The sequence below is a fragment of the Ochotona curzoniae genome, unplaced genomic scaffold (genome assembly GCF_017591425.1).
Source record: "Ochotona curzoniae isolate NIBS_2020 unplaced genomic scaffold, NIBS_Ocur_1.0 contig_3332, whole genome shotgun sequence".
Classification (NCBI taxonomy): domain Eukaryota; kingdom Metazoa; phylum Chordata; class Mammalia; order Lagomorpha; family Ochotonidae; genus Ochotona; species Ochotona curzoniae.
The window spans coordinates 8,190,257-8,334,435 of NW_024465816.1; the positions used below are offsets into that span (position 1 = coordinate 8,190,257).

Below are 144,179 nucleotides of genomic sequence, written 5' to 3' on the forward strand. Positions count from 1 at the left end.
ATGGAAAGGGTTGGTATGCCCGCTAAGGCTTATCAGGCACCTGGCACTTTCAAATGGCAACTCTGGTTAATAGTGGGGGGCGACTCCTGATTCTGCCTTCAAGGAGCACCCCAGCAGATGGGAGATCTCGAGGCCACAAATAATGCGACTACCACATTGCCCCAAAGCACCACATCTTTAACATGTCTCAGGCTGCGTTTCTGTGGCTTCCCCACTCTCAGGTAGCTTTCTTTGCTGGCTGACTTGCTTTGCTCCATCCTTGCTCCAGCCAACTGAATCACTTATCCTACTTCTTAAAAGACTCTATGGAGAATTCATTGTCCTTTGTAACCGCCGAGTTCCCCTCATGGCTAACAGATCATGACCAAGTTTCCTCCAGACAAGCAAACCTCATTGGAGTGGAGGAGACGCTGGCCTTGGAAACGTCTCACTCTGCATTTCAAGGCGCTGTGGAACACGCTCAGGGAGCCTGCATCTCTTGTCTAGACCTACCTTCCGCAAATGCTACTGCCTGGCGTCTGAGTCTGGGCAGAGGCAGCACTGCTGCAGGCTGCAAGCTGGACTGGGCGGGGCTGGGGGCGGGGCCGGGCTGGGCGGGGCCAGGCGGGAGCCAGGGCGGGGTTGGCGCGCAACAGAAGGCAGCGTTGGGCGGGGCTAGCGGGGGCGTGGCCGCAGGCGGGGCGTGGCCGCAGGCGGGGCGGGACTGGCCCCTGGCCCTTGCTCTGGCAGCAGCGTTGGGCGGGGCTAGCGGGAGGGGCGTGGCCGCTGGCGGGGCGGGGCCGCACCTCCGCTAACGGTCCTGAGGGACGAACGGGCGCGTGCCCGCGGCGCCGCCTGCAGGAGCCCGGGCCGGCCGGGCGCGCGCCGCCGCCTCCCTCGTTCCGCTCCTCCTCCTCCTCCTCCTCAGCCGCGGCTTCCTCTTGCATTTCCCCCGGTGCTCGGACGCTTCTCCCCGCCACGGCGGCTGGGAGCCGGGCCGCAGGGGCCCCACCGGCCTGCGCCATGAGGCTCCGGCCCGGCGGGTCCACGCGGGGACTGTGGCTGCCGGGCCTGCGGCGGTGACCTGGGGGCGGCCGCGGTGATGCCGGCGATGGGGGACAGGTAACGGCGGGGCGGAGGCCGCGTCCCCGGGGAGCGGCCGGCCCGCGCGGGGAGCCCCCATGGCCTGAGGGTCCCTGTTGCTTTGGTGCAGGTGCGTGCGGGTGACCGTCCTCCCCGGCTGCGTGGGCTGCAGGACCGTGACGGTGCCGGCGTCCGGGACGGCGCGCGACCTCAAGGAGCGCATCTTCGCCGAGACGGGCTTCCCGGTGTCGGAGCAGCGGCTGTGGCGGGGCGACCGGGAGGTAGGCCGGGGGCGGCTGGGGGGCCGGGCGGGGCCGGGTCGGAGTGTCCACGCCGGAGGGGCTGGGTCCGGAGTGTGCATGCCGGAGTGTCCTCGCCGGAGTGTGCATGCCGGAGTGTCCTGGCCCGAGTGTCCAGGCTGGAGGGGCTGGGTCCGGAGTGTGCATGCCGGAGTGTCCTCGCCCGAGTGTCCATGCCGGAGGGGCCGGTCCAGAGCGACCATGCCGGAGTGTCCACGCCTCTGGCTTGCACCGCCCCAACACATGGCAGAGGCTTCACTTCCTGAAATGCTGGCCATCCCTTCAAGTGAGGTGATTCAATTATTACTCATGTATGGTTTTGTTTTTTTCTTCTTTCTGTTACAATTGGAACTGAAGTACTGTTGGGTATCTTCAACTATTTATGTCCGGGAAGTTTTTCTCCACTGCTGAGTCACACAAGTTTGGGGCCTGGAAGGGTCTGCACACACAATTTCATACACAGCCTCTTATGTTGAGGAATGAAGTCATGTTAAGATGTTTGCAGTGCTACTGAGTGGATGGCTCCAAAGTTTGGAGAACGGGGCTATTTCCTTGTCGTGGGTAACCTTTTTGTGTCCAAATTCTCCAGTTGCCTTAGAGGAAGAGTTTCATTGAAGGTGTTTGCTGATATACGTTCCCTTACTTGGGGAAGTAGCTGCACGGTTTTAGGTTGACCAGATGTGGGAAAGGTGTCAGAGTGGTGCAGGGTGTCATTTCCATAAGGCGGTATAAATACGGGCTGAAGACCTGATGCCTCTGATTTTGAGTCCTTCCATGTGGTCTTGACCTCCATATCCCTGGGTCAACTCTCTCTCTTTTGCCCAGGCAGACACAGGTCCCTGGTTAGTCTGTTTTTAGGTTTCTACCGGCTAAATCTATTCTCCTGGTCAGCTCCCTGGGGAATATATTGTCCACAGAGGTAGGGGCTTGAGGACTTTGGACAGAGTTGACAAGGAGGGAAGTCCATTATTTCTTCTCTTCCATGCCTGTCCTGTGTCCTCACGCCCTCCTGGCTTTCTGTCCACCTCTTTGGCTGTTCTCTGGTTCTTCTTTGTCACTTTGTCCCTTTAGGTGTGATCGTACCCAGCAGGTCAGCTGTGACTCTGGCTTGCCATTCGCAGTGTGTCTGCAGGTGTCTGTCTGTAGGAAGCCTACATGCAGGGCAGTGGGTGTGGCAGTGATGGCAGGGTTTCCGGTTGGGTGGGCAGGTGGGAGGGGACCTGGGAGGCCACTGTCCTGATGTGGTTTATAGTGTGAGTCGTAGGCCATGGCTGGGAAGGGCAGGCTGAAAGGAAAGGTGGCAGGATATTGTGTAAAAAGCAGGTACCAAGTGAGTGTGGGCAGGGGGAAAGTGGAGGTCGAAGAAGCCGGACGCCCCAATGAGATGTGATGAAGCCTGGAGTAACCCAGGGGGCTGCAAATTTGGTTGGCAGAGACCAGCAGGTGCACAAGAGAGTTAACATGTGGGCAAGTGTAGTGATTGGCTGGCTTTCTGTGTGTGGCTCGCTGACGGTGACACAAAAGAGGCGTCCGGGAGAATGCATGAAGGCGGAGGGGATGACCTAGATCCTGCCTCTGCCCTGCCCAGTCGCAGCAAGCCGGCTACAGTGGATCACGGGTTGGGGCCTGCTTACGCTGTTGCTGACAGGCATGGCTGAAGTCTGCTTCTGACCACTGCTGAGATGCTGCTGGGTGGCGATCAGCTCAACAGGGAGCTGGAAGGCTGGGACTAAGGCTGGAGGGAGCGGGTTAGGGATGGAGATGGGGTTTTGGGGAACGGACCGACGTGTGGTACTTTCCCCTTCTGTATGGTGGTGAACTGTATTGGAATGGGATGACACCAGCTTGTCTCCTTTGATGCTCGAGAGAGCTGCAAGGGTCACATAGCATGAGTCCACTCTGTGGACGTGAGTGGCCAAGATTTGGAGAGGTGGAGTATTAGGTCAGAATTTGATGAAGGTCTTTGATATTCAAAATCTGTGGGCTTTTTACTATTTTATGCCATATTGAATCTGAAGCACGTTGATTGCGGATAAACACAAGATAAATACACGTTCTTTAGAGTAAAGAAGGAGAGCTCTCTCCATCATTAAAATAAACTGGAAAATTCAAGGACACAGCTTGGGCATCAGACGAGTAGTGGGCAAGGTTCCCTCCTGGTTGGGAGAGGGTGAGCTTGTGGTCACCACTAGGGCTCCCTGCGTGTAGGCGCATCTGTGGGGGAGGTGGCTTTCTCTTTTTCTTTTGCAGGTGCGCAGAGCCTTGATCTGAATGATTGGTGAGAGTCTGTCAGGGAGCCGGAAGCTGCTAACAGCTCCTGCTCATCTGTTGCTTTTGGTTGCTGGGGACTGAGCCACTGAGTAGGTCACCCACCATCCTCTTTCTCTTTACTTTTGCAAGTCCTGGAAATGGTTTACATGAGTACCCTACTTGAAGCTATGGTTTGTGCTACTTCTGTTGTGGGGTGCAAGTGAGATCACACCAGACAAGTCTAAGGTTTATTAAGGAGTCTCTATTAACCAAGCTTGGTGATAACAGGGCCCACTATAAATAGCAAATCACAAATCCATATAGCAGTCCAGTCCATCGAAACCCCAAGAGGAACAAATGGTTTAATCCGTTGAGCTGAAGACCTATGTCCCAGCTTCCCCAACAATATAAGTTATCCCAGGAGACATGCAATGAATACCCTGGACGCTCCCAAAGCTGCAGACATTCACCTTTCCCTGGCTTCTCTGCCCACATTCCACTACTGCTTGGCCTCCCCTCTCCTGGGACTCTGGATAGTGCATACATTAGAAGCCAGACAGCAAGCAGGTACTGGGGAGGCCAAGAGTCAGAGTGCTAGAGTGAAGGAGGCGCATAAGCAAGAGGCACTTAACCAAGTTAAGGCCCCTCCTTACCTCGGGCCTTTATGGGGGCCTGCGAAGGGAGTGGTTACACAACAGTGCAATGTCGCCCCATCTCAGGTTCCAAGTGGTGATAGGTGAGAGTCATAGGTGGCCAGGAGGGAACACCCGGGTGGTGGGGGAGTGATTTCTAAGCTCCTGACCCTGAACTAGCTGCCCACCTCACTATTTCCTGATCCCTTTTCTTCACTACTAATTTGCACCTCCAACTAAGAAGCTTGAAGAGTCTCCTAACTTGTCTTTTGATTGGTCACCAGTGCCCTTTTCCCCCTTGCTGGCTCCCAGCTGTTGACTCTGAAGCATCTGCCAGCATGTTTGACAGCTGAGCAAAGGAAGATGTGATGGGAGACCCAGGCTGCAGCTAACCTTGCTCTTTTTGCTAATGAGGATGACTGTCTCAGATTTACTAGGGAGACTGAGGTTGTGTAGGCTGAGATTCAGCACTTCAAATTCAAATTTCTAAATACGAGAGATGGACCGCCACAGGCACTTTTAAGACTTCGTGGGGCCCGTTGCACGTGGGGATGAATAAGGCCAGTGTTTTGTTGAATGGGCTGGTATTGGAGTAATTTGGGTTCCAGGCATGATGCACTTAAATAGCAGAACGGTGGACTTGAGACTGTTACTGAAGGACTATACTATTGTAATACTATGTGGGAAAACAGTAGGGGCGGGGTGGGAGGAGAAACCCCTGAGCCTATAGAGCTGTATCATGGAAAACAAAAGTTAAAGAAAGAGAGAAAAAGAGAAGCCCAAGCCAAAGCCCCAAGGGTTGATCTCCAGGCGAGGCAGCAGATCCTGTACAGGGCATCGGCACTGCCTGGTGGCCCTTGCGGATGGTCCCCTCCCTGGGGAAGGGCTGAGGAGCTCGGTGCACTCACACAGTGATTGTCAGGATGGTGTCATCCAGCCAGAGGACTGGCATGCCACCAGGCTTGGGTTGACCTTGGGTCAGCTTTCCCCCGAAGTGTATGCCTGTCTATGTTTCTTTACCCTTTTGCTTTTATTATTATGTTTGCTTTTTTGGTGGTTTTAACAGTTTTATATGTATTTCAGTATACGTTTGTGTACATACGTACATGAGTATGTATAGCTTAAATATGTAAGGATATATTATTTACATTTAGTTGTTCATAACCTCTTTAAAGAATATGGTATGTGGATCAAGCTAATTTTGCTATATACTTTCTATATTTATATCTGTATGTTGTAACATGCATCTGTCTTATATTTGACCCCGTACTGCATTATTAACATCCTTCCAAATTTATGTGTAGTTTATTTCTTTTTCTTTGCTGTGTCACCAAAGTTGGATTATTTCTAAATTTTTGTTAGCAGTAGTACTATTATAAATGTGCTTTTGTTTGTGTTTGCTGAAGCAGGGCGTGAACTGGATTTTACAGGATGGTCATAGCGAGGTACATGAAAGTGGTGTGCAAACAGGGAACTGTAGCAGCATGCATGGCCTTGTGCTGTCAGAAAATAGAATGAGGGTGACGCAGGAGAGGAGGCCAGATGTGAGAACCGAGAGATGCAGGGAGTGAACAGCTGCGAATGGAGACGGGCAAGTTGAACTTGAGAGACACTCTCGGATGGGCGTGTTGGGACCTCGGAATCACCTGGGACGTGTAGGAGACGAGAGAGACAGAGAGAGAGAGTTTTGCCAAGCTTGCCAGCTGAAGTGACACTGTCAATGGATGGGAACACTCTTAATTGGGATAAATAGTAAGATGAGAACTGTATTTTTGAAGGAAAGCTGCTAAATTCACTTTCTGCCAAGTTGAACTTCAGAAACTGTGGGGGTATCGGTGTGAGATGTGTGATAGAACACTGGAAATGCTGCATTTTAAGATGACACGTGTCCTCTCGCCTTGTGAATTGGAAGGGGTCCTCTGGGTGACCTTTGGGTAATGCTGACTGTCCTTAGACTGTGAGAGATGGCTGTAAAATCCAGGAGATGCTGAGCAGCTGTAGAGCAGGTCACTGTCCTCTAAGATGACGTCCTCCAGCCAGAGACCCAGGACACTGCCACCAGGTCACATATACCTGCATGTTGTCTTCCCGGGGTGTGCCTGTCTCTTTGTTTAGCCCTTTGCATTCACTGTTGAGAAGACGTGGGCCTGGACCTCAGCAGGAAGGCTGATCTGACTGTGGGTGCACGCTTTGTGCCACTCTGTGGATCACAGTAGTGCCTATTGTATCCTGCCTGATGCCAAGGAAAGTGGATTTCAGGGTATTTTTCTGGATCTCAGTTCCAGAAAGTTGTGTAACATGCCCACATCTGGGCTCGAAGCCTCGTTTGTCCCTTCCATATCTCAGCAGTTTTGGTATCAACTTGTGTAACCATGTTTTCCAAGATGTGTTTCTAGAAACGTTATCCTCCTTCTAGGAACACTTGGATACTGCTTGAAAATAAGTGAGAACATAGCTTATTGCTAAAACTTGGGAAATACACCTCGTCTGATCTTTTCTGAGAAAGTTCTCATTGGTGTGAATATGTTCACTGCCCCAGAAAGCCAACAAATTCAATTAATTATAAACAAATTATTTTCCTTTTTTAATCCTCCTGGACTTCAGTGCTTTGGCAACGTTGATCAAAAGAGTAGTTCTTGGACTCGGTGCGGTGGCTTAGTGGCTGAAGTCCTCACAGGTTCTTTGTGTGTGTGTGTGTGTTTGTATTAAGGAGTCATTATTAACCAAGCTTGGTTATAGCAGAGCCTACTAGAAATTAGCAAATGACAAGTACATATGGCAATTCAGTCTGAATAAAAAAAAGAATGGCTATTAGCCTGGTCGTTATCCTGAAATCCATCCATTAAACTGAAGTCCTATGTCCCAGCTGTATAAGTTATAAGCGACATACAGTGAATAACCTGGGCACACTTAGAAAGCTGCAAACATTCACCTTTTCCAGGCTTCTCTGTCCACAATTCTACTACTGCTAGGCCTCCCCTCTCCTGGAACAAAGCATCTTACCATTAACATCCTCACTGCCTCGCCCAAGCAGTGATCATAAGGTGAGGAATACAGATATATATGCCATGTCAGGGGCTGCCTGTTGGAGTGTGTTGGCAGGAAGCCAGACAGTAAGCAGGCACTTGGGAAGCCAAGAGTGAGAATGCCAGAAGGATAGAAGCAGGGTACCAAGAATGGTGCCGGTTCTAATCCCAGCAGCCCTGCTTCCCCTCCAGCTCCCTGCTTGTGCCCTGGGATGGCAGTGGAGTATGGCCCAAAGTCTTGGGACCCTGCACCTGCGGGGGAGACCTGGAAGAGGCTCCTGGCTCCTTGCTCCTGGCTCCTGGCTCTGGATTGGCTCAGCTCCAACCAGTGCGGCCTCTTGAGGAGTGACTCATCCGATGGAAGATCTTCCTCTCTGTTTCTTCTTCTCTCTGTACATCTGACTTTCCAGTAAAAATAAAATAAATCTTTGAAAAAAAATAGTTCTCTTTATGGTAAGGATTCTGATTAATGCCTTAACTACCTAAATGATAATGCAGCGGAATGATCTGTAGTCCTATCTGTGTGTCATTATTTAAGGGAAGGCATCCTGGAATCTTTGAAATCTAAGTCTTTTATACAGATTTGAGTTTTCAGGTGAAGTCTCCGTTCTCTGGATTACTCACCTCTGCGGAGCGGATTATTTCCTCATAAAAACATCCGAGCCTTTCACTCTAATTGAAAATAAAAATTAAGGTCAAGTTTTAAATGTAGTATTAGAGGAGATGTTGCGTCTCATGCTTTCTTTTCTTTTTTTTCAGTTGTCTGACTGCGTTAAGATTGGAGATCTGACTTCCGAAAACTGTCATCTTTTTGTTAATCTTCAGTCAAAAGGCTTGAAAGGCGGAGGTAAAAAGACCGACCAATTTTACCAGGAGTATGTGCCGTGCTTAGCTGGGTATGGTCATGTCAGATAACGATGGGGAGCAGGAAGGTTCCCAGGGGCATCAGCCACACCCAGTCACTGGGAGCTGGGGCCCTGCCTCTCGTTGGCATCACTCTGGCGCACAGCTACATAGCTGCCAAGGGCGTGGATCTTTGTTGCTCTTCCGCAAAAGGAAAAAATAAATAAATAAAACAGAAGGGGTGGGAGAAGACTTCGGGGTGCTGAAGGAGCTAATGGCATCGGTGCTGGGTGTGTGCTCCTCAACAGGTGTATCCAGATGTGTGCGTGTTTGCAGCCTCCGTATGAGACTCGTACCTCATAGGAGTGGTTTTAGACACGATGCTGTGTTAACAGTGAAGGGAAGCATGTGATGCTTGGGTTTAATGAAGAATGAGCCCAGAGGAGAATGGGCCAGGGCTAGTTGGGACACAAGAGAGGAGGGGGAAGGAGGCGCTGAGGAGCAGCGTTGTTTGAACATGGACTTGATGACGGACAGTTGTGTCCAAATCATACGAATACATGCATGTTGGCTCGAATATCCTTCAGCTTAAAATCAGAAATGCTCTAGAGTCAGAGTCTTTATGCTGTGATGCCACAAGCAGCAACTTCCACTCACGTGACAGGCCTCGGTCACAACGCAGTCGCACAAAATGTGCCGTGTGAAGTTGAGACTGTGTGTCTGGGGTGTGTGTGAAACCTAATGAATTCGTGTCTGGACAGGGACCCCCTCCCCAGAATCCCTCATTTATATATATGCAAATATTTCCAAATCCCAAAATACTCAGAATCTGAAACACTTGTGATCCCGCACACTGAAAAGGAGCGCTCAGTTGGAGTGATGGGTTTGGATCTTCCAAGGACGGCTTGCCTGGAACATTTATGTAGACTTTTATCTGTGTGATTGAGCCATGACTGCCCTTTGCCCCTCTCTCCCTCTGTCTTTCTGGGACTTCTTGAAGGGGTCCTGGGCAGTCAGTGTCAGAAGGGCTGGTGTAGTGGGGGCTCCAGCTTAATTCAGACAGACAGTGGCTGCTGAATTTCCCAAGCATCAGAGCGCCGGCCGACGTTGAGGGTGTTCGGCATGTGGTGTCTCCGGTCTGACTCAGCAGCCACGCACCCACAAGGTAACTGACAAAACAGCACCAGTTTTTCATTGTTTTGGGAAAATCGCAGCACTCGCTCCTGCCCTTCCCCCATGCTCTTAATTTTTGAATGAATAACCTTTTGTGATAGTTTTTGTAGTTTTGAATGTTCTCAGAAACACAATTTTTAGTTCAGTTAAAAATCTCAACGCTTGGTACAGTGGAGTCTGCTATACATGCTACTGAACTGCTGATGTAGCTCTCTGTACCAGGGCGCTGCAGTGAGGGGTCTGATACCATAGCTTGTAACAGTCACACTTTGTCTTAGAACCAACATACTCATTGGTGATAAGTCAGTATGATTTTTTTCATAAATCATTTAAAAATATGTCCTGTATTTTAGGTCGCTTTGGTCAAACAACCCCACCACTGGTTGATTTTCTCAGGGACATTTTAAGAAGATACCCAGAAGGAGGCCAGATTCTTAAGGTAACACACACGGGTACAGCTCCTGTGTGCTTTTCCTTATCGGTGCTTGGCATAGTTACTGAGAGATCCTGGAGGTGTTTGCATTACTAAAGTGTTGTCAGGCCCGGAGTGGTTGTGTTTGCTTTCCTCCATGACTGCAGTCAGTACAAGTGCAACTCCCAGGACCAGGAGACACACCAGGTAGTCACTGACTGATGGGTTAGTGCCGTGTCGCTGCGGCAAGCTCTCCCCCAGAGCCTGTGCAGGGTCACGCCGAGCCAGCAGGCAGGGCACATGGAGTCTGCAGTGAGTGGCCACCGACAGGGGCTCCCTTGAGCCCTGGATTTAGAGGTTTATTTTTCTGGGAGGGCTTATCTAATAAGATAATTATTTTAGTTATTTATTTCTGTTTATAGAATATTTGAATGTACTCACTTACAAACCAAAACGAATTCGAACAATCATTAAAGAAAACAGTAATGGACATTGTGTTTTGTGTTTGAGCTTGATAAGAAATCTTAGTTTACTATAAGAGCTCAGCTGTATATTTTCCTTCTCATGAACTGCGTTTATTCCCGTCAGTCTCCTTACCCTCATTGTATGTTCTGGCTTGGGCGGAATCTCTGTTGCATTTATGAGTACCTGGCGGGGTTAGCTAGGCACCAACTACTGAGTAAGTTAGGGTCTTGGCGCGGTGGCAGTCCATCCAGAAGAGGCACCAGGGTTTATGTAGAAGGTTAATTTCAACATTGTTATGTTGATGTATTGGGCAAATGAGAAGCAAGGGTGTGGTTACAGGCTGTTGTGAGTATAGAGAGGAGTGAATGCAGTGGATTGGAAATGAAGACCTGGCTGGTCTTACCAGGAGAGACATTGTCTGTCCCGGAGAATAAGGCAGGAGGCAGGATGCGGCATGGTCTGCTAGGTGGCTAGTGTGTGCTCCTCCGCTGCTTCCGTCATGTGTGTGATTATCTGGTCAGAATAATGTTTGTTCCTCGGACAGTTAATAGGAATTTCCTCTATTGCCTAGACCTTGGTCACCATCTTTCATTTACTGAGACAGATCTAGAATGACCCGAGAACCAGTGATGAGTTCATTGTTGCTGATTCTTAGTGTGTTCATGATCCTCGGAGGATTACGGCGAGAGGGGGAAGAGCTTCCTGTCTTTGCTCTGTTTTGTTTGTTTCAGGTGTGGTGGATGGTTGGAGCCTGAGGTTTCCTGTTACTTTTTTGCCAGCTGTACTAGCTAAAATACATGTAAATCCCAAATAGATGTCTGAAGAGAAAGTAGGTTCTACCCCTAACTGCTATTGATTTTGAAAGTTAATATTGTGCTTTTCTACTTATTTAACTCTCTGCTTTATATTCCCATAATGGTCAAATGTAAATAAAGTGGGTGATTTGGGGTGCTCTGTGAGACTGAATAAGGTAGAAAATGGGCAGTTACATAGATTGGAGCCCTTAATAGCTTGTAAGAAGGCGTGTTTGGGATTACACAGCTGGTGAGCGATGCCCTAATCCTTTAGAATGCACTGGATGAATCGAAGGCCTGACCTCAAATCTCACTTTTTGGTTCTGTCATCTTTTTTCTGTTCTTATAGTTATTTTGGTTCTTATCGTCGTCACATCCCTGTTCCGCTCTGATCTGATGAAGACTTTGCTTGTGACCATGCTGTAGTATCATATAAGCTCTTCTCATTTCTTGTCCATTCCCACCCTCAATTTACTGATCTTAAGTTTCTAGGTCAGTAAAAATCTAATTCTCCTCAAAGTCTGAGCCTCCTGAGTTTAATAACACACGGCCATTCTAATATTGCTAAAGACCCAATAATTTTTAAACATAATGCTTTTAGTTGGTTTTGTCAATTCAGAAAATTATCACTTACTGATTTTTCCTTCCCCTACGTATTTGTTTTGAATGGCAGCGAGAGATGACAGAGATCTCTCGTCCATTGTCTCACTCCTGTGATGCCTGCTATAGCTGCCGTGGGGTGAGAACAAAGCAGGGAACTGAGAACTTGTTCTGGGTCTCTCACATGTATGGCGGGGACCTAAGGACTGCACTGTTGCCTGCTGCGTCCTGGGGTGCCCATCAGCAGGACTCAGTCTGTACCCTGCAAGGGGATGGAGGTTGCCCAATGACATTTGAATCATGGCACCCAAAGCCTGCTCCTGAAATTTCCTTGCTTTTATATGAGGTCCAGAGTAAGTTAGAGATTGGATCACTGGAGTTTACTTGACATCTTAATGATTATGGGTTGGTTGTTGCTGCCTTCGAGTTGAACAGAATCCGGGGTGGTTGTGGTGTGAGTGCACAGGTCACTAGGCTTGTTGACACTGGCCGTTTTGGTGAGGCTTAGACAAGCGAGCGTAGAACCTGCAGGCTTCCCTTTCCTGTCAGGGTCACAGCCTGTTAAAGGGCACATGGACATTGATACTGCTTGGTCTAGTTTTTTTTTTTTTTTCTAAAAGAAGGTTAGTTTGGTAAGCAAATAATAATGAAGGTCTTTTTTTGCAAATCTTTCACCCAACCCCTATAAATGTGTACAGCTAGACAATGAGTGCGTACAGCTTTGAAAGTGGGTTCATTTCTTTGAATGAAGGTAGAAGTACTATTCAAACGAGTGGCAGAGTTGTAAATAGTTCCAGGGTTAATATTCAGACAAAATGCAGAGTATAAAAAGGTGAATTTTGGGCGAATATAACTGGAGAAGGACTTTTGAACCATATATTCAACAAATTCATGGAAAATGCATATTCTGAAAAAACTAGACATGAATTACAAAATATTTTGCTTAAAAACAAACCGTTTCTCATGTACTTTTTGAAGTCCCCTGGTATATATGTGACAGTTGCTTTCAGTGATGACATTGCTGTTGTTAACAATAATGATGCAAATAGTGGACCTCCTCTAAGTATGACTTTCAAAAGATTTTAGGTAAATAGAAACATGGGCAGAAGATAACTGTATTATTAAATATAATTGTCTTTCGGCATATTTTGTTATCAGGAATTAATTCAGAATGCAGAAGACGCTGGGGCCACAGAAGTTAAGTTTTTATATGATGAAACTCAGTATGGAACGGAGACGCTGTGGTCCAAGGACATGGCGCCATATCAGGGTAAGAAGCAGTCGCGCTGCCATCCCACGTGCTGTGCTTTTCCGTGGCTCACAGCACTCGCACTGCACGTCCCATCGTTTGGACTTCACTTCCTAGCGTCTTGCAGCCTACTTCTTCAGACGTTTTTCTGTGTGTGGTGGGAAGCTAGCTCTGCTTGTGCTGTTTTCAGAGAAAAAAGAATAAAAACCCTCAAGTTAAAGATCAAATAAAACACTGTATAATTTCGTAACCCCTCTTACTCTACGCAGTCAGCGTTTGTATTACCAGTGAGATGAAGGCCTGTCTTCCGCATCATACGTTGTAAGAGGCTGTGATTTTGTGTATGTTTTTCTACTTTATGGCTGTCAGTGCTGTCTGTGCTGTCTGGAAGAAAGCTTGAGGAAGAGGAGGGATGAAGGAGAGTGAACGGGAAGGCAGTGAGACAGTGGTGATGAGTGAGCTCTGTGAAGCCCTGGGTTGGAAAAGTATCCGTCACTTCAGTGCAGCTCTGATGTTAGCCGGGTGGTTGTGAAAGACTGTATGTGATGGAAACTACTTGGGGCCCAAAGTAAGAAGTACCTGACTTCAAAATTCTAGCTCATGTCTAGGAGTATTTTGTTTGTAGCATTGATTTTACCTCATTTTTAAAAAAAATATTGAAGCAAGGTTATTTGGCTGAGTTTGTGCGTATTTATGGATAAATTCTTTAAAAAGTGACATCAGGTTGAGCTAATTTAAGATAACCGTGGGCATGTGAGAGTCAGTGGTGGTGGTCTTTGATACCCTTATTTGAGAAACGTTTTCTGAGGGCCGTCATGCTCTTGCTTGTCTTCCTTCTGCATTCATGTGAATTGTTCTTTTCTCAGATCACAGTTATTTCTGCTTTTCGGATACTTGGTGTTACAGCTCGTATGATCATTACTTGAGGGAGCAATCCCTCAGAAATATAAATTCCAGGCTTGTTTATAATAAGCTGCCCTCTGGAAGTGTGCCGCAGCTCAGAACTTTCCCCTTCATTCGGAAGGAGAGTATGCACAGAGATCTGTCCGAGCAGGTGCATGCGAGGCCGGATGTGCCTCCAGCCTCTCCGAGCAGGTGGATGCGAGGCCGGATGTGCCTCCAGCCTCTCGTTTTTATCTTGGGGATTTGCTAGCTGAAGGCAGAGTAGCCTTGCCTCCCAGCCAGCCTACTGGGTTGTTTTCTTGTTTCACTTTCAGGAGTCAACATTCTTTTCATAAGGATAGTATTTTAGATTTTATTTATGTGAAAGACAGAGTTGAGAGAGACAAAGGGAGAATATTTTCCATCCCCTGGTTCATCCCCCAAATGGCTACAGCCACCAGGGCAGTGCCCTGCTGAAGCCACGACCTAAGGATTTCATGTGCGTCTCCCAAGTGGTAGCAGTGAGCAAAGTCCTTCCGCCTGTTCCTCCGCCTTCCCGAGCACATTAACAGAAATCTGCATTGGAAGTGGAGTAGCTTGGCCTTGAACCTGCACCTTAAAATGGGATACTGATTTTCTAAGTGGTGGCTTAACCACTACGTTGTAATACCTGCCCCACAAATGCAACTTTTTGAAGAAACTACTTTGGAGATAGGGTGGTGGTATTTTCAAGAACTACTGTAAACATTTATTACATTAATGCTTTAAATTGTACTGTAGTACATTTTATTGAAGAATCTAGAAGGTAACCCAAACCACAGAACTCCAAGCAGTAATATTAATAGTACTAAAGGATTGATTTTCACCTTATGAAATAATGTGTGAGTACTTCAGAAGCTTCATGGAAAATGGAATTAAATGAAGAGTGAATTTTGATGCAGAAAGTTTTAAGTCCAAACCTGTTTTTTTTTTTTTTTTAACATTCCTTATGCTTTTCTGGAAAATTCTTTTTTGTTTCAAAATCAAATTTATTAATTCTATTCTTTGTGCTTTTTGTACTCTTGTGTTAACAAGGTTTCTGTATGTAATGAGTTTCCTTAATACATTTTCACATAATTCCACATGCAAAAATAATACTTTAAATATGCCATAGGGCCTGGTGTGGTAGACTAGTGGCTGAAATCCTCACCTTGAAAATGCCAGGATCCCATATGGACACTGGTTCTAATCCCGGCAGCCCCACTTCCCATCCAGCTCCCTGCTTGTGGCCTGGGAAAGCAGTCAAGGACGGCCCAAAGCCATCCTTGAGACCCTTGGGAACCTGCACCCATATGAGAGACCAGGAAAAAGCTTTGGGCTTCTGGCTTGGGATTGGCTCAGCTCCAGCCCTTGCAACCACTTGGGGAGTGAATCATCGGATGGAAGATCTCCCTCTCTGTCTCTCCTCCTCTCTGTATATCTGACTTTGCAATAAATAAATAAATCTTTAAAAAAGCATGCCATGGTTTTCGTGATGGTAGGATGCTGTGATTGCCCCCCTTGTGTAGTCTGTGTTTGGGTGTTTTCAGTACCACAGTTCCATTGCTTCCTCCCTTTCTGGATTTCTGGCCAACAGTATGTGCTTGCCTCAATGGTTGTCCTTACCTTTAACTCCTGCTTACATTTTTCTGTGAGCATAATTGGAATGACAGTGCAGAATGCTGTTCCTGCATTCCCTTCTCTCCCTTGTCCCATCAAGTAAGTGATTGTGTGCAGAGACATCTCTTGGAAGAGACTGAATCCTGGGCCTTGCTCTCACCACCCAGGGCCAGCGCTCTACGTGTACAATAATGCGGTCTTCACTCCCGAGGACTGGCATGGTATTCAAGAAATAGCGAGGAGCAGGAAAAAGGATGACCCTCTGAAGGTTGGAAGATTTGGAATTGGGTTTAACTCTGTCTACCACATAACAGGTATGATATTTGGCCTTTCATTCTTACTAGTGGAAAATATTTTGACTTATAACCTGTAATATATTTGGTTAGTGTAAGATGTCATTGTTGTTTTATAAGCATCTTGCCAAAATTCTATTGGTGCCAAAAAGTCTGTAAGTGAAATATCAGTGAAGTCTTGAATTTTCTATAATTTCTAATGCAAACCAGCCCAAGTTTTAGCTCATTGACTGGTACTGAAAGTTAAAGTTTAATACCCATGTACCAGTAAAGTCAGTATAATATAGCACTATTGTATGTGAGATTTGAAATATCCAAAATTAATATTCTGAAAATTTTTTATGTTGGGAATTTTCAGGCAAATTGATTATCACAGATTTTCATCTATGAGGTTATTTCTAAATGTTTGTGCAAAGTGAAATTATGCTAAGTTTGACGCAAAATATTTTGAAATCCTTTCCTACTATACATAGTTCTAAATTTAAGAAGGTCTTTTCTCTCTTCTCTAATGGAATTCCATGAGAAAATGAAGGTTGTTGCAAGTGGTTCTGGTATCTACCTTTTTATGCCATATTCTTTTTATTTTCTAGAATTTGTAAGTATTTTAAAAATTACTTTAAGATTGCATTTTAATTTTAATGCATATAAAGTCTCTGGCTTGCAATTATGTGTGGAATATTTGAAAGGTTTAAGTAGATGAAAGAACTTTTGGCTGTTCTACCGGAATCAGAGCTCTCAGGTCATACAATATATACAGTTTGTCATAAAGATTCTTTTCTGGAGTTGGTGGCATTATGGCTTGATTTCAAGGGAAGACCGAGCAGGCAGGGCCAGCACTAGGGCTGGGTTGACCATTGTATTTATCATCGTTAGTGTATTTACCATTTGGTGGACGTATTCTCAGACCACTGGCCTAAGTTGAGACTTTCCTGGGCAAGGGGGAAATAGGGTTGTTTTAACTCAAAGACAAGTTTTCTTAAGCCTGTTTCATTTGCTTTAATATTCATTATTAAAGAATGTTGAGCATGTTATATAGTACATAATAAAAGTGTTGGATTATTTTTTTGAATTATGAGCTGAAAATAATAGTGATTATACATTAATATTAACACATGTTCGCCTATTTGCTTGTTATTTTGTGAGTCTGTGATAAGTAGCGGTTAGTTCATGTTGGGCAAAGTGTACATGTGACTTGCACAAGTGAGGAGACACGGCTGTGCAGGTGTGAGCCATGTAGGTAGGGTGCAGTGTCAGTACTGCAGTGTGGTTTTGTCTCTAGTTGAGAAGGAGCGCTTTAGTGGACGGTGTTAACCGGAGGCCTGTTCTCTAACCGGAGGATTTGCTGTCAGTGTCAGGAGTCTGCCTGGCCTGATTGCAGTCTTGGGGGGGTGTGGCACTGTGGAACAGGAACAGCCATGCTTCAGTTGTACCTTTGCTGGATTTTCCTAGGAAATTGGTGGGTGAAACAATTGCTGTGTAAAATATCCTAGAGCTTAAGAGGGTGTGGTCGCACCAGCCTGCACTTGATATGCAGAGATGCTAATGGGGACTTCCCCGAAACTGTGCCTTACATGGAGGTTGGGTGCTAGAGTCAGTGTGTGAGACAAAACATACGTCCTAGTCAGCCCCTTGAAAAGTCCTCGGGAGTGCCGGGGGTCGGCTGTCAGTACAGTGGGTTCAGTACAGCTAGCTTTTCTGCTAGTGTTGAAAAATCAGACTTGGGCTGAGAGATAGGTGAAGTCGTTGATGTAAATGTAGGGTTGTGTTGTAAGTACTGCAGTTAGGCTCAACGCTGTGACACGCTCCCAGCATAAGAAGGACTTCCGCTTTGCGAGGCATTGGGGTCAGGACCAACATGGCAGCTCCCGTCACACTCAGGGCACGAGCTTGCTGGGTGATGGGGTGGCGGGGCGCAGAATTGCCGTGTGTCATTCGCCTTCTACTCTTCCTCAGAGTTTGTAGTTGAATTTTTAATTGTGAGCCACTCTGTTGTCTTTCATTGGGTTCACGTGCAGTGAGGCTGTGGGCTGTCTAAATCCTCTTTTCGTTTTCTGCTCGTGGGTATTTGAAGATGCATGCAAGGTTTTCACAAGAATCATGAAAAGCCCATGCCTGGCATGCATTATCAGGTTAAATCAAAATAAAAAAGAATTCATTTTGATGTTCAAAGAACTAAACTCCAAAGCTAAATTAGTTTTCTTCAAGCCTTTTCAAGGCTTATACTTTATCCTATATAATCTTTTGATGTGGTGACACTATTCATTATAATAGTCCATTGCATTTCGGAGTTGGTCATGAGCATGTTTCTTTTCAGATGTTCCTTGTATCTTCAGTGGTGACCAGATTGGGATGTTAGATCCTCATCAGACACTGTTTGGCCCCCAGGAATCAGGCCAGTGTTGGAACCTCAAAGATGACAGCAAAGAAATTAGCGAACTTTCAGATCAGTTCGCACCATTTATCGGCATTTTTGGAAGCACCAAGGACACATTTATAAATGGCAGTTTTCCAGGAACGTTTTTCCGTTTCCCTCTCCGCTTAGAGCCCTCACAGCTCAGCGGGAACCTCTACAACAAGCAGAAGGTTCTGGAGTTGTTTGACTCGTTTAAGGCGGATGCAGACACAGTGCTGCTCTTTCTAAAAAGCGTGCAAGATGTCTCCTTGTATGTCCGAGAGGCCGACGGGACAGAGAAGCTGGTGTTTCGAGTGACTGCAAGTGAGAATAAGGCCCTGAAGCATGAACGACCACACTCTATCAAGATTCTGGAAAGTGCCATAAGTAACTATTGTAAAAAGATTCCAAGCAATAGCGTCACTTGTGTAACGTATCATATCAACATAGTGTTAGAGGATGAGAGCGCCGAGGATGCACGGAACACTTCCTGGTTGGTGTGTAACAGTGTGGGTGGCCGAGGGATCAGTAGCAAACTTGACTCTTTAGCAGATGAACTGAAATTTGTCCCAATCATTGGTATAGCCGTGTCACTAGCCAGCACAGATGACGAGGACAAAGGAGCCGCGTCGGGGTTCTCAGGAAAAGCATTTTGTTTTCTTCCCTTGCCCCCTGGCGAGGAAAGCAGGACTGGACTCCCCGTTCACATCAGTGGCTTCTTTGGCCTGACTGACAACCGGAGGAGCATCAAGTGGAGAGAGCTGGACCAGTGGAGGGATCCCGCCGCCCTGTGGAATGAGCTGCTTGTTGTAAATGTTGTCCCCAAAGCTTATGCCACACTCATCTTAGATTCCATCAAGCGACTGGAGACGGAAAAGAGTTCTGATTTCCCCTTGTCTGTTGGTACCATCTACAAGCTGTGGCCGGAGGCAAGCAAGATCAAGGTCCACTGGCAGCCCGTGCTGGGCCCTCTGTTCAGTGAGCTCTTCCAGAACGCTGTCATCTACACCATCAGCCACGAGTGGGTCAAGTTGGAGCAGGTGTACTTCTCAGAACTTGATGACAGTTTGGAATACACGAAAGCTGTGCTCAACTACCTCCAGAGCTCAGGGAAGCACATTGCCAAGGTGCCAGCCAACCTGCTTGCTGCCGTGGAGCTCGCAGCCGGCCCCGGAGTGACGCCCGCGAGGAAGGTGACACCCGCCTGGGTGCGGCAGGTGCTGCGGAAGGCTGCGCACGTGGGCAGTGCCGAAGACAAGCTCCGCCTTCTCGAGTTTGTGCTTTCTGACCAGGCCTACAGTGAACTGCTGGGGCTGGAGCTGCTACCATTACAAAATGGAAATTTCGTCCCCTTTTCCTCTTCCGTATCTGATCAAGATGTTATTTATATTACCTCAGAAGAATTCCCAAGGTAGATGACATTTCTGAAATGTTTGTTAACCCTGGGGCTCGCTGCCCCTGCTCACGTTTAGATCTGTTTGTTGTGAATTTGTCAGTTATCCAAAAGATTTTTGCAGAAATATCTTGTAAAATGCTCAAGGATGTGTTTCATAGTTTTATTTATGAGGTAGAGAGAGGGAACGAGTGAGTACCCCTCTACTTTTACAGTCCTTAAAGTGCCTGTAAAAGCAGGGGCTGAGTCTGGGGCCAAAGGCAGGTGCTGGAAACTCAGACTGCCCTTCCGCTTAGGGAGTGGGCATCGTTGACGGAGCCGTGTCTGCTGAAGCGAGGCCAGGTGCTGAAGCGAGAGCCAGGGAGCCTCCTTGTACTGCCGTGTGGGCTGCAGGCATCCTGGCTGCATGTGAACCCCTGGGCTCGGTGCTCACCCCTGAAGAGGAAAAGCACTGAAAACTTTATAAGTTAAAAAGTTATCTCTACGGAATGTTTTTTTTTTTTCCTTTGGAAATTTCAATAGCAGGCCTTGGAAATAGTGATCATAAAATGCTAATGATTAATTAGGTGAGAATATTTACTAATAAATTATTTTGATGAAATTTAATTTCAGTGTGTGGCACTTTTATAACTGAGAGTGCGTGCTGGCATTCAAGGAGCTAAAATGCATTGTATTCCTTGATGCTAAGAGTGTTTCTGAATCTGTGTGGTTCCTGATGTGCTCGTGTTTAAAGCAAAATCCAGAGAATATTTAGTCAGGAAGTATTTTCATTTGATGCGTATATGATCACTCAGGTAAAATCAAATAGCAGGTTATTTTATTGACCCTCTGGCTTGAAAATTGTTGATCTTTCTTAAACGTTGGAACATTTGGAAGATTATGGTGATTCTATGTGACTTTCACTCTTTAGGCCCCTTTTCCCAGGTCTGGAAGGAAGACTTCTTCTGCAGAACTTGAAGCCTCATCTGCTAGCTGCTCTGAAGGAAGCTGCCCAGACCCGAGGTAGTATGGTTGTTTGGAATATTTTTAAAAAGATCTCTTTGTAAGAAGATAAAGGTTTTAAAAGTTTTTTTGTTGTTGGTGTTATTTTATTCCTGTAAATCAATAGTTTTGTGTGATTCAGCCTGATGCAGTTATATCTTTTAAGATGTCAGAAGCTTTTGTAGCATCTGGAAGAGTCTGGGGATGGCTGTATTTAAAGGGGTGTCCTGTCTTGGCTCTTGGCCTGAGGTGTGACATCTTCCACTCTTGGTGCTTGGTTCCAGTGCCTTCCCACAACATCTGTCTTGGGCCTCCCATTTTCCTCTCTTGCAGCCTGGGTAGGAATGCAGACGGTAATTGTGAGGTAGCACAGAGGAGAGAACGGTTAAGTGCAGGGTCACCAGCTGGGTGCCTTGAGGTGAAGTCTTCTGCTTTGGTCCTTGCTGCCTTTAAGTTAGCTGTGATTGAGTGGGAAGTCGGAACAGCTCACGTTAATTCCGTAGCAGTGTTAGGGAAGCTGCGGGTGTCCGTTTTTGAGAATTCTTATCAGGAAAAGACAGTAGCTTGGGGAGATAGTCACATGCTCGGACTGGAATACTGGCTTCCAGCGTTTGCAGGCACTGTCCCTGTAAAACTGTTGCTTGCCTTTTTTCTCAGTTAGAAACTGGCCTGAAAAATGGTCGGTTTGTCTCACTGCTTCCATCGCAAACTGTGCTCCCTGTGATAACACCTGTTGTAGTGTGTGCTCCTTTTAAAGGAAGGGAAAAGTTGTGAATAATTCTACGTCTTTACTGTCTCAGTACAAGTGGAAGGAATTGGAATGGGGCAGTCACATTAGCTTGGAATTAAAGTGAGACTAAGAGAAAGTGAGTGTAAGCATGCGTTACCGAATGGAGTCTGTTTCTGTGAGTTAGTCACAGTGAGACTGAGTTTACTAAAACCTAGCTCACATACTTAATTTTGAATTATTCTTTTCAAAATGCCTTTTTGGGAATGTAAACATAGATTTCCATTCCCTGTGCCAATGTTTTTGAACCCTTTGCCTTTTAAAAACATCGATTGTTATATTCTTAAGAACTTTGCATGGCAAGACACAGTCCATACAGAAAAGTGCTTGTATCATAAATGTGGGCTTAGCTAAATCACGGACAGAACCCTGCAGCTAGATGACCAGCACTGGCGCCGGAGCCCCTCTGACCTCTTCTAGGCCCACCCTCACAAGGAACTGTCATTTTGTCTTTTAACAGTAGAGGTAAACTCATTGTACCTTCTGAAAAGCCGTCACAGAATATGTAATCTTTGTGTGTGGCTTCTATTTTATTTACTTGTGTTGTTTTATCAGTGAAATTTGACAAGATACATGTGGCTGTGGACGATTCTTTTCAATTATTTCATCATGTGCTGTATTACTGTCTTTTGAAGAGAATTTTTTTTTTGATGGCGATAGTTTCTGCGGTGGATATGGAATTGGAAATTAGTGTAAAGTGACTCAGAGTCAAATCAAATGAAAAAGTAGGAGACCAGCAGGTAGCCTGCTTCACTCCGAGTGCCTAGAGCGCCTGAAGCATGGTGGGTAGCCAGGCCGCCCTTCCCCTCAGCCTGGATGAGAGTAGGTATGAATCCAGTGCTGTATTTCTAGAGGGGAGTTAAATTTGTAATTAATTTACAATTGGACCTTGTAACAAAGTTGAGTCTTTATGTCTTCAATTTCTTCTGTACTGTGGCATCCAGTTTGCTATTTTAAGGTCATACAATAAACACCATGCTTTGTTGCTGGTTCTTGGTTAATTTCTTTTGTACTATTAGCGGCTGTTGCTTGTCTAATGCTTATTTGTCACCCGTAATAGCTGCCCCACTCTTGCCAGAAGTTGTCTTCAGGTTCATTTTCTTTATCTGATTTGAATATTGGATCACTCTCTTGGAAGGGTTTAGCAACCACCATCTGTAGACATTGCAGTGTTGCTAACTGGTCTTAACATTTACAGATACTTTTTCCTGGACATCTTCCAAGCTATTTTTATTTCAGACAAAAATTAGGTTTTTTTTTTATTTCATTGGTTTTTCAGCTCTAACCTTGTTGATCCTCACCCCCCTTTTTTTAAAATAATTTGTCTCTGCTGAATCTCTGACTCACATCATGAATTATTTTCCTCATCTCTTCAAGTTCCAACGAATTATTGTGTGCCCTTCGGTGGTGCCAGACTGCCTTCTTCCTTGTAGTTCTGGGTCTTTGTGTCAGGTGTGTAACAGTGGCTTCTTCCAGTACGATGGGGTAGCTGTTCTTCTGGAAAAACCTTTTTGCTGTGGGCAAGCTGTGGGATGTCAGGTGATGGTGCTTTGCTGTTGGGTCGAGGTGAGCTCGGAGGCCTAGGTGACTTCTCTGGGTCGGTCAGCATCGGTGGTACCCTAAAGTGTGGCAGGTGTGTTGTTAGAAGCCGGACCTGAGGTTAGTGGTGTGACTGTGCTGGTGGGCGTGGACACCTGGAGGTGTGTCCTCAGGTCCTACAAAATCAAATATCAATAGCACCGTGCTGCATGAATCTGCCTGAAACATCTGTTTTTGATATGAACAATGTTAGTGTTTGAGGCATTTCATAATGTAGGAATTTTGGAGGTCCCCAAGCTGAGATCGGAGCTAGCGAAGAGGTCAGCAGAGGCACGGTGCAGGTGGCTATTAGCGACACTGCCGTTGGTACTGGTGAGGCTGACGGCTGGTGGAAGGCGGTGGACTCCGGCCAAACTCCACGATGAAGAGGGTTTCACGCATCGTGCAGAGGCACCCTCGGGAGCAGCAGGCCTCTGTGAGTCTGCCCTGCCAGTGTCAGGCGGGAAGATTCCCAGCAGTGACTAAGCTGGTGACTCCTTCCACTTGCTGAGGTCTGGGGAGACGGTGGGCCAGGAACGCCACATCCTTGTGTGGTGGGAAGCACCACAGTTGTGGACCAGCATTTGCTGTTTCTTACTGTCAGCGGTAGCTGTGCTACTGAGTTGCTGGCACAGAGCACCTGGACTCCTGTTTCCTAATGGGCAGAAGACGGAAAAGTACTTAGAAAATGAGTACTTTGAAGTACCCTGAATAAAATTGAATTGTGATTTTTTTTCTAAAGATTTATTTATTTTATTGCAAAGTGAGATACACAGAGAGGAGGAGAGACAGAGAGGAAGGTCTTCCTTTGATGATTCACTCCCCAAGTGAGTGCAATGGCCGCTACTGTGCCAGTCTGGAGCCAGGAGCCAGGAACTTCCTCCAGGTCTCCCACGCGGGTGCAGGGCCCCAAGGCTTTGGGCCGTCCTCAACTGCTCTCCCAGGCCACAAGCAGGGAGCTGGATAGGAAGTGGGGCTGCCAGGATTAGAAGTGGCGCCCATATGGGATCCTGGCAGGTTCTAGGCGAGGACTTTAGCCGCTAGGCCTCACCACTGGGCCCCTGAAATGTGGATTTTTCCCTTCTGATTCTATAGCAAAATCTGTTTTCCTATTTGATAATCTTACTTTTATTGTATCGATTTAAATTTCTAAATCAAATATTAAATTATTGCTTCTATTCACTATGTACTTTTTTTTTTTTTTTAAATTTGAGAGGCAGAGAGAGCAAGTGAGCAAGTGCCTGTCAGTTGGTCCACTTTCAGATGCTTGCGGTGGTCAGGGCTGGGTCAGGGCTAAAATCAGGACGCAGCTCCCCTGGGTGCTGGGACCCAGTCTGTTGTGCCAGCATCGCTGTTTTCCAGGTTGCTCGTTAGTGGGAAGGTAGAGTCAGGAGCCGGAACTGGGGATGATAGAATCCAGAGCCTGGCATGCGGGGTGGAGTCTTCCCAGCACTCCTGTCCCGAGTACCCGCTGCTCCGGGGCGTGCTGGCAGCTCCTTTTTCTCTAGCGGTGAATTGTGTCGAAGTGTTTCCCCTTTGAAGCCAAACCTTGCCGTTGGTTTCATTTCCTGTAATCTAGCATAGTCAGGCTTATAGAAGGGTGATCTTACTGTCTGATTTCCTTGCCATTCATTGTCATGTTGCGTTCCACAGAAACTGGCTGAACTGCGTGGCGTTAAATCGATTGGACATTTTTATTTCTCTTCCCTGTGTTCCCTGAAGCTGCCATCCTGCTCATCACTCCCTTTTGGGACCCTCGGCTTGGATGGCGCCCCCTGGTGTCCTGCTTGTTTGTCTTCTTGAAGTGCTCATATGAATCCCTGTTTCTCAGTTCATCCCCTGCACAAGGTTGGCTTGGGGGCTGCTCCTTTGGCTCTTGTGTTTGTTCCTTAGTGGGTTCAAGTAACTCCGTGTGTGTGTGCATGACTCCTCCATTGTTAGTTGCTGTCCCGGGTTCACAAGGGGGGTATACTGCACAGTGAGTAGAAACCTGGTCTCTGTAGTCATACAAATGTGGGCTCAAAGTTTTCTCTGTACTTACTGTGTAACTGTGAACAAATGACCCACCTGTGCCAGCCCCTGTTTCCTTGTCAGCAGCACAGTAATACAGTGACATGCTGCTACAGGGGGCTGCCTGAGCTCCCCGGGACTCAGTTACCTGTAGCAGGATTGCTTTATTGCAGGGTAATGAGATGAAGGCTGGCTGGAAGATGACGGCAGTCACAAGTTACCGCTTGCGTCTCGGCACATGAGCTTTATTGCAGAGGCAGGCCATGGGGAAGTCTTACTGTAATATATCTGCAGTATTTGTCTGAGGATCAAAGGATGTAAACATTGTACACACTCACAGCACCTGGAGTATACTAAATAAATACTGACAGATAGCAATTTTCATGATCAGTTGGCATTCAGCATTCTGTGGTTTTCAAATCCACATTGTGAAAACTTCTTGCTCCAAAGCTGTTCCTCCTTTTGAGTGTCCTTATTGCTGATGACGCTGCTGTCCACAGAGTTGTTCAAAAGTGAATCCTGAGTTTATTGCTTTTGTTTCCTAGTGTCCAGGTTCTGCTGATCAGCCCCTTGAAACTGTTTGTATCAGTCCCTTTGTCTCTGCTGTAATCCAGGCCTTTACTTTGATGGGACTTGTTTCTTTTATTCTGAAGATTTATTTATTTATTTATTTGAAAGGCAGAATTTCAGAATGAGGCGCAGAGAGAGAAACAAAGAGAGGTGTTGTTTCATCCTCCCCATGGCTGTGGTGGCTGGGTCTGGGAGCTGGATCCTGGAGCCTCTTCCGGGTCTCCCATGTGTGAGTTCAGGAGACCAAGCGCTTGAACCATCTTCCACTGCTTTCCCAGGCGCGTTAGCAGGGAGCTGGATTAGAAGAGTGGTAGGCAGGGCTTGAACTGATGTGCCTGTGGGACACTGGGACCACAGACAGAGGCTGAACGTGCTGCTGAACCCTGCTTTGACTTATTTCTGCACTGAGTAGACACATCTGCTTCCGGTGCTTGCTCTTCTCCTGACTGTGTCATTTATCTGCTGCAGTTTCCCAGGGCATACGGATCCTATCAGGACTGGGAGGCTTCCTGCGGTTGCAGTCTGCCTGCCATGGCTGTGAACTTGATGGCTGTGCGATGTTGGGTTGTGCCTGCTCTTCTAGTCCCAGCAGCACATGTAGGGTGGTCACTGTGAGTCCTTCTTTAATTTCATGAGGGCTGCAAGGCCTGTCCCATTTGTCTTTACCAGGTAGCGCGGTGCCATGTGAAGGCAGATCCAGTTAGTGATTTTGACTCGGAGCAGTGTATAAGTCTTTATGTTTCATGTTCCTTTAGCTTCCTCTGCATCCTCCACTTTGCCCAGATAACTTCTGTTTTGCCATCTGCTAAGCTGGGACAGGTGATAACGTGAGCTCACGTTTTGGACGTATTTCAACAAATATAAAAAGGCAATTATCTCATTGTACCTGTGATTCAGTATTTTTCGAATTGGTGTTTCCTGTGGTGTTGGTTCTTTACTGCATGAGATAACGGAGTGTGGCCCTGAACCTCTAAAGAAACGGAAGGATTTAAATGACCTTGGGCTTGCACATACTGCTATTCCTCATAGAACAGTTCTTAGAAGCTAGTAATTATTGGTGCCCACCATCAGCAAGGAGTGGAAATGTGAGAATAAGATGAAATTTCCTTTTCTTTGTCATAAAGTATTGCACATTTACTTTGTATAGATTCTGCACAAGTTAATAAAGTTAAGTTTCTCTTCTTTCTAAAATTGTATCCTAGTAGGCTGTGCTGAAAGCCCCTGGGTAGATCAGCTGGCTTCAGCGGTGTCATCTGATTCATGTGTGTAACATTCCATTTCCTGTCTTCTTTGTTTTCATTCTGAACTAAGACTCCTCTTTTATAGTTTGAACATAACTTGCAATGGGAAACATCTTTGTCTTAAATGCATATTGTGCTATGAAGTTTTGCATATAGTTTTTCTGTTACATGTGTAAAGGCAAACAGCATTATTTTAAGATACAGAATAATTTTTCAGCCATCATGTGGAAAGTATGACAATTCCGGACTTTTCTAAGAACCTTTAATTATATTCTAGCACAACAGCTTCTCTGGGGATATTCAGGTAGGACACCCGACTGAATGTGCTGTTCATTGAAGCCTGATGTGCTTGTCTGTGTCTTTGGATCCTGGTTTTTACTTATTTTTCATTTATGTAAGTAACTAGAAATAATGTGACCCATTTTGTTTTCTGATGGTGGTAACGACTAAAGGAGAGAGGAAACTACCAGTATATGCATATGTTGTTCCAAAGACCACAGTAAAACCATATTCAGATGGCCTGGATACACTCATTTCACAGAATATGTCTTTTCTAGGGAAGTCATTGTGTTCAGATTCTATTGAAAGCTGATGAGGGTACTGGGCACACGTGATGCTGACTGCCCCTCGGTTACATGTTGTACACGGATTCTCAGATTGCAATGGTGGGTTGGAGCAGGACACGCCAGGCCCCTGAGGGAGGAAGCAGGGAACTCATGGCCCTGGGTTTGCAGTGGCTGCTGGCAGCAGGGCAGCTCTGCTCTGGCACAGCCAGGAAAGCCAAGAGGTGCCCACCCTCCTTAGGAACCAGGACCCAGGGTTCTTCCCGTGCCGGAGGCTCGCTTCACTGCCTGCCTTTTTTTTTTTTTAATTTATTTTTATTATTTTTTTTATTGGAAAGGCGGATATACAGAGAGGAGAGACAGAGAGGAAGATCTTCCATCCGATGATTCACTCCCCAAGTGAGCGCAATGGCCGATACTATGCCGATCCGAAGCCTGGAGCCTCTTCTGGGTCTCCCACGCGGGTGCAGGGTCCCAAAGCTTTGGGCCGTCCTTGACTGCTTTCCCGGGCCACAGGCAGGGAGCTGGAAGGGAAGCGGGGCTGCTGGGATTAGAACCGGTGCCCATATGGGATCCCGGGCGTGCAAGGCGAGGACCTTAACCACTGCACCACCGCGCCGGGCCCCACTGCCTGCCTTTTTCAACAGTGATAAAGCAGTTTTGACTTGTGGCATTATTTCCCCCAAACTACTTCTCCCAGACTCATATTTCACTTGGAAAGCTAGAAGATGTAAGATTTACTTTATAGAAATAATGTTTATGATGAGTATTATTCTCTGAAATGGACCATTAATAGGCTTAAATTAATTTAGAAAACAAGTCATCCTTTTTTTGTTTCAAGATTTATTTTATTTCTATTGGAAAGTCAGATATACAGAGAAGAGGAGAGAGAGAGGAAGATCTCCTGTCTGTTGATTGACTCCCCAAGTGACCAGAATGGCCAGAGCTGAGCCGATCTGAAGCCAGGAGCCAGGAGTCTCTTCCAGGTCTCCCTTGCAGGTGAATTTGGGTCATCCTCATCTGCTTTCCCAGGCCACAAGCAGGGACCTGGATGGGAAGCGAAGTGGGGCAGCCCATATTAAAACCGGCACCCATATGGAATCCTGGCAAGTGCAAGGTGAGGACTTTAGCCACTAGGCTACCATGCTGGGCCTAGAAGTCATTCCTTTTTTGCTTTTTTGAAGATTTATTTATTTTTATTGGAAAGTCAGATATACAAAGAGGAGGAGAGACAGATAAGAATTTCTTATATCCGTTGATTCACTCCCCAAGCAGCCACAATGGCCAGAGCAGCGCCAAATCAAAGCCAGGAGCCTGGAGCTTCTTCAGGGTCTCCCACATGACTGCAGGGTCCCAAGGCTTTGGGCCGTCCTCAGCTGCTGTCCTAGGCCACAGGCAGGGAGCTGGATGGGAAGTGGGGCCTCTGGGATACAAACCGGCACCCAGATGGGATTCAGATGTGTGGAAGGTGAGGACTTTTAGCCACTAGGCTGTCAGGTCAGGCCCCTTTCAAGTCATTTTTAACATTGATTATTTATATAAATATTTAGTTTGGTGCTGGCTTACATTAAACACAGTTTGCCATTCACAGCTACTATTACCATACTTTTCTTAAAGTATGTCTTAGGTTTTGTGATGTGTTGTCCTGTCAGGGGAAAGCCAGCTGCACCTTACTGAATGTCTGTCTGGGTTATGTTAGTGATCACGTTCTATTGGTGCATCTTCTATAAGATGAGAGCTAGGGGCCTGGTGTAGTAGCCTAGTGGGTAAATTCCTCGCCTTGAACGTGCCCAGAATCCCATATAGGCACCAGTTCTAATCCCGGTGGCCCACTTCCCAACTAGCTCCCTGCTTGTGGCCTGGGAAAGCAGTCGAGGATGGTCCAAAGCCTTGGGACCCTGCATCTTTGTGGAAGACCCAGATGCAAGGCTCCTGGCTTCGGACCAGCCCAGCTCTGGCTGTTGTGGCCACTTGAGAAATGAATCAACGGATATAAGATATTCTTCTCTGTCTCTCCTCCTCTCTGTATATCTGACTTTCCAATGATAAATTGTAAAATATTCTTTAAAAATGATGAGGGCTAGGAAATCTCTGGTGGAGTGACTTTGCCAGTTTTGGAAGAAGGTGTTTTGGCACTGGAGCTACCTTAGTGACGTCTTCACAGCAGAGGGGGCCATTTCCTCTGGGCCACATGCACGCCGAGCTGCGGTCTTCCTGGAGTACTGGCCGGTGTTCGCAGCTGGCACACAGACTGCTTTTTTCTTCCTGTTTTTCCCCTTCCTGTTTTCTTTTCCCTGCCTGTTTCTTCAGAGGGACACTAGATCTGATTTACAGTACACCATTCATTGGACCGTGACTGTATCACATCGTGTGTTGAGACCGAAACCTTGCCTCCCAGTTGGGCACTGTGACGATTCATCCGCTTTCAGAGCTGTTGTTTCTGCCCTGGGTTGTCGACCACTCTACAAAGCTGGCTCTGGACCTGAGGTCTGGGCCCATCACTGTAGCCGGCTGCTGCCGCCCGGAGGGATCGTAGTTCGGTGTGGTAAATTTCAGTTTACCAGAGAGCCGAGATTTCTCGGTTGACTAAATTTTTAAGTAGACTGTAATATTTCCTTCCATGTTGAAACTTCTTTTCAAGGATAGCACTAAGGATAAACATTAAGTAGTTATAAACAGTGAAAAATACAATGTAATCTTTGATTTGTGATTCTTGTATTGGAACAATTCTGACCATGTAAGTTATTGAACTGCTCTGTATAATAAGGAAAAACTTGCTCTTAAAAGACTGTCTTCCAAGTTAAATGTTCATACTTGGTAATCTGAGTAGAAGCTTTGTGTCTCCAGGTGCTAACATTAAGCACTTTTTCCAGTGCCGATTTTTATGGCCTTGAAAAAGCACAAGTCATTTATTAAAATGCTCTAAAAATCATGTTGCTGGCCCAATTCGAGGGCTCTCTACCCTTGGCATGGAGACTTTTTGTGTTAATTATTTACACTGTAGGGTTAAAAGATAAATATCTTAGATATAAAATAGATGAAAGTCAGGGCTTCAGATTAAATTGAGCTAACGGACTCGGACTTGTGTCTGGTGACATTTTCTCTCTCCTTTATTGTCTCTTTTTTTTTTTAGTTGAGCATGACTGATGTGTTGCATGCTAATTATGGGTTGTGTGTGTGTGTATGTGTGTGTGTTTTATTGGCCTTTTATTTATTCAGAAACATAAGGTGATTTTCCTGAAGGTAGGTATATGTGTTACAGGGTACTGCATTTCCTGGAAGCATTACCGGGTAGGTGTCTCTGCACAGTGCATGGCCCATACTTAATGTTTGGATCTCTGAATGTTCTGGATCTTAATTTCTAACTTTTTAGTATTGTCCTTGCCTTACCTAACAGTTATTCACTCTACTCTAGTTCATACCATTTAATGTTTTAAAAAGAGTGTTTTTGCAGAAGTATTAGTGGAGTGCATAAACCAGAACCGATACCTTAGACTACTCACAAGAAGTTAAAATTTCTCAAATGTTACTACTTGCATTGACATCAGTTGCCCTGTGTAGAAGCTGAAATTGTTCCAGCTTTGGTTTTGACACCTTCTCAAGCTTTTGTCATTTGTTCCTGCTGATATTATGAATATGTACAGACTCTGGAACAAAAACATGCGCTTCGAAAGACAATATTGTTTTCAGTCTCAGCACCTTTTTGGTGTCCTTATGTATGGAATGTCCGGCAGTGGAGTCGCTCTGGTGGGCAGTGACCCAGCCTTTACAGCACTGCTCCACATGCTTCCTTGTTGGTCCCTGCAGCTGTTCTGCAGAATCCACTAATTTATGATAAATCATTAATAGCCGGGTGAGTGCTTCTTTGGAGAGGCTGTGATGAGCTTCCCATTTAGGCATGTGTACAGAGTACTAGAAGGGCAGCCCCATTGCTTTTCCAGATAAGTCAATTCCAGAAGGATTAAATGACCCCTACCTTATGCTCATCATTAGTGGTTGAAGCAATGGGGACCTCCTCCTGCCTCAGCTGCAGAAGGTGTTGGAGGCTGAGGCCAAGACACCCCCCACTGTGCCCTGATGTCACACCCTGCTTTCTGTCCCTGGGAGCAGGAAGTGGCACACGTAAAAATTCAGGTTGGCCTTGTTTATCCCGTTTTTCCTTTACATGAAGAGGTGCTTAAGCTTTATGTGCAATATTTTGGTGCTTTTATCTGTGACAAATAAGCACCACATGTTGTTTTTGAAATGGATTCATCTGCTGACTGTTAGAGGTTATTTTTGAGAACACATTTACATGCATTTTATATGTTTATTTCATAAGAGGGAACTTGAAGAAATTCATAGAGAATAAATGAGATGTTTCTTTTGGCGCAGAGCAAACAAAGAACTTGCTTTAATCCATGTGTAGTTTTATTACAAAGTGTCTTTTCTGTGAACTCTCTGTAGACACTTCATGTGAGCACTCCAAAGAGAATTATTTCTTCCATAGGTTATTATAAATACAGATTTATGCATAAAGTATGATTATTCGAAGATTGTATTATCCAGTTGTGCTGAATTTTGGCACATAGTTAGAACTCTAAAAGCAGCTTTTAACACTGCTTATATTATCTGAGAATTGTATGTCTTTATTTATTTATTATTTTTTTTAATTGTATGTCTTTATAACACTTATATATATGTATATGATTTCCAGGAAGACCATGCACTCAGCTACAGCTTTTAAACCCAGAACGATTTGCACGTCTTATCAAGGAAGTAATGAATGCACTCTGGCCTGGCAGGGAGTTGATTGTTCAGTGGTATCCATCTGATGAGGACAGGAAGCATCCCCCTGTTTCATGGCTGAAGATGGTTTGGAAGAACCTCTATATCCATTTTTCTGAGGATTTGAGTGGATTTGATGAGATGCCGCTGATCCCGAGAACTGCGCTCGAGGAGGATCAGACATGCGTGGAGCTCATCAGACTCCGGATTCCCTCAGTAGTCATGTTAGATGATGCATCTGAAGCACAACTTCCGGAGTTCCTAGCAGACATTGTCCACAAACTTGGAGGGATTGTCCTTCAAAAGTTGGATGCCTCAATTCAGCATCCGCTTATTAAAAAATACATCCACTCACCATTGCCAAGTGCCGTGTTGCAGATCATGGAGAAGATGCCATTGCAGAAATTGTGTAATCAGATAACGTCACTACTTCCAACACACAAAGATGCTCTGAGGAAGTTCTTAGCTAGCCTCTCTGATAGCAGTGAAAAAGAGAAAAGAATAATCCAAGAATTGACAATATTTAAGCGAATTAACCATTCATCCGGTCAGGGCATTTCTTCTTACACAAAACTGAAGGGCTGCAAGGTCTTGCACCATACGGCCAAGCTCCCGCCGGATCTGCGGCTCTCCATCGCCGTGATAGACAGCAGTGACGAGGCCACCATTCGCTTGGCAAACATGCTGAAAATAGAGAAGTTAAAGACCACTAGCTGCTTGAAGCTTGTTTTGAAAGATATTGAAAATGCATTTTATTCAAATGAAGAGGTAACACACCTCATGTTATGGATTCTCGACAATCTGTCTTCCCTTAAAAACGAGAATCCCAATGTTCTCGATTGGCTAATGCCCTTAAGGTTCATTCCGATTTCCCAGGACCGTGTGGTTTCTGCTAGTGAACTCTTCGATCCTGATATCGCGGTACTCAAGGATCTCTTTTACAATGAAGAGGAAATCTGCTTTCCACCCTCAGACTTTACATCACCGGATATCCTTCACTCTTTAAGACAGATTGGTTTAAAAAATGAAGCCAGCCTGAAAGAGGAAGATGTTGTGCAGGTGGCAAAACATATTGAAGCCTTACAAGCAGGTTCTTGTCCGGACCAAGAGTTTCTTCTGAGGAAAGCCAAAACACTCTTACAGGTGTTAAATAAGAACCCTGCGCTGTTGCAGTCACCTGAAGGAAAGGTAACACTGAAGAAAATCAAGTGGGTCCCAGCCTGCAAGGAAAGGCCTCCAAATTATCCTGGCTCTTTGGTCTGGAAGGGAGATGCCTGTCACTTTTGTGCACCACCGGATATGTGTGACGTCACTCACGCTATTCTCGTTGGCTCATCACTTCCTCTTGTTGAAAGCATCCATGTAAACTTGGAAAAGGCATTAGGCATCTTCACAAGGCCTAGCATCAGTGCTGTTTTAAAACACTTTAAAACTGTAGTTGACTGGTATTCTTCAAACACCTTTAGTGATGAAGACTACTACCAATTCCAGCATATTCTGCTTGAAGTTTATGGATTCATGCATGATCATTTAAATGAAGGGAAAGAGTCTTTCAGAGCCTTAAAGTTTCCGTGGGTTTGGACAGGCAAAAAATTCTGTCCCCTTGCTCAAGCTGTGATAAAACCAACCCACGACCTTGACCTCCAGCCTTATTTGCATAATGTGCCAAAAACTATGGCAAAATTCCATCAGCTGTTCAAAGTCTGTGGTTCAATAGAGGAGTTGACATCGGATCATATTTCCATGGTCATTCAAAAGGTGTATCTCAGAAGTGACCAAGATCTCAGTGAACAAGAAAGCAAACAAAATCTTCATCTAATGTTGAATATCATCAGATGGCTGTATAGCAATCAGATTCCAGCGACCCCCAATACGCCCGTTCCTATCCATCACAGCAAGGACCCTTCTAAGCTTATCATGAAGCCGATTCATGAATGCTGTTACTGTGACATCAAAGTGGATGACTTGAACGACTTACTGGAGGATGCGGTGGAACCGATCATCTTGGTGCATGAGGACATACCCATGAAAACTGCAGAGTGGCTGAAAGTTCCGTGCCTCAGCACACGGCTGATCAATCCTGAGAACATGGGGTTTGAGCAGTCAGGGCAAAGAGAACCTCTGACGGTCAGAATTAAAAATATCCTGGAAGAGTACCCTTCCGTGTCAGATATTTTTAAAGAACTGCTTCAGAATGCTGATGATGCAAATGCGACAGAGTGCAGCTTCCTGATTGACATGAGAAGGAACATGGACATCAGAGAGAGCCTCCTTGACCCGGGGATGGCAGCGTGCCACGGGCCTGCTTTGTGGTCCTTCAATAATTCGGAATTCTCAGATTCGGATTTCGTGAACATAACTCGGTTAGGAGAATCATTAAAAAGGGCGGAAGTTGACAAAGTTGGGAAATTTGGTCTCGGATTTAATTCTGTGTACCATCTCACTGACATTCCCATCATTATGAGTCGAGAATTCATGATAATGTTTGACCCGAACATAAACCATATTAGCAAACACATTAAAGACAAGTCTAATCCTGGGATCAAAATTAATTGGAGTAAACAACAGAAAAGACTTAGGAAATTTCCTAATCAGTTCAAACCCTTCATTGATGTGTTTGGCTGTCAGTTACCTCTGACTGTGGAAGCGCCTTACAGCTACCACGGGACTCTTTTCCGACTGTCCTTTAGAACTCAGCAGGAAGCAAAAGTGAGTGAAATCAGTAGCACCTGCTACAATACGGCGGACATCTACTCTCTTGTGGATGAGTTTAGCCTCTGTGGCCACAGGCTCATCATTTTCACTCAGAGTGTGAACTCCATGTATTTGAAGTACTTGAAAATTGAAGAGGTGAATCCCAGCTTAGCACAAGACACAATCGTAATTAAAAAGAAGGTCTGCTCTTCCAAAGCATTGACTGCACCTGTCTTGAGCATTTTGAAAGAAGCTGCCAAGCTCATGAAGACTTGCAGCAGCAGTAGCAAGAAGCCCGTCGCCGAGCCCCCGAAGGCATCTTGTATTCTTCAGATCACGGTTGAAGAATTTCATCACGTCTTCAGGCGGATTGCTGATTTACAGTCGCCGCTGTTCAGGGGTCCGGAGGATGACCCAGCTTCTCTCTTCGAATTGGCTAAGTCGGGCCAATCCAAAAAGCCATCAGATGAGTTGCCACAAAAAACCGTCGAGTGTACCACGTGGCTCCTGAGCTCCTGCATGGATACTGGAGAGGCTCTGAAATTTTCCCTGAGTGAAAGTGGAAGAAGACTAGGACTGGTTCCTTGTGGGGCTGTAGGAGTTCTCCTCTCTGAGACCCAGGACCAGAAGTGGACCGTGAAACCCCATGTTGGAGAGGTGTTTTGCTATTTACCTCTGCGAATCAAGACAGGCCTGCCTGTTCACATCAATGGATGCTTTGCTGTTACTTCAAATAGGAAAGAAATCTGGAAGACGGATACAAAGGGCCGCTGGAATAGCACGTTCATGAGGCACGTGATTGTGAAAGCTTACTTACAGGCCCTCAGTGTCTTACGGGACATGGCCACGAGCGGGGAGCTAGGCGATTACACTTACTATGCAGTGTGGCCCGACCCCGACTCCGTGCATGATGATTTCTCTGTCATCTGTCAAGGCTTCTATGAAGACATAGCACATGGAAAAGGGAAGGAGTTGACAAGAGTCTTTTCTGACGGGTCTGCTTGGGTTTCCATGAAAAATGTGAGATTTCTGGATGACTCTATATTGAAGAGAAGAGACGTCGGCCCAGCAGCCTTCAAGATATTTTTGAAATACCTCAAGAAGACTGGGTCCAAAAACCTTTGTGCCGTTGAACTTCCTTCTTCGGTCAAATTAGGGTTTGAAGAAGCTGGCTGCAGACAGATATTGCTCGAAAACACATTTTCAGAGAAGCAGTTCTTTTCAGAAGTGTTTTTTCCGAACATTCAAGACATTGAAGCAGAACTTAGAGATCCTTTAATGAATTATGTTCTAAACGAAAAAATTGATGAGTTCTCGGGAATTCTTCGTGTCACCCCGTGTATCCCTTGCTCCTTGGAGGGGCATCCTTTGGTTGTGCCATCAAGATTGATCCACCCTGAAGGACGGGTCGCAAAGTTGTTCGATACCAAAGATGGACGGTTCCCATATGGTTCAACTCAGGACTATCTCAATCCTATCATTCTGATTAAACTTGTGCAGCTGGGCATGGCGAAGGATGATATTTTGTGGGATGACATGTTGGAGCGAGCAGAATCCGTGGCTGAAATCAATACACGTGACCACGCTGCTGCCTGTTTAAGAAGCACCATCCTGCTAAGTCTCATCGATGAGAAGTTGAAAATAAGGGACCCTCGAGCGAAGGATTTTGCTGCAAAATATCAAACAATTCCCTTCCTGCCATTTCTGACAAAACCAGCAGGTTTTTCTCTGGACTGGAAAGGTAATAGTTTTCAGCCGGAAACCATGTTCCCTGCAACTGCCCTTTACACGGCCGAGTATCAAGATATAGTTTGTCTGTTGCAACCAATTCTCAATGAAAATTCTCATTCCTTCCGAGGCTGCGGTTCAGTGTCATTGGCTGTGAAAGAGTTTTTGGGATTGCTCAAGAAGCCGACAGTGGATCTGGTTGTAAACCAGTTGAAGGAAGTGGCAAAATCAGTCGATGACGGAGTTACCTTGTACCAAGAGAACATCACCAACGCTTGCTACAAGTACCTGCACGAGGCGATGACGCAAAACGAGGTCACTAAGATAACCATCATCGAGAAGTTAAAATCCTTTCGCTTCATTCTCGTGGAGAACGCTTACGTTGACTCAGAAAAAGTTTCTTTCCATTTGAATTTTGAAGCAGCGCCGTACCTGTATCAGCTGCCCAATAAATACAAAAATAATTTCCGTGAGCTTTTTGAAAGTGTGGGTGTGAGGCAGGCATTTACGGTGGAAGATTTTGCTCTTGTTTTGGAATCCATTGATCGAGAAAGGGGAACAAAGCAAATAACCGAGCAGAATTTCCAGCTCTGCCGAAGAATCATCAGCGAAGGAATATGGAGTCTCATCAGAGAAAAGAAACAAGAGTTTTGTGAGAAAAATTACGGCAAAATACTGCTGCCAGATTCGAACCTTACGCTCCTCCCTGCTAAATCGCTCTGCTACAATGACTGTCCCTGGATAAAAGTAAAGGACACCACTGTAAAATATTGTCACGCTGACATACCCCGGGAGGTAGCCGTCAAATTAGGAGCAATACCAAAGCGACATAAGGCCTTAGAAAGGTACGCCTCCAACATCTGCTTTACCACGCTTGGCACGGAATTTGGACAGAAAGAAAAGTTAACCAGCAGAATTAAGAGCATCCTAAACGCCTATCCTTCAGAAAAGGAGATGCTGAAAGAGCTTCTTCAAAATGCTGATGACGCCAAAGCTACCGAAATCTGTTTTGTGTTTGATCCTAGACAGCATCCAGTTGATCGAATATTTGATGATAAGTGGGCCCCGCTGCAAGGGCCAGCACTGTGTGTGTACAACAACCAGCCCTTTACGGAGGATGATGTGAGAGGGATTCAGAATCTCGGCAAAGGCACCAAAGAGGGAAATCCTTGCAAGACTGGACAGTATGGAATAGGATTCAACTCTGTGTATCATATTACAGACTGCCCATCTTTTCTTTCTGGCAATGACATCCTGTGTATTTTTGATCCTCATGCGCGATACGCACCGGGGGCCACGTCGGTTAGTCCTGGGCGCATGTTTAGAGATCTAGATGCAGACTTCAGGACACAGTTCTCTGATGTCCTGGATCTTTACTTGGGGACCCACTTTAAGCTCGATAACTGCACCATGTTCAGATTTCCTCTTCGTAACACGGAAATGGCCAAAGTTTCAGAAATCTCCTCCGTCCCGTCATCAGACAGGATGGTCCAGAATCTTTTGGACAAATTACGCTCAGATGGGGCAGAACTTCTCATGTTTCTCAATCACATGGAGAAAATTTCGATTTGTGAAATAGACAAAGGTACAGGAGCTCTCAATGTGCTGTATTCAGTCAAGGGTAAAATCACTGATGGAGACAGATTGAAAAGGAAACAGTTCCATGCCTCCGTAATTGACAGCGTTACTAAAAGGAGGCAGCTCAAAGACATCCCAGTCCAACAGATAACCTACACCATGGACACCGAGGACTCGGAAGGAAATCTCACTACGTGGCTGATTTGTAATAGGGCTGGCTTTTCAAACATGGACAAAGTATCTAAAAGTGTTATATCAGCTCACAAGAACCAAGATATTACCCTTTTCCCTCGAGGTGGAGTCGCTGCTTGCATCACTCATAACTATAAAAAGCCTCACAGGGCCTTCTGTTTTTTGCCTCTGTCTTTGGAGACGGGACTGCCGTTTCACGTGAATGGCCACTTTGCACTAGACTCGGCCAGAAGGAACCTGTGGCGTGATGATAATGGAGTCGGGGTCCGAAGTGACTGGAATAACAGCTTAATGACAGCATTAATAGCTCCTGCCTATGTGGAATTATTAATACAGCTAAAAAAGCGCTACTTCCCTGGATCCGACCCAACCTTGTCTGTTCTGCAGAACACGCCTATTCATGTGGTAAAGGACACTTTGAAGAAATTCTTATCATTCTTCCCAGTGAACAGGCTTGATTTACAGCCAGATTTATATTGCCTGGTGAAGGCGCTTTATAGCTGTATTCATGAAGACATGAAGCGTCTTTTACCTGTTGTTCGGGCTCCAAATATTGATGGCTCCGATTTGCATTCTGCAGTTATAATTACTTGGATTAATATGTCAACTTCAAATAAAACCAGACCGTTTTTTGACAATCTGCTACAAGATGAATTGCAGCATCTTAAAAATGCGGATTACAATATCACGACACGGAAAACGGTGGCAGAGAATGTCTACAGACTGAAACACCTGCTTTTAGAAATTGGCTTCAACTTGGTGTATAATTGTGATGAAACTGCCAATCTTTACCACTGTCTCATAGATGCCGATATTCCTGTTAGCTATGTGACCCCTGCTGACGTCAGATCTTTTCTCATGACGTTTTCCTCGCCTGACACCAGTTGTCATATCGGGAAGCTGCCTTGTCGTCTTCAGCAGACTAACCTAAAACTTTTTCATAGCTTAAAGCTTCTAGTTGATTATTGTTTTAAGGATGCCGAAGAAAATGAGATTGAAGTGGAAGGCCTGCCCCTTCTGATTACGCTGGACAGTGTTTTGCAAACGTTTGATGCAAAGCGATCCAAGTTCCTGACAACATACCATGAATTGATTCCGTCCCGCAAGGACTTGTTTATGAATACCTTGTATTTGAAATACAGTAATATTTTACTGAGCAGTAAAGTGGCAAAAGTGTTTGACATTTCCAGCTTTGCTGATTTGTTATCCTCTGTGTTGCCTCGTGAGTACAAGACCAAAAATTGTACAAAGTGGAAAGACAACTTTGCAAGTGAATCTTGGCTTAAGAATGCATGGCATTTTATCAGTGAATCTGTAAGTGTGAAAGAAGATCAGGAGGACACGAAACCAACGTTTGACATTGTGGTTGAGACCCTGAAAGACTGGGCCTTGCTGCCTGGAACAAAGTTTACTGTTTCGGCCAATCAGCTTGTGGTCCCTGAAGGTGATGTTTTGCTTCCGCTAAGCCTTATGCACATCGCAGTGTTTCCAAATGCCCAGAGTGATAAAATTTTTCATGCTCTGATGAAAGCTGGCTGCATCCAGCTTGCCTTGAACAAAATCTGCTCCAAAGACAGTGCGTTCGTTCCCCTGCTGTCCTCTCACACGGCAAACATAGAGAGCCCCACGAGCATTTTGAAGGCCCTGCATTACATGGTGCAAACATCAACATTTAGAACCGAAAAACTAGTGGAAAGTGACTTTGAAGCGCTTTTGATGTATTTCAACTGCAGTTTGAGTCACTTGATGTCCCAAGAGGATATAAAAATTTTGAAGTCTCTTCCGTGCTACAAATCCATCAGCGGGCGCTACATTAGCATCGCAAAATTCGGGACCTGTTACGTGCTTACCAAAAGCATCCCTGCAGCCGAGGTGGAGAAGTGGACGCAGTCATCACCGTCTGCATTTCTGGAGGAGAAGGTGCACTTAAAGGAGCTGTATGAGGTGCTTGGCTGTGTGCCTGTGGACGATCTGGAAGTGTACTTGAAACACCTCTTACCCAAAATTGAAAATCTCTCCTATGATGCGAAATTAGAGCACTTGATCTATCTGAAGAACCGATTATCAAATGTTGAGGAAGTATCAGAGATGAAAGAGCAGCTTTTTGAAAAACTGGAAGGTTTGTTAATAATCCATGATGCTAACGGCCGACTGAAACAAGCAAAACATTTCTATGACAGAACTGTGAGAGTTTTTGAGGTTATGCTTCCTGAAAAGTCATTTATTCCCAAAGATTTCTTTAAAAAATTGGAACAGCTTATAAAACCCAAGAATCATGTTGCATTTATGACATCCTGGGTGGAATTCTTAAGAAATATTGGACTAAAATACATACTTTCACAGCAGCAGTTGTTACAGTTTGCTAAAGAGATCAGTGTGAGAGCTAATACAGAAAACTGGACTAAGGAGACACTGCAAAATACAGTTGACATCCTTCTCCATCATATATTCCAAGAACGAATGGATCTGTTATCTGGTAACTTTCTGAAAGAACTATCTTTAATACCTTTCTTATGTCCTGAGCGGGCTCCTGCTGAATACATTCGATTTCATCCTCAGTACCAAGAGGTGAATGGAACACTTCCTCTCATAAAATTCAACGGAGCACAGGTAAATCCCAAATTCAAGCAGTGTGATGTGCTGCAGCTCTTGTGGACATCCTGCCCTATTCTTCCAGAGAAAGCTACACCCTTGAGGATCAAAGAACAAGAAGGCAGTGACCTGGGTCCACAGGAGCAGCTTGAGCAAGTTCTAAGTATGCTTAATGTGAACCTGGATCCCCCTCTCGATAAGGTTATTAATAATTGCAGAAACATATGCAATGTGACAACTTTGGATGAAGAAATGGTGAAAACCAGAGCAAAGGTCTTAAGGAGCATATATGAATTTCTCAGTGCAGAGAAGAGGGAATTCCGCTTTCAGCTGCGGGGGGTTGCTTTTGTGATGGTGGAAGATGGCTGGAAACTTCTCAAGCCCGAGGAGGTAGTGATCAACCTGGAATATGAATCTGATTTTAAGCCCTATTTGTACAAGCTTCCGTTAGAACTTGGCACATTCCATCAGTTGTTCAAACACTTAGGTACTGAAGACATTATTTCAACTAAGCAGTACGTGGAAGTGCTGAGCCGCATATTCAAGAGCTCAGAAGGAAAACAATTAGATCCTAACGAAATGCGTACAGTCAAGAGGGTGGTTTCTGGGCTCTTCAAGAGTCTACAGAATGATTCCGTCAAGGTGAGGGGTGACCTTGAGAACGTACGAGACCTTGCTCTGTACCTCCCAAGCCAGGACGGTAGACTGGTCAAGTCAAGCATCCTGGTGTTTGATGACGCACCACACTATAAAAGTAGGATCCAGGGAAACATTGGTGTGCAGATGCTCGTTGATCTGAGTCAGTGCTACCTGGGGAAAGACCATGGCTTCCACACGAAGCTGATCATGCTGTTTCCTCAAAAGCTTCGCCCTCGTCTGTTGAGCAGCATCCTTGAAGAGCAGTTAGATGAGGAGACGCCCAAGGTGTGTCAGTTTGGGGCCCTGTGCTCCCTCCAGGGACGACTGCAGCTCCTCTTGTCTTCGGAGCAGTTCATCACGGGACTCATCAGGATTATGAAGCACGAAAATGATAACGCTTTCTTGGCCAATGAAGAAAAAGCCATAAAACTTTGCAAAGCCCTAAGAGAAGGTTTGAAAGTGTCCTGTTTTGAGAAGCTTCAAACAACATTGAGGGTTAAAGGGTTTAATCCCATTCCCCACAGCCGAAGTGAAACGTTTGCTTTCCTGAAGAGGTTTGGTAATGCGGTCATCCTGCTCTACATTCAACATTCAGACAGCAAAGACATTAACTTCCTGCTGGCGCTGGCGATGACACTGAAGTCAGCAACTGACAATTTGATTTCTGACACTTCGTATTTAATTGCCATGCTAGGATGCAATGATATTTATAGGATCAGTGAGAAGCTTGACAGTCTGGGTGTGAAATATGACTCTTCAGAACCATCCAAACTGGAACTTCCAATGCCTGGCACCCCGATACCTGCCGAAATTCATTATACTCTGCTGATGGATCCAATGAATGTTTTCTACCCTGGAGAGTATGTTGGGTACCTTGTTGATGCTGAAGGTGGTGATATCTATGGATCGTACCAGCCAACGTATACGTATGCAATTATTGTGCAGGAAGTTGAAAGGGAAGATGCTGACAATTCTAGTTTTCTAGGCAAGATTTACCAGATTGATATCGGTTATAGTGAGTACAAGATAGTTAGCTCCCTTGATTTGTACAAGTTTTCGAGGCCCGATGAGAGCTCTCACAGTAGGGAGAGTGCTCCTTCGACACCCACCAGCCCTACGGAGTTCCTTGCGCCTGGTCTGCGAAGCATCCCACCCCTTTTCCCTGGCAAAGAGAGCCACAAAACTTCCTCTTCAAAACATCAGTCTCCCAAGAAGCTTAAGGTTAATTCTTTACCAGAAATCTTAAAAGAAGTGACATCGGTAGTGGAGCAAGCCTGGAAGCTTCCAGAGTCAGAACGGAAAAAGATTATCAGGCGATTGTATTTGAAGTGGCATCCTGACAAAAATCCAGAGAACCATGACATCGCTAATGAAGTTTTTAAGCATTTGCAGAATGAAATCAACAGATTGGAAAAGCAGGCTTTTCTCGATCAAAACGCAGACAGAGCCTCGAGACGGACATTTTCCACCTCGGCCTCCCGATTCCAATCAGACAAGTACTCATTTCAGAGGTTTTACACTTCGTGGAATCAGGAAGCCACGAGCCACAAGTCTGAAAGGCAACAACAAAATAAAGAAAAATGCCCTCCTCCAGGTGGACAGACTTACTCCCAAAGGTTCTTTGTGCCTCCCACTTTCAAGTCGGTTGGCAATCCCGTTGAAGCTCGGAGATGGTTAAGACAAGCCCGAGCGAATTTCTCAGCTGCCCGGAATGACCTCCATAAAAATGCCAACGAATGGGTGTGCTTTAAGTGTTATCTCTCTACCAAGTTAGCACTGATTGCAGCTGACTATGCGGTGAGGGGCAAGTCTGACAAAGATGTGAAACCAACGGCACTTGCACAAAAAATAGAGGAATACAGTCAGCAGCTTGAAGGGCTGACAAATGATGTGCACACCTTGGAGGCGTACGGTGTAGACAGCTTGAAAACAAGATACCCTGACCTGCTTCCTTTCCCCCAGATCCCAAATGACAGGTTCACGTCTGAGGTTGCCATGAGGGTGATGGAATGTACTGCTTGTATCATCATAAAACTTGAAAATTTTATACAACAAAAAGTATAAAGAGTAAGTATTGAAAGGAAACAAAAATGCCGAGCCAGATCTTGAGTGTGTGATAGCACAAACCCAAGTTGCTATACGTCATTGAGCTGCATCGTCACTCACCTAGGACTTGTGAAGCACATTGCAAATTGTTCTGCCAGGATTTTGTGGTTATTGTACTGTGAATTCCAACAGAATACCTTAATGAATCTAAGAGGAAATTATTTGGAAGATGGTGAACTGAAAAATCACTCGATTGTTGGAGTGATTGGGGTGGCACATGGTTGTAGTGCACTTTATACAGCCAAAGCTTAGCAATCAGGTCAATTCATAGCTCTGGGTGGGGTGAGGTTCATTTCATGTTTTTCACATGGTATTTTTGAAGATGCTAACGAAACACTGGACATATCATTGGTTTAATTATAGAGGTGAAATGAAATCTTCAGGGTTTATCACGTGTTTGTGGATCTTCTTGGATGCTTTATGATTGGCTGGGTGTGATTATGAAGTCGTGGCCGTTTTACATCTTAAATGCTCAGCACATTTAAAATGGTACAGTATTGTAATGTAATCCTGAGTATTACTTGATCAGAGTGTGAAGACGGCACTTGCTTTACAATTTTATTTTAAGTATTTTGTTATTTTCTGTGTGTTTTACACGTAGGTTTACAGGCTCCTGTTTCATGAAGATACTGTATGGAAAACTCAGAATGGTGGCAGTTAGTACCAGATGTTAATATTGTTCCTGAAATTGCTTACCAAAACAGCATTTAGCAACTGTTGGAATGCTTGCTTTGCATCTTCCACACACGTCACAGTTCATACAGTGTGATTGGACAGGATGCAATCTTTTGCTGTCTAAAGGTGCTGCAGTTAAAAAAAAAATGAGTTTTGTCCAATATGATATTTAGTAAGAGTTTTGAGGGTATGTTTTTGTTAAAAACATTTTTAAAAGTTGTTGACGTAATTGTGATGGTTCCCAGCAGTTTATGAAAGAGGAATTTTCAGCTTGTATTTCTCCCTCGAATGAATTCAGAACTGACACATGGTTTTCATCACGCTCAAATGTCTTATCATACTGATTTACTTCCACATTTTTTTGCAGAATGTTAAACAAAAAATTAATGATAATTAGTTTATATAGGTGTATTGGCTGTAAGTGATGCTAAATGTAATATTTTATGCAAGTAAGGGCTTACAGAATATGAAAACTTTTTTTTACTTATATGGGTGAGAAGGAATGTCTGCACCTCTACAACTGTATTGCTTCTGGATGTGAAATCATGTAATTATTACTGCTACTATATTAAGTGCCATAATTTTAATAAAGCAAAATGTACATATGGAATCTTTGTAGCTAGTTTATTTCTGAGAAAGAGTACATTGGAAATCAAACGTAGTATCGTTGTGTATTCAGTAGTGCGTGTGTGCATGTGTGTATGCATTTACTTGGAACGTTAGAATTTTCTGCTGCATTTCCAGGCTGGAATTCTAGTAGGTTTCTTTTTCATAACTGATCTGGTGTAAAATGCAGATTAAACACTAGGTTCATGAGTTGCTTGTGACTTAATTCAAACTGCTCTCCCTTCTCGGGTGAAAAGATCAGTGGACATGGTGAGTGTGTCAGAGGTCTCCTTTTGGCAGGATGTGCAGAGGAGGGCGTGTCTGTTCATTGTGCAGAGGTAGATGGGAGTTGGCACAGGCGTTGCTTGAAGACCTGCTTCTACGTATGTTGCATGTAGCTGCCTCCAGGGAGCTTACGTTACAGTTACGGAAGGGGACAGCAGGTTAGGCATCCTGTTGGAATACCAGCATCCCAAATTGGAGCTCCTGGGATGAAGTGCTGGCGACTGCACATCCTATCCAGCTTCCTGCTTGTGCTCCTGGGAGGCAGCACATAATGGCCCAAGGACTTGGTTGGATTCCTGGGAACAACGTGGAAATATCAGATGATGTTGCAAGCTCCTGACCTGGGCCTGGCCCAGTCCTGGCTGACCTGAGGATGTTGGAAAATAAGGCAGAGGACGGAAAATCTGTTTCTCCTCCTCTCTTTGTCACTCGGACTTCGAAACATAAATGAATTTTTTAAAATAGTAAAATAAAACGAGGGAAGAGTAGCCTGCTGACATTGGTGTTGCTCAGTTGTCTTGGCCGTGGACATGTTTCGTTGCAGCTGGCTTTCAAGGTGGGTGGGATCAGCCATTTCCTCCGTGTGCGCCTGAACAACAATGTGCAGGAACTGTGCTTTTCCTGCTTATGCAGTGGAGGAGCTCATCAAATTCCTGTCATTCGTTTCAGGGGACAGCTGTGTGTCTGAAGTGAGTTCACATTGGTTTTTGGCAAATACGAAGAGTTCACTTTGTTTTTTTTTTTTTTGGCTTTGTTGTTACTTCATGATTGTCCTTTTAAAATTTAATTAATTGATTTTTCTTATTCCATGATGCAATTTCATAGGCTCCAGGATTTCCCTTCCCCCTCCTCCTTGTACCCGAGGCATAAGCCTTCAGGGTTAGGCTGCCCAAATTCTGGGTTTTGACTTTTTTTTTAATAAAGGCACTTGCTACTTGGAAGCCGAAATCCAGCACTTAGGATATATTTTATCATTTCTTAATATTGAAATTTACACACACACACTCAACAAGAATTAGTGGGTCAAAGTTTAAAGTCATGGTAAATAAAATGGGGAGGCGGGTCACCCGCTGGCCTAGGGATTCGTGGATTTGTTTCCCCGAGTGCCAGTTGACAATTTTCTCTTTTAAGTGTTATGTAGATCTCATGTGTAACTTGTGCAAAGCTGGTAGGTGTTGGGAGAAGTAACCATTTTTGAAGTAAGGCGTAGAAGACTGAATGTCTATGGGTTAGGAACTACGCTTGATTTAAATAGGGCAGAGGTGAGTGGTCAGGGCATCTTAGGGAACTGAGCTGCAATGTGTGTGTGTGTGTGTGTGTGTGTGTGTGTGATAAATGTTAGGAGAACTAATCGTTTTTGAAGTAAGGGTTTAAATAGGACAGAGGTGAGTGGCCAGCTGCAGGTCGGTGTGTGTGCATGTGTGTGTTTCTACTAAGGGGGTGAGAGGGAATCAGTTTCTTCTGGGATTCTTGGGCGTGGGAGGGAGAGTGGGCAGCAGAATGACCTTTTGTGAAGGCAGGCCAAGCTCTTCCTCTGAGCAGGGTGGGGATCGTCCCAGCGGCGCTGCCAAGGTGCTGGCCACCAGCCTGCTGGAGGAGGGACAGGTGCTGATGGAAAGGCTGATGTTGGGGCTGGGGGCAGGGGAGATAAAGCTGTCTTGCAGAGGGAGCCCAACCATAGAAATCCAAGATTACAGAAGATTTGTTACCTGAACTATCAATCAGAAAGCTACCAGAGCAACAAAACACAATTGAAGAGGCTATTATATATATATATATATATGTATGTATGTCTATATTTATTTTCATCTTCTGTATTATTTGTTTTTGGCCAGAAATTGCCTTATGACAACAGGAACTGGTAAAACGAAATCCATCAAAGGAGGCTACAGGTCAGACGGGCTCCAGCTGGAGCCAAAGCCACGGGCTGAAGGTGAAGGTTCTTGAAATTTTGGTTTAGTAAGTTTGTTTGGAGAGAGGTGGCCCCAAGTAGTGCTGTTCTTTCATTATTTGAAGAAGGTTGGCAGGCGTTGCCTTAAGGTTAGGAATCAAACCACAGCCCAGAGTGACCAATGCTAGGAAATTAGTCTCCTTATGTAGTGAAGCCAGTATTAGATACATTTAAAAATAAGAATGGGGGCCCAGCGCAGTGGTGCAGTGGTTTAAGTCTTCACCTTGAACATGCCAGGATCCCATATGAGCGCCACTTCTAATCCTGGCAGCCCCATTTCCCATCCAGCTCCCTGCTTATGGCCTGGGAAAGCAGTCGAGGACAGCCCAAAGCCTTGGGACCCTGCACCCACGTGGGAGACCTGGAGGAAGCTCCTGGCTCCTGGCTTTGAATTGGCTCAGCTCCATTCATTGCAGCAATCTGGGGAGTGAATCATCGGGTAGATCTTCCTCTCTATCTCTCCTCCTCTATATGTATCCGACTTTGCAATAAAAAAGAATATATCTTTAAAAATAAGAATTGTTTGTATGTGCTTAAGACTCATGTTTCTCTCCTTCATAGTTGGTAAGTGCCTCTGGAAAGCACCTCACTTACCTTTGATTACAAACCCAGGCCCCGGAGACTCGGAGTCCAGGCTGCACTGGCCATCCAATCAGACGTGCTTCTGGTGAGCGGGGCTGTAGACCCACAGGCTGCCAAGGGCACAACACATCTGTAGGACAATGCATGTAAAATATGAAGACTGGGAAGGGCAATGAAGAAGGGATGCGATTCTCTGTTTTTGTTGGAGAGCAATGAGAAACAGAGCACTCCCTTCGGCTGATTCGTTCCCCCAATGTCCTCAAATGCCAGAACTGGACCAGCGTGAAGGCAGAAGTTGGGGCTTCACGTTCAAGTTTAAGGCCGCAATTGGGTTTAATTTCAGTAGTTAATTTGCAGCCGGTGACTTGTCCTGAGCCTTTGTCCCTAGTACCTGGGCCCAAATCATACCTACCCAAAAAAACACTTACAATGAGGACTAAAGGAAGTAAGACATTCTTTAACACTCGAATCTTTGAAAAATGTAGGTTGATTTTTATTGCTCACTGATACAGAGAAAGCATGATGAATTTTGTGGGACTTAACTCATTGACTACATACTGAAAATAAGATCAGGGCCTGGCACAGTAGCCTAGCAGCTAAAGTCCTCACCTTGCATGTGCGCTGGGATTCCATTTGGGTGCTGGTTCTAATCCCGGCAGCTCCACTTCCCATCCAGCTCCCTGCTTGTGGCCTGGGAAAGCAGTGGAAGACGGCCCAAAGCCTTGGGACCCTGCACCTTCATGGGAGACCTGGAAGAGGCTCCGGGTTCCTGGCTTCAGATCGGCTCAACTCCAGCCATTGCGGTTGGTTGGGGAGGATTGAATCAACGACAGAAGATCCTCCTCTGTCTCTCCCCCTTTCTGTATAACTGACTTTCCGATTTAAAAAAAGATCAAAAAATTAAAAAAAAAAAAAGTAAGATCAACTTGAGTCCTTTCAAATCCTGAAGATTTTCTTGGAAAGTTTTAAGTGTCAAACTAAGTGGAGAGCCAAAGTATGAGAGATAAAATCAGTGAAACAAACACTTTTGGGTCATTTAATACCGACTGGCACTACATTTATGGGAAGTTAGAAATCCAAGCTTGAACATCATAACTGATTTCACACAATTCCACATTTCACTGTGCGTTGGCATGTACAGGATGTGAAGAGGGAGGTGAAGAGAAGTGTCGTGTTTTGGTGGGAATTGGCCATTCTGAGGGACCAAGCACATGGCTTTGAGGTTCCTCCAACCCCTGTGACTCCCACCCACATACTGTGAGACCATGCAGTCCCCTCCGATCACGCTGAGTTCCTCGAAAGGGACATCTTCCCCCTTAGTGTCATCTTTGGTCTCAGTCCTTTGAGGTACCATGTGGTTCCCCAGGCATGAGGGTTCCAATCCACAGCTCCCAGCTGGCTGCGCCAAGGCAGGGGCTCAGAGACAGATGTGGCTGTGCTCCTGGCACATGGTGCCCGTGCCTGCCACAGCCAGATACAGCTTTCCATCTGGACACACGCAGATTTCATAGAGTCCCTGTGAACTGCCAGGGGGATCCCGAGTGCCCTGCACCAGCCGGGGCATGCACACCGTTTCAGCATCCAGCACAAGCTGTTGGAGTGAAAAAGATGAGACGTTAAGGAGGAATGAATTCAAAGACTGTGTGACTAGAATCAGTTTAAAGCCAACCCCTCAGATTCCTTCTGGAGCATAAGATGCTTGGTCTTCTGGCTGATGTGAACTGTATTTAATAAAGAAGGTTCTAGCAACGATGTTAAGCAGCATGCATTCTATTTCCTGATTATGACTCTCGTTTATATTGGTGATGTTTTATTTCTAGAAGACTCAGACTGTCATATTTTGTCCTTACTGTAGTTGACTTTTAAAAAATAAACATTTTCATCTTCCATTCACATGGGTGAGTAAAGAGCACAGTCTGGGTGCTGACAAAGGACCACGTTTCATTGCCTGATGGCACATTGTTAGACTGACAGAGCTGTACCACTAGAAAGTGGCAAGATCTGTGCTCTGTAAGCTCTGAAAGTCTATTGTGGTTTTCGTTAGTTTTTTGTTTTGTTTTTGTTTTGTTGGGGGGGGGGTGTTGAGAATAAGTGACTTTGTAGCATCCATGCCATTAAAACAAAAAAGCTGCTCTCTGTATCTGACACACAGCATCACATTTGCTTAACCCTTCTTTGAATGCCAAATTGTCTTTGGCTTCTCACAGTGTACACGTGTGCCTTTCCTAAGTTACTGATACAACCTAGCCCGAATTTAAAATGCCAAAACCGGAATGGACTTGACGTTCAGAAATATGGTCAGGACATCCAATCGGCCCAGCAACTTACCGTTCCGTCACTGCTTTGAAGGACGATGTCCATCTGGGAAAGGGCCTCGACTCTCCCAGCTCGGGCTTCAATGTGAACTCCTCGGGGGGCGTCCATGCTTAGACTCCGCGTCGGGGATTCCAGCCTGAGTGCAAAAGATCCGAGAACTGAAAAGTTCCTCAACCCGCGCTCAGCGTTCAATGCACAGAGAATCTTCACATCATTTCTGGATGCTAACGTACTGCACAGTAGACATTCATAGGCCCAGAAACCACTTCGTAGTGAAGAAACAAACTTCCCAGTATGAGAGGAGACCAGAGCCTCCAAAATCAGATACAAACGTGGCAATGCCCTAACCCTGTGCCTTGTTGAATTCCTCATCCCACACTGGAAGAAAAGACCATTTGTGAATGACTTTCTGCAACTTAGTTAAGAAACACACTTGCACGCTTGTCTGGGAAAATCCAGAAAGAGATTTAAGGACAAACACTTGCATTTGCTACACGATCGTTAGGCAATACCAAGTTGGCTTTAGGTTTTGTTTGCAGTTTTATAATTTTATTTATTTATTTTTTAGGAAGATGGTAAGATTTCTTTTTATTTTTTTTAATCCTGAATTGATAATACCACGAGATGGAAGCTGGCCTTAGCACATTTTGGGTTTGTAACAATGATCAGAATCTCCCTGATGAAGCTTAGGAAGAGAACCGAGAAGATTCCAGGCAGGAAAGTGTTCCCAGGGCCTGGCGGCGCCACCTAGCGGCTAAAGTCCTCGCCTTGAACGCACAGGGATCCCATATAGGTGCCGGTTCTAATCCCGGCAGCCCCACTTCCCATCCAGCTCTCTGCTTGTGGCCCGGGAAAGCAGTTGAGGACGTCCCAAAGCTTTGGGACCCTGCACCCGAGTGGGAGACCTGGAAGAAGTTCCTGGATCCTGGCATCGGACTGGCATAGCATCGGCCGTTGCGCTCACTTGGGGAGTGAATCATCGGACGGAAGATCTTCCTCTCTGTCTCTCCTCCTCTCTGTATATCTGACTTTCCAATAAATAAATAAATCTTTAAAAAAAAAAAAAAGAAATTGTTCCCAGCTGTCGCTGCTGCCTGGGAAAGGGGAGTCCCCAGCGGCTGGCACAGCGTGATCGCTTGCAGGAGTCTCTGCTTCCCAACCCAACAGTTTGATACGCTGATCCTGCTGAAATGTTTAAAGATCAGCAAGAGGCAAAAATGCTCCAGTTCTTAAAACACGTTGGATTTCTTTAGTTCGTGATACAAATAAAATGATCTTCTAAATGTATGAAGACAGGACTTCCCAGAAGGAATACGGTCATCTTTGAACTCGGTGAGGGAGTGGACACTTACGAGGGGCGGCGTTGAGTGTCACACAGTTAATGCCCCTCCAGTGTGAAGGCGGTGATGGAAGCTTCCGTGACCTGCCCCGCTGCCCGCTCAGCACGCTGCTGCCTTAGTCACTGCACAACTCAGACTACACAACGGCACTGGCCTGTGTCCTCCCAGTGTCATTTTTTATTTGCTAAGAAAAAATCAAATCTTAAAACGTCTTTTCATCTAAAAGAAAACTAGAACTGACATATTCAGACGCCCTTCCGGGCTGGCTAGTTTATCATTTGACACTTTGAATATTAACTCTGCCTCCTGCGTTACACATTTCTGATTTGTGTGAGCAAATGCCTCACAGCAAAGGAGATCTCAATAATGGATTCAGTTTTGCCAAATCTGGTTAATATATGTCCCAGAGGGACTGCACTAATCTATAATCCTGTGAGTGGTGTAGGAGTTTGTTTTTCTTTACAAATAGTTGACATTGCTAGACTTTATGTCCCATCCCCACCCTCCATGGCTATGAGTATTGTACTCAATCAAGGATGTCCCACAAAGGTTGTGGAAGATGGAATTAAAGAATAACTTTATTTGGTTGCAAACAATTCTTGGCAATCCATGTGTCCATTTCTCATAATTCCCATCTTCATGAACTTTTGGAGGAACTCTCAACATTCATACAAAATGCGTATCATGAAAAAAGATTGGATTTCAATTTTTTTTTTTTTGGTACTTAAAACAGTTTTTAGGAAGATTTATTTATTGGAAAGGCAGAGGATGGAGAGAAGAGAGCTCTCCCATTGCTGGTTCGCTCTCAAGATGGCAGTAACAGCCAGGTCTGGGTCAGGCCATGGCCAAGTCTCTCCTGGGGATTTGAAGGGTACCAGTACTTGGGCCATTTTCCTGCCGCCTTCCGGGGTAGATTAGCGGGGAAATGCATCGGAAGTGAAGCAGCCAGGGCTGTTAAACTGATGCTCTGATAAGGGATGCCAAAACGATGGGTGGTGCATTAATCCAACGCACCACAATGCTGGCACTCAAAGCTGTCTTTCAATTCCACTTTTCTGCAGAATTTCTGAAGTCCCTTTGTACTGCGCCATTCTATTTTTCATTTTCCTGATTATTGATCTGCTTAGGAACCTGTATTTCTGTTATGAAACAATTTCTCTCAGAACGGACTTACCTTCCTTTAGGCTGTGATTTTTCAAACCAATTTTGTAAGGACTGAAAAAAGTCTACGTTTTCTGACTATACTCCTTTTTTTCCCACGACATTTCTATTAATTTCATTTATAGTGCGTTTTATTGCACAAATGTATTGTTGATGGAAGTTTCTTTATTTTATGTATGTTACTAAGCATGACGTTTTCTACATTTGAAATAATGTTATATTTTGTTTTTCATTTCACCTAACAGACTAATTTTGCTATATTTTAAATTTTGCTCATCTGCATTTTAACATATTTATTTTACATTTAACATTATTACCAGTGAACATACTCTATAGCTTTTCCTTGAGATTTTTTTCTTAAATTTATATATATATATATTTTTTTAAATCGAAGGGCAGACTTACATAGAGAGAAGCAGATAGGAGCGAGAGGAGAGACAAATAGAGATCTTTCATCAGTTGCCTTACTCTGTAAATAGCCACAATGAGAAGTCTGGGCCAGGCAGGAGCCAGGAGCCAGGAGCCAGGAGCCAGGAGCTCCATTGGGATTGCCGACGTAGGTGCAGGGGCCCAAGTACCTGGGCCATCTTCTGCTTCTTGGCCCAGGCTATTAACAAGGAGCTGAATAGAAAGTGGAGCAGTCAGGGCCTGGGCTGCAACCCACAAGGGATGCTGGGGTAGCAAGTGGTGGCTTTGCCCACTGTGTCACAATGTTGGCCCTGGAATTTAGAATTTTGATTACAGTCTGTTCTGTATGATGCGTTATTGGAATTCACTAGAGAAGATGCCAACTTTTGTGACCATTTTTTATGTGTTGGGAAAATAAGTATGCTTTCTTCACATGGTCTGTGGAATCCAGCATATGCACTGAGTGGGCAGGTAATGTTTTTCTATGTGCTTATTGAGTTTTGTGCTTCTTGAACCATCAGGTCCAAAGAAACACATTTAAATTATTCAGGCATCACTATGGATTTGCCCATGTCTCCTTGCTGTACTAAGCTTCAATTCCTACCCTTCATTACTTACGGAGCCACAAAAGATAACCAATGTTAATTTGACTTGGTAAATACTTTGCGGGCCCAGTGCGGTGGCACAAGTGGTTAAGGTCCTCGCCTTGCACGCCCGGGATCTCATATAGGCGCCGGTTCTAATCCCGGCAGCTCCACTTCCCATCCAGCTCCCTGCTTGTGCCCCGGGAAAGCAGTCGAGGATGGCCCAAAGCTTTGGGACCCTGCACCCATGTGGGAGACCCGGAAGAAGTTCCTGGATTGGCATAGCATTGGCCGTTGCGGTCACTTGGGGAGTGAATCATCGGACGGAAGCTCTTCCTGTCTGTCTCTCCTCTCTGTATATCCGCCTTCCCAATAAAAATGAAACAAATCTTTAAAAAAAAAAATCTGGCTTTGTTATAAAACGTATTATGAAAATAAACAGTTATAGCACCACGTGACATTCAATTGCTTAGTGACAAAGTTGAAGTACATATGACACACAGACCACAAAAGGTTGACATCAGGAGCTGGGAGGGTTTGTATACCCAGGGTATTGTATAAAGGTACAGATATCCCAAAGGTTGAGGGTATTAACTAAGTGAAATGCACCAGTCACAAAAGGATAAACTCAGAATAGGCCCGTATCCATGAGAGGCCTACTGAGGCTGCAGCCGTGGAAGCAGAGTCAGAATGGTGGCTACCAGGGCTGGGCAAAGGGCAGAAAAAAAGGGTTTAATGGGGACAGAACCATTCTTGACTAGAGTTCTGGAGTGGATGGAATGATTGCTAAGCAACATGGCTCTACATAACACTGCAGAACCAGGTGCTTGCTAAAGGCGGTTCGGGTGGTGATGTCTGTTGTGTGAAACATGCTATACCAACAACAAAAAGAGGTATACCAGCAAGTTCTAGTGTTTTGCAAATATGAATTCATCAAGAATTTGCTTTTGAAATGTTCTGTTTTCTACTAACAATGACTTTATATACTTCTAAAAATTTAAAGTAAATGGACATTTTCCAGGAATGCCTTTTGCAAATTCTCAAGACTATAGGTGCCATTCTCTTCCCCTAAAAGGTGTAACTGTGTTAATTTGTGTGCAGATGGTGTAGAAATGGGTGTTATCCCAAGAGGAGGGACACACAGCAGTCAAGTGCACTAAGCTGTGCAAACTGTATCGGGTAGAGGGATGCTGTGCCATTCAAGCCTAAGAGGGCAGAGAAGGATGGGGACCACTGCCCATCACAGCCCAGACCTGCAGAGCTGGGCAGGGGGGCACCTGATAGGGTCTTCTGGGGTTCAGAAGGGTGGGGGTCATTGCTCATAACAGTCCAGCTGTGTAGAGCCAGTCTGGGGCTCAGTGTAGGTTTTAGGCAGTTGGCAGGAAGGTCGCTCTGCCAGCAGTGTGAAGGGCAGCTTGGAGAGGGACACACTGGAGGCAGAGGTAGGCTGTTCTAACTGTCGGAACTGATGCCGAGAAGGGGAGAGGAGGAACGGGCATGGGATTCAGAGGCAGCAAGAGTGCCAGTTCAGGAGGACTTTTGGATCTGCTTTGGATTTTAGGAAATGATGACTGGTCCTCAGCAGAATGTCAGGGAAGCAGGTAACTGAAGAAGAAACAATCAGGTATTAGCTGTAAACGCATCATTCCAGCACATTGTCTTGTGTAGGCGGCTTTGTTAATAATCTGAACAGAAATTATTACCTAAGATCTTGCGAGGGGTCTGTTCTGATCAGAGGTGTCTCCACCGAATGCTCAAAAAGGGCCCCTCCAGGTCCTAAACAGAAGGGGAACAGGAGTCAGTCCCATCGATGACATCCAACAGATCCAACAGTCTACACCGTCAGCATCCATTATGCTCAAGTTTCCCGCATCAAACGGAATAGCCTGTGCATATCCACCCGTGTGCTTTAAACGAGCCCCAGATTACTCAGTATCCAGTACAGTGTAAATTCTTGGTAAATGATGGTCATTTAGGGGAAAATGACAGGGAAAAAAATTGTGTGGCCAGTGCAGATGGAATTTTTTTAGAATATTTTTGATCCTCCACGGTTAGTTGAGTTGATTTATAAAGAGCCTGTGGACATGGAAGTCCACTGAGTGTTAAACACAAGTAGATGCTGTACTTTGTGGCTGAATTTGTACAGCTGTGTGTGTGAATTACAGGGCAAAAAAAAACCAAAAAAATCAGTATGATTTGTTCCCTACTTCCCTGAGGCTACGACAATACTCAATGAACGAAATAGGATTTCCATTTCCAAAGCAGTTACAAAGCAGAGGTTGTATTTTAAAATCAGAGAGCAATATTAGACCTCAACTAAAAATAAAAAATCCCATTGAAAGTTGCATATATCCGTCTATGTTTTAGGTAATAGTAAGTTGACCAGTTCCAGTTCTATGTGTAAAATTTGTGTGTTGGGCGACTTATGTTTAAGGCACAAAACAAAATAAAAAATTTAAACATTTTAAAATTTCTAGGAATCAATATGTTCCCAGCTGGATTAATTTAGGAACTTCATTATATGGAAGGACCAGTGTCAGTTGGGGTGCAGAGCTGCTCTATAAAAGCAGGTGACTGCGGTTTGTCCCATCCTAACTTGCTTAATAGCCTAGGTCCTAGATGGAGACAGTATCATTCCATTGAACTGAGGAGGAAACTGGAGTAGGAAGGCTAGTTAACTTTCCTAGGGTGACTTGAATACACAGCTCTCATTTGTATGAGATTTCTCATACGCAGATGACAAACATGATAGAAAGTAGTGTGGCAGTAGCAAAGTGCAGCTCCATTGTTTTGGAGTCCTGGGCAGGGAGAGCTCTCTTTCTAGCAGGAAGACTATACAGTCAAGTGTGGTGCATCTGGCCTTCGACCAGTCTGTAGACGAGCATTTCAAGGAGTGCTGTGGCCCATGGACATGAACAAGTAAATCCAGCTTCCTGGAAATATCATGCACTCTACATGGAAAGATTATCGTTGGTATTACACTGAGAATATTTCTTCTCTTGAATCTTGTCAGCATATGCACGGAGTTGAGTAGCTTCGCGTTGTCTGTACACCTCTTAGGATATAGCCAGGTGCTCCATTATTGATGTGGGTCCCCACCCTTGCTGTGGGTCCCACCCTTGGCTTAGGCCTGAAATCTTGTTTAAGCACTTCCTTGTCTTAGAGCTGTGGTTGTCTCCCAGATATCTTCAATTTCAGTGTGTAAAATGTTAACTGGGCTACTTTTTACCATGCAAATAGAATCTCCTCCCCAGCATGCAATGTTATCGGTCAGAAGCAAATGCAAAATTATCCAGGCAGTTAAGGCCATTGTCCAGAAACAAATATCATCAGTAAGGCTCTCCTTGGGTGCCTGCCATCAGGACATGCCGTGACCAGTTGATCGTTGGGTTGGGCTCTCTGTGTCAGATCCTAATTTGGAATAATTTGCTTCCCTCTAGGACTGCCATTATCAATTGCCTGTCTTACTGTTAACAGACTGCTAGTTAATCTGAATGCTGTTGATATGGTGTAACTAGGTAGCTAGATAGGTCTGCCTGAACTGCAAGCCTCTGATGGTCCTAAATGCAACACCGTCCACTGTGTCAAAATCCCCCCTTTCCCATGATACACCTGCTTCATCTGGGACGTGTGGGTGGAAGCCATGCAAACATGGACATTCAGCTCCAGATGGAATTCATGGAGGTACCGTATGCCAGTAGAGGTAGCACCCCTCCCTCGTAAAAGCCAGCTCCTGAGGGAGTTCTCGCTTGCTTTCTCACTGCAGACCCCGGCTAGAGGCACTGCCCGGGGGTGCTGCCCCTCCCTCGCCCTTCCCTATCCTTCCTCCATTCTGGCAATGGTCAGGCCTACTCATACAGGGTTTTTCCTCCACGTGGGACAATCTACACCCCTGCGTGATCTGTGTGTTCACTTTCACACCTTTCAAATGAAGTTCTCACTCTGTGCAGCTTAACTATGTCTGCACTCAATCATCTTACCCTGTGTGAGACACGAGCCTGTAGTAAGATTAACACACCCTTGCCCACATCACTTTGAATCTTTGCTTCAATCTATCACCCCTTGTAATGGTTGTATTAATTTTAACAAGTGCAGTGCATCGAGGAATACCCCACCGAGAGTAATGCCTTTCCAGTGCACTCACAATGAATCCTAAGCCCTTACAATGATCTGTGAGTGAGCTGGTCCCTCCATCATTCCCCTTATCGGGTTTTTTCAAAGCTCGCATCTAAAAAGATTAACAAATAGAAATCATGAAATAAGGTAGCATGCATAAGTTCACATGGAACATTAATCAAAGTGAATGTGACTGTCTTAAACTCTTTATTAAAAACAAGTCTACTGGATTGGGGAGCTAAATGGCTCTTAGAAGGGAAATGCAGGAAATGTAATACAGGCTGAAAGAACAACTCAAATCTCCTTACGAATGTTCAGAGAAGTTACTGTAGAAGGGAGTGCTGCTAAGAATTGAAGAGGGCATTGGATAGTAGATAGAGGAACATGGACTACAACGCCAAGAGGAAAAGCCGGAATAAACTATCAACTGGCTACGAAGTTAATCAGCCTGGAACTGGACTGCAGCAGGAGACTTCTGACGTGAGCTAGCAGGTGTCCGTAGAGTTTAAGCCAATCTCAGTTGATTACTTTGTTCCTTTCAGTTGAGATATCATAACTGAGGCATGAGGTTTCTCCTCTGGCTGCACAGCCGCATCAACACATGTGCTATGATTCTGGCTGTGTGTTTAAAGAATCAGAGATCTCGGCACACTTCCCAGAGAGCTGTCTCCATGTTTTTCCATGGGACCTGAACTTATTCTCCTTGCTTCTTTTCTCGTTTTTAAAGGTTTATTTAAGGCAAAGAGTTACACAGACAGGGAAAAACTGAGATCTTCCATTGGTGGATTCACCGCACCCCCCACCCCCCAGATGGCTCCAACATCCAGGGCTGGCCCAGGTCAAAGCCAGAAGCCTGAAGCTTCTCCTGCGTCTCCCATATAAATACAAGGACCCAAACACATGGGGCTGTCCTCTGCTGCTTTCCAAAGCACATTAGCAGGGAGCTGGATTGGAAATGGAGCAGCTATGGCATGAGCTGAGAGCTAACTGGGCTGTGCCATGATACCAAACTCTTATGGTCACCCCTGAGCGTTGGGCTGTCCACTGTTCTCGTCTGGTTCTGACTTTGGCTTTGCGAATAATACCCGTATTTGTACTCCCGTGTTTCTACACCATCACTGTTGGCTGCGTGTGAGCCTGCCTTGCTGCAGGATAAAGCACAAAGGGATGGAACTTGGTCGGCTCATTGTGAGGTATTTACTTTTTTGGGAATGGGCCCAGCTCAGCAAAGCATTTTCAAAGAACTAAAATACACTGGAGGCAGTCAAGCTAGCAGTTTTTCAGTTGCCTAAAGTCAGTGCTGGCAATGGTGCAAGAGTATTCTTTTGGAAGCCAACATGCTGGTGTTATTCCAATAATCTGTTCTGTTAACTGGGGTTGGGAAGGGAGATATGTTAGTTTTGGTTACTTGGTGACCCATACTATTTTTAGGGGAGGAAAGGTGCCTGCTTAAAATCTTAGGTTAATCTTAAACTGAGCTGGTGAAGCTGCTGAATTTCCTCCATGAATTTGACTTGCAAACTATTTTTCAGTTTCCTAATTGACTAAGGTTCAGGATCTTAACAGATTTTTTAAATTATTATTGTTATTATTATTATTTTTATTATTGGTTATTTAAGCAATCAAGACCATGGAAAGAAAAGCTTTATTATCTGGGTCAGATAGATAAGAGGAACTTGAAAGAAACTTGAATGAAGGTTCTGGAAAGAGCCTCTTTATCCCTCCCCTGGTGTCTCGTGCTTAAGGAGGCTGTGCCGGTGGCAGGAGAGGTGAAAAACGCAGCAAAACATTTGACTTGAGGATGGTCCTGTCTCTTTTATAGCGCCAACTTTTGCTGCCTTTTAAAGATTTATTTTCATTGGAAAGGTAGATTTACAGAGAGGAGAAACAGAAAAAGATCTTTCATCTGCTGCTTCACTCTCAAAATGGTCACAACCACTAGGTAGAGATGAGGTGATGCAGAGTCAGGAGCCAGGAGCTTCTTCCAGGTCTCCGATGTGAGTGCAGTGGCCCAAGGTCTTTGGCTATCCTCTGCTGCTTTCCTGGGTCGTAAGCAGAAGCTGGATGGGAAGTGGAGCAGCCTGGAGATACACCGCTGCCCTTATGGGATGCCAGAGTTTGCAGGCAAAGGATGAGCCAGTGGAGCTGTCATGCCAGCCCCAGTCCAGTATTTCCACATCACTTCTGACTTGTTTGAGTCCCGCATCATTTGCGAGGCTTGCAACTTAATTTCATGGCCAATCTGTGTTTGCTTTGTTAGGTTCTGTACATCTATCAGATGCATTATTTTAAAGTGTTTCCTGACATATTTGAACCCACTGATAGCTGTATAGACCCTAACAAGGCAAAGGACTCCCTAACGTCCTTTATGAGTATTTCAGTAAGAAACCAGGGTCACGGCTCCCTTAGATTATGCAGCACTGTTTCTTATAATTTTTTTTGTAGGGTTTTTTTTTTTTTTTTTTTTGCTAAGAGTTATATGTTGCATAAAACCTTGTAAGGGTATTGAATTTCCCTCCTAGCTCAGGAAACATTGCTTTCTTCTCACTATTGGTAATATTATGGGAGAGAATGGCATTGCTATTGATTTTCACTTTAATGTAGGAGTGGATTGAACCAGTGTCTGATTGTGTCTTCTGTTTTAGAGAAAATCAGCCAATGCTTTCAGAATGTGTTTTCATTTTTTTTCTTAAAATTTTTCAGTCCCCCAAATGAGCCTGATAGGAACCCTAGACAAACTTCAGTTCAACAAGAATTTTTGTTTTTGTACAAATACAGGTGATATAAATATCTGATACAATGGGAATGAAAAAAAAAACTTGGAAAACAAGATATTTGAATTGTTTAGGCGACAGAGGAATAAATGATAAGCCCTTGAGTTGCACCAATTGGAGATTAAAAATAAGGATATGGTGGAAGAAAAGATCAAAGACTGTCCAAAAAAAATGCCATAAGAAAGTCAAAAGGCCAAAGAACCACGTCTTCTCTATGTGTAAGACTGTATGTAAACTAATACATATTTTTCTGCAGAAGTACATTCCATGGACATCAGTTTGCTGGACAGTTACACATACCGGTTACTCGCAGCCTCCCCGTGCCAACCACAGCTTCTTTCTCATCAACAGTAAACAGGGGCTTGTCCTCTTTGGAGTTGATCTCAAACTGCTGACTCTGAACTTCTACCATCTTGGGACCTGAAGAATCAACGAGAGCAGTTTCTCATAAAGTGTTTTATCATGACTAGTGCTGAAACCTCCATTTGTATACATGCCCTGTCACCTGGGAACACCCAATAGCTAGATGTTTAGTATTTTCTTACCAATAGTTTTATTGATTTTTAAGCCTAAGCCTAAAAGGGGTTGTATCAAACAATATGCTCATCTAAAGCAAATATATGTATGAAGACAAATATATGTATGGAAATTTGCCAAAATAGTGTGTTTCTTTTGCTCATCATTTAACTTGGTTTCATTGCATTATTTACCTCCAGGGGATTCTGCATTCTGAAATGTGAGATTCGTAAAAGACTGCTCATCAGAAGGCTTGCTTCCAGGGTAACAGATCAGCAGAAGGTGTAGCACATCCTGAATTTCTGCCCAGCCATTACGCTTACAAGAGCTCTTTCCCTCTTACTACACGGAAGGGACACCGAGATAGATGACGGATAGCTAGACAGAGAGATGAGGAGAGTCTTCCATTGGTTGGCTCACTCCCCAAGCGCCTGTAAAGCCAAGTCAAAGCCAAGAGCTTTGAACTCTATTCTGGTTTCCCACGTCCTCTGCTGCCTTTCCAGCTGCGGTAGCAGGGAGCTGAGTCGGAAGCCGGGTAGCCCAGGTTGAAAGTGGAACTTCATTATGGGACGCAAGCAGCAGCTTAGTTCACTATTCCATAAGTCACACAGAAATCATTTTAGCTTCCAAATTTTAAGCAACTGTGTCAGTGAAACAAAAAGTAAAGCTGAGAGGATACGTGAACAGAACACATTGATCACACAAGATTTAGTAAACCTCTGTTAGTACAAGAAACATCAAGAGGGCGAGAAAAATAGTCAGGAGGGAGAAGCTGTAAAAGCAGAGGACGAGAGCAGGTCTCACTGACATACACTGAACTTGAGTCTACAGAAATAGAAACTGTACAATCACATGAAATGACACGTGGCCTAGTCACAAACAACGATTAAATAACTACTAGATCAAATACAAACAGAACATTGGAATCCTATTTCAGAATCTTCGGTGTGCATGGATGACAGCAACAAGAATGAAATTCATTGTGAATTAAATTACGAACCGAATTCTTAATTCAAAAAAGCTAGAAAGTGAACTCTAGAGAGAAAAGAAAACTCAAGAAGGGAAATAATAAAGCTAAAAGTAAAAATTACTGGGTAAGAGAGTGATATGAAAGAGTGGATCTAATAAATAGGATTTTATGATTTTGAGAAAATCAGCAAAATAGATAAGCCGCGTGCTAAGCTGATGATCCACGAGAATGCCCAGGCACACAGAATAAGAAATGACAGAGATTAGAAAGAGACCAGTGAGTACATTCCTACGGAAACAAATGTGAAATCGCACGTGCGCTAGATCGCGCCACTGGGAAACAGAGCAGCTCTGAACACACTCGTGTGTTCATTGGAGAAGAGGAGAGACGTGTTTGAAAGTTACCCCAGCACCAGCACAGATGACATCACATGAGATTTCCAACACATCGTCACAGACTGGCCGGTCTCAATGCTATCTAACTATTTCAAGAGTGTTGGGGGTGCTTTGAACGACAAGGTTAACATTGATACCTAAGCAAACAAAACTGGAAATTCTAAATGGGAACAGCCAAAGGAATTAGAATCCAGCATCAAGGTAACAAAGTAATATATCATGATTGGGATTTAATCTAGGAATGCAAGATTGGTTTTATAGGATGACAAGCTTCCTGTTGTGCCAAAATCATTGTCAAGTTAATAATTTTAATTAAAACTAAGCCTATTTATCTTTATTGATGCTGAAAAATCCTTGGCAAAATTCAATAGAAATTTATGACAGAAAGTTCTAGGAAACACACATGAAAACATATTTTCTTAACATGGCAAAAATATATGTACTTTAACCCTAAGAAAAAATATTTTATTTTGTTCAGTAAGATTAACAACATTTCCACTGAGACTGGGAATATCTACTACAACTACTGCTATAAATGTGGTATTAGGTGTATTATTGCAGCTAATAGCATAGCATCAATTAGAGGCTTTTGTTTGGGGGAAGAAGTGTCTGTTGGTAAGTGCAAATAGGATACCTGCAAAACCCAGAGGCTGACAAAAATGATCAATGAAAAATTCTGCAAGTGTCAGCATGTAAAATTAACACACAATAACCAATATCTCCATAACTAGACCCAAATACATATCCAAAGACATCTCAAAAGGCCATGGACTACAAATTTGAAAAAATTACTAGCTACCTTAAAGGATGGAGAAAAATAGAATTAAAAAAAAAAAACTTGTGCTTTGGTACAAATTTTTTGAAACCCATGCACTTGAAAGATCTTTCATAAATTCAAAGAAAATACATATTACAAAAAAGTATTCACATATGTCAAAAAGTGTTCACATCAAAATAAATCTTCTCATTTCATTTCCCACAATTTTTAAAAGATTACCTAATATATGATGATGACAGCACCTCAAGTTACTGGATGTAAAGTTGGAATTTTCAATAAATGGATTTGTGACAGGTGGGTAACCTTTGGAAAAGAAAAAACTAAATTTGCATCTCACTCCACAGAAGAATCAACTTCTCACTGGTCAAGGAGCTAGGTTTTTTACAAAATGAAACCATGCAGACATCTGAAGTGTAAACATGGATTTTGTCCCTTTTAATCTTGGCGCAGGGAAAATCTTTCAAACCATTATTCAGAATCCAGAGGCAATGAGGTTGCGAATTTGACTATAAAAAAATTCAAATGTTAGTTGATTAAAACGCAAGATAAAGTTAGGTAATAATTGAAAAAAGTGTATGTAAATACTAACAGCACACACACAAGGCAAGGTGCTGAGCTCCTTTATAAGTATGAAAGATCCAGGACGACTGAGGAACGAAACATGAGAAATGCAATGGAAAAATGCGTGTGGATGGAGTCGTGTGCAGATCATTCATCAACAGCTGTCAAAATGGCCCTCCAACCTGCGAAAAATTACTAGCTACCTTAAAGGCTTGTGCAAAACAGAATTAGAAAACTTGTGCTTTGGTGCAAATTTTTTGAAACCCATGCACACGAGAGATCTTTAAACTTAGCAAAATCAGAGAGATGAAATTTGACACAGGGATGCCGTTTTTGATGCTTGGATATTTGGGCGCCCTCGAAAGCTCCACTTGTTAGATGCTTGGTCTCCAAAGAACTCGGGTCATGGCACTAAGAGGGTGGAAACTTGATCCCGCTGTGGAGTTTAGGGTGGGACCTTTGAGAAGACGTGATTTTGGATTGGGTTGCTGATGTGGCTATCAGACAGAAACATATTCCCTCTTGCCATCGGATGCTCAGTGCTACCGGGGGCTCCGGCAGCAAAAATGCCACCACCAGATGCCAGACCAACATATCTATCTGATCTTGGGATGTGTGTTTCCAAGCTGGGCACCGAAATAATCCTCTTTCCTTTATAAACAGTGTGTGTCCTTTGTTTCATTAGAAGAGCTGACTAATATATCATTCCTCATCAGTCAGACTGGAAATAATTTAGAAACACAAGCCAACACATTCTGCGGCTGGTGAAGCTGTCAGGAAAGACAATAATGGTGGGAATCGAATAGATACAACCTTCTAACAGGCAAAAATTGACAAAAATCCGTAGCAACGTAAGAACAAACCCGATGTTAGACATCGACCCTGGACACCTATCTTAAACAAAGCAAAATGTACATGTAACGGCTATTCTTTGCAAATATTAATAATTGAAAAATATCGAGAAATAGCTAAATGCCCATGTAAACAGGCAGATGGTTGAGAAACAAGCTCCAAAAAATGGAGTACCGTTCTCAGTGGTAAAGAAGCATGCCATCTATGAAGTGATATGCAGTAATTTGCAAGACATGTTACTAAGTTAAAAAAAATTGCAAATGAATAGCTGTCGAAACTCCCCATTAAGTAAATAGGAAGGGAACTTGGGAAATAGCAGATATCTGCTCATTAACAAAGGGAATAGCAGAAGAATGAAGCCAAAACTCAAGAAGCCAGTTACTGACAGGGGATGAAGGAGCAAGAGCTTAGGAAGGGGAAGACTGAGGGGCAGGGTGACAGCAAGTCACCATTCCCCGACAGTGCCTCTTTGTTCAGATCTGACATTGCAAACACACCAAGATGAAAACGCATAAACAGCTACAGTTTTGCACATGTTAAATTATCCCTGCATCCTTGGGATGAATCCCACTTGACACGCTCAAGTATCTTTTTTTTTTTTAAGATTTATTTTTATTATTTTTTTTATTGGAAAGGCGGATATACAGAGAGGAGAGAGAGAGAGGAAGATCTTCCGTCTGATGATTCACTCCCCAAGTGAGCGCAATGACCGATGCTATGCCGATCCGAAGCCAGGAGCCTCTTCCGGGTCTCCCACTTGGGTGCAGGGTCCCAAAGTCTTGGGCTGTCCTCGACTTCAAGCATCTTTTTAATGTGTGATTGAATTTGGTTTGCTAGTATTTAAGGGATTTGAGGATAGCGACTTGTAATTCTTTTTCCTTGTTATGTCCTTATCTGGTTTTGATATCAAACTAATGCAGTTTTCTTTTTTTTTTTTTACTGAATTTGGAAAAATTGCTCCCCTTCTGTTTTTGGAACAATTTAAAAAGCATTGGACCCAGCATGGTGGCCTAGCAGCTAAAGTACTCTGCTAGAACACATTGGGATCCCATATGGGCGTAGGTTCTAATCCTGGCAGCTCCACTTTCCATCCAGCTCCCTGCTTGTGGCCTGGGAAAGCAGTGGAGGACGAACAAAGCCTTGGGACCTTGCACCCACGTGGGAGACCTGGAGGAAGTTCCTGGCTCCTGGTTCCGGATTGGCACAGCTCTGGCCATTGCGCTCACTTGGGGAGTGAATCATCGGATGGAAGATCTTCCTCTCTGTCTCTCCTTATCTCTCTATATATCTGACTTTGCAATAAAAATAAATAAATCTTTTAAAAAAAGAAGCATTTATGTTAGTGCTTGATGTTTCATATAATTCAACAAACACGTCATCTGCTCCCAAGTCTTTTGTTGATGGAAAGCTTTTAATTACTGATTAAAATCTCAATCTTGCTACTCATTGTTGGTGCGTTTAGAAATTCTTAATTCCTGTTAATTAAAACAATTAATTAAAAAATAATTATTCATACTTTTAAACTCAGGAATTTGTCTTTTCCTTCTGGATTACCAGATTTATTGCCATATGTCAGTTCATAATTATCTCTAATAATTCTTTTATTTCTCTACTATTGAGGTTCACCATTGATTTAATTTTTTAAACCTTCTCTCTAGTTCTTTGTTTAGCTAACGGTTTGCTGGTTTTGCTTATTTCAAACTTTTAAAAAAAATAAAGACGTATTTTTGTTTGAAAGGCGGATTTTACAGAGAGAAATGGGCTCAATGGTGATATCAGTTACCTAGGGGTCTTGAATCTGATGAGCTTATAATGAGGAATGACGTGTTGGCATTGACCACAGGGAGGGTGTGCCTCTAGCAGACATGTTTGTACTTTGATGCACGTGCTCAGAGTTAACAGACTGTGGTCATGGGAAGCCGAAGCGCATTTTTGGAGGACTGATTGATTTAACTAAATCATGATAACTAAAATTTGTGCCTCTCAGAGTCAGACAGAACAAGGGTTGTCTGTACTCTACTGATAGGAAAAATGTCTTTCGCAGGATGATAATGTAATTTTGTAAGTACAGAAAAGTATTGTGAAAGTTCTTTGACACGGGTTATTATGACTTCAGTGTGGCTTTATGGATTGCCAGAAATTCAGCTGAGTCAGAAAGGCACGCTTTCATTTCTCGCCCTGCCACTAATCAGTCATGTGCAATATGACAGATTGCACACATTTCCTTTGTGCTTGTGACTAATGCCGTGGTGTAGAGAGTTAAAGCCACTGTTTGTGATGCTGGTGTCCCACATATGGGTCAGGCCCTCGCTGCTCCACTTTGGATCCAACTTCCTAATGATAAATGTGTGATGAGCTAGCAGATGGTAGCCCAAAGTGCTTGGATCCTCAACACCACTGTGGTATTCCAGGAAGAAGATCCTGGCTCCTGATTTTTGCCTGGCCCAGAATTAGCTGTTTCAGATATTTGGGAAGTAAACCCAAATCAAAGGGTGCAAGATCTGTGTGTGTGTGTGTGTGTGTGTGTGTGTGTGTGTGTGTGTTTCTCCCTCTCTCTATTGCTCTGCTGTCAAACATATAAATCTTAAAAAAATATATAGTACTGTAATAAAAACAGTCATGGAAGGGAATGGGCAGCATGGAGGGGAGAATCCCTGTGCCTATGGAACCATATCATGAAAATAAACATTTAGAAATAATAATATATATATATGTGTATATATATATAAATAGTGTATATTTTTACCTTGTAATTAATTACTGGGTTTTTTCATGCAATTCATCTTGCAAGTTTCCTCATAATTTTTGGAATTGAAATAACTAGTTAAAATATACCAGGAGCTCCAAATCCTCTTCCATACCACGCTGCGGTGCTATTTTCCATGGTCGGTATAGCACAACATTGAGAACATTCATATCATAATGGTTGATAAATAGTTATGAGTTCTTGAGAAAAGAGCATTCCCATTTGCCTCGTGCATAGACCATGTTCGTGCAAACGTCTGTGACTTTGACTCACCCACCGTCAGCCTGCCCGTGACCTCCCCTTCCGAGTTGCGAGCATTTACTGTTACGTTCTGCGTTGACTGTAGCAGCAGAGATGAATCCTACAGAGGGATTTATAGGATCAGCAAAAGAAATGCTGTTAGGAATGAACACATTTTGCATACACGTAGGGTTTACATGAGATAATTTCTCTAAAGTCACAAGCCCTAGGATTCAACAACGTTTGTGGCTAACATTATTGAAAAATTCTGAGCTAGGGCAGGAAAGCAATTGCATCAATTTTTTCATAAGATATAACAATCCAATGGGTTTACACTGATTTTGTGTATTGGTTATAATGGAATGAGTCTATTTTCAAGATAAAGAACTAAAACACGCTTTAATCAGTATTCTTTTCCCAGAAAATAAAATTCTGCTTTCAGCTGAAATATGTACATACAGTTGAAATATGTACATATTTCAAAAAGATACATTAGAGAAGAATGAGCTGTTCTATAAGAAATATGACTCTTACTGTCAAAACCCAAAGGCTTCTCACCATTTCTCTGTGACTCCATGGAGTCCGACTTTAAGTTACCCTGGCATCAGTTCAAGGCCATGGACTTCACAATTAAAGCTTTCAATTTTTTGAATTTTTGTTGCATTTCATTTGTAATCGCAGTGATAGAAAACACGTTGAGCATCTTAAATCCAAAGTCCAAAATCTTTAATGTTCCCCAAACTGCAACTATTTGGTCACTGACCTCACACACCTGACCTTAGGTGACAGACTGCAGTTGAAGCACAGGTGCACAAAACATCATATCAAATCACCTTTGACTATGGGTATAAAGTGAATATGAAACGTAGCTACATTTCATGTTTAAATGTGGATCACTTCCCTAAGATATCTCATTATGTAGATGCAAATATTTCAATATTTGAAAAGCCTGAATCTGAGGCCCTTTTGGCTGCAAGATGAGAAACAGCTTGTGAAGCCTTCTTTTGTATCAGTGATAATGACCACATTCTTGGGTTAATGGGGGCAGGGTGGAGGAGTTAATAGCATGAATTGAGCAAAAAACCTCCTTTATGACTGACTACTTTTACTATTTAAAAAATATTTATTTTTATTTGGAAGGCAGATTTTACAAGAGAGAGCGACAGAGAGAGATGGAGTGAATCCATCCACTGATTCACTTCCCAAATGGTTGCAGTGGGCGGAACTAAGCCGGCTCAAAGCCAGCACTGGGGGCTTCCTCTGGGTTTCCCACATGAGTGAGTGCATGGTCACAAGGCTTTGGGCCATTCTCCCCTGCTTCCCCAGGCTGTAAGCAGGGAACTGGATTGGAAATGGAGCATCTGGGACATGAACCGGCGCCCATATGGAATGCTGGTGCGACAGACAGAGGGCTAACCTTGGACACTGCTGGTGCCAGTTTCCCTTTACAATTTTTGAATAATCAGATTTTAGAGGCCAGAATATTGTCTGTTTTCTCAGACAAGCAATATTGATACAGGAATTGTCAAATTTTGCAATGGTGTAAATTACTTTTTTTTGGTAATTTTTATAAAAAATCGCTACCTAGGCTGATCTTTACTAAGGAAATTGGTAAATCTCAGTGCATACAAAAAACTGTGAGCCATAGCTTTGTTCTAGGACTGCTGTTGCTGGAAAGACAGATTAGAAGCAATAATGTTCAGTTTGGTTAACACAGTGTTCTCCTTGTTAGATAATTGCATGTATTGATTGGCGTACCCATCAATCCCGCATGGTGAGACTTTAATATATGATTATCTAAAATATTTTGCATGTTGTTTTCTCTCCTTTTTTTTTTTTAAAAAGTAAGACATATTGGAGATGGAAAAATCTGATAAAATATAACTGAAAGTTATTATCAACTTCAGAATGTTAAATTTGCTCTGATGTAGTTAACTCATTTCTGATCAGTCTGATTTTTCTAAATCATTTCCCAGTGACCAAACAACTCAGTGCTGGAAGGAAAAAAGCTAAATTCTAAGAGTCGGATCATTTGTTCAAGTTCGATTTCCTTATCGACCAGCCCTTGCATTACCCGCACCCCCGACCCCCTGTGCTCCTGCCAGACAGGGTTACTAAGATGCTATCCTGGCCAATGTGTCTGACCTGAATAAACTCACTGCCATCGGGCTCACCCACCTGTCAGTCTAGAATATCCTGGGTCACCTGCCTGTCCCTGCTTGTCCCTGCAGCCAGTAAGGTATTCCTAGCAACAACATAAAGTACCTATGGCCACCTGTACACGTGGCACACACTGAGAGCTCTATGGCCACCTGCACATAGAGAGCTTTCCTTTGTGGCCAGTGCTTGTGTGAGTTCCAGGAAGAGTCAGTGACTATTCTGATGCTTAGTTTAGCAAAACCAGATTTTATCCACTAGCAATATTTCTGTTTTCTTTCTAATTCCCTCACTGGAGGTACAGTCTCTGAAGGTGAGAGATGCTGAAATGTCTTGGCATAGTCAGAGATGTGCAAGGAAAATGAAGAGTGTGCAATTGTTTCTTTGAACTCCTTTTGCCCATGAACTCCTTGAGATATCTTTGGATTTGCTCCTAGCTTGCCTTTTCATGAACTCAGTGGAGGTAAATGAAGGTCTTGATTTAAAAGATCCACTATCAGTTTATGGTGTTTAGTTATAGTTATTGGGAATCCAATAGTTGGACTGTAATCTGTAATTAGTTTAATTAATGCTGAAGCTATGCTTGTGAAAATTTTTTTTTAAAGCTTCTTAGATCATTTTGAATGTTCTGGTGTAAATCTACTTGAGTTACACATATGGAGAACAGTTTAAACTGGTGTTGATCAATATCTTCATTTCTAAAAGTTGGAGTTTATTATGTCTTAGATTACTGAGGCCGTCAAATTCAGATTTGAAGCACAGGTGAAAAAGTATTTCAAATGCAATATTATGGAAAAGCTTTCCAACCTAATATTTGGGCTTTTTATAAAAAGCCGAAGATGGGGCTGGTGTGATGGCTCAACTGGCTAAATCTCGGCTGTACATGTTCCAGGATCCTGTTAGGGCACTGGTTCGTGTCCCAGCTCCTCCACTTCCCATTCAGCTTCCTGATTATGGCCTGGAAAAGTAGTGGAGGATGGTCCCTGCACTTGCGTGGGAGACCCAGAAGAAGCTCCTGGATCTTGGCTTCAGTTTAGCTCAGCTCTGGTTGTTGGTGGCCATTTGGGAAGTGAACCAGCACATGGAAGATTTTTCTCTATCTCTCCTTCTCTCTGTAATCCTGCTTTTCCAATACAAATAAAATAAATCTTAAAAAAAGAACATATATAATAAATGTGGGTCTATGAGTACAGTCACAGAATGGTCTCTGAAATACAATTTTTGTTCTTAATCACTATTTTCATAAAGCACCAGTTATTTAATAATTTTACTGAAACATCTAAATTTTCTATTTTCTTACCACTCTGGAGCGTATTTCTTTGGCATATAATGGGAATAAAAATTCTGATTCCCCTTCCAGGCGGAGTCCATCTTCTGTAACACGCAAGTGACCCATTCCTGTCTATTTCAAGAGAGAACACAACAGAGCTTTTTTGTTATTCGTTCCCCTCCCTCCTCAAGGAAAGCAGAACTGTGTGGAGAATGAATGAAGCAAAGATATTAAGGCGCACTTTAAACATGGATGGGGCAGGGATGCATGACTGAACAGAAGCACCTCTTAGCTTGGGGAGAATTTTCAGGGATTCTATTATCAAGCCACGTTAGTAAGACCCAATTAAAGGTTTCGTTATTCTGCATGGTTTCCTATCCCGGCCCAGCGATGCATTCCTCCCAAGAGTGGAAACTACTGCTGTGGGCATGGCCATCCCGCCTACGCACAGGAGCAACTTGGAGTCTTTTTTTCTAGCTTGGTGGTTCGGAGGGATGGCTGAGTCTGCAGACCAAGCACACAGCCCAAAAAGCTTAATGATTAGCATCTGAAAGCTTACAGAATCCAAACTGTGCATTGGCAAACCAATGTTTATGAATTTTTTTTTGTCCTAGAGTTAATCAAAGTAAATTTCAAGATTGTAAATTCTCATCCATAATTTGCTGCTGGATTTCTGGGTTCCAGTAAATAAATGCCAACAGTTTTCTGAACTTTATATCAGAAAATATAATGCTAACCTTAGCCTCTGAAGTAGCTGATTTTCATAATCAGATTGCCAAAGCTAATTGGCACTGCAGTCTAGTGGTTGTTTTATTTGAAAAAAAAATATGAGAGAACATACAAGATAACTTAGGTACCTTTCATTATATTCTATGAATTCAATGAAATGAATTTATAATATCCTGAAAAAATGAACTCACAAGTCTTGAAAAAAGAGACACTTTTGTTCAGCTTTAAAAAAAAAAAGTCAGACACATTGAGGTGTAATTTACAAATGCCTAAAGTGAACTAGGCTAAATAAAATACTGAATGCAAACATATAGATCAAGATCTAATAATGATTCCTAATTTTTATAGTTTGAGTTTATAACCTTTACCAGCAAACAGATTTTAATTTTGACCCATTGTCTTTATAATTCTTAATTTAATAAGTAAGGTAAAGAATTTAGTGTTTTAGGTTTACTTAAATTCAGTTTAATGAAGTAAAACATTTGCAATGTAAAAAATTATAATTCATGTGTTTTTATTTCCACTGATTTTTCGTGAAATTTCTTATGTTTCACTGGTCTTTTCAGTAGTTATGTGTCTTGAGTTTGGGATTGTTCTAGTTTCACAGAATGTTCTGAGGCCTTCTACGGAGGGTATATCTAACTTTGAAACACCAAAGAGTAGCGAGTCTTTCCATGTCTTATTCAGAATTTATTTTAGTAACACTGCAGAAGCAGATCTCTCCAAACGGAAAAGTTCTTATGAGGTTGTACTTGCTTTTAAACATGATTTTTCTTAAGAACACATTTTCTAATTAGGTAGAAACAAAATCTAGCTGTGTTATGAACACTCATTTGTATGCCTTCTTTATCAGTTCTCATATTGCAAACTTTTAGTAGCTGTTCTTGTAATTCTGAATTTTAGATAACATTAAAATTGTATGCAAAGATTTTTTTTTGATCATTGCTATATATAAGTACTTCTACTTCTTATTTACTTTTCTGGGTTTTGGCAAACTTTCAGGCAATGCTAAATTATATCAGCGATATCAAACATGTCCTTATCTTCAGTGGGGATGTGGTGGACTTCTGGTTCATGGCAAACAAGCCATGCTTATTTGTCATGTTAACAGACACTGGTCAGCGCCCAACTAATTCTTGTTACCTTTTCTGATATCTCAGGCAACGTGATTAAGTGGAAAAGGGGATGATTTCAAATAAAACAGAGTGGACAGAAATCCTGTCATTTTCTGGCTATGTAATCTCAGGAAAACGATTGAATTTCTGACAGTTATTGAGAGCCCACTATGTGGTTATCAGCCAGGATGCCCATTTAGCAGCACATGGAACAGAGCTGTGAAAATCAGGAAACATAACATAATCCCTTAGAGAGATGCACGCCACTTCCTGTGGAACTTCCTGCTTTCCAAAATAAACATGGTGTTCACAATAAACTATTTGCAAAGGCGGGATAATCAGCCCAGAGCATCCCTACACTTCAATGAGAAGGGTCAACCTTGATTCAGTCTCTAAAGGGTAATCCGAGAAGTCCTTCAGTGCACCTGTTAAAGTCCATATGATGTACAAAAACTTGCATCCTGTATATTGTGCTGTTTCTGTCGCGTAGGACTAAATGCTATCGTGAGGTCACAGAAATGCTGTTGTTAGGGTGCTGGCAGCGGAGGGGCCACCATCTGCAGTCCCGCATCTCACAGGGGTGCCTGTTCAGGATCTGACTGCACCTCTTGGGTCACAGCTCTCTGCTAGCGTGCTTGGACGCAGCAGGTGATGGTCCACGCTCTTGTGGGAGACTGCAAAGCAGCTCCTGACTCCTGCCTTCGGCCTGGCCCAGCCCTGGCCACTGTGGCCATTTATGGAGCGAACCGTAGAGGGACAATCCCTCTCTGTGTAACACCGCCTTCCAAATGAACAAATATGATTTTAAAAAAGAAAAACAGCTGTTATTTATTTTAATCAAGAAACAAAATCTTATTGTTCACTATTTCAAATCTATTTATGAATCTTTATATATATTACATAGCAACAATTCATATTGCACTACATATTTACATGGCATTTATATTAACTTTTTATTAACAGTTTATAATAGACATCGCAACTGTACTTTTATTTGACAGTTTATCCTTTTGTTTTTAAATATTTACTTATTTATTTGAAAGACAGAGTTATAGAGAGGGCCTTTCTCTCTGTATTCCTCTTCACGTGGGTGCAATAGCTAGGGCTGGAATAGACCAAAGCTGGAGGGGCTCGGGACTCGAGCGCTGAACCACAGGTGGCAGGCAGCCAAGCACGTGGAGCTTCTTCCTGGGTCATCTGCCTCCACATTCCAGGCACAGTAACAGGAGCTGGACTGGAAGTGGAACAGCTGGGACTTTTAAAGATTTTTTTCTTTTATCAATATAACACATTTTAAGCTTTCCAGGGGTACAGTTTCAAGACGACAAGCTCCTGTATCCATTGGGTATACTGGTGTCCCAGGCACTGGCTTGACCAGCCTGACACCACTTTGGCTCGGATATTTTACTTCTTTTCCTATGCAAAGACAAAAAAACCAAACAAACAAACAAACAAAAAACCACTTACTATGTCAACAAAAGAATATGTCTCCTGGCTAGAACTATGGCAATGCAGGAATAATTTGGTCTTAAGTAACACATGGAATAGCATTGCAGGTTCAAGTGCAAGTGCTGTTCTTAGGAGAAGCTGTGGCCTCTTGAGCATAAGGAAGAGACTGCTCTGTGATATTGTTGGGCTTCTTTTTTACTCTATTTATGGCTCTTTGATAAAGTTAAGACATTAAATGAGTATTTTTCCTCCAAAAGTACTTGAGACATTCTAAAATATGAAGATATTTAAAACAGTATATTGATTTCTTAACACTGCTGGCATTTTATTTAACAAATCTATTATTGAATTTTGTTGAGAGCTCATGAAACAGTGCATACCAGAATGGACTGTATAAACACAGGAGAGTGGCATTTAAACAGAAAATGTCTGTGAATTAGCCAATTAGAAAAACAGGTGGTTTATACATTTTTACAAGTGAGGAATTAAATTTTAAATTTTATCCACCACGCTCTTGAGACTGAAGTTTTCCCATCATGCAAAAATTAAAGTAAAAAAAAAAAAAAGACAAATCAGTAAACTACAGTTCATAGTGAGGGAAAAAATGTCATATGCACATTTTGCTACCAAAAATTTTTGTTCCATACAGAAAAGAAACAGCACCGAAGGAAACTTCGATCTGTACAATCCAGATGGGTGACGTAGCAAACAAAGACCGAAGAACGTATTTACTGAGAAAAAGATCATACTTACTGGAGAAAACCACATCACCTTAAGGATCCAAATCGTAAGAGCAAGATTGACAACGAGGATGATGAGTAAAAGAAGAACGAACAGGTAGAGGCAACGTTTCCTCCAGCCATAGATGCCGATTTTGTAGACGTGCTGGTTCTCTGGCCTTTCTATGTGAATGCCTTCTGCAGCTGTCAGGTACTGCTCTCGAGCCATCTGCTAAAGGGGCCAGGATGGGGGAGACAGAAAGGAAGCGTGGGAGAGAGAGAACCATTTGTCAATACTGATTGATGATAAGACGAAGCAAATCTCTCACCTCCCCGCCTCCCGCCAAAGGTACCCTAATGCATGGTTGTTGGACGTGTAAACCAGTACAACCTTTGTAGAAGACAGTATGGAGATTCCTCAGAGATCTGAGATGGATGTATAGCTCACCCAGCCATCCCATTCCTGGGAATCCACCCAAAGGAAATCAAAATGAGCACATGAAAGGACTGCTTGTGTCTCACATTTACTGCAGCTAAGTTCACAACCTAACCCTAACCCTGCTAATGTGTACCCTGTGGGACAGCAGGAGATTGCTCAATTAGCTGGGGTTCCTGCCACTCATGTGGGAAGTCACTTGACTTGAGGTCCTGGCTCCTGGTTTCAGCCCTGCAGTTGGAGGCAACTGGGGCGCAAATAGCCCCTGAAACTCTCCCTCCCTCCCACTCTCTCTCTTAACCAGAAAACTCAACTCACTAAGTAAATAGATGTTAAACGGAAAGAAGTACAGGATGCATGATGATTGAGAAAGTAATTGCCAAGAGGTTTCTGTAATTGAGGACACACTAGAAGGAGGATACTGATTCCTGAGCAAGATGAAGTAATTGAAATGTGTTACATAAAAGCATTCTGAATCTAAAGAATGCCACGAATGAGGGTATTTAAAAATCTGATAAAGAGACCTCAGTAGGTGGCTGCTGCCACTGTTGCCAAAAGCTTTGTGTACATCTGTTGAAAGAGTGAATGAACTGGTGAAAGCATGGTGGTAGAAACAGGGACCAGAAAAAAACATCGCAACCAAAAGTGCTATACCAAAGCCAGCATCACACAGAACATACTGCAAGGTAAGGATAACGAAACAGCCCCATTGTGCTAGAAAGGTAAATGAAATTCACCTTGACTCAGTGAGTCTGGGTCCCGAACTTCAACCTGTGACAGTGGAATTGTGCTGCAAATTTGGGAGAACTAAAGCAGTGCATGGATGCAGGTCACGGCTGAGGATCAGGATCAAACAGAAAGTTCTAGTCCTTCCTTCTCCCTGCCAGCAGCACAGGCCGATGCACTGGAGATGACCTTGGACTGCAGGGCATGTCCAGCGATCTATCTTCCTTCCTTCCTTCCTTCCTTCCTTCCTTCCTTCCTTCCTTCCTTCCTTCCTTCCTTCCTTCCTTCCCTCCCTCCTTCCTTCCTTCCTTCCTTCCTTCCAAACATTTATGTATTCTATTGAGAAGGAAGGTTTACAGAGAGAAGGAGAGACAGAGAGAAAGATCAGTCTGCTGATTCACTCCTCAAGTGGTTGCAACAGCTGTGGCTTAGCTGATCCAAATCCAGGAGCCTCTTCCAAGTCTCTTGTGCAGGTGCAGGGTCCCAAGGCTTCAGGCCATCTTCCACTGCTTTCCCAAGCCACAAGCAGGGAGCTGGATGGGCAGTGGAGCAGCTGAGACACTAACTGGTGCCCATATGGGATCCTGGGTGCATTGAAGGCAAGGATTTAGCTACTGAGCCCTGATCCAGGCCCATGTCCAGCGATTTCAAAAGGAAGTTAAGTGGGCTAGTGCTTTCAGGCAGCACGTTAAGCTACAGTTGTAAACACCAGCATCACAAATCTGGCTGAGCACCGTTCTAGTCGTAGCTGCTCTCCTTCCTATCCAGCTCCCTGCTAATGCAATGGGAGTCAGCCAAAGATGACTCAATGGCTGAGACTGATTGGGCTGAACTTGGAGCTAGAAATTCAAACCAGAGCTCCCCAATGGTTGGTAGAAACTCAGTTACTTGAGGTTACCTGTGTCTCCTTCAGCAAGGAGCTGGAGTTGGGAGCTGCAACTGAAAATCGAATCCTGGAAATCTCCCTGATGTGGGATGTCAGTGTCCTAACTGATGTTAACTATCGGGCTAACGACCTGTTTTTGTGGCCCCCTCATAGCACCCCACTTGTGGTGCTGCTTGTTTACACTCTGCCTCTCTCAATACAGCAGGGCAGCACTTGGCCTCAAAGACAACAAGAACTTGGGTGACTTCTTGTTTGGCATTGAGGCTGGTGCCAGCCATTATATACACATCTTAATTCACATAATCACAGGATGTCTTGTGATGAAGTATTAGAGATGAAAGAATGAATTTGTCAGGAGGCTTTAAGATGCATCTAGAACAGCCATAGATTCTCTCTCTCTCTCTGGATATCTCTAGTTAAATTTGCCACTACTTCTAAGAAAAAAAAATTTAGGAAAGTCATTTCTACAGTGAAAGATTTTCTGTCTACCTCTCTTGGGTTGTTCCCTAAAGAGCATTAATAAAAAGTATGTCTGAGGAAAACATGGACAACACAATTAAATGGTCACACAGACAGCCTTACTCATGAAACAGAGAAATGATCAACTTTTTCATAGATTGCAACATTTAAAATACATCTAAGCCAAGGAAAGCGTCAAGAAGCGCCAGTGCACCTGTTCAAGCACAGCACTTTTCTAATGAGAAACTCTAACAAACCTAAACGTCTTTGGAGCAGATTTGGAGGACTGGTTTTTTTCATACTGAAACATCCATCCCATTTATATATTTCCTGCTGTAGGCTCGCAGGTGAGCTGGAGCCAGGCCATCATCACACACCAGAGGGAGGAAGTCCACAGGGTAGAGCCACTCCAGTTGCCCTCATTTCTCTAGGAGCAATCCACTCAAGGGTTATAGGCACAACTCTACCTACGTCAGATAGTTTTGATTCTGTTGAAGTTTTTGATGTCAGACTATGACGATCAAATACTGATCTTCTCACCTTTGTGGAAAACGAGCAGAGTTTTCTATATCCCTTGGTATATCCCTTCGAGTGTAATCACAGTCTAAGACAGAGAGTATGCGAGGTTGAGCCAGGAAGGTGGGTGGCCTCAGGGCTGCTGGTGGTAGCTTTAACTTGATCCCCAATTTCTGATTAATCCAAAATGCAAGTTCATCTCCTGCCTCCTCACATCCAAAAAAAGTACCACATTTCTGTTCTCATATCATGCGTTCATGAGGACAAGATGAGGCTTTTTCTTGTCTGTTGGGCCAGTTCCAGTGCCTAGAACTCTTAATATTGATAGAACAATGGAATCTGTATTAAACGCTATTTGTGGTTGTTGATCTAGAGTAACAAGATAGGGAAAGACTATTTTCACACAAATCAAGAAAAAAAAATCAAATAATCACAAAAATAGACAATTCTGGAAGGTTGCTGACTGTTGCATATGCTGCAATGTGCTCTCCAGTCCCTCGCTCACCTCCAAGAAGCCATGCCCACTCCTAGAGCTGTTTCCTGTGTTGCTCACATCTGAGTCCCTAGCTGACTTCCCCTCCTCCAAGTTAGAGTCCCTGAACAATCGGAGGCTGGCCAACGCTGAGTCCAGGGGCATGGCCCTCATCCAGGACATCTAGGAATGGCCAGTCTAATCTCTAGGAGTGCTTCCAGTCAGCCCCCCAGGATCAGCCAGGCCACTGTTGTCCCCACACTCAGTGGAGCACCTTCCTCTTTCTCATCCAGTTCCACCACCTTGAAGCTGCCCATCCTCAGAGTGTCCCCTGACCTGTTCCCGGCCATCGGAGTCTGATGGCTTTCTTGGTAGAATGCTGTTCTAGTTCATCTGCTGCATCGTTGTAAGGGTCCTTGGGAGCAGAGCCTGCAGTGAGAATTCTGGCACAGGCGCTTTATCAAAGGCCTGGTCTCAAGAGGAGAGGTAATGGGCAAAGAGGGAAGCAGGTGAGGGTAGGGTGGGGACTGAGGCCAGGGCGATGTACACAGCTCACTTTACTGGCTGTTTAGGAGCCAGGTAAGGCAGCAGCTCCATGCCCGGAGGCTTCGGCCTGGGCTGGGTCTCTTACAGTCTAGGCTGTATAGATTTGACTTTATGTTTGAGAATAAAAAAGTAAACTGTCATCTGTTTATTAAATATTTCCATTTTTAAATTAAGGTTGAAATTTTCAAGCCAATCAGAGATAACTGTACTTTGAAATAAAAATCACAAATGTCCCTTTAATTTGCCCAGCCTCTAAAAATAACATTTAAATTTTAGTTCTGAAAAATATCCATGCAAATTAAAGGGAAACTTTAAGGGAAATGGGTAAATTTATCAACTAAGCCAGGCTTCTTTTTAGTTGCAAGCTTCTAAATGAAAGATTTGCAGTAAAAGGAATTTCTTGAAGTAAACATAATTAAGGTTCTTACTTAATGTGTATATGCAATTTTCCAATGGCCTTGAGAATTCAACTAAAAAAACATTCAGAGGACTTCAGGGCTCTGCTTCACTTTCACCTTTATGGTTTCCTTTCCTTTGGGATTGGGATGGGCCAATCCCAATCCCAAGGGGACAGCCTTGTGGGATAACATGTAAGGGTGGTGGTTCAAGTCCTGGATGTTCAAATTCTGATCCAGCTTCCTGCTAACGCACCTGCCTCCTGCTTTCTCATTGTTGCTGTTGATGAAGAAGAAAGCTACCACGCATTAAGAAGTCAGAAGTCTGAGTGCCCGATGTGAACTGAATTTGATATTTGTTACACGGAGAAGGTGCTAGCTATGAATTAACTTCTTTACACTGAAGAAAGGTGAGAGATACGGGTAGTGTGGGCATTCAGTGATGCATACGGAGGGATTGCCACAAAGTGGTCCTGATTCCACAGCCTGAACTTGAATCATCGTCTCCTCATTGTTGTCATTCTTTACTAGAACATTCCACAATCAATGGAGAACATTGTGGAAACAGGACTAAGATAGTCATATAGTGGAAGTTAGGATGTAAGGTGTCGCTTTACGCCCACCTCCTCTGCCCCGCCCCCCTACATTCTTCACGGCAACAGAAGGGAGTCTTCTAATGAGTAAATGGGACTGCTCCGTTCTTCCATTTGGCTTTATTATTTACCTTTAATTCATTTATTTGAGACTTGAAGACAGAGAGAGAGAGAGACAGACCATCTGCTGTACTTCCCGCTTGCTCAGAACCGTGATGGCTTGGGAGCCATGGCCAGGATCCTGGACTCAAGCCAGGCTTCCCACGTGGGTAGCAGGTGTCTAATCCCCGTAACCATGAATGTGTCCTCCAAGGTCTACATTTGGTAAGAAACTGGGGTTGGGAGCCAGAATAAAGAAGAGTGCCTGGGGACTTTGATGTGGCATTGGCCTTTTAACGGCTCCACTCTTTGTCTGCCCCTGCTCTTCTACTTGAGCTGTTCTAATGGCTCTGTGCCCCTTTCGGATAAATCACGAATGGCCTCAAGCATGAGCAAGCCCTTCCTGGCTCCCAGCCTTTTGGTTACTTCATGGTGCACTACACTCCGGCTGTATCTAAGTCAGACTGATTTGGACATTTTGAGGGGTTCTGAGAGAAAACTTAAAATCTTTGCAAAGCCACAAATTACAAAATATTCTTATGTCAGTTTCCCATAAAACTCCATGAAGCATAATCTATACAATTAAAAGTGGAGTTGGAATCTTAAATGGCAATAACAGTAGTGGATTAATTCTACATTTCTAAGAACATCACAGACCTGACCTTGGAGCAGGTGCAGAGAAAACTAAACCGGAAAGAAACGCTTTGCGAGAGAACTGAGTGGGTTCTGAAGGAAGGACAAGGAGCAGCGGCAGCCACAGGAATTTGGAATGTTCTCTTCCCGTTAGAAAACCACAGCTGCGGTGGGTGTGTCTGGAAAGCGGCAGGAGCCACAGAATAGGAACAGAGGAAGGTCGGAGGCCCTCCAAGCATGCACGGCTGCACTCACTGGGCGCCCACTCCTCATACACAACCAACCTCCAGTTTCTTGTTTTTTTAAAAATCTTTTCTTTGAAAAGCATTTATTTGAGAGTAAAAGAGAGAAAGCACCCCATTTGCTGGTTCACCCTTGAAGCTCAAGTTAGGAAGTCCATTCGTCCCCCGAGGTAGAGGGCAGGGCGCCAAACAAAAGCTACAGCTGGAGCCTAGCCGGAGTGAAAACCAGGCGCTCTGATCTGGGGTGTGGCCGTGTAACTGAGCTCTCATCTCACAGGCTGAACGTCTTGCCCCTCGTTTCTAATTATTCCACTCTTTAGTAGCAGCTCAACAACTAGAGAAAATCTGTGTTTTGAAAGGCAGTATGCAGCAACATCGTTTTCTACGTGTCAACTACCAGGTTTGTTGGTATCTTTTGGAAATTTGGGTTTGTTCGTTTCTGGAATATTTCACTGCACTAACATACTATTTACCATCTGACTTTGAATGAAAATCTTAAATGAATTCTAGACCCTATAAAACGAGTCCCCACCTTGAACTACTGCCTTTGATCTGAGCCTCTTTGTACTTACTGCTGCAAAGTGTTTCCAAGAGAATGTGCAAAAGATAAACACAGTACATTTGTAGTTTATTTTGTGATAGGGAGCCACTCCTAGCTGGCAGATTTTTCAGTTACTTAAATTACATTTTGCCTTACTAAAATTCTCTATCCCTTTCACTAAAACTGTATGGTTTCCAATTGCCATTTGTTAATTTGGGAAACACAAAGAAAGAACCCACAATTTTTCATAACCCAAAGCATTGGAATATGTTTGTTTTATCTTGTTAATTATTTAGCATTTGACATGCACTCCGAGAAACAAGTTATTGTTTTCCATATTTTGGAAGAGAAAAATTCTTCCCTTCATTTTAGTTCTGTGAAGCCAGGTTGCTATTTTGCTTTTGTTTTGCTCATTCCTGATTTAGAAAGTGGCTTGACTTTTGTTCTCATTAATTTTAGCCTGCTTTTTTCCATGACTAAAACTAGACTATCAACAGAAGCTTAAAGCAATTCTATTTCTACCACAAAAGTTTTCAAACAGAACTCTAAAGAAGTGATCTTCATTAAAGACAATGCTTTGTCTTAACTACAGTGAACAATTTAATGACCAATGACACAGAAATATTACCATGGCCTTCTACCAGTTGCAAAAGTAAAAATCCAGGCATATGGTAAAAATGCAGAGCATATTACCAGGCAAAATAAGCAGTTAAATGAATTTTGTGGATAATTTACGTACAATTCATGTGCTGCAGTTTATTCAACATTACTTTTAAGTTGTTACTCTGTGCTACGTATGAAGGAAAAGAAACCAAGAAGTCTCATGACAAACGGCCTTGACGTTGTCCATTCAATAACGCAGAGTTAAAGCTGATTCCTTACCTTGGATGTTTTGAGAGGCAGACTGGTGACGCGACTAAGCTGGCCCGAGCTCTGTGCAACACGGTAGTTTTCAAACTTTCCCCTAATTTACAGAACTCAGGGAAGGATTCAGCCTCCCCAGCACAGCCTGCGAGAGGCTGTCACGTGGCTGGCTTTGTATCGGGTTTCACCCCCTCGCATTAGCAACAGGCATATCTAATTTTATTCGGTGACATAAACAGTTCATACCGCACTCAGAACTGCTCAGGAATCACTTCCAGGACTCAGCTCTCAGGGCTCCAAAAACAAAAGTAGAAGAGTCCAAGGGATTCCTACAAAGCCAGCGTTCCACCACTTCAACCCTGAGTCATGGTCGTTCCGCACAATCGTTAACTTTCTAAAATTAACTTCACCTCTAATGAATTCTGAAGTACTTTTGAGATCGTGTTCTGGTAGAACCCAGTGTAGACAAAAATCTCATACAAATCATTTCACATTGAAACGCAAACTTTGGAATTTGTGACTCATGATACTGCGTGATTACCATTCTCATCGAAATAAATTGCACACTTTTTGAAAGTTGCTTCCTTCAGACTTTTAAAGGGGAAAAAAAAGCTTCATGATTTGAGAAGAATCTTAAGCAATTAGGCATGACCACAGAAGGCACGCCAGCTCTCCCTGTTAAAATGGACAGTTCTTCCAGGTAAACAAAAATTCATATTATGTCTAACAAATTATGTGAATGTTACAATGCGGGCATAAGTAGCCTTCATTTAAAAGTAGATTCAAGACAACTATTACGGATGTGTGTCTATGTGAAGTCTACATATGGCAGAATGACAAAAATCGTTAACATGTTTAAAGTGGTTGAGATGAAAAGTGAGCAAATAAGGTTAGAGCATTCACTTTTCGTAAGACAGAAATAAACAAATATCAAAATGTTTATGGTTTTAATCTTTCTGCACTATTTTGATGTAACCTAGAATATGATTCATTAAAACCAACAAATCACGTATGTAAAGTGTGTCTTCTGGCGCTACACCTCGCAGAACCACTGCAAAGCTGCTCCCTATCCAGGGTTTTAGTTCCTTTTTTCTCCAGGAGAGCATCTGTCTTCATCCTGCTTACTCACTTCCTAACTTCTTTTGGAATGTGATGCTTCCATTACACCAACAGCTGCAGGCCTTAAATGAAAAGCAGGTAGAGCTTCAACCAATCATACATTTAAAAGACATTTAAACATCTTTTGACAATCATTCCTAGTTCTTGGTAGACTTGGAATTACAGCATACATGTTGATCCTAAAACACACACACACACGCACACTGAGGCTGACATGAGGATTATTTTTGTATCATCTTGTGTCTAAAGTCAAAACTTGAAGCTCCTCAGTGTCCTGATTGAGATGTCGCACTTACGTGCCAGGTTACACGATGCAGGGCCTTTTCATCAGCCAGTCAGTGGGCTGTTGTGATGAGGGTTTGAAGCGCGTGGAGACTGGTTTGTAAAGGCAGCGCTCAGGCCTCGGCTTCGCTCCCATTCACAAACTCATTTTAGTACGAGGCACACCCACTTCTAGTAGTGCGGAGAATGACTCAGACAAGGTTTGGCTCACATAGTTTTGAATGTGCTTGAAAGTGATCTTAGTTTTTCATGTGGGTTTAACCAAAGTTTGTAATTCGCATACACACATCTATTACCCGTTCAGCGTAATCTTAGCATCCTAAAGCTATGAAACCTTATTGGAAGTCGAGGGTTCTCCTGGCAGGACCCCACGTGGCTAACAGGGGCAGGTATTCAGCAGGTGCTGACTTCATACCTGGGCTGCATCCTTGAGCCTTTCTGAGTTCATCCTCCAAGAGGCCTCAGAAGTTCCATCCCAAAGTCCCCATCTCCTTCGACCTGTGCTTTTGTCCGCCTTCCTGTCCTGGTTACAATCACAGGCTGGCCAAGTTCAGGAAGACAGCCATGGCACCTCCCCTCGCCCTCCGGCCGGTCACTGGACTCTGCTATCTCATCTCCGTGGGGCCATCTGCGGGTTCCTGGTTGTTTCCTCTGCTCCCAGGTCATGTGCGCTCCGCCTCACAGTCTCCAGACGGCCACAGAGAACTCACGCCATCACGCCTCCGCGTCACAAAGGCCCCTTGGTGATCCCCAAGGTTCTGGCGGCTCACTGCACACACCCAGGCATGGACACGCCTCTAGGATTGGACCGGTCCTCTGTCGTCCAAGTGCCCTAAGAAACCCTGAAGGCCACCAGGCTTGGGGTGCCCGGGATGCCCGGGGTGCCCGGGGAACTGCTCTCTGACCAGCGAGTACATCTCATCGCTGCTTGGTGACCTGTTGGTTTTTCAAAGCTGGTTCTCATTTCATTGTCAGCGTTCTCTAGATCATTATTACACTGTAAGTGATATTTACCTGGCCATTACTTACTTACTCATTATCTAACCTCCCTAATAAGGAACTTCAAAAATTTCATGGAGAGTGAAAGTAAAAGATGTGTTCATTTTAATGAAAATATTTTGGAATCTACACTTATCTTTTTAAGTAATAACTTTGCATGAACTTCTACTGACCCCTGGTATGAATGGATTTTGAAAACTTTTTGCACCAAAATAAACATCTTCTAATTCCATTTTATACATTTGAACGTCTGCCGTACTGGACCCTGGATTCCTTCTTTAATGTCTAGATCCAGAGAGCCCACATCTAGTCAAGCTGAGTGGTTACAGTGGCCTTGTTAGGGGCTTTTATATTAATTCCATAATGTACAATAAGCTGAAAGATACAGTTACCATATGAGTCAGATGATGTCATAGGAATTACCCAAAAGAAGTCAGTGTAACAGTGATGAAAGCAAGGTTTGCAGGGCAAATTAGAATGGCATGTGAAATTAGATTATTTTGTAAGTAATAAACTTTAATGCCTTTAAAATATGTTAATTATTTGCCTTATCAATTAAAGTTATAATTCTGCCGAGTAGATGGCAGTAGAACAGGTCAATTGGATCAAGGTAATATGAACAGATCAAATGATTCTGAAACTACTTGGGTGATTCTTACCCAGATTCACAGAGCTTACTCAAGTATACACTTCTTAAAATGTTTTTTAAAAGACACATCAATTTCTGTTAGAAAGGTAGACCTACAAAGAGAAGGAGAGAAAGAGAGAAATATCGTCCGTGTGCTGGTTCACTCCCCAGGTGGCCACAATAGATAGAGCTGAGCTGATCTGAAACCAGGAGCCAGGAGTTTCTTCCAGGTTTCTCAGCTGATCCTCGGTCAGGCTGCAACCTGAAGGGTGCCACCCCTCTCCTCAACTGGGATGATTGCTTCCTGAGCCTTCTGTCATGTTCTTGCCGCATTCACTCCTTTCCTCGGATGGCTTCTATCTTCAAACAATTATTTAGAAAGACTATTTGGGAAGCAGATGAGCTGAGTATTTTTGTGTCTGAAAATTTGTCTATTCTACTCTAAAAGCAGTTAAATAAGGGCTACTTTCATAGAGCATAGAATTCTGGATTCAAAGAAGTTCTTACTCAACTTCAAAGTCATGTCCTACTGATATCTATCAATAAAAGTTCCCTTAGAGAAGAAGTCCATTGCTAATCTGATTTGCATTTTTAGCTTATATTGGGTTAAATGTATTACCATTTAAAATGCAAAGAATACTCAAACACTCACAGTTTTGATGGTTCTTAAAAGCTTTGTTGATCATAAATTTTGGATGAATGATTACAAAATGACTGTAGGAACTATGAAAGGAAGAGATAATTTGGAAGAAGAGAAAAGAATTGAAAGAGGGAATCCTGAAAGCCTAGATATTAAGGAGAGTGAAATCCATACCCATAGATTTATAAAAAGAATTATTGATTTGAGAAACACACAGAAACGGTGACTCGATCTCTGCTAGTTAATTCCCCAAATGCCTGCGAGAGTCAAGGCAAAAAATGAGAGCCAGAATCTCTATCAGGAAAGATCCAATGCTAAAAGCATCTCTGTTGCTTCCTGGGGTGTCCATTTGCAGGGAATTGGGATCGGGAGTGAAGCTGGGATTTGAACGTGGGTGAGCTGAAGTGAGATGTGAGCCCCTGATCTCTCGGCTGCTTGCCTGCTCCCATGCCTGGCAACTGTGAAACTAGATTAGCCACTGGAAATTTGTGAAACTGGACCCTCCAGCGTGGCCTAGCGGCTAAAGTCCTCGCCTTGAACGCACCAGGATCCCATATGGGCGCCGGTTCTAACCCTGGCAGCTCCACTTCCCATCCAGCTCCCTGCTTGTGGCCTGGGAAAGCAGTCGAGGACAGCTCAAAGCCTTGGGACCCTGCACCCATGTGGAGGACCTAGAAGAAGTTCCTGGCTCCTGGCTTTGGATCGGCATAGCATCAGCTGTTGTGCTCACTTGGGGAGTGAATCATCGGATGGAAGATCTTCCTCTCGGTCTTTCCTCTGTATATCTGACTTTCCAATAAATAAATAAATCTTTAAAAAAATTTTTTTGTGAAACTGCTCATCTCTATAAGGAGCGCTTTCTCCCTCTCTGAGACTGTTGCACTGCCCTAACATTCCTGGGCTCTCTTGCAATGTTGCCTCATTTCTTTTGGGGGGAAGTGGCTCTATGTGTCTCTTTGATAAGCTGGAATAAGACAGTGGCATGCAGGTGCAGCTCTGTCTTAGACACCTGGCTTCATGTGTGCCAATGGTACGCTTTTTTTGTGTGCACTGATCCATCATGCTGAACGCCTCCCAGTGGGGGCCTGTGCCTATTCAGAGATCCCTGAAGGATGAGTGGGTGAACCCTTGCCAAGGAGGTACCATCTGGAAGCCCACCGTCACCGCACACCTGAGAGATATTTCCTGACAGCAATGCTTGTCACAAAAATGTCAGACTTTCCTTGGCTCCCAGCTGATTCTGAATGTGGACCCAAATGTACATGTACATTTTCTCAATCCTCTTCAAAGAAAAGGAAAAAAATCAGTATTAACAGCTACCTATCTGTGCTAGGCTCAGCCATACAGTAGGGCTAGTCTACTGCTGTCTTTTACTCTTGGATTCCTCCTTGTTTGCAGCCATTGTGCCCCATAAGCACCTCCACAGTGCTCGTGACACTGGCCAACCGGGAACTCTTTACTGGTCTATGTCCTGCTCATCTGTGCTTTGATCTGAACCCTGATAGCTGGTGCTGAGTTTTGAGACTTTAGCCCCTAGATACTCATTATATATTTACTGAATATATGAATGGGTAAGTAAATTAGGATTTTTGTGTTTAAGAAGCTCTCTTTCCAGCTAAGAAGACAGAGGGCTAAACAATTATTCAATATCATTGATAATATTACAACCTGGACATGACCTAGGGTTGTGGATGCGCAAAAAGGAAAACTAGTTCTATGTGCTGGAGGTCTAATGGTGGTTGATTCAGCAACAGCACACATCACCATAGACTTATCTCTTTATATTGTCGAGTATTTGTATATTTTTAAATGTACCTAATTAATCGATAAAATATAAGAACATAATTTATGCATGTATTAAAGTCAACACAGATTGAGGTCTGTGTCATTCTCTATATACTATATTTAGAAAATATTTATTTATTCAAAAAGCAGAGAGATTAGAGAGAAAGGAAGAGAGAGACATACAAATGGGCAAGCACATGCATGGACTAGTTAATGCCCAACAAGAGAGAGGACTGGGCCAAGACAAGCCAGGAGGAGCATTGAAACCAACCCAGTTCTCTCATGTAGCAGGCAGGGTCCCAAATACATGAGCTACCACCGTTGCCGCCCAGAAAGCTGGCGTTGAGAGTGGAGCCACGACTCCAACCTGGGTACCCAGATTTGGACCGTGGGCATCTTGAGAGAGAGCTTAACCACTACACAAAATGTCTGTCCCCTGTGCTGTGCTTTCCTTTACCTAACTCATAAAGAAGTTTAGGGAATTATCACCAATGTTTCACCTTGAAAAGAAGAGAGAGACAAAGAGGTGGAACCAGTTCACAGCCCTGGCGCTTGCTGGAGACCTTCTTAGGAGGAGCTCTGGAATGCAGATATGAAATGATGCAACACTGCTGATGCTTCCGGGATGGGGGCGGAGAGGAGGTGACCAGAGTTTGAAGGGACGCCCTGTGGCCACACATTCAAGTCCAAAGGTAGTCCCCTCTCTGTAGGAACTCTGTGCCCTCACCTTCATGGTATGAGGCTGAACTCTGACCTCCCTCCTCAAACTGTCCTTCAGTGTCCATGGTTTTGGCTCATGCCCCTAGACCGCAGACATCAGAATCACACTGCTGATGGCCTCCTTGACTTGGTAGCTTGGCTGATATCCTGCGCTCTGATTCTGATGAGTACTACCTGGGTGTTAGTTTGGAAATCTCTCCTACTTCCCCTTTCCCTGTAGATAATGAAAACAAATAGCTAAACAAACCAAGGCTGGGGAGCCAGCTAGGCTGTAAGTTTAGCTTCTTCATGTAATTGTTGGATAATGTCATATGAGGTCACTATCTTCTCTAATGGCCAATTTTCTCCTGTTTATGTCGGGGGATAATAGCATCTCTTGTGTTAAGGTTAGTAAAATAATTGGGATAATACATAAAGGGTGATAATACACACATTAAATGGTTAGCCTTTGTGACAACTATTTCATAAGGCCAGAGAAGAGTTTCCCAAAAAAGAAATACACTATGTGAATTATAGATTATACCCGTAGCCTGTATGATCAACGTGCTTTGGTTTGCTTAATGATGTACCTAAGTTGACAAAGGTATTTTGACTTAGTAGACTGTCTCATCATTAGTGTGATCAATTGATAATTAACTCTCACAGGCAGAGCACAGGGTCTTTTACATAATCGCTTAGCTCTCAAATCAGCACCATTTGTCAACAAATTACTTTGGTAAGTTGTATGCAGGCTAGCTGCTTTGACAAACACAGACTGTTGCAGTGTGAGAGGTAAAGATGCTGCAATGAGCATGCAGCAGAACCTCATTTAGTTCTGAACATTGTCCAACTCACGTCCCCAGGGCTCTTCACTTTGCATCTGTATCTGCTGAGAAGTCTTCTAAATTCTGTTTTCTCAAAAAATAATGGCTGGGATGTATCCTTAAGGATACATGTACTGGAAGCTTGATCCTTGGTGCAATGTGGGACCTGGTAGAGCAAAATATGAGGTGGAGCCTGGTTGGTGAGGTGGTGATTAGGTCATTGGGCGCACTGCTGTTAGAAGGGATTAGCGCACTCTCCCGTGGGATCCCGGCGGGTTCCCATGAGAAAGGGCTCTTAGGAGTAAGCCTGACTCATGGACCCATCTCTGGCTTCCTGCACACACTTTATAATTGTAGTCTCAGCCACAAGGCTGTCAGCAGAAGTAGAAAAGATGCGACAGGCAAATCTCATAGTGTTAGCCTGCAAAACTTTCTCTCTCTCTCTCTCTCTCTCTCTCTCTCTCTCTCTCTCGTGTGTGTGTACATTTGTCTCTTTCTTTCTCTTCTTCCCTTTTCTTCCAAGGGGCAGAGAGCTCCTATCTATTGGTTCACTTCCCAAATGCCTTCAACATCCAGGGTTGGGTCAGTTTGAAAGCAGGAGCCTGGAATTCAGTCCAGCTGGGAGTGGGGCCTGAGCCGTAATCTGCGGCTTCCCGTGGTATACAGGAAGCTGGAAGTCGGAGAGGAACTGGGGCTTGAACCTAGGCACTCGGATGTGTTATGAGGGCATCACAGTGATGTTTTGACTGCTGCACCAAACTCCGCCCCAGCCCCCACTAAGGTATTTTCCTTACAATGTAGCCAGCTTCAAACACTTCATTACAATAAAAAATAAAGATAAATTTAAACATAGATGAAGAAACCAATCATGTATTAGGGTACTGCAGGGATCCTGATAACAGAAATGCTGTATCCTGTATAGAAAAGTAATTATATTGGGGCACAGAGAAAAACAATTGTTGAGGATATTTGCAATATAAAACTAAGGGTAACAATAAAGTTGCTTTATCTCCCTCGTATTTCAATGACTATAAGCATGGATATTTCAAAGTCATCGATGCAAACTTTATTTTAGCATCTCTCCCACTTCTCTGTAAACTTCTGCTCCTTCTTTCCTCTCTCGGCTAATGGCACTGGCACCTGCCACTCGGTCACGCTAGATATTTTACTAGTTTAATCAGCTCAACTAATATGTGACTCTTCCTTCAATGCACAAATGATACAAAGTCCATTCTGGTTTTTGTTTGCTTTTAATTTTTAAAAAATGATTTATTTATTTTTATTGGAAAGGCAGATTTAGAAAGAGAAGGAGAGACAGAGAGAAAGGTCTTCTGTCTGCAAGTTCACTCTCCAAGTGGCCACAACAGCCAGAGCTGAGCTAATCTGAAGCCAGGAGCCAGGAGCTTCTTCTGGGTCTCCTATGTAGGTGCAGGGTCCTAAGGCTTTGGGCCATCCTTGACTGTTTTCCCAGGCTACAAGCAGGAAGCTGGATAGGACGTGGAGCAGCCAGGATTAGAATTGGCGCCCATATGGGATTCGGGCACATGCAAAGTGAAGACTTCAGCCACTAGGCTATCAGTGGGCCTTGTTTTTAATTTTGAAAAGAAGGACTGCAATTGAGGGAACAAGTGGTGAATGTTGGTCTAAGGATACTGTATACATCATCCAGTACAGCTCCTTAACACAAAACAAAACAGTTGGATGTTAAACATTAAACTGTATTATTTCAGTGATATAAATAATATTTTGTACTTTTACACAAACTTATCCATAATGGTATAAAAATTCCCCTTGTTCAGTAATGTTTAAGTAGGGGATTATTTAAATTATGGGATGGCAGTTTGTCCAGTGGTTGTCAGGCTGTTGCTTGGAAGCCTGCATCACATATTTGAGTACCTGGGTTCAAAACTTAGCTCACTTCGGACTGCAGGTTTCTGCACCTGTGTGACGTGGGAGGCAGCTGGTGCTGGCTCACGTGCCTGGGTCTCTGCCGCTCACACGGTCCCCCCAGATTGACGTCAGAGCTCCTGGTCTGGGCCTGACTCCTACACAGATATTGCAGGCATGTATATCTCCCTCTGTTTTTGTAATAATATACAAATAAACAAACCTTTTTAAATGGACAAATAAAATTGGGAGCATAAAAGCTTTAAAGCATTTTTTAAAAAGTGGTTTTAAAGCTTGGTTTAGACAGTGTTTAGAAGGACAGACTTGTTCAGTGTTTCCCAACATCATACAGCTACTTTAATAAATGATACTTGCATTTTTATTACTCTTTGATTTTTATTACTCATAATCTGAATTATGATTACTCTTCCCCACTCTTGGTCCCTGCCTTTTGGTCAAGTCAAGTCCACACTATTTCCAGGTGAGTGGGAGGTCATGCGATTCAGACCAGGCCAACGGAGTACGGCATTCTGTTGGTCACAGAGGTTCCTTTGGAAGGTCTTGGTCCACACCCCAAAAGCACAGTGAGCACATGGTTCATTATTTTTGTTGCAGTGACTGGGGCATTGCGCTTTCCTTTCTGTCTGATTACGTGCAACCGTGCTTTAACTTTGATTTGTTAACAGTCATGAGAATAAGCCAGCACAGCAGAAAGTAGAGCTGAGAGGGAGAGAAAAGCTGATGATGGTGGTGTTTGAGGTTACGGCTCAAGACACATGCAAGCTAGCCCTAATCTTGTACTTTTCGCTGACCGATACAAACTGTGTAGTTGGTGTTTGAAAATTTGCAATGCAAGTGATCTAATAGTCCAGCCAACTTGCCTTTCAGAACACTATGGATCTGGTGGTGGGTGGCAGTGATGGCATAGGAGTACCTGTAGTGAACATGAATGTGAGGGACTGCCTCACTAACAAAGGGACGCGGGAGCGATGCTCGGTATTGTGGCATCCTCCGCAATGGTCGGACATGAGCGTGGAAAAAGATCTCTTAATTTGGCAAGAGAAGATCAGGAGGGAAATTTTAAAACAGCAGTTTAATTTTTAAATCGTGGACATAGTAATGATTCAGAAAACCTTGTGCAAGCATCCTTGACACTCTTGCGTATCAAAGGTCATCAACTCCAGGACGGATACTTGAAAGATGGCTTCTGTTTGACCAAGAAAGGAAATATCCCCTCTGAAATGACAATGTATCACTGATTGTAGTATTCATTTCATTCTCAGAGCGATTAAAATGTGAGAAAAATGACCATCTGAGGTCCGTGAATAGAATAATAGCACAATGGAGTGCTTATTCTTAGCAGTTGTCTTTCAATCATGTTTATTTGGATAATCTCAAACAATGATATTCTCTGTCATATAGATGATCTGGCTTTTGTTATTTATTTATTTTTTGGTTTATTTATTGGTATTCGTCAGCTAAACGACAAATCGAGCTTTTGTGTAAGGCAAGAAAGTAATGCATTTCTAGGCAGTTGTATGGAAATGTCCTCCTTCTACAGCAGTAACACTGATGGAAGTCTTGACCACCTTTCCCTAAGACTGCCTGTCTGAGATGCTGGTTTCGTTTTGTGTTTGGTGACAGCAGGACCCTGTCGGTGGCGCTCTAGCTGCTTGTGACTCAGTGAGCACTGTCCCAGGTGCTGACAGTACCATCATGAAAAAGGCCAGAGAGGTCTCTGCTTTCTTAGGCTTTGCATTCTAGTGAAGGGAACGTAACCAACAAGTAGGAGAATTTCCCATGTTTAACTTAAGAAAAAATACCACAATCTCCTGCAGGGACAGCATTCTTGAGAAAATACACAGGGCAGTTAGGAGACTATTGTAATTGAAAAGACGAAGGAAGCTGACATCCAGACAATGAGAAAGAGCTAATCACAAGCAGGGCAGAACAGGCATCCAGTTTCCCATGGGGCATACAGGGAACGTGGGCAGTGCCATTCTGTCCCAACAATAACATAAAGCTTTGCAAACCGAAAAGTCAACCATTGTCTTTGGGATGGTAAGAAGAATTAGGTCACAGGACACTGTTCTCTCCAAAAAGGAAATATAGCCAAGCTAACACCGAGGGCCACAACGTGCCAAGGCAGACACCCACAAGCGGAAGTCGTGACAAGAACCAGGGCTGGTATGGCAAGAGTCGAACTGCAATTGGTGTTTCACAACAGATTTAGAGGAGACAACGCTGAGTCCAGTCTCCACAGGGAGAATCTCCACGCTTGCTTTGCCTTCAGGAGTCAGCCAGCTCAGCTTCCCTTACAACGAATAGGGAAAGGTCCCCTTGCGCTTCTGCCAGCGGGAAGAGGAAAAGCACCAGCTTGCCACTCTTCTTAAAGGGAGGCCTGCCCCGCAGAGAAGTCAGCTAATGAGAAACTGACTCAAGGAAAGACATACCCAGTTCCAGCCCCGGGTCATCCTGTCCCACCTAGGCTGGAGGAGGAGGGCATTGAGAAACACTGGGGAATTTCACTTGCCAACAGCACAGGCTCACCCGAAAACTCGGACCTAATCACAGGACCTTCCCACACACCTTTTATCATCACTTTCCTAAAAGCCTTTTTAGAGCAGTTTTCCTTACATAGTACACTAAATACAGCTGTAAGAAATGTTACAAACGTTTTAGTAAAAAAATTTCAAGAGTCAAAGCAAGCATTAGAACCAGACATAGTTGGAATGCGGAATTGTCAGATCAGGAATTTTAAACAACTGATTGACAGAACTTAAAATTCACATGCTGGTGAATACAACAGAAAGCATGCGAGAACAGTGGCTATTGAAAGCAGACAGATGAAATCTAAAGACTCAACAACAACAAATGAATGCTAGAGACAGGGGAGTAATAGAAGTGGACAGTCTCTTTAATATTTATAAATTAGAGAAGTTTGAAGTCCACAAACATTCAGTTCACTGCAGAGCAAAAGAGGAATTTCAACTCTACTAAAGTGTAAACACAGAACAAAACTGAAGGCGAAGGTACGTTGGGCAGTGTGTGGCCTCTGCGCTAGCTAGGCTGTTGGGGCTTCCGTCTCCACTGCAGATCTCATCACTTCGGTGCCTGGCAATGCACCTGCTCTCTTTTGGAACAACATGACTCTATTCAGCTCCCTTTATGCCTGGGAGCGTGACTGACTGCTCGGTCACCGTCCATAGTTGGTGTCAACCCAACAGAATATAGTAATTACCTCAGGTTCCAGACGCGAGAGCTGCGTGTGTGTGTGTGTGTGTTTGAAAGGAATACTGTGTGAACACAGAGTTAAACATCCCTTCTCACAAGTCAGCGACTTCCAGATGGTCATGCTGTTGTTGAGCTGTGTGACCCAGGAGCTGGCAGAATGTCTTCCTCTTCCCCGGACACACCAGGTCCTTCCCACCACACCTGTCACTGCCCTAACACCCTGCTTGTTTGCCCTTGGAAAGGGTCCTTATGTTTTAGGCCATTTCTGAGTCTGGCACCTTCTGATATATTCTTAGTACTAACAACAGAACATAGAGATGATCACATAAAAAATGGTCAGCATCTGTGAAAAGGAATATTATAATTTTAGCTAAATTATGGTTAAAATATTTGCAAAGGCTGCTTGAGATATTATAGATTATGCTTCATTTCTGAGAAAATGTATGCAGATTTGCAAACAAACTTCTAAAATACAGTGGTTTTTGAGATATAAGCTATTTTCATAGTAGCAAGAGGACAAATTCAGGTCTTTTTTCTTTTCACTACCCCAGATTTAAATAAATTTTTGGTTTGGACTGAAAGTAATATTTGTACAGTAATTAATTTGTGCATTAAAAAGGCATTGCCTATCGCTGCAAATGATTTTGTTCTGTTTTTCATCTCAACGTTTGTACTTCAGAATTTTCTTGTGATTCAGAACAAGCATGGGATTTGCTGGCTTTCACGTATGAATTGCTAACTTGAGAACAGTACACCCAAATTCATTTTTTACTCATCATTCAAAAATTGTCTTAAAATGTTTTCTGTCCAAATGATTTAAACTTTACATTTGAGTTGATTGACAAGTTCGATAACAGTAAAGCATCAGAATAGTCCCATGGGAGGTGGATTGAAACAGTTTATCGCTGAGCTAATATAGACTAAACATCCCAATCTCAACATCTGAAATCCAAAATACTAAAAGATCCAGTGCATTTTGATGCCATAACTTTGACGATAGAAAAAAAAAAACAGAATATTTTTTTAAGCATAGTTATCAGAGCTATTGTATGAAAACACACACAATTCATATTTAGGTTTGGGCCTCATCCCAAAATACAGCTCATTCTGAACATGGATGCACTCCAAAAGTCAAAATCAAAAATCCTTCAATAAGGGATATTCAACCTGTGGTTAATTTTTTCTTCTATTTTGTATATTCAATAGACAAGTAAGATACTCAGCTGCCACCTCTCTCAAGAAAGTATCTCTGGTGTATAATCTTCATATACATATGTAACCCCAAGTTCATTCTTTAAAAGGAAAAGGTGCCTGTGGAGGAGAGGCTCTGAGAGATGCCGGCAGTCTGAGTAAGGCTCAAAGTGACAGCAGGATGGAAGGACTGAAAAAGGTTACCTTGAAGAAAAAAATGTGAATGTGGACTTGGGTCCTGGCTGTGGCTGATGGAGCAGAACCCAGACAGATCCCTTGTAAGTGTCTCAATATCACAGCTTAGCCAGAAAGAGGGTGGTTCACCTGCTATGAGTGATAGGGAAGGATCTGGAATGACAGGACAGGCAACCAATCAAACAGCAACAGTGAGAAAGTTGAGGCTGGAGACTACAACACATTGCACTAGCTGGGTAAGCTGCTAGGGGAGTTGTGCTTTTAAACATCTTTGGGATAAGAGTAATAAAAACATACTATAAGGTTGACCTGTGACGGGACTTCCCTCAGTGAAGAGAGTGGAGACACCAGGACAGATGACAGTGGGATGTGCTGGTGCCATGGGAATTCCGGGTTATCCTTCTGAGTGCTGCTGATCAGTACTGGCGTAAAGATGGGCTGCAGTGGAGCAGCTCAGAAGGATGAGGGCTTGGGCTTGTGTGTGATGTTTCAGAGCAGCAGAGGGCCTGGGGCCAGATCCAAGCAGCGTTAGAGAGGCTGGAGATGGGCAGACTCAACAACTCCAGGTGGTGGCAAAGTTTAAGCTGCAGTGAAAGGCATCCTGGAGGCAGATGCCACTAGACCTGACCCCTAAGGGGGCGGGGATGGGAGAGTTAAGTGGAGATAGGGTGATGGACTCAGAGCCAACAGGAAGATAGATGATCATGAGAATGAGATGCTACTAGAGCCGACACCTGTTGGGGTGGGAGTGGGGAAGTTATCTGGAGTCAGGCTGATGGATTCACACCCAACAGGGGGATAGATAATTCTGGGACTGGCCCTAACTCCATGATGTGGGCCAGCACGCAACCTTTACCAACCAGAGCAGGGGTGGCCAGAGGCACAGTGACTCAGAGGGTGCAAAGTAGGGGAGCTGCCAGGGGAAAGTACACGGCAGGCTGTCGGCGGCTACAGCGAGCGTCAGAGTGCTATGACAACATAAACACGCCTGTGGCAGGGAGTCATTTCTTGTTGACATTTTCTTTTTTAATGGAGGCAGGAATGGATGAACGACATCAACCACATTCTGCAGATAACATGGAAATTACGTCAAAAAATGTTCTCCTGAGGAAGCTTCTCCTCTGCTCAGTTCTTATGGAACAGCATTGCCTCCTTAACTCAGACATCGAGATAGTCCTCACGGTGAAGCGTTCAGTTTCTCACCAGCCACTATATTTGAGTTCCATCACCCTTGGGACAAACGGGCTAAAAGGCTTTCCATAGGCTTTCCTCTGAATTCATGAAAGAATCTGAGTTTGCCTTCATGTTCTGTCTACTAAAAGTTCAACCACAGAAAAAGAGCTACTTTCAGCAAGAACAAAACAAAACAAAAAAACCCTTAACAAGTGTATGATTGTACTTCAAAATGTTTCCGAAAAAGTGGAATTAAAATATGCTAATTTGGAGGGCCCGGCGAAATAACCTAGCAGCTAAAGTCCTTGCCTTGAATGCACCAGAATCCCGCATGAGTGCCAGTTATAATCCCCAAAGCCCTGCTTCCATCCAGCTCTCTGCTTGTGGCCTGGGAAAGCAGTGGAGGACAATCCAAAGCTTTGGGATCCTGCACTCATGTGGGAGACCTGGAACAGGCTGCAGGCTCCTCCTGGCTTCAGATTGGCTCAGCTCCAGCCATTGCAGCTGCTTGGGGAGCTAATATCAGACAGAAGATCTTCCTCTGTCTCTCCTCCTTCCTGTGTATCTGCCTTTCCAATAAAAAATAAAAATCTTTTAAAAAAAGCACTAGTTTGGGGCCAGCTCAGTGGCATATCAAGCCAATCCTCTACTTGTGGTGCTGGCATCCCACCTGGGAACCAGTTCACGTTCTGGCTGCTCTGCTTCCAATGCGACTCTTAGCTTATGGCTTGGAAAAGTTTAGAGTTCTGCATTCTTCATTCAGCTGAGAATATTTTCTAGGGCAAGTTACGAAGCATCTTCATGTTGTGTCAGTAAGACGTTATGAATGCCCTTATTTACTGAGTTTGCTGAAACATCAAAGGGAAAATATCTAATTAGAGCATGAAGTCATAGAAGGAGACGTCTTAAGAGTTTGAAAAAACGTGTGAGGTTGTAAGGACACGGAGGTTAACGGCTTCTATTTATTGTACTGCTTTATTTTAACTCAATCTTTGGTAGGCTTCTTTTCCCTTGGTTCAAATGCATTACTTACATGACTGCAGTGGGCTTGTCATCTTGATTAATCTGCCTTTAAGAAGAATGAAGCGGGAAGGGTGGGTTTCTCATCCAATCTGCAATATGAACCAAACTCTACAATGTGCCTTCCATGCAAATTACTGGGGCCAGTTCCCTTCCCTGTTAAGCGGCTAGGTCCTACTTACAAGGTGTGTGAAGCTGGGATGCAATACCTGAAGTGTCTGGCTTATGGCAGGAGCCTATCTAAATGCATCAAAGACTGAACTTCTTTTCCAAATGAATGCTAGAATACAGGGGTGAAGGTACAAAGTGATCAGGTGTACTTACAAGTCCGTGACGTGTACTTTATAAGTGATAACATGTAAGGGAAAAAGGATCAGAAAGAGAAATAAAGATGGCGGATTAGAGTAAGGACGTGTTTAAACAGAGAGAGAAGCATTAGCCAGTGTGAAGCAGAGAGGGCACATTCCAGAAAATAGGAGAGGACAGAACAACAGCAGAGGGGTACCTGGAGACTGACAGACATGAGAGAGCAGTGGGCACAGCGTTGTGGTGTTGCAGTGACCACATTTAGCAATCAGCAATCTCAACTGCACTGGGAGCAGAAACTCCACCAGCAAAATGGTGGGAGAGTGTTCACTAGAAGCTCAGGGGGTGAACCCAGACAAAGAGCTGCCTGTCCTGCTGGTGTGTTTGATTTGACCAAGAGCAGGGACAGAGTGGCAGGTCCCAGATGGGTAGTGTGGGAACAGGGTGTATTTCACAGCCCAGTCCGCCCCCTGGAGCCAGATCAGGTGACTTTTTTTTTGTTTGTTTTTGTTTTTTTTTTTTTTTGTTTTTTTTGGTAGAGAGACAAACGCTATGGGACAAGACTGAGCATGCACTGATCTGGGAGTGAACTCATTTCTGGCTTAGCGAACAGCAAAAATATGGCATCCTACAGGTTCCACCCAAGATAGGTCCTGGTAGCCCTCAGACCTGACTGCCAGCAGATCAAGAACTCTAACAGTGACACATCAGGTGTTTTTGTATGGTGTGGCAAAAGCTTTAAGTCTGCAGGGACAACAGTGAGTTGTAGATGCACTGAGCTAGGAGAGAACTCTCTGAGCTTGGTGTATTGTACTGGTCCCACAGGAAAATAAAACTGACTTTGGCATACCACAGGTCAAAATATGTCTGTGTGGTCCCCAGACCTAATGGCCAGCAGGTTCTGGCAAGATCAGTGCCACCAACAACCTAGCTATATAAGACAGGACAACTGGTGTCTCCCTAACCATGGGAACTGCTCTAACCGGAAGTGGGAGAATGTTTGTACAGACAATGGTGCAGCCTCAGCACGGTATTACAGGAGGTGGAGACTGGTGAGCCAGAAGCTGGGGCTAGGGGGATCATGGTGGAAGTCTAACATAAGAACCCAGACCTGGAACTCGCTGGAGGGACTGGCACAACTGACTACAAACAAAGATCCGTGTGCCAACTGAAATAAGTAAAATTGAATTGTAGACCAGTGGGTGACACAGCTTAGAAACCTGCCCCAAGAAGAAAACTCTGATAACCAGAAGTACAATGGCCAAGAGCAAAAGAAGAGACAAAAGCACAATGAATATTACTGAAGACTCCTTTACAAAGGAGCAAAACCTTTTGCTAACGTCAGAGTTAACTGAGGAAGACATCGAGAAAATGGGGGATACAGAATTCAAAACACTTGTTATAAAGCTTCTTATCAACAACGAGAAGCATGTAAAGCAGGTGTTCAAGGTATTTAAGGAATATGTCACACTGGAAATGAATCAAATGAAAGCTGATATATCAGAAATGAAGAATAGAGCGGAGCAAATTAAAAGTACAATGGAGAGTCTCAAAAATAGAATGAAGGAGGCAGAAGAAAGAATCTCAGAATTGGATGATATATCCTGAGGATATATCCCGGGAAACAAAAAGCTGGAAGCAGAGCTGGATCAGGCCAAATAAAAGGCATTCAAGAATTGAAAGACACTATTAAAAGGCCAAATGTAAGAGTTATGGGAGTCCCAGAAGGTGCAGAAAGAGACGCTGTATTTTAAAAATGTATTTAATGAAATAATAAGGGAAAATTTCCCTAATCTGGAGAAAGAATAGGGAAACAGCCTCGAGGAGGGGCACACAACTCCCAACAGGGTCGACCAAAAGCAGCCTTCACCAAGACATGTGATAATCGAGCTCTCTTCAATCGCACATAAGGAAAAGATCCTTAAATGTGCATGTGAAACACATCAACTGACATATAAAGGAATACCAAGTAAACTCACAGGTCTGTCTCAGGAAACTCTACAGGCAAGAAGAGAATGCAGCGACATATTCCAGATTCTAAAAGAAAAAAAAAATTGTCGGCCCTGGATAACGTACCCAGCAAGACTTTCATTTGTCTTTGGAAATGAAGTAAAATTCTTCCATATTAAAAAAAAGTTGAAAGACTATGCCTCTTCTAAACCTTCCCCACAAAGGATACTTCAAGATGTTCTCTTGACAAAGAGGAATAGCATCCACCAGAAGCAAAGGCAAAATGAAGAACCTCCCAGTAGAATGACAACATAAGACTAAAGCAATGAACAACCCATTGCTAAAATGAAGGACCAAATTACCACCTATTCATATTAACCCTGAATGTAAAGGGATTAAACTCATCAATCAAACATCATAGATGAGTAGACTGGATTAAAACACAAAACCCATCTATTTCTTGCCTACCGGAGACATATCTTAAAACGAAGAGCAGTAGAAACTCTATCTCATGGATTTTCATGTTTTTTAAATTTAGTTTCATCTCTTTAAAACACTTTCCCATTAAATTCTTCACTGATTCATAGATCATACAATAGCATAATTTTCTTCAAGAAGATTGAGTTTTTTTTCATTTCTTCAGCGACACATTAGTCATTCAGTAGCATGTTATTTAACTTCATGGTATTATAAATTTCTATTTTTCTTCCTGTTGTTGATTTTTGTTTTATGGATTTTCATTTAAAGGAATGTATAGTAACTGTATAATGGAGACTATCATATCCAGATATAAGGATACAGTGCAGTATGCATCTCTAGTTCCAGATCAAAGACCCAATGAAACTCTTAACTATATCTTGACAATTGGATGCTGGACTCTGAAATTGTACAAGTCTACAGTGATGGATATATGACTGTTTATGTAGAACTATGCTATAATATAAATACAGGGGAACTCGGGGTGTGACAAGGGACTTGGAGATGGGGTGAGAGAAATCCCAGGGCCTATGGAACTGTATTATAAAACGATAATAAATAAATAAGTAAATAAATTTTTAAAAATAAGTACGTGATGACCAAGAGAAGCCCTTAGGAGTTGGCTCAGCAGGAGATGGGAGGGCAAGATGCAGCTTTTTTTTTTTTTTCCTGTGGGAGCGATATTTGCAACCACCAAGCCTACATATCATTACAACTTGAATTGCAAGGCAATCGCAGCTCACACAGAACTGCACAGCACCACGTCAACGATTGGCACAGATGTTCTTCATGACGAGATAAGCTTTCTACAGTCATTGCCATTTCCGTTCTGATTGTCACTTAGACCTCTGCTTCAGTTCAATACCATACCAATGAAGTTGTTCATATTTCTTTGCTTTTCTTTTTCACTTGTATGCTGCACCTGAATGTATATCCTAGTTAAAAAAAAATACTTGGCAGCAAATCATTGAGGAATGTGCACTCTGCAGAAAACAAGTGTAATTGCATAAGTTAGCACCTGACTCCTGTGGCTTTTCGGAATAGCTCTCATCACTGCATGGTCAGTGTGCCTGTTAAGGTGGTTACACTTTGATATTACAGAACGACTCACAATTGTGTATATGCAGCAACCATGCTCACTTACACGCTGTCACTGAAGTGAGGTGATTTCAGTCCTGATCCCGGATCGGTCCCTTTTCCCTTGACCTTGAATCCAAATTATTAACCTAATTGAAGGTAAGTCCAAAACTAGATATTAGTTCCTGAAATTAGTTTGGAAACCAGATCTGTGGCCATCTGTAGATTTTCATGCAGGTTCATGACCTTGAAATAATCAGGAAGCATCATTTTATTTATCTACTTTTTGTCTTCTTAGTGTCCCTATTGTGTCCTATTATAGTGCCTGTATTTCCATTCCGTATGGCAAAATGACCCACTAAAACTGCCAGTTGTTAATGTAACATGTTTTCTAATTTAGAAGATGTTCAGAATGTCTACACAGCTGTGCTTGTCACAAGGGATGCCTGTACGGAACGTGCTGTGGCCGTACCACTGTCAGCGTACGACCAGCGGGTCCACTTCCGTTCATTTGAGCAGCAGAGGACACAGGCTAGAGGGCAGTTAAGAAACTGTCAAGCATCGTCACATCTTTCGGTCATTAAATATGTGGATCACGATGCCAGTGTTACTGTGCCGTATAAAGCGCTTTCTTCCAACACAGTCTTGGAAAAGAAATCGAATGATTTCTGCCTTTTTTCTTAACTACAACATCTCCTGTAGTTACGTCTCTGTTGTATTCTCAGTATGATTGTTCCTCTTGCGGGACAGATGTTAAGTAGTTAACATCTAAGTGGGGGTCTGACCACACCCCCCAAATCATTCCCAGCATAACCCAAGGATGCTGACTAAGATGTAACTGTGATTATGTGTTTAAATAAAAGTGATTGTAAATAGTAATTTCGATCTTATTTTAAAAATAGGATGCGCTTTGTATTCCCTATCTCAGAGATATTTTCATAGTTTTACAAAAGCGAATAAAGTATTTACTAGACATATAAGCTTGTTAGTTTACAGTATGAGATGTACTTCTGATCATGTTATCACATGGATTGTCAATCACTACTTTTTGAAATCACAATAACCATCTGATAAGTAAAATTGCAGTGGCAGACACCTCTTCTTAAACCCACATGTAAGTGTGCTATAGAAATTAATGATTTGTACACAACTTTCACTCCATAGTTTGTCTAATGTGTTATTTAGCAAAAATAAGCATTAAAGGTGAAAAGAACAAAGAACTCAGAGGAGGTACAGCGTTAGAAACACCTGACTGTTACACAACTTGAAATTTTACAGTGCCCTTAGATGCAACTGTGCTAGGCCCTTTGTCCTTGGGAATCATGCTCGGCTTCAAAGTTACCACAGAAAATGTTAATACCAGAGACAATAAGATTGCTGGTAAACTAATCTGTCACCAGAACCCAAGACATCGGCTTACTTCCGTTTTCGTGGTGTGGTCTACTTTGTGCCGCGTCTCTGGGTCTCTGTATCCTAGTTGTGGTGCAGGAGGATCCAGCGTTTGCTTTTTTCAAACGCACACGTCAACACAGCCAGAGCAGCACCCCGTTGTTTTACAAACCAGGGTTTCAAGGGTCCCAGGGCTGTTAACTGGGCGGATGGCATCCGCATGCACAAGGTGTCAGCCGCTCTGCTACCTGCTGGCAGCACGTTATCCCTTGATGAGTGGCTGTCTCCCAGGTGAGCTATCTGCCATTGTCTCGGTGTTTATAAACATTAGCGTGTTCAGCATCTGCAACTCCCTGACTCTGATGTCACAGCTGGCCAGGGCCACTTCCTGGGGAGCGGTGAGTAGCACAGCTGGTCATCTTGGATAGGGACCACCTGTGTTCTTGGGATGCCTGGTTCTCTCTGGAAGGTCCGAGGTAAACCCCGGTGCAACTTCGCGCCTGGTGCAAATACGCTGCTGACTCAGGGCCACCGATACACTCCTCAAATCAAACAACAGAGAACAAATTCTCTCTCTCTCTCTCTCTCTCTCTCTCTCTCTCTCTCTCTCTCTCTCACACACACACACACACACACACACACGTGTGCGCGCGCTCGCAAAGTTATCGGAGCCTGATTTCAAAGTGCAGATGAGTTTTCAAAGTCTTTCTGTAGAAGCGAGGTCAAGATTTCGCTCTTTTCCCGAGGGATAGGAGCAGAGACCGGGGTGGGGACAAAGGCGGGTCCGGATCCCTCCCCGAGGACGGTGGTGGTGGGTGGTGAGAGGAGTTGAGAGGGGCGGGAATAGGGGCGGTGGTAGGGGAGGCCGAAAGACCATCAGGAAGGGCTCCCAGGGGCGAACCTGGCCCAGCTCCTCACCTGCGGTCCTTGGGGTTCCGGAGCGCAAACAATCGCTTCATTTCCCTTCATTCCAGATAGGCGATCGCAGGCTTCCGCGCGGACAGCGCGGTCCTCAGCTCTGTCCTCCCTCCTCAATGACCGAAGCGACAACTCTGGTCCTAGGCAGGCGAGCGGCTTTCCCGAGCTGCGCGCGGCCCCATCCCTGCCAGGGCTCTGGACGCAGGTGGCAGGGCTGCAAGGGGAGGCGGGGTAGGGCACTGTCCGGGCACTAACCCGGGGGACTGCGTCGGCACGGGGCAACCCCGGGCGCGGTGGAGCTCCAACGCCGCCAGCTATACGCACTCCGCGCCCACCGCTCCTCCACTGTCCCGGCGTCTCTCCAAGTGCCAGCTCCGAGCACTTCTCGAGGTCCCTGCCGCGACTGGCCCCAGCCATAGCACCAAATCCCGTGCCCCTCCACGTCCATCATTGCGTGCCTCTCCGAGTCCCAATACCGCAGGGTCCTCTCGAGGCGGCACCTGCTGCTGCCCCTCCTCCCCACCTCAAGACGACTCAGGTGTCTCCCCGCCCCCAACTTTTATCACTGTGCACCCTCCAGGATCCCGCCGCTCCCTGCTCTTGCATGCTCCAGGTTGCGGGGCTGTTAGGTCCAACCCGGACCCCTCCCATGCTCCACCCAGATCTCTCCTTCCTCCACTCGCCCCGGTGATTGCGCCCGCTTCTTCTGATGTGGAGATCCACCAGGCTCCCGTCGCTACTTGCATCTTTGCTTGTATGAAGCGGCGTCTGCCTAACGCGCCTTGGAGCTTGGAAAGCAGGTGCTCGGCTCTGCTCTACACACCGCGGGTCCTGGTCACAATCGGAGGAGGTAGCGCATTCCCATTCTGCGACGTTTTGGGAGTTTCTGCTGGAAGAAACTCGAGAACTCGTGGGGGCTTCAGCTGCAGCGCCCTCTCCTCCTGGTAGCCCCTTCAAGGCTAGGCCCTTGTCCCACCGCTGGGAGGCACTGCTTCCGTTTGGCAGCCTCTGCTATGACAAAAAACCCAAACAAACCGACCAACCAAAAGACCAAAAACAAAACAAAACAAAACAATAAACTCTGATGCATTCTTGGCTGCAGGCTCTGCAACAGCGAGGGTTGTTGCTTCATTACTCTTTAAAAAGATATGTTTCGTTTACTTGAGAGAGGAACAGACACATAGCTTCCATTTATTGATTGACTGTTTAAATGGCACAACGGCCAGGACAAAGCCAGGAGCCAGGAGCCTCATCGGGTTTCCTTTGTGCACGGTCTCAAGCACTTGGACCGTCTTCCGCAGCGATCCCAGGCCATTAGGTCAGTATGGAGTGCAGCAGCTGCAAACGGGATGCTGGCATCGCACCATGGGCTTAACCTCATGTGCCACAGCTGCCCTCCCCCCAGCCCATTACCTTTAAGAAACTGTTTTATTGCTTTTTTTCCCCCAAGACCTGGTCAGATTCTGCGATGATATAAAATGGAGTTCTTTAGCCACTGCTCACATAGCTCATTTTTTAAACTGCGTTTCAGATGAATGCATACTCCTCTGTTCACATAACAGAGGCTTGAGTTTAGCAGGTGGGGGAACCAGGTGGGATGCTTAATGACTGCTAGCTAAGCAAGAAGTTATCAAATATTAGTAGGATTTCAGGAAGGATTGGGCTCCTGCATTCCGTAATTTTACAAATGGAAATAAGAGTCAAATAGAAACACGAAGTTGCTGCAGCATTTTTTAAGTGTTTTCTCCTATGACAGGATGCCGAATGTAAGGTAAAAAGGTTTACGAGTTTTAGATGGCACTTTCGCAAAAAGCAAACTTTTTCCCACGGACATCCAAAGAGGAAAGGCCAGTTTTCCTAAAGCCAGTGAAATAGCTCAGTGATTATTTCTCTTCCTTTGAAATGACAGTGGTGGCTGTCCTTCACACAGAGAAAACCGAATCATGTTGAGATAGCTCTGGGGGTTTGGGACATTGGCTAGGATTCTCCTGACGGAAAGGCCAGCCATACTGAAGATGTCTGTGGCAAAAATCCAGGTGTGCACAGGTCCCTTCTCCAGATTGTTCCGGTTGCCCATCTCAGCAGTGTGGAGGATTTCAACCAATGCAATACACATTTTCGATGGATGCACTGCAGAATAGTAATCTATTGTTTACATTATAAAACAGAAGCAGAAGTTTCTAAAGAGGGTAAGGAGGACATTGGGTATGACACTAGCAGTGGTCAGGCAGAAGCTCAGGAAGCCTGGGAGGAATCACAACCCAGGACTGTTAGGCTATTTAACACATCAGTGCACAATTAAGATGATAAAATAGCGAAGAGAACAATAGCAACAAAATCCCACTACCGATCAACTAACCAACAAACACTGAACAACCGGACAAAAGCTAGCCAACAAATACCACTCATATGATGCCTAAAATAGAAAGTATTTGAGGGCTGCATTACGTATAGCATGTTCGGCCTTTGCCTGCAATACTGGCGTTCCTGATGGGCCCTGCTTTGATCCCTGGCTGCTCCGCTCCTGATCCAGTTAGCTGCTGATGAGCCTGAGAAAGCAGCAGGAGACAGCCAGGTGCTTTGGCCCCCTAGACCCATGTGGGAGACCCAGAGGAAGCCTGGGGCTCCTGACTTTGGCCCGGTACAGCTGTGATCACTGTAGCCATTTGGGGAATGGGTCAGTAGGTGGAATCTCTTTGCTTCTCTCTCTTTCTCTATAACTCTGCTTTCCAAACACATTTAAAGATTTTTAAAAAGAGAAGTGCTGAATTGAGCCTCACAGACTTTAAGCAGCTACTTTGAACGCAGATCAAAGCTTTAAAGGCAAGAGTGCATAAGAATGAAAAGAGTAAAACAATTGTCGCATCAGCCAGAGAATATTGATCAAAATGGAGCCAAATAGACATTCTGGAACTGAAAACTACAAAAACCGAAACAAAGCGGTTCTCTAGTAAGGCTGAATAGCATATCTGAACCTGAAGAGCGAAACATAAATGGGATTGAGGAGAGATCGACAGTTTATGCAATCTAAAATCAGATGAAGTAAATGAACAGTTTCACAGGGGACAAACATATGTGCAACAAAAATACAAGACGGAGAGGAGAGGTTTGCTTCTCAGAAAAAGCATCCAAAAAGTCAGATGACTGAGAACTCTTCACATTTGAAAACAAAAGAAGCTAACCCACACATGCAGGAAGGTTGATATTCCTCAGACACAATGCACCCTGGGACACCTGTGTCGGACACATCATGACCAGGGCTGGGCCAGGCTGAAGTCAGGAGCCAGGAGCTTCATCTGCGTTTCCCATGTAGGTGCTGGGGTCCAAAGACTTGGTCCATGTCTGCTGCTTTTCTAGGTTCATTAACAGGGTGTTGGGTCATAAGTGGAGCCAAGAGAGAAACTGGTGCCAGTATGAGATAGCAGTGTCACAAGCTTAACCTGCTAAGCCACAACGCTAGTCCAGAAAACAAAAAAGTTTTTGAAAACAGATGAAACCGTGCACATGTTTACAGGAAACACTAACAGTGGTTCTTTAGGCTGAAGGTAACACACACACGCACATGCGCACAGCTCCAGCAGATTAACATTTAAAACAATTGTATAACCAAAACTTCTGTGACATACAGATTCATTGCATAAAGCAGCATATAAATAAGTAAGTAAACAAACAAGTTTAAAAAAAGCCAGACTGGTCAAATCTAGCAGACTTTCCAACTTCCAGAGCTGTAAGCTCAAAGAAATGTATTCCTTCTGGTCAATTGCATTCTGCCACATTCTGTCATAGCAACAGAATAATGGGATAATAAAGTCCCTTTCACCTTACCTTCTGTTTAGAATTTTAAGGTATATCTGGTCTACAGGCCCAGGGATGGAAATAGAATCAGTCCTACATACTAGTTTTGAACTCAAAATTCTTTCTTTCTTTTTTTAAAATCTTTGTATGACTCCAAGAAAATTTTGTACTCCCTATTATTGAGTTATTAAACAAAATGCCTAATATGAAAGATGGCAACACCCAAGTGGAATCACCTTTAAAAAATTATTTGTTTATTTATTTAACTACTCCATAATACAGTTCCATATTCCCCTCAATTTCTCTTCTTCCGCCCAAAGTCCCGCCCCCTCCATTAATTTCCCCCATGTCATTAAAATAGTGTAACCCTTCACAATCAGTCATAAGCCCATCATTATGCTGTGTAAGTGAGTCCTGACATTGCGTGCATGGACAATCACAGAGGGCCCAGCATCCTATTGTCAAGATGAAGTAAACGGTATCATCGGGTGTCCATCTTTGTAGGGAAGTAGAGATGCATACTGCCTTGTATCCTCACATCTGGATATGATAGTCTCCATTACACAGTTACTATACATCCCCTTAAATGAAAAGCCACAAAACAAAATCAACAACAGGAAGAAAATCACCAAATTTGCAACAGCATGAAGTTGCATGGCTGCTGAATAACCAATGTGTCACCAAGAAATGAAAAAAGAAAATCAAATACCTTCCTGAAGCAAGTGATGCTATTGTGACCTATGAGCCACCGAGGAAATTAATAATAATAATATAAAAAAACTTTTTGAATGAATGAAAATAAAACCCAAAATATCAAACTCCCTGAGATTTAGCAAAGATAACATTGAAAGGGCTATTGCTCTCATATTTTGCATGAAAGTTGCCTTATATCAGAGAAAACATATGAAAAAACATTTCTTTTGGTGAAGTCTTAGCCAACCAAGAAGTAAATACATACATGAGAAGATACACACAAAGATATGCGTTTGTACATATACATATGTAATTGAAGGAGGGGCTGTCATGTGCGAGTGTCTGGTCACAGCAGCTGTTCATGGAAGATGCCACCAGAACCACAGAACTGCATAAAAGCAGCTGCATCCTTACACCGCGAGTGCTCCCTTGTCCAGCACCTGATTGCCTAACTTCCGATCGGTACCATCTCTAGCCTTCATCCTTGGCGTTGGTGATCACTGTTTGAAAAGAGTTGATGTAATCGTCTTCATCTTACCTCAAGAACTTGGTCTTCCTTTGGCTTCCTTGGATGTGTCTGTCCATGGCTTAGCAGGGCACTTGTGTCTCCCTCGCAACGTTCCACTGCTGCTCACCAAGACGGTTGGCGGGACCTCCTCCTCATTGTCCCGTAGGTTGATATCAAGTGGGCGTGTAACAAATTGCTCTGTGAAACTGGGGGAGTAGTGACAGCATGCATCCTCTCTTAGGTGATAAAATACTTCTTAGTTTCCTCACAAAATTCATAGAGCTGTTCCTGACGATACCGCAACCTGGCAACAGTGCTTATTCTCTTGGAAATTCCAAAATATTTTCTGGCAGTGTTTTTTTTTTTTTTTCCTTCAAAGGCTATTTTAAATACAATTTGGAACCACACTTAAACATTCTCAACTTGCAAGTCAATTCAGCTACTTCTTTTGAAAGTACAATTTTCTGCCTTTCTGATCTTCAGCTGGATATGTGGTTTTACTTTTGGATCCTGAAATTCTCTCACACTCCCATCAGAGAATGCCTGTATTCCGCTACATTGAGAATCATCACTCAGGCATTTTGACAACTGAAAAGATACAAGCAAATACAGACAGTTTCTTTAATTTAGTTTTTGAAAACACAGTCATTCTCTGGTATTTAGGGAGAGATTTGTCCCAGAGTCACCTCCTAGCTCTGCAGACACTGAGGACTGCAGATACCTGAGTCTCTTAGCTTTTAATTATTATTATTATTATTGTTGGAAAGTGAGCTATGAGGAGGAGGGGAGACAGAGAGGAAGATCTTCCATCTGATGATTTACTCCTCAAGTACCCACAATGGCTGGAGTTGAGCCAATCTGAAGCAAGGACTTCTTTTGGGTCTCCCACATGGGTTGTAGAGTCCCAAGGCTTTGAGCCGTCCTCTATTGCTTTCCCAATGGATGGGAAGTAGGGCCCCTGGGATTAGAAGACTTTGGCCACTAGGCTGCCGTGCTGGGCCTGACAGCTTAGTTTTTACGTATACATATCCTCCATACAGGCTACAGCATTTCCAGATTCCGTGTAATACCTGATACATTGCACACTCCAGGAAGAGAGTTGCTGCTGTGTTTTGTTCAGGGAATAATGTCATGTTCAGTGCAGGGAAAAAAAAATTTTTTTTTTCAACTGTTTTGGAACCATGGTTGGTTAACTGAACTTAGCACAGAACTTGTGGGTACAGAAAAGGGTGACTTCTTAAACGCAAGGATGAGTTTCAAGTTTTGCATTCTCATTTTTGACTTTCATTGAAATGAATTTATAGGACAGCAATAATAACAGGGTGCCATTGTCTTATTGGAATGCGGTTATTCTGTAATAAAGGCCCCCACGAGCATACTTACACAAGTTCGTGGAACACTAGGGTTCAATGAGAAAATTACTCAGATAAAAAAATCCTGTTGAAATTCACACATAGTGCTTTCCCAATTTGCCTTTTTCTTGAATTTTTGGAAAAACTTTTGACAGGCATGAATTTCTTTTTTTTTTTTTTTTTTTTGGCATCAGAATAAATTTATCTTTTAATACTATTTTCCATGAACTTCTTGCAGGCTTTTGTATGTGACTGGTTTTGATCTGATGTTTATTTGTTTATTTTTAAAGGTTTGTTTATTTTTTATTGGGAAGTCAGATATGCAGAGAGGAGGAGAGACAGAGAGGAATATTTGCTGAGCTGATGTGAAGCCAGGAACCTCTTCTGGGTCTCCCATGTGGGCGCAGGGTCCCAAGGCTCTGCACCATTCTACCTGCCTTCCCGGGCCACAAGCGGGAAGCTGGATGGAAAATAAGGCTGCTAGGATTAGAACTGGCACCCAAATGGGATCCCGGTGCATGCAAAGTGAGGATATTAGCCACTAGGCTACCACACTGGGCCTATTTTTTATTTTGATTTTTTAAAAAGATGTATTTGTTAGTATTTGATAGAGGGTGAGACAAAGAGAGTGGGGGTATGAAATAAGAGAGGTCTTTACCTTTTTTTTACTTGCCATGTAGTCACAGCAGCCTGGACTGGGCCAGGACAAGGCCATCAGTCAGGAACTGCATCGGCATCCCCACGTGGGTGGGCATTTGGGTGATCGCCCACTGCCTTTGCAGGTGCATTAGTAGGGAGCTGGATAGGAAGCAGAGCAAAGGGGCCTGAATCAGTGCTGTATTATGGAAGCGTGGAGGCTCAGCCTGCTGCTCCCCAGTACCAACCGATGCCAGCTTTTGGGTGAGGACTGTAGCACTCACCTGCCTTCTTGCTGGCTCCCACTACTTATGTGCAGACACCTCGCTTCCATCTGTGCCCTTCCACTATCCTTGTGAGCTGGTAAAATTCTATTTATCCATTAAAAGACCCAGTAAATACATATGCAGAATTATAATGTAGTAGCAATGGAAAAAAGAACCCAAGTGAAGGCTTACCAATGGAGATAATGGTGATAATGCCATGGAGGAATTAAGACACCCAGGTAATCCAAGCCATCTGCCCAATCTAATTGAACTTAATTCTGATAGTTTTTTGGAAATGCTAGTCAGTGTACATGATTCATGAACATTTGTAAGATTTAAGATTGACTTATTTGGAGTCATAGGTAATGGATTTTGGTTTCTGAAAAATAAAGCAGTCAGTATAGAAACATGACACACCTCCACTTTAATTATCCTCTGTGAGTTTCATCCTCTGAAAAGGAACTGTTTTTTGGATCACTTTCCCAGAGATAAGGTTGGCCCTGTCAGGCTTTGCCCGGCTGTGCTGTTTTGTACCATAGCTTTAGGGGCGAAGGGTGCTGTGTGTCGGCTTAGGGTAGCATTGTCCTGGATGAGAGATTGTCCTTCTGACAGCTGCTTGACAGGACCAGACATTAATCAGCCACACAAAAAGGGAAGACAAACATGCTTTCCAAGTGGGAAGGGAGTGGGTCCAGGAAGGAAACGGGGATGTGAGATGGGTGGCCAAAGCCACATGCTAGGGACTGCTGAGCTAGGGTTTGGAAACAGTCACCATATCCAGCCTTTGGATCTCACCATCAGCACAGACACAGAGTCTAAAGTTAGGAGATTTTTGAGTTTGGCTTCAAGCATTGCCTTTACTTTCTTGCATTATTTGTTATGGATAGGAGGATTTGAATTATTACCCTACAAAAAAATCTAAGTGTTTAGATTCTTCTTATTTTTTTTTTAATCCAAAACTTTGTTGTCCTACTTGAAAAGCATGCTACAAGATAGAAATTTCTAATTTCCACCTTTTGAATGAACTTTTCACTTACATAATTGCATTTTGAGCTTTAATTTTATTACAGGCCGTCAGCTAATTACAATCTAGGAATTTCGTCCAGGGTTTAAATCAGACTGAATTCCCTTTGCAGTTGCCATCCTGGTCTAGCATGGCTTAATTAACTAAGCAGACTTTAATGTAATATAGTTTTGTCCTATTTCTTCTGAAGATTAGCTTTCATGATGTGTTAAGAATTAAATAATTGCTGTCAGGTCGCTGCAAAATTAATCATGACCATTTAATCTTACCATGGAATACAGCAAAAGTTAGTGAGTTTTCAAGTTCTTAAAATGATCAGCCGTGAGCCGCATCCATGCTGACATGTTAATTTTGTTTGACTCTTCAACGAATGAACTTCTTTCCATGTAATTACCATCTGTCAAAGGCCCTTTGCGTAACAACAGAATTCATTTGCTTCATTGAACTTAATGAAATCCATATGCCTGAGTGAATCTCAGATACCTTTATTTGCTACCTAAAATTTTTGTTTCCAATGGTGTCCAATATTTTCAAACGTGAAGGCTATTGAAGAAAGCAAATTATAGAACCGTAAGTACCATGAGTTAAAAATGACCAAAAAAAAAAAAAAAAAAAAAAGAAAAAAAGATTTTAACAACTTCAGTCCATTATATACCCAAAGTCTCTCTTATCAATAACAAGTTTAGTCATCACTTCACATTTTCAGGGAAGATTGTCTAATTTTTTCTCTGGATATATGCGTTGTTGTCATAAGTGACTTTCTCAAAACCAACAGAATAATTTTGGAGCCTGTATCACCCTGAAGGAAACATTTGGTCCATTTGATGGTTTTGGAAGACAATCACTGTCATTAAAACAAACAAACAAACAACAACAAAAAAAACTGTGAGATTTTTATTTATTTTTTATTGGAAAGTCAGAGCTACAGAAAGAAGGATCCTCCGTCGGCTGGTTCACTCCCCAAGTGGCCACAAAGGCCAAAGTCGAGCTAATCTGCAGCCAGGAGCCAGGAACTTCTTCCAGGTCTTCCACTTGGGTGCAGGGTCCCACGGCTTTGGGTCACCTTCGACTGCTTTCCCAGGCCACAGGCAGGGAGCTAGATGGAAGTAGAGCATCTGGGACACGAAACGGCTCCCACATGGGATCCTGGTGCACACAAGGTGAGAATTTTAGCCACTAGAATACTGCCCCAGGGCATAGGGGCGTTTGAGGAAGACAGAATACCGATCAAATGTGGTTCTTCTTTCAAAACCTCCCTGGGTCTCTCTCTCTCTTTACTGCACCACCTACTTTCCACTTGTTGCCCTTTCCTCTTCTCAAACTTCCGTAAACTTAGGATTCCATACTCCCTCTCTCCTGTGTAACATCTTGCATTATTTTTAACATATTGTTTACTCAATACTATGTCAATTAATTCCATAATGTTGTATATTGATGCTGATGTTTTGTTGGGGATTTTAACTGACCGGAACTTTACTCTGTTAGCTCTACCTTCAGACCAGAGAAGGTCTCCCCAAGAGGCCACTGAACTTATCTGGACAATAAGACGCTGGACTTTATGCTAGGTATATGCTTGCAATGAAGGAATCTCAACTGAACTTGAACTGTGGTTATGCAGCAAGGTGGAGGAATCCACCATGGGGGGAGGGGTATAGGAAGGGTGGGAGGAATCCCCAGTGCCTATAAAACTGTATCACATAATACAATGTTAACAACAAAACAAACAAACAAACAAACAACAAAAAAATCTGCGTCTTTCTCCTGAAACCTGAGCCCAGGTGGTATCTGGACTCCTCGCAGGGAGGGCCAGGATTTCGGCTGGAGAACTGCCTTCCGCAGACACCTCACGCTTCTTCTCTGAGCAAGCTGTCTCACTGCAGTCAAACAGGAAAGCATCCTTTTTAGTCAAAAAGGAAAGAGAGTATCTTCCTTTCATTTTCAGTTTATGACAAACCATCTTCACATTTGTGCTTAATTGTATAGATGAAACAGTGCTAACAGAAGTATGGCTTTGGAGACTAACCCTTCCTCTCCCTCAACGTGCCGCTCTCTGTCCTCTCTTCCAACAATTACCTTGTATTTGATCGGTCGTGCTCCGTTTCTGCCATTCACTTTTGTCACCGCGTGTTTTATGTTTAGGATCTGTTCCATCTGTAATAGTTCTGTTGCATTGTGAGCCAATATTTCACATGTCTGCTCACCCATTTCAAGTCTGACAACAGTGCTTCAAAGAAAAAAAAAAAGTTCGGAACTGAGACAGCAAAGTGGAGCTTCCTCGTGGCCTAAGTCGTGCATTCTATGAGCCTTGCTTCCTCCTATGGGGCTGGAACTAAGGTAGGGTTCCAAGACCTGGACTCCTAGTTTATATATAAATAAAACTATGGCAACATGGAAAGGGCCATTTAACTAGAGAAGGTCTGGAACTTTCTTAGGATTCTCAAAAACTATGTTTTAAAGTAACTTCAGATTCCTGCTCTCACAGTCACTTCAGAAAAATGTAACAGCTGCTTTGGAGCCTCTGAACTGTGGGAGAAATCTAGGCCGTCATATGAACTCAGTGGACCAAACATAGAACTGCTTAAAGATATTTTATGAGTGTATAAAAATGTTATTATATGTTCACTCAGAAATTGGCACTAAATACGGTAGAAAACAAATGCTTGTGACTCTTGGTATTTCGGTCTCGTATATAAAAATATCCATCAAAATTTACATATTTATAAGTTCATAACATAACTCAGCTTGAATAAAAAGTTATAAAGTTTCTTGGCTATGAAAGTTCAAGCAATGACTCTGCAAAATGCAACATGTAAATCCAGCGAGCCTGAATCTCCATCAAGCACGGTCATGTACAGTTTTCAAAAATAATCCGATTTCATGCAGAACTATGGTATTATGTTTTCTTAGCTTCAATGATGAAATATATCTGAATTTGTTTAAATTCCTAATTTATATTTTTAATGTTTTATTGTTGCTTATATGATATCGACTAATTTTGAAAAACAAATTGACACTTTGGAATAATGTGTGATAGAGAACAATTAGGTATGTTTAGATAGAAAAATAAATATGATAAATTTTGTCTCTTATTTCATTGGCTTGACTTTTTGTGAATAGGAAATCTTGAGGTTGGCTTCATGGAACAGCGAGAAACCCACTGAACTGTGTCCCCACATTCCATGTCTGAGCAGGTGGGTGTCAGTAAGTGACCTATCTGCTTCAAATCTGGCTTCCTACTAGGGAAGAAGTGGGTGATGGCACAAATATTTGGGTGGGATTCCTGGCTGCTGACTTTGGCCTTGGCCAGCCCTGGCTGTTGTGGGACATTTGAGGAATGAACCAACAGATCTGATGGGAGCTATTTCTTTCTGATTCTGTGACTGGCACTCTGCCAACTCAAAGAAATAAAAAATAAACAAAACTTTAACAAAAGACTGTTTAATGTGTTTTAGCCTTGCCTTTATATCTTTGATTCAGTACAATTAAACAAATAGTCAGGTAGCATCTAGGACTACATATCAAGAACCTCCAGGTGGAGTTAAAAACCAACATTCCAGAAGGAGAAGATTCTTTGGAGCTGACCTTCAGGGCTCATTTTGGAGCACAGGAATTCAGAGGGAGTGTTAGATTTCCCAAAAGGAGTTGTTAGAGGAATTCAGTCAGGATTTCATGCTCTGAGAAAAGTAAAGTAAGAAACACATTGAGTCTGTTGAATTTAGTAGACATGTTAGGGTTGCAATGTGCTGGGAGTTAGAGATTATATGTGATGTTCTTTGTGACATGGCTGTGGGAGAGTGACACTCAGGTATTGTTAAATAAGTTAAAGGAATTTGTACAGATGATATTTTGACATTTAATGCCCATGGTAGGTAAAATAATTAAAGATGGGATACATCCTCTTGAATGCACAATCCCTGAGCCCCCATCATCACACACGGAGCTGGCAATGTCCATCGTGAGACAAGGCCCTCTTCTTCCTGAGCACCTGCTGGGGCAGAAGAGGGGCTTGCGCCTGGCTTTCTTCACTTTCATGCATTATGTTTGATAAATCAGGCTTGCCTTACATGGTAAAGTGTCCCGTGTGAAAGTCTCAATCTCATTGGATTATAAAGTTGGGTTGGGAAAGCTGAAAGTAGAAAAACCGTGGTGATGCCTTTGCCTAACTTTGATGTTACACTCAGTTTGTTCAGAGTATAGTGGGATGGAGGTCGGAAGAGAGAAGGGGAGAGAGAGAGAGAGAGAGAGCAAGTTTGTTCCATTTCTCATATCCACTGGTTCACAGCCCCAAATCCCTGAACTAGTCAGGGCTGGGTGAGGTTAGCCCTGGAAACTGGGAACTCAGTCAAGGCCTCCCACAAGTGTGATGGGGCACCAAGTACTTGAGCCGGGAGCACTGACTCCCAGGATGCCTTTGACAGGAAGCTGGAGTAAGGAGCTTCATCTGAGGCTTGAACCCTGGCATTCTCGTGTGGGACATGAGTGTTTCGATTGCCAGGAAAACCTTCATCTTTTTAGTAATTTTTTTTTCCTTGCCAATTTTTACCTTATATTTTATGGTAGTTCAAATTAGTGTCAACATAATGATTTAGTTCTTGTTGCTAATAGTATTTTCATGTCAATTTTTTTCTACTTTAATTCTTCAATTATCTCTATAGTTCAGATTGTCTTTTGTAAACATTACTAACTGGATTTTTTTACTGGTAAGCATAATCAATTTCTATCCCATTGTGAATTTTAATACACTTGGATTTATTTTCGCTGTCATTTTGTATTGTCTAATTTTTCTTTGGTTATTCTTTTTGTTTTATGTTGTAATAATTGTCTCCTTGATGTGTAGGAAACTATTTTTGTTGGCCCCAGCACGATAGTCTAGTGGCTAAATCCTCCCCTTGCATCTGCAGGGATCCCATATGGGTGCCAGATAGTGTCCCGGCTGCTCTGCTGCCCATCCAGCTCCCTGCTTGTGGCCCGGGAAAGCAGTCATGGACAGCCCAAAGCCTTGGGACCCTGCACCCACGTGGGAGACCTGGAAGAGACTCCTGGATTCTTGCTTTGGATTGGCTCACTCTGGCCATTTGTGGCCACTTGGGAAGTGAACCAACATATGAGAGATTTTTCTGTCTTTCCTTCTTTCTCTATGTCTGTCTTTCCAACAAAAATGAATGAATCTTTAAAGCAAAATTATTTTTGATATATTAATGTATAACAACACTTCTATTTCTGCAATGCATATGAATAGGGTTTAAAAATAGTCAAAATTTCTACTGTCCCTTGGAAATAAACAAGAATGCTAAAAAGTGTGTGGGACCAGGACTGTGTCTGCCAATACTTTATTCGCTATTAGTCTATGTCTTTTATGCACCCTGGAAAAAAGCTGAATCTTTCAGATGACTCCTGAGTGGCTCAAAAGGGTCTAAGCTTCAAATTAAAGCCAATAAAGCATTTATTGACTAAATATTCCATTATATTTTAGGTTCATGGGGGGAAATAGGAATAAATTTGGACTCTTGCCTAGTGTGTTCCTGGTTCAACAGCTGGCATGGATATCATTAGCAGTCTCATTTACTGCCTGTCCTTCACTTTTCTTTTCACGTAATTTCTTAGAATTGATACAAATCATGTTAGTTTCCGTTCTTCTCAGCTGAGTGCTTTATTTCAGATGGTTTTGTCAGCTCTGTGCTGTCATTTGCTACTTTTCTCTTTGTCCATTATTCTACTATTTCAATTTGTCATTTAGTTTTTTTTTTATTTTAAAGATCATGTTACTATTTCAAGGCCATTTGATTTTGTTTTAATTCTTCATATTCTTTTAATAAGTTTCCCAAACATACTTTACAAACTATATTATTACTATTTAATGAGTTTAGATATATTTATGTTCTTATTTTACTTTTCAAATCTGGACTTCATACTTGTTTCTTGTGTGTGTGTGTGTGTGTGTGGTTTTTTTTTTGCCAATTATTTCATCAAGGTGGATGAATTCTTTTTGAAAGTTCTTAACTTTCTCCATTATTCATTTGTTTAGGAGATATATTTCATTTTTGTAAAATAAGCCTAACTTAAGCTTTTGGGCTATTCTGATTTTCTTGGAAAATAGGTATGGGGAATATTTAAATGGTGTTTCCTTTGGGTGAATGAAAATCTTGTTTGGTTTAATGTAAGATTTAGAGTGAAATTTTCTTAATCTCTGTTTATACAGAAAATGCTGTCTTTAGTGTTGTTAGGAAAAGAACAAAATGTATTTTAATCTGATGATCATTCAGATTTCTATGAGGTGACAAGTGAAAGTTTCTAACCATCTCTCAAATAGAAGTTATGATAGAAATTAAATGGGGAACCAGTGTTGTGGCATAGCAATTAATTCTGCAGCCTGAAATGCCAGAATCATTGATATGTGTCAGTTCAAGATCTGGCTGCTCCTCTTCCAATTCAAATCCCTGCTGTTGCTACCAGGCAGGCATGTCTCTCCCTTTCTCTGTAACTGCTTTTTAAATTAATAATTTTTTTTGGATAAAAAATAGTAAAAAAGATACTGTAAAGTCCAACTCAACAGTCTTTGAGTGGTAAAGTTAAAAATGATGGAAAGAAAGGAAAATTGAAGAAGAAAAATTGGAGGCTCAACACACCAGGCATTAAGCCTTATTTTAGGTCATGGTTGTTAAAATGGTGCTGTGTTACAGATAGACTATCAATAGCCCTGTACATATATGGAAACGTATATGCCAGAAGGACACTGTAAGTTTGTGAAGAACTTTAGAGTCCTCAACAGATTGTGTTGGGCAATTGGCTGGTTAGATTCTATTCTTACCTCAAACTATGTACTAAAATACAAACCAAATGGCTTATGACCTAAATGTGGACACAGAAATTTAAAGCATTGGAATGAAAGTGTAAGATAAGCATTGCAATTTTGGCATGTCAAAGATTCTCTTGGACACAAAGAAGCAATTCATGAAAGATAGACCACTTTAACAATGAGGATACCGTAAAATATGAAAAGGTGAATTACATACTTGGAAGTCTTATTTGCGTTGTGTAAATTGCAAAGAATTATTATCGGAAGGATGTAGAAAATTCCTGTAAGGTTATTGAAAGGAATCACAAGCACAAGCAGTAGACGAATGCATTGTGTGATCTGGCCAAGATAAACTGAAGTAGGTGATCTTCAAAAACGGCTGCCTGAGCCCTTCCCTCTGCCTCCCTTGACGTCATGTTCCTCCTATTCTGCGTGAATTTTTCTATTTTTTTCTCTTTTCTTAGACACATATTGATTTGTGGTTTGCCTTGACTTACAAAATACAGTGGAAACTGAAGAATACATAACTTGAAGAAAATATGCTAATAATCATGAATATGAAAATGAAAGCTCTTATTTTACAAACATTAGTGAGGCACATGTACAAAACCTGGTGAGAGTGTCAGTCACTGTTAGGGACCATAAAACCTGGTACAAATGTGTTACAGAACAATCCTGATTATCAGCTAAAATATAAATGAGTGTCTTTCAAATTTAGCGATTACTAATATTCACATAGACCCAGAGAAGCATACATGAGCATGTTGAGCTTGGCACTGCTTAGAAGCTGAAAGGGTGGACATCAATGACATACTTATTATCTGGAGGAAAAATGTGCCTTTGTACAAATATAAAGGGAAACATAAAACAGTAACTGATGCGGAGTAGTCACATAGACTTTTGGCAAAAATCTCAATTATTTACCCTTTTTACTTCATTTTAATTCTCCTCACATCTCTTTGATCATACCATCATCATCATCATCTCCATTTGATGAAGACATGAAGAATCTCTTGTAAAACACACAGCTAGATAATGAGAGGACGAGGATTTGAACTGAGGAGTCCATACTCTTAAGGAGAATTGTTGAGGACCTCAGAAAATGGCTGAGGAATGTTGTTTGTAAGCCTAAGCCCCAAAGACTGCTTGATGAGGGCATAAAGCTATTATGCCAGTCTTGGAGCCTTGCATTTATCAAGTGTCCAGTTTATGAGCTCCAGATTATGTGCAGGTGTGGTTGTATGAGAGATGATGGAAGCATGTAAAAATGGGAGTACACTAGGTTATTTGTGGAGATAAGATTTATTTTAGATATTTGACAGGTGGAGAGAGAGAGAGAGAGCAAGCTATCTTTCATCTTTCATATGGTTCATTCCCCAAATGGTTGCAATGACTGGGAGTGGGCTAGGGTGAAACCAGGAGCACAGAACGCCACCCAAGTTTCCACACAAGTCAAGTACTCAGACCATCTTCCGGTACACTTGGGCCATGTGCTCTCATTGAAATGCTCTTGAGGTCTGCATTAACCAGGCTTTGACAGTAGTTTCTAATCCTTTAAAAATTCTTTTGTGGGGACTGCCACTATGGTGTTATGGGTGAAGCTGCTGGCTTCAGTGGCAACATCCCATATGGGCATCTGTTCAGAACTCCACTTCGTATTCACCTCTCTGTTAACGGTTCTGTGAGAGAGTTGGAGGATGGCTGCTGCGCCCATTGAGGGAGACCTGGAAGAAGCTCCTAGCTCCTGTCTTTTGACCAGTTCAGTCCCGCCGTTGTGGCCATTTGGGGAGTGAATTGGCAGATGAAAGATTCTCTTTCTCTGTAACTCTGCTTTCAAATAACTAAATAAGGTTTCTTTATTTTGCTTCTCTACTCGAGAGAGCAAGAGAAGAGTGAGAGTGAGTGAGAGAGCAAGTGGGAGAGTTCTTATCTGCTACTTCACTTCGTAGATAGCTGTAAGAGCTGTGCAGGGCAGAACCACCCATCAGCACCTTAACCCAGATTTCGCACATGAGTAATAGAGACACACCTATGGGAGCCATCACCTGTGTCTCTCAGTTTCTGCACTGGCAAGAAGCTAGAGTTAGTAGCTGGAGCTGTGAGTTAAACCCAAATAGGCAAGTCTAATCTATTGTTTTGTCTGCCGATTGATGATACTGGGATATGTCATAGGCAGTGCATGTATCAGAGTGGAATGAGGCTGTTTATAATGACTTCCTCTAATTCCTAAGAATATTAGTTATATTTAAGATGTGGAAAATGAGACTCCATTCATCAGCTTGAGGAAATAACAGTTGTTGTCAGACAAGCAGTGTATTACTCTTTCCTCAGCAGAATACCCCAAAGCTGTTTTGTTTGTATTTCCAGATGCTAAATGGCGTCATCATAATGATGAATTAGAGTGCAGTTGTACAGGCAGCATCGTCAAGAGTAAATGCAACCCACAGGCTTCACTGAATTATCGAAAAGCTTAAGGAAACTTTTAAAAAATTAAGAAATCTATTCCCCACCTCTCACCACTCTGAAGTTTTTGAGTTTGATGAGATTGTAGTCATTTTTAGTCTTGTATGGTTAGAGATTGCTTGGTTATCCATGAGGCTACCGTGGAAGTAATTTGGAAAAGAAATTGTAGATGCATCAGGAAGATCTAATGCAGCCAGAAGTTTAGGGAAGACATACAGGTGAAAGTTAGGGAGAGTGGAAGAATAATATATAAACTGCAAGCTCAGAGAAGGAAGGTGGAGGAAGAACATTAACCAAGCACGGAGGCGAGATCCAGGATGGCCAGGGACTTGTAGGCAAAGGGAGTATTCTAGCAGGTGTGTCATTAACTCATTTAAGTTTTCTAAGCCTCATGCCCTTTTTTATGAAATGCTAGTATCTGTTTCCTGAAAGTATCATACTTAGGATACCATATACACAGTACCTGGTACATGATACACTTGCAGTAATTATTATCTGCAAGGAGAAGATATGAGAACATATTAAGCGATATGATAGGATTTGATTTATATACTTTTAAGGATTTTTAAGTCCAAAAGCAAGGGTAAAAGTAGTAAGCCAAGGTAGAATAACTTGACGTTAGACTGGGCCAGAAGCGATGCTGCTGCCACGTGAAGTGAGCAGGGTAGCAGAGCAGGGAGCAGGGCACCTTCGCTGCGATCTGCGAGAAGTGCTAACAGGTGACTAGGTAATACGGAGATGTGGGACACACTCCTGCAGCCGAAGTGCACGCAACCAGAGCGAGCCTCCCAGTGTCACCCAGTGCAGAGCAAGGGTTTGCTCACATATTCAAAGCTCTAAGATTTCTGAAGAGAATCCCAGAGGTCTGGCATCTCTGATGAAGCCAACATAGTGATAGTGTCGGGGAAGAGTGACAGTGGAGCTTTGGGCTGGCGGACACGTTCATTACTCATTTCTGCTTAAGACACAGTGAGCAGGTGAAGATTCCAGGCTGCAGCTTGCCTAGTGGGAGTGGGAAAGAAAGAGCCCTACCTTCTCCAGGTTTTCCAAAAGATATGGCACCATTATCAAAAGTCTTTTCTTTCTTTTTTAGAAAGCCGTATTAATTTGAAAGAGTGACAGGGAGTCAAAAAGTAGGGTTGGGTTGGAGGGAGGGAGAGAGGGAGGGAGAGAGACACAAGTATAAGATCCTAAACTATAAACTTCCCCCCAAAATAAAAGGGGTAAAAAAGAAGCATAGTATTCCTCTTTGCAGTGATTTCATAGGTATGACATAAAAAACAAATAGAAAAACCGAAGTTAAGTGGGCCTACATCAAATTCAGTAGCTTGCACACAGCAGAATAGGAAATCAACAGAATGGAAAGGAAACCAAGATATCTCACCAAAGGCTAATTTCCAAAATATATAAGGGATCTGGAGAATTCAGGATTAAAAAAAATTAACCTTATTTAAAAACAGGCTAAGGTTTTGAATAGAAATATCACCAGGGAAGATGTAACCACGGCCAGCAGGTATTTGAAAATGATCAACTTCACCAATCATTGCGGAAACACAAACAAGAACCACAAGGAGGTATCACATAGTTATTAGAGTGGTTCATTACTTACATATAAATAAAAAACACAGGGATACAGAGAAATTGAACCCTTGCATTCTGATCGTGAAGCTGCAAAATGTGAAAAAAAATGAGAAACACCTCAGAAGTTTCTGTTAAAAAACTACATGTAGATATATATAATCCCACTGCTTAAGAATCATCCAAAATCATAGAAATAAGATTCTCAAAGGTTTATTAGCATGCCTGGGTTTGCTGCTGCAGTATAAACAAAATTTAAGACGTGGAGACAGCCTGAACATTTAACGAGAGAGGAACGGATCAAGAAAATACATCTTTAGAGAACAAAGTGTGTGAGATGCTTGGCAATATGGATAAAACAAGGGAAATGAAAAGTGAAACAAGACATTCAAAACAGGACAACTACTTCCTGGTGTCATGCATTCCAGGTACATGTAGCAGACAAATTCACAAAAGCAGGGAGTTCTTGGTGGTGACCAGTGCTTGAAGAGGAAAATAGAGACTCATCGATACACGTACAGTTTCAGTGAGACACGATGAGAAAGTGCTAGACATCTTCTGTACAGCTTTGTGCAGCACTCACGCATTTTAAAATGTTTGTTTCCTTCTGCTTGACAGGCGCACAGAGAGGTCTCTCACTGACTCACTCCCCAAATGTTCCTAACAGCGAGGGCTGGGACAAGGTCAAAGTCAAGAACCAAATTCTAGCCAAGTCTCCCAGATAGATGCAAGAATCCAAACAGCTTCAAAAACTTGACAGCAAAACAAACAACCCTACGAAGAAAGGACAGAAGGAAATAAACAGACATTTTTCAAAAGAACAAAGTTGAAGTTCCCTCTAATGCCAGGAGATTGGCCTACATTCAGAACTCTGGCATGGATGTGGGGAAAAAGGGTACCCTCCTTCACTGTTGGTGGGAGTGTAGGCTAGCACAACCACTAAGAGAACTGAAAATTGAGCTGCCATATGACCCAGCTATCCCACTTCTGGGAATATATCCAAAGAAATGAAATCTTCACGTGAGGCACTGACCTGCAATCCTATATTTATAGCAGCACAATCCACAATAGAGAAGACATGAAAACAAACCAGATGCCCATCCAAAGAGGAATGGGGAAAGCGCTAGAGATAGGATTGAGTCGAGAATTAAGCCCAAGTATTGCCCATACTGGGTGGAGGCATCCCAATCAAAACTTTAACTCTGAGGACTCATTTCTTCACACATTAAAAAAAAAATCTGTTGTTGGTTAAATTCGGAGATGTAGAATCCACAAATGGGGAAAACTGAATTCCCCTTATGAAGAAATTTACATGTATCATGTTCAGTGTACTTACTTCAGGCCGCATGCTAAACAGGAGAAGTGGCACTCAGAAGTTAGTTGAGTCTGTGTATCTCAGCTTGTTCCCTTGGCATCAGGGGTTCTAGAACTTCAGGACACATCACAATGGTGCCCCATGTGACACAGATCACTGCACTCTCAGCAGGTGCAAGCAGAACTACGGATCCATGTTGCTCCAGTGCGGCTGGTATTTGAGGAACCCTGTTGCCCTGTTTGTGAAAAGAGAAAAACAAGGTAAGACCGCTTTGTTCACAGATCTGGTCTAATGCATGCCACATAAAATCTGTTTCCTTTCTAATCCTTCTAATCTCCAGTTTCTATGTCTATCATTGGCTAACATGAATTGCTTTTCTTTGAACCATTTAAGTTCCTTCTTTTAAAGAAAGATTTATTTATTTATTTATTATTGCAAAGTCAGATATACAGAGAGGAGGAGAGACAGAGAGGAAGATCTTCCTCTGATGATTCACTCTCCAAGTGAGCGCAACGGCCAATACTGCCCCGATCCGAAGCCAGGAGCCAGGAAATTCTTCCAGGTCTCCCATGCCACTGCAGGGTCCCAAGGATTTGGGCCATCCTTGACTTCTTCCCAGGCCACAAGCAGGGAGCTGTATGGGAGGGAAGTGGGGCTGCCGGGATTAGAACCAGTGCAAATATGGAATCCTGGCACGTTCAAGGTGAGGACTTGAGCTGCCAGGCCACCATGCTGGGCCCTCAATTTCCTTTCTAAGTTTGAATCTAGCTTGGAGAACTCATGGGGGGCTGAGCAACTAGTTCCCTCTGTGCAGGAAGACCATGATGCTTCTACCCTCTCTCCACCACAGCTTGAGTCTCAGTTTGCTGAGGTGAAGCCACAGCCAGTCTCTGCTTGGACTCAGAAACCATGGGCAGTTCGTGCAGGGACATGGCAGCTTGTAGGGGCAGAGCGCAGACTTGCTGCAGCTATGTTGGTGAGAGCTGAGAGGAGTGTGGGTTGGTCCTTTTGCACCCATGTGGTCTAACTGCAGAAACAGGTTTTTGGGCACTGGTGTCTGTTCCCAGGGAAGCCCGGAGGACTCTTCACCAAGCAGGTCTGTGTTGTAGTGTGTGTGTGTGTGTGCGTGTGTGTGTGCATGCATGTAGGGTGTCCAGGCACCAAGAGCTCACTCCAGTTGTGTACAGGCTGGTTCACCTTGGCACAGAAAAGAGTTGGGATTCTGTACACATTAGCAATGCTTCCCTCTAAAGCCCTTTCAACATCACCTGCCCCTACTGTGAGGTTACGCCATGTCTCACTCCACCGGCAAATGGTGGCCTGAGCTCTGTGACCCTGCTGGTGCATGCTTGGTACTCCAGCACATGTCTCAGGTCTTAGTCGCCCAGAGGCACCTTTTAAGTTATAAAGTCTTCAACAACAGTAAAAATTCATTCCTAGAGGATACCACAAAAAGTCACATAGAACCACAGAAACATGAATAAACAAAGGCAGTGTGACTCCCCTTGAGAACCATAATAGTACATTAATGTTGAAATATGAAGAAATGAGAGTGGTGAAATAACTGAAAAGGACTAAAAAGAATGCGTAAGTTTACTCAAGGACACAGAGAAACACTTGTATGAACCAGGGAAATTTGTACATGACATGAGTAGCAAAAGCTGCAAAGAGAGATGTTGAAGTAAAATCAGACAGAAATATTAGAAATGTTAAATCAGTAAGTCAAAAATTATAAGGAAAGTGTTAACAACAGACTTGTTGAGGAAGAAGAGACAATAAAAATACACTGCTGGTGGGAACTCAAACTGGTTCAACAATTATGGAAGACATTATCAAGCTTTCTGAAAAATCTGCAAACAGCTCTACCATATGGCCAGCTATCCTACCTCCCAGGAATATAACCCATTGGAAATGAGAACATCTTGTGAAAGTTACCTGCACTCCAAGTTCACAGCAGCTCAATTCACAATAGCTAACGTCCATCAATCGACAACCCAAGAAAATGTGCTCTCTCTATATGTATATATGAGTCAATGCAATTCAGCCATACCAAATGAAATTCTGACATTTGCTATGAAATGGATGCACTTGGAAATCATTATGCTAAGGGAAATAAGCCAGATGCAAAAATAAAAACATTGCATTTTCTTTTTTTATTTGTGGTAGCTAAAATTGATGTATAAATATAAATCTAGAATAAATTTAAATATGTATAAGTTTAATTTCTATCAAATATAAACCAATATATTCTGTACAATGATATGAGATATATTTATATTATCATCAATACTATAAACAGAATGAGAAAACTAAAAATATGCATAATTATAAAGTTATATCATATATTTTATATCATATATACTGTATATTAACACATGATTCTTATATCATATATTACCAAAACTGTGATTTGGATATAATTTGATTGTGTTGGTTATAATAAATAATATAAAGAGAATGAGAAAACTCATAAGACATGTGTAATTGTACATAAAATTATATATGTTATTTCATATATTACTGTATATTAATATATAATTAATATATCATATATTACCAATGCTCTGGTTTGGACACAGCTTGGTTGTGTCACTCCCTGGGTTTATGTATTGGAATGCTGGACCTTAATATAGTGATGTTGAGATGGTGGACTTGAGACCATCCAAGCCCACTGACACCTTGACCACACCTTCGAGGGGAAAGTACAATTGTCTAGCCATTTCCTAATTGGTGCAGAGACCACCAATGTCGCTCCTGTTGGTTCCTGCCCAACAAGAAAGGGTCAGGGAAGGCTGAAAATCCCAAGTCCCTTCCTCAACCCTGTCTCCTGGTAAGAGGCACCCCACCTCCGGGCTCGCCCTCAGGAGGTGCTTTCCCCTTCCCTCTGTATCACTGCACATGTAAACTTGTCCATAAACCGATTCCTGGCTTCTTATTTATGTATTATGCTGAGGAAAGATTCCACCAAGCTCTTCTGGCAACAGAACCTTAACAGCTGGGGCCCAGTGGGAAATAATGTGGTCGTGGCTTCTCCATTGTGCTGAATGGATTAATGACATCCTATGAATATGGGTTATAAAGCCAGGACACCCCACAAACCCACCCCTCTGCTTGTTGCCTACCTTCCGCTCTGCCCCGTGGCATGGCTGTGGGGGCAGGGCAGCTCAACTTACTGGTTGCAGTGTCCTGGGCACCTTGTGATAGCAACAGCAAGCAGACTGAGTGTGACCACACACCGCTCAGTGTCACTGGCAGATGCTAATCCAGGACTCACTTCCCTCAGGTTGAATTAGCATCACTCTGCCGCTGAAATCCCTCTTCACTTGCCGGTTTCATTTGGTTCTCTTTGAATCAGCTCTGTCAACTTATAATTCTGTTATCTCTCCCATTAAACACAAACACATGGATTATCTTGGGGCTGGCATCATTGCACAGTGGCTAAGTGGGTTAGCCACTTCCGGAGAGCCTTGTTCTAGCTGCTCCACTTCCAGACCAGCTCCCTGCTAATGTACATTGGAGAGAAGTTCTTGAGCCCCTGACACCCTTGTGAGAGAACTAACAGAATCCCAGGTGATGGGCCTTAAATGTCCTCCCTCGCGCTCTCCTTCTGTAATTATTTAAAATAAAATAAATCTTTTTTGAAAAGGTTCTTTCGATATGTTGTTATGGTGGTTTTAAAAATACTTATTTTTTAAACAGAAAATCTCTTTGATGGTGTTTTCTGTTCAAACGTCCTCCTCTTCATTCCCTGGTGAATCTATTCAGATTTAGCATCAGAAGCTCAGGGAAACTGCTTCTGAGAAGATCACGGCCATATTTTGCTTTGTTGGATCTACCTAGTGGTTAGACAAGAGTTAGCAATGATTGCATGCTTCTCCCTATTTATGCACAGGATTTCTCAGTCCAACCTCACCCTCACATCTTTGTTGCAGCTCACTTGTACCTGTATGCGGCTCTCTGCACAACTGGTTTACCAATTTCTCTACTAATAACACATTGCCTAGTTACTACAGCTTTAAAATAAGTCTTGTTATGTTTTAGACTAAGTGCCAACTTGTCACCTTCCTTCAAGCAACTCAGCTAGTCTAAGTCCATCATTTCCCACATATATTTTATTTATTTATTAGAAATTTATTTTTATTGAAAAGGCAGATTTAGAGTGACGCAAGGAGAAAGAATAATCTCTCATCTGCTGATTCACTCCCCAAGTGAGCGTAATGGCCAGGACTGATCTGGTCCAAAACCAGGAACCAGGAGCTTCTTCCATGTCTCTCATGGGCATGTAGGGTCCCAAGGACCTGGGCTGTCTTCTGCTGCTTTCTCAGGTCACAAGTGGGAGCTGGATAAGTGGATCATCCAGGCCCAGAACTGGCACCCATATGGGAAGCTGGCACTGCACGTCTGTTGAGCCACTGTGTGGCTCTTCTCCATATGCTTTTTAGAAACAACTGCCAATCTCACAAGGAAAGTTTGAATGTTCTGGGGTTAACATCTTTATAGTATATATTTCTCTTTATTTTTAATTTAAAAATATTTTATAACTTTCCTCTATAAATTTTGCATGTTTTGTTATACTTAGCCTGAGTTAATTTTTAGATATATAGAAAGAAGTTTACTTTCTTTACTAATAGTAGCCCTATGTTATGATACTCTACTATGCTTAACTGTTATTCTTTAGTAATGATTTAAGGTTGTTTTTGATTTCTATGTATCTAATTATATTATATGCAAAATGACAGTCATATTTCTGCATTTTGAATCATGCAATCTTTATTTTCTTGTCTTACTGCACTGGCTAAGATCTCTGATATTGTAGTGGATGGAAGAAGAGACAAGACTTAAAAGCAAATGTATCCATTTCATCATTGTGTGTAGGTTTGTGTTGTTCTTCTTCAGACTGAAGAAACTTCCTTCTATTCCCAGGTGTGAAGAATTTTAAATGATTCCATAAAGGCTGGATCTTTTCACATGTCCTCCCATTCGACCATACTTAGTAGCAAGCCAGCCTTTCAGAATTTAACTTGATTGTGTTGTACATGTTACTCCTCCACGGATATATTCCTAGATTTAGTTTGCAAATGTCTTGTGTGAGATTGTTGCACCTAGACGTACATAAAAGATAAGCCTTAATTCTGTTTTTTTTTTTTCACAGTGATGTTCTGTTCAAATGTTGTGATTAAAATTCTGTAACTCACGTGAAGTGAGCTGGGAGGCAAAGATTCCATGCCTGTTTTGTGAGTTTGCACAGTGTGAGCATGGCTTTGTCCCTAAGCTTGTGGTTGACTTCTCTGTGGAAGATGCTTGTACCACTTCATTGTGAGGCTTCCTCAGTCAGGCTTGGGTGCTGTGATTGTGGTTAAGAGCAGCTGTCAGGGACAATGACACATGCCATTGCGCCACCTCTGCCGGTAGAAAATGAGGTCTAGAATATTCCAGTTATTTCTTCTTAAAACACTACTATATTTAGTGCTTGCTGCATCACAGACAGTATACCATAAATGTTACTGCTATTATCTGTGTCTAACAGGCCCAGAGGAGCCCCTAGTTTGTCGGTGAGACACCGAGAGATAATTTCATCAAGCACCTGCAATGGAACATGCTGGAAAGAAGTTTTTGTTCTGAGTTGTCTCATTCCGGAGCCCAATCTCTTACCACAGGGACAGCATCCTTTGCTTTGCCTTCGGAGTGCTCTTTTCTTTCTGCTCTATTGAGCCAATGTCTTTGCTCACTTACTGGCTGCATTTCTTCATGGGTCAGAACATCCCTGAGGAGTGCTTTGTCCAAACCCCGTGTTTTGATATACAGCGGTTTAATTCTCGCTCATTTCTGAATAGTCCTTAATTTTCATTCTGCTGTTTTCTTTATCCCAAGTTACTAAGAAGAGTGCCTAACTGGAAAGTTTCTTTTAAGCTGGCCTCTGCTTCTTTACTGTGTGGTTTCATGACATTGTAATCAGACTGTGTAATTTCTGCTTTGCGGACATTTAAAAAAAGTTTGTAACTTAACATCTGGCTAATTATTGTAAATGTTCCATCGTGTTTGAGTAGAACGCATATTTTTAGTTTAGCTGGTACACACTTTATGTATCAAATTAAGCTGGCTATTTGGGATATTCACATTCTTCACATTGATTTTTTTTTTTCCAATTTGGTTCTTCATTTTCTGAGAAGCATTTTTTTTTTTGTGCTCCCTTGTCTTGGGTTTTGTTAATTTTTGTTGGTATTCTTGAGAATATTTTCTCTCTATATATGCCAATGTTATATTGCTTGATCCTTAAATTTTCAACATCCCAAGGAAATGTGCTTTTATCCATTTAAAGCATTTGTCCTTATTAAATTAAAGACCCGCTCTCAGAAGGGGGTCTTCTAAAAGTTCCTAGAAATGTGTAATTGTGGAAAATAATGCTTGGATTTAAAAATATTGAAGTTTGGGCCCGGCGCGGTGGTGCAAGTGGTTAAAGATCCTCGCCTTGCACGCCCGGGATCCCATATGGGCGCCGGTTCTAATCCCGGCAGCCCCGCTTCCCTTCCAGCTCCCTGCCTGTGGCCCGGGAAAGCAGTCGAGGAAGGCCCAAAGCCTTGGGACCCTGCACCCGCGTGGGAGGCCCGGAAGAGGCTCCTGGCTTCGGATCGGCATAGTATCGGCCCGTTGCGCTCACCTGGGGAGTGAATCATCGGACGGAAGATCTTCCTCTCTGTCTCTCCTCTCTGTATATCCGCCTTTCCAATGAAAAAATAATAAAAATAAATCTTTAAAAAAAAAATATTGAAGTTTTAGTTTCATTTCCCAGGAATTTTCTGAAGTACTCTCCTGCTTTCATCTTACATTCAGTTCTATCCATGTATTTTTCCCCAAGGTGATTTTATTTTGTTGTATTTGCTCTTCATGATATTTGATACAACTCTGTATTACAGCAGCTCCATTATTGTTATTATTTCTATCGGTGTCTGTCATCAAATTGCTAACCCTTAATCACCAAGGAATGTGCCTGAGTCTCCTCAATGACCCTCGTACGTAACCTGATGCTGAACACAAAAGCATTCAGTAATCATCAATGTACAACATGTAATAAGGTGATGGTTTCATGGTGTCCTGCCATGGAAAGTACTGGGTGACATAAATGCAGTGAACTGGGTGTCTTTGCCTCTGCTCTTGGCCAGTGTGAGTCTTTTCTCTATATCTGGAAAGACTCTTTTAATCCGTAAGTCCAATCATGTGGCTTCTCTACTCACAATTTTTGTTCTAAAGGGACCCCCATCTTACTCCAAGTAATCCTAAGACATTTACCTTGGCCTGTAGCATCCAGCACGGTGTGGCCTGGTCCACCACCTGCTCCTCATGCACCCTTCTGGGTCAATTAGCCTCCCTGTTTTCCTATAAACAGTTCAGGAAAGTTTCAGAACTCAGACTTCACACCTGATCGCTTTTGCCCTGCACACACAGTCTCTGTTCCATGTGCATCCTGGGTCAGTCTTACATCTCTTGCAAGGGTCTTCCCGAATGCCAATTGTTTTTGACAAGAAATCTTGTCTGAGTGCTGAAAGACAGGGAGGCAGCTTAAAGAGTTAGAGATAGAGATAGAGATAGAGAGATATCCCAGATTGTAATATTCCATCCTCGGGTTCACACGTTGAATGCTGACAACTGCAAAAGCTGGACCAGATGAAGCCAGGTGCTTCTTCTGAGTGTCCAACATGTGTGGCAAGGGCTCAGGTGCACAAAGCATCCTCTGCTGCTTTCTAGGACATGCTAGCAGGAAAGTGGATCTCAAGTGGAGTGGTGGGGTTCAAGCTGCCTCTCTGATGAGGGACACTATTGTCCCAAGCAGGGGATTAACCTGATGTGCCACAATGTCGTGTTGCTTTTTATTCTCTTTTGTTTCTATGTCAATGTTATAACACAGTGAGCTCTTTTGTCATAGAACGTGCAGGATGTTTGGATTCTTAGGGACCTGGTTTAAATTATTCCCCTTCTACATGAACCAGAGTTATATCTACTGTATGAAATTTGTCAAAATTGATAATTTATGCAAATGGAATAGTGGCATAACAGGATAATCCTCTGCCTGCAGTGCCAACATCCCATATGGGCACTTGTTGAGTTCCAGCTGCTCCACTTCTCATCCAACTCCCTATGTGGACCTGGGAAAGCAAGGGAGGACGGCATAGGTGCTTGGGCCTCGGCACCCACATGGGGGACCCAGGAAGAAGCTCCTGGCTCCTGGCTCCTGGCTTTGGATCAGCACACTTCCAGACATTGTGGTCATTTGGGGAGTAAAAAAGCAAATGGAATATTTCTCTGTTTTCTCCTTCTCTCTGCAAAATTTGCTTTCAAATAAATAAATAAATAAATAAATAAATAAAGCTTTGGGGCCTGGCATGATAGCCTAGTGGCCAAAATCCTTGCTTTGCATGTGCCAGCAACCCATATGGGCCCTGGTCCATATCTCAGCAGCCCTGCTTCCCACCCAGCTCTTTGCCTGTGGCCTGGGAAAGCAGTAGAGGATGGACCAAAGCCCTGGGACCCTGCACCCATGTGGGAGACCCGGAAGAAGCTCCTGGCTCCTCACTTTGGATTGGCTCAGCTCTTGGGGTGTGAACCAGTGCATGAATGTTTCTCTCTCTATCTCCTCTCTGTGTATCTGCTTTTCCAATAAAAATTTTTAAAAGAATAAATAAAGCTTTCAAGAATTATGATTAATTTTATTTGAAAAGCAGGTTTAGAAAAGAAGAAGGCAGATGGATATATGGAGAGGTATTTTAATTGTTGGTTCAATTCACATACAGTGGGCAGGACTGGGTTAGTCTGAGACTGCAAGCCCTGACCTCAATCTGAGCTTCCCATGTGGGAGGCGGGGACCCAACCTCTTGACCACCGTCTGTCAACTACACGTGATATCATAATTCTTGAGTAATAACGTCTTCTTTTATTCCTTTACTCGTACAAGGTGAACAATTTTGTGTATTTCACAACAGATTCAGGGAGATAGTCATACTTTCCCTACTTTTCATACTTTCTCCCACTACAATACACCTTCCTTTCCTTCCCTGTTATTATTTTGGATTTTTACAATGGCGTCCTTTAATGTTCACTTTACAATCAGGCTTAATGCGTCATTAGGTACGGGATTCAACAAAGAGCAAGTAGAAGAAAAAAAAAAAACAGTTCCTCAAGAGTATAGAAAAAGGTTGTAAACAATAATCAAATGTCAAAATACCCATTTCTCTCGCATAGATTACACGTTTTTAATTGCTTTTATTGTTTTCTGTGATACAATTTTCTAAGTATAGGGACAGTTCCCTCCTCCTCCCTCTGCACTATCTCCACCCCCTCATAGTATGTAAGCAATATAGTCCTCTAGCAACAGCTGCGAGCTCAGCATCCTGCTGCTCCATGCACCATGGTGGTATAGGAGTAGACACAGGCAGTAAATCTACCATCATAGGATTGAGGCGTATTTGACTGTCTCACTGGGGGTCCCCCCTTCATTTGAGAGTAGAAATTGCTTACTACAGTGTATCTGCACTTCCAGCTGTGCTAGCCTCATTCTGGAGCTCACCTATGAGAATATAATGCACTTGCTCACCTATATATCTATTTTGTGTTTTGCCTGAATGTTGTCTTATATCAAGGAGAACCTAGGATATTTGTCTTTTGGGATTGGCTTATTTCCCTGAACATAATGGTCTCCAAACGGGACCATTTTGCTGTAAATGATAGACTTTCATTCTTTCTAATGTCTGAATAGTATTGCATAAAGCAGATACGTCACAGTTTTTCTTTCTTTAAAAACTTAGTTGTTTTTATTGGAAAGGCAGATACGTAGAGAGGAGGAGGAGGAGAGAGAGGAAGATCTTCCATCTACTGGTTCACTCCCCAAGTGACCACAATGGCTAGAGCTGAGCCAACTCAAAACCAGGAGCCAGGAGTTTCTTTTGTGTCTCCCACATGGGTGCAGAGTCCCAAGGCTTTGGGTCATCCTTGAGTTCTTTCCCAGGCCACAGGCAGGGAGCTGGATGGGAAGCAGGGCTGCCAGAATTAGAACCGGTGCCCATATGAGATCCTGGCAGGTTCAAGGAGAGGACTTTAGCTGCTAGGCTATTATGCCAGGCCCTGCCACAGTTTCTTTATCCAATCTTCTTGCAACAGGCATCTGGGTTGTTTCTATGTGTTTATTAGTGGGAGTGATTGTGCTTCTATAAATATAGAGCTGCTGGTGACTTTCTCATATACATATTTCACTTCCTTTGGATTTATAGTCCATTTTTTAGGTGCAACCGATCAGGTAAAACATTTGATATTTTTCCTTTTTTAAAGATTTATTTATTTTACTGGAAAGTCAGATATACATAGAGGAGTAGAGACAGAGAGGAAGATCTCCCGTCCAGTAATTCACTCCTCAAGTGACTGCAATGGCCAGTACTGCACCGATCCGAAGCCAGGAGCCAGGAACCTCCTCCAGGTCTCTTACGTAGGTGCAGGGTCCCAAGACTTTGGGCTGTCCTCCATCTCGTTTCCAGATTCTGACTTCCATCTGGCTCTCTACTGATGTTTTGTTTCTTTTGTGCTTTTCTTAACCACCAATGAATTTTGCATTTCTCAAACTTGAGGTTAATTTTTGGTCTTTCTGCAGCTTTTGCTGGGCGTGGGTTGGAGAGAGGAGTGTCAAGTACATGGACAGAATATGTTTGGCCATACATATTCTTTTTAGTTACTGAGCATTTACCACAAATTCTTTCTGTCCAAGAGACAGAAAACAAGTAATAACTCATATTAAACACAGCCCCTGTCTAGAACAGAAATCTCTGCCTGAATACACATTCTACAAGATTCATTTTTCTATTGACAGTAATAAAATCATTCATGAGATGTAATAATTATTCCCAAAGATTGATGAATCAAAAACAAATGATAATTGTACTATTTAAATTATTCTGAAGCTTTTATTCTATGCACCATCCCTTCATATGTGCAGTTCCAATCAGACACTGAAACTTTTGGTCAGAAATAATGTGTTTAGATGATTGAATGTTTCATAAGAAAAATAGAGGGAAGATTGAGATTCACTTGAGTAACTGAGCAACTCTTGAATAAAAGTTAATTTATTTGAATAAAAGTTTACTATTTGAATAAAAGTTAATCCTTCAATATTTATCACTGTTTCACTGTCCAATATTGCGTGTTTCCTGCATTTGCCCATATGAAGAAATGAAGACATTAAGAATTTAAATGCAATATTTTACATTTTTCTTTGTGTTACCAAACCTAACACCAATTAACGAACATCTGTAATTTATGAAATTTTATTGAGAGCCATAGGATGACTTCTGATGGAATGCCCACTTCAATTTTGAAAATGAAGTAAGTTCTTTCATAATGTGTTCCCAGAACTTCCAAAAGCATAAAAACAGCTTCCTGTGTGTTTGATTCGTGCCACACTGTGTGCTTACCATGTCTCGTGTCTTGTGTGTGCTCTGTGCAAGTGTACATCGATGACCTGACTGGATGAACTGCTAGAAAGCCACCAGGAGGCACAAAAAGGTGCCGATTGAGTGGTTTGACTGATTAGACGTTTAATGAAATGGCTTAACCATCCTCTTCACTTAGCACTCATTCACCGAAGCTTGTACTGGTTATTTGCAAGATGACTGAAAACAAAGGAAAAAAAAAACCATTGGTGGCTGGCTAGATGAAACGGGAATGCATCTCAGCTTACTCTATTATCTTACTACACTAAGTTTGAACTGGAAGATTTTAGACAAAGACGCATGTATTTCACTGTAGTAGCAAATGTGAGGAAAGCTTACCCAGTCACAGACATGTTGAAAACATTGATTTCAGCTGACCCAATATGGAAGTATGTATTCCATGTAGCAATGACTGTTGTTAGTCTTCATTTTTTCCGGAATAAAGGACATATTTATAATGGATACAGATGAACTATTTTGTGTTGTGCATTTAGCTTGTTGATTCTAATGGATTTGAGTACTTTTTCCCAGAGAAATGCCTATGAAACAAGGAAAGGGTGGCAGATATGCAAAACCATTGGGAAACTGGTAAGTTTCCAAATGTTTTATATGAACTATGCATCACTTAGGCTCATTACATAACATAGAAAAGAACTACCATTGGGTGGAAGATAATAGCAAAAGCCAGGAAAAGAGGAGATGAATTGTGTCCAATCTGTGTCTCCTCATCGAGGACCTGGGGTTTGGCTCTCCCTGTTTACTGTTGTGCAGACGATGCGTGGGGGCAGGTTTTTTTCCTTATGACTTCTATTGCTTTGGATCAGAACATAGCAGCTCCCAGGACTGCATCACATCCAAGAGTCACATGAAGCTAAGAGCAGCCTGGTGCACTCGGAAATGTGCTGTGAGGATGGCTGTAGACAGTCACAGGGAAGATGTTAATCGTTTACAATGTGGATGGTGTTTTCATTTATTACCTCTAGCTTAAAATCTTCTTAGACACTTTAAAAATACTCAGGAAGAAATCAGATGGAACAAGAAAACCCCATTACACTTGCAGAACTATACAAAGTATCTGCCCAAAAGATGTCGATGATTTGTTTAGAGGTCATTATACAACTCACTCCACAGCAGAAATGAGCTGGCAAGAGACTTCTGCTTCCCGCAGGGGTGCACTGGGCAATTCAGGATCCAGCCTGCTGAGAAAAGCACAACAACTTTCATTCGAAAAAGCCGTGTGAAGCCAAGGAGAGCTAAAAACATATTGAAAAATCACCTGCTAGTATTTGAATGAAGATAGAAATTCAGGCAAAAGAGCTTGGTTTCTCTGGGGTTATTTGCTGGTTGCTCATTACAGAAATGCACAGATAAAAGGCAGAATGGGTTTTTCACCCACACACTCTCAAGTCAAGGGACTGAAATTGAGGGCCAGAATCCATCAATAAAACCAGCCCTTGATATCGGTGGCATATGCTATTAGACTTCACCGCAGATACCAAATCCAAGGATGCTCAGGTTTCTTAAATAAAAGGGAGCATCTGAATAGATTTCATGCATATCCTTTCATGTACTCTAAATTAAAAATAGCAATCCTCAGTATAACATAAACCTAATTGGAATAGGGAGCCACTTCAAGGTGAGGATGGCGGAGCGGCTAGCCACGGAGATAGTGGCATATATTACCATGACACTATTTAATTAAGAAATAGCGACGTACTTGTTCAGTACAGATCAATTACTTTTTCCAAGTGTTCTATTTCTGTAGCTGATTAGACCTCACAAAACTTCCAAGCTTTTGAGATGAGATGCTGAGAGTTGTGCTTTATGGCAAATGCAGATAAGCAGCCCTCGCATGGTTGTCATCATTGTGTCTGACAGAAGGATCCTACCTTGATAGGCCACTGTCCCTGGAAGGAGCACACTTAGCTCCCCTCTGGAAGAACTTTCAGTTTCAGAAACTGACTTCAATGCAACCCTGATATTACATACAAAGACATGCAATACAGGTTTGAGCATCTCCATAGAGAATTATACATTCCAAAAGGTAGGACCAATCATTCAATCTGAAAAGTAAACCAACAAATTGAGAAGTTTAAAATCTGATTAGACAGATCAGAACAGCATGCACATATATAAATGTATTTGTATACCACCATCCATATATACAAATATAAAGGACAGAGTATACAAGAAGATGCAAAGCTGCCCACTCCAAGAGGGAGTGAAAGAAGGCTGAGCACAAAAATATTAAAGTTTTTATGGCTGAGAATATTTTGAAATTGGAGAAAGACAACCATTCAGAAATCAAAAAAGATATACATAAGCACAACAGGTACAAATTCCATCAGACACATCACCATGGAATACTAGGAAAAATCAAGGTAAAAAGGAAACATTAAGTGTAATGGAAAATACACAACTCCAGTGTAACAAGATTTTCAGTTATCCATCTGACTTGCCTTCTGGTAGTGTCTTTATTGAAATGCATCTCTATATGCTACATATTACTCAAAGTATACAAGTCAATGCTTATTCTAGCATACTCAGAGCATGACATTTTTAACAAAGCTTTTGAACATTAAAACCCCATCTCGGAAGAGACAATCAGCATTATGGCAGAGCAGATAACACCTACATCGCTTCCAGTCGGCCTCACTGCTTACTAACAGACTGAGAAACACAGCCCAAGATGCCCCCTATATGGTTGAGCTCTTGCCACCCACGTGGGAGATCCAGATGTAGCTTCTGGCTTCCAGCTTTGACCTGGTCCAGCACTGGTCCACTACAGCCATTTGGGAGTGAACCAGTGGACAGAAATCCCTGCTTTCTCCCCCTAACTCTGACTTTCCAAATACATATATAAATAAATATTAAAAATATGTTCCAGCTATTATTCCCAGGGGGAGTGAACCAGTGGATGGAAAATCTCTGTCTTTCCCCCTCTCTGTAACTGACTTAAAAAAATAAATAAGTCTATATATATATTAAAGATATCTTTTAGCTATTACTCCTAGTCTCTTTCCCCCCCAGGTCCTAATTGTTAATTTGATTTCTGTCTATATAGTTTCTTGCCTTGGAAATGTCCTTTCAATAGAATGATACGATTTGCTGCGATTGGCTTAAGACTTATCCATATTATAGCATGTAACAGAACTTTGTTCCTTTTAAGGATGAGTATTACTCCATGATGTGCATTTTTCATTTTGTTTAATCTACTTATTATCTGATGGACACTTAGATTGTTTTTTTTTTTATTATTATTGTTGCTTACATTGTATTATGTAGTACAGCTCCATAGGCGCTGGGGAGGACACTTAGATTGTTTATGCATTTTGTCTGTTTTAGGACTAACGTTTTGGGAACGTTGGTTTACAGAACATATACTTCCGTTGTCCCTGTGTGGAATTTTTGAGTCAATAATTCCCATATGTTTAGGGTTTTGAAGAACTTTTTTGATAAGTTTTGGCATTTTTTTTTTCACATTTTCATTAGCTGTCCTAGAGATTTGTGTCAATGTTTATTACCTTTTTCTTTTAAAAATTAGTCTTCCTTGTGAATTAAAAAATTAGGTTGAGAAATGTTCTCTTCTCAATGTAACTTCTGCTACATTTCCAGGCCTTTAGCACGCAGATGGACTGGGAATGGAGCAGCTGAGATTCAAAGTGGACTGGCACATACACAGATCGCTGGCACTGTAGTTTGTATCTTAACATGGAACTCTACAGCACTGGTCTTCCTGCCTCCCTTTCTCCTTCCCTCCTTCCCTCTCTTTTTCCTTTCTTACTTTATTTTTAAAAGGAAGGGAATAGAATGGAAACCCTGTGTATGCTAACAATGAAAACAATTGTGATCTTATACTCCAGAAACTTTTGAGAAAAAGCGCTAACATATGCGGTGACCGGATGAGAGAGAATGGAGGCACGGGCCCCTGGGCTGCTGACAGGTGACATAGAGAACACAGCTTGGGCACAAAAGAACCATTTCCCAATCCACATTGTCCTGTATAAGTCCCTTCACATAAACCATGTGAATGACCAAAGTATTAAAAATGATTTTGGGTAGATAAAGAGGAAAGAAATGAGACACTGAACTGTAATTAGCCCTCTGTGTGTTTGCAACAGATGTTCAATGGGAAGCCCCACATGCTTATTGCTAGTTGCTATGCAGGGCTCAGTGCAGGCCAGCTTGTGTTAGCTGGGGCCCAGGATGCTGCGCTGTGAAAACAGACGGCAGTCATTAGCTCCATTATGATGCTCAGGAAAAGATCTCACTACCAGAACCCTGGGGCTTGTGCGTGAGGCACTTCTATTCCTAACCTAGGGATAAATTACTCTGTATATCATTTTTTGCATAACCAAACACAATTATGTGTGGTTTAGTCCCAGTCCTATCGGAACAAAAGCATTTTGGGTACATACAGATGTCAGGAATATACATTTTCCCAATGATTTATGAAAGATTTCTTATTTGAAAGTGGAGAGACAGAGACAGATGCACACAGAGAGAACATCTATACCCGGGTCACTACCCAAATGTCTACCACAGCTGAGGCCAGGCGTGGCTGAAATCAGGAGATGGACACTCAGTGGAGGTCTCCACATGGCTGGCCAGAATCCAAGCACGTGAGCCATCAGATGCTGTTACGCAGGTCGCATATTAGCAGGAAGCTGGAGTAAGAAGTAGAGCCTGAAGTTGAACACAAAGACGCCCCACACGGACTGCAGGTGTATACCACAATGACGTCTGTGAAATCCCTGCAGTGAAGATAGCTAACGCTTGCCTACTAGCTAGTTTTTCACATTTTATAGAAATGTTGATGAAGGTCCTACAAACAAGCACAAACCAGCTGTATTACAAATAGTTGTTACTACTATTTGATATTTTCTTCTCTCTCGCATATATACATGACATGTTCTGCCTCTTCTGGAATCCGGGCCTTACTCAATCATATGCTATAGATTTGCCATGAGAAACATGATGAGTCCATCCTAATTAAAAGACAACAGAGAAGAACTAAAGATAGGCCTTTCTTCTAGCTTTCCCTTGTTTTAGGAAAAGGAATCCTGAGAAGTAACAAATTACACTGAGTGTAACGTAAATTGGTAACGATTGCATATTGGAAATACACCTCCCATGAGTAAGTTAGCAGCATTTGCTGAGCCTCTATCAAATACCAGACAATGAAATAAGCTATATTTTTTTCTATAAATGCGGAAAAGAAAAGTCATGGAAATAATCCCCAAACATCAAAATAATAAGGAAAAAAAAGGTAAAGTGTAAAACTCTGTCTCTTTGACTCTAAATGTATAAAATGTATATATTCCTTCATCCATGAAGATTTACTCAACACAGAACAGTTGTTAATGGCTCTGAAGTCAGAGTCGGGGGGAAGTGGAAGGACTGAAATTTGCAGAACCAAATTCTAGAAAGCAGACAGCTCACATCCAGGGGAAAGGACCATGGAGATTTGTGGAGAAACCCCCTCCACTCTTCGGCTGATCGTGATCAGCCGAAACCACTGAGATCCTGGAGCAAGCCAACAGAAAGCAGCAGCCAATCAACTCCCGTGTGTCGGATCTCGCTGGGCGAGCACCTGCATGTGTAAGGCGAAGCTCACACCAGGGAGGCCAGATCTCCTAACACACTGGTTGCTGAAAAGAACACTTGAAAAAGACCACTGCTCTAGTGGGCCCTACACAGTGGGATCCACCCGAGTGCATTTCCCCAGCATTACCCAAGGAGATAAAAATGGCCTAAGTTCTCAATTAACCTGCAGGAAAGGGTCAGTATGTAAAAGGAACACAACAATATTGAGCAGCCACAGTGTAAAAAGTCTGATGCTTGGCCACCACTTCGAAGTTGCCAGGTAAAGTGACAACCTATGACCCACTGCCAGGAGAGAAGTTTGCTCCTGGAAGCAGATGCATAAACAACTCAGATGACACAGTCAGCAGAGGACGACATGAAAATGCTCATTGTAAAGGGTGCTGCATGTGTTCAAGCGGGGTGGTGGTGGGGGGGCAGGAATAGCATGACTTCTCCCAGGGCTGAAAATCTGAAGATATTTCAGAATCTGTGCTTCTCATGATCTTTTGGAAGACTCCCAATGTGCATGAGTTGAAATGTTTTGCACTCAAATAAACAGGTTCATTTTAAGTTTTCATGAAATTTCTGAAGTAACCTTCTATCATAACTCCAATTAGAAAAATGATAAAACTAGAAGCAGATTGAACGCTGCAGAAAGCTTAATGGATTTGTAAACATAATAATTGCATCAGTCCAATGTGAAGCAGAGTGAAAACCACTAGAAACAATGAACTTTGCAAGACCAAGCTGAGAGACAAGATGACTTCAGGAAAAGGGAAAAAATACATGAAGAAGTCAAAAGTCACATTCTTCCAAGTTGCATAGTATTGAATCTATAAACCCCAAGCAAAGCCATGCAAAGAGAGCTGCAGCAAAGCACATGGTAACATCCAGAAGAAGACACTGTGTTTACAGGATGTAGACCGTACATCTAGAACTAAGAACACACCTTGATAAGAAAAGCAAATCAAAGAGAAGGGCATGGCACATTTAAAATCCCTTTAAACGGAGTAGTTCTATCAAGCTCTTCTCAGTAAAATAATCTTTTACCAAAAAGAAGGTGCTGCAAATATTTGTAAACAGGGAAGCAGACAATTGATCATAGGAAGATAAATGATTCAAGAAGTTAGGAGATTACAGAGTCAAGGAAGGGAACTTATGTTAGACAGAATCATGTTCTTACATAAATAAATAAATACAATGTGTCCACTGTATTTACGATACCTTTAAATGATAATTGGTTATTAAAAGTAAAAGAATATATTATGCAACAAATGAGATATATGATAAAAAAAAGAGTACCACAATTCAGAATTATAGAATCACATTTGAAGGCTGGGCATAATGGCTCAATTGCCTAATTCTCCACCTCCAAGCTCTGGGATCCCATGGAGGCTCCAGTTCATACCCTACCTACTCCACTTCCCTGCCAGCTCCTGCCTGTGGCCTGGGAAAACAGTGGAGGGTGCCCAAAGCCTTGGAACCCTGCACCCACATGGGAGCTCCTGGCTCCTGGCTTTGTATCAGCTCAGTTCTAGTTGTGGTGGACACCTGGGGAGTGAACAAATGGATGGATAATTTTTGTCTCTCTTCTCTCTGTAGATCTGTATTTCCAATGAAAACAAATCTTAAAAAAGAGAAGCAATATACTTTTAAAAACGAATAATTCCAAACATGGCTAGGGAAGAAAGGAAATAGAACATAAAAAATATATACAACAAGTAGAACTTGTCGAGAAAGATGACAGATTTTATCTGAGCCGTGATAGCAGATACCTTCACTGTGATTGATCACGATACAGGATGAGGCAGCTAGACCCGCAGAGCTGGAGGTGAGAAGTCGCGGGTCCCCTTCCCATGTAATTCTGTCTGCTGTCAGTCACGCTGAGCCCTTGCCAGTCTGTCTCCTTTGCCTGGGTTAGCTGTAAGAGTTGCCATGTAACTACTTTTCTTCTGACCTCATGGAAAATGAAGGTGATTGGGAGGCACTCTTGTTTTTGCTGGAGCTCAGGACAAGAGGAGGAGCCCTGTTTCTACCTCCCCTCCTGCACCTCTTTTCTCCCTCTAGGCCACTCCACTTCTCTCTGTGCCCATGCACGCAGTGCACTCACTACATATGTGCATAGGCTTGGGATGTTTCTCTAAGCAGAAGGCAAGGAAATGGGATAAACATCACTTCCTCCACTTTAGTCAGAGTGAATTTTAGAAAAGTAACACATATGGAGCCCAGTGGTAGCCTAGTGGCTAAAACCCTCACCTTGCATGCACTGGGATCCCATGTGGGTGCCAGTTTGTATTCCAACTGCTCCACTTTCCATCCAGCTCCCTGCTTGTGGCCTGGGAGAGTGGTCAAGGATGGCCCAAAGCATCTGTGTGGGAGACCTGGTTTCAGATCACCTTAGCTCTGGCTGTTGTAGTCACTTGGGGAGTGAACCAGCAGTGGAAGATCTTTCTGTCTCTCCTTCTCTCTGTAAAAATGTCTTTTCAATAAATATTTTTTAAAAAGTGGAAATCTTCAAAACTGCAACAAAGAAACATGAGGGGCTGGCTCCATGCTAGTTCTCCACCCTGTGGCACTGGCATCCCACACGGGGACTGTTTCATGTCCCAGCTGCTCCACTGCTTCTCCAGCTCTCTGCTGAAGGCCTGGGAAAGCAACAGAGAATGGTCCAAACCCTTGGGATCCTGTGCTCATGTGGGAGACCTTGGAGAAGCTCCTGCTTTCTGGCTTCAGGTCAATTCAGCTCTGGCGGTTGCAACCATTTGTGGAGGAAG

General features: G+C 43.1%; 2 protein-coding genes across 6 annotated transcripts; one reads left to right on the forward strand and one right to left on the reverse strand.

Annotated features, from left to right (window-relative positions):
* The first annotated feature begins 1,025 nt into the window (after positions 1 to 1,025).
* Positions 1,026 to 44,710, forward strand: SACS (sacsin molecular chaperone). 5 transcript variants are annotated; one of them, XM_040979880.1, is made up of 9 exons: positions 1,026 to 1,101; positions 1,193 to 1,343; positions 8,029 to 8,116; positions 9,639 to 9,724; positions 12,715 to 12,826; positions 15,493 to 15,639; positions 17,933 to 19,421; positions 20,314 to 20,405; positions 31,830 to 44,710. In XM_040979880.1, exons 1-9 carry the CDS (start codon positions 1,082 to 1,084, stop codon positions 43,385 to 43,387), a joined length of 13,743 nt encoding a protein of 4,580 aa, XP_040835814.1. In that variant the 5' UTR covers positions 1,026 to 1,081; the 3' UTR covers positions 43,388 to 44,710. The 5 variants fall into 5 exon arrangements, with proteins under 5 accessions (XP_040835814.1, XP_040835819.1, XP_040835815.1 ...); XM_040979885.1 differs by lacking the exon at positions 31,830 to 44,710 and adding an exon at positions 24,403 to 27,429; XM_040979882.1 differs by lacking the exons at positions 1,026 to 1,101; positions 1,193 to 1,343 and adding an exon at positions 7,223 to 7,287.
* A 3,847-nt stretch (positions 44,711 to 48,557) lies between these two features.
* Positions 48,558 to 74,953, reverse strand: SGCG (sarcoglycan gamma). The gene is made up of 7 exons (XM_040979915.1): positions 74,759 to 74,953; positions 70,743 to 70,844; positions 67,319 to 67,406; positions 60,528 to 60,647; positions 55,041 to 55,113; positions 49,857 to 49,980; positions 48,558 to 49,119 (listed from the first exon to the last, which is right to left on the reverse strand). Exons 1-7 carry the CDS (start codon positions 74,951 to 74,953, stop codon positions 48,946 to 48,948), a joined length of 876 nt encoding a protein of 291 aa, XP_040835849.1. The 3' UTR covers positions 48,558 to 48,945.
* Between the last annotated feature and the right edge of the window lie 69,226 nt (positions 74,954 to 144,179).

Coding starts and splice junctions, on each gene's coding strand:
- SACS (XM_040979880.1), top strand. CDS start 1,082: ATGCCGGCGATGGGGGACAG. Junction 1,102..1,192: donor ATGCCGGCGATGGGGGACAG/GTAACGGCGGGG, acceptor GCTTTGGTGCAG/GTGCGTGCGGGTGACCGTCC. Junction 12,827..15,492: donor GGACATGGCGCCATATCAGG/GTAAGAAGCAGT, acceptor CTCACCACCCAG/GGCCAGCGCTCTACGTGTAC.
- SGCG (XM_040979915.1), bottom strand. CDS start 74,953: ATGGCTCGAGAGCAGTACCTGACAGCTGCAGAAGGCATTCACATAGAA. Junction 70,845..74,758: donor AGGTGATGTGGTTTTCTCCA/GTAAGTATGATC, acceptor CTCTTGAAATAG/ACAGGAATGGGTCACTTGCG. Junction 67,407..70,742: donor AAGAAATACGCTCCAGAGTG/GTAAGAAAATAG, acceptor ATCCCTCTGTAG/GATTCATCTCTGCTGCTACA.